The sequence below is a fragment of the Gallinula chloropus genome, assembly GCF_964237585.1.
Source record: "Gallinula chloropus genome assembly, chromosome: 4".
Taxonomy (NCBI): domain Eukaryota; kingdom Metazoa; phylum Chordata; class Aves; order Gruiformes; family Rallidae; genus Gallinula; species Gallinula chloropus.
In genome coordinates this window covers 49956252-50100430 of record NC_140088.1, presented here as the reverse complement: position 1 = coordinate 50100430, position 144179 = coordinate 49956252, and the positions used below count along the sequence as shown (strand labels likewise).

Genomic DNA, 144179 nt, shown 5'->3' with positions numbered 1-144179 from the left:
ATTATTTCTTGTCAGGAATGCCTCATCCTCCTGGCCTTGCTCGCCTACCTCATAGCAAAGCGCATACCTGCAAGAGGAGAGCTGCCGGGGTCAGCTTTCTAGTACCACTAAAAGTCTCTGTGAGTACTTAGAGCAACGTCTAGAATTTGAAACTTGTTAGTATTTGAAGGAGAAGAGGACTTCTTAAAACGGAGGTGGTTTTATCTTCTAGTCTGACGATTGAAAAAATGTGATGAAGCAGAAACGTGCAGTAGTGCATCGTGTGTGGGTACTGCGTCCCATGGCTCTGTTTCATCCTCCTGTGAGGATACCTGTTCCCTGTGGGCTTTATGTGTTGGCAGATAACGAGCAGCTCTCCGTTTGGAAGAGCTTTATAACACGTCTGAAAAAAATCCCTCCAGCCTTGTCACATTCCCATGATGACGGCTGTGGCTACATCACGCTGTCCCCATTTCTGTGAGGCCCCAACAGAAATCCCATTGATTGATCGTTGTTTGGAATTGTTGTTTTGGATTGTTGGGCACCACAGTGCGTCGTTGCAGCCCTGCCAGTGAGGTGACACGACACAACACACGCGTCCTCTGCCTGCCCCAGGGACATGCTGTCCCCCCGGCGCTTGTGAGAGGAGCTGGCTGTTCCCTGGTGTGAGCAACACCTGGCAGGCAGCGGCACGCATGTGACACGCTGCTGGCATCATCGGCCAGAGGATTACTTCATGCCCCCACCCACCCCAGGGGGGAGTTTGGGGTTTGATGATCAGATGCAGAGTTTGAAAGGGAGCTAGAACACCGTGGGGGAATGCTGATCCCACAGAAGTTAACATGGGCCCCTTTTTTTTCCAAATTTTAAGAAGGTTGTCACGGAGATGAGGCAGCGCTGCGTAGGATCCCCGTGTGTGCTTGTTTTATTGTGGATGCCGACTTCGGAAACGCCAAGGAAAAGCATTTAGGTTTCCCCAATGTTTATAAATACAATATGGTGCAAACTGTCAAGCAAGCTGTTCAAAATCACGTAACGCCTGCACTGCCTTCCCTGTTCAGCTCAAACGCCCTCACCGCATACTCGGCGTTCGTCTGACGCGTCTCTCCTCCTCCTCCTCCTCTTGCGAGCTGGGCTGGAGACGCGGTGTTGCAGGCAGGGTCGGTGCTGCGGCTCTGCTTGTACCATGACCTGTTTATCAGAGCCCAGGACCTCATTTGGCGTCGCTCGGCTTGGTGGGAGCCCAAGCTGCCCCAGTGTGTCCTAGCTCATACGCCAAAACTGCGTATAGGGGTGGAAACAGTGCCTTTAAGTCCACTTTATCCTCCTTAAAAGGTTTGTCCCCTGAAAATGAAGGGATAAACCTCTTCCTGGGAAGTGCCCCGATGGCTAGATGGGTTTAATAGTGCTGGTCTGGAAGCGGGAGCTCACCTTGGCTGTGCAATGTGGTTTTGCACCTCCGGTTGTGCGGTGGCCTTCCGATCCCCATCCCTCAGCTTCGGTAGGGCTGGATGGAGCCTGTTGGCTGGGTGTTTCGCTCTGAAACGTGCCAGGGTTTTCTGCCTTAAAATATCTATATATAAAACGACGAGATGTTTATCAAACTCAGACCCTGCTTTTTTTTCTTCTACAATTTACGTTCCGAAAGGCTGGTAGTAAACAGTTTATTAAAAAGCAATCCTGATTTATTTCTGCAAACGGTTACATTTCAAGCCGGTACCAAATGTGTTTGCAGGAGACCACCTTTCATGCTCCCCATGGCAGTTTAAAAGATTGCTAGAAAAATAATCCAGAATCTAAGTAGGTTTGGATAAAGGCAGGCCAGGGCTGTACGTCAGGGGATGTGGCGCTTTTATGCAGCAAAGCGGTGGATTTTACCACAGAACATCTGGGTACTGGCTTTCGGTTACAGCCCAGATTTTAGTGGGATAACAAGTCTTGTTTGGCTTCGCGTTCATTTTGAAGTCACTAAACTTTATATGAATAATAAAACTGTAAGCCCGTTACTCTGCTATTTTCAAGGGGCTAGTTCAGCTCTCCTTCAGCGTCCCACATCTCTCTAGTCCTGGGTTTATTTTATTTCTGTAAGTGGGTATTTATCTTTCCACTCCCCATCTTGCTTTCACGGGAGGCAGCTTTACTAATTTGTACCGATGGACACGCCAGAGATTTTGGGGGGGGGAAGGGGGGTGTTCCATTCGCCCTTGCCGAACGCGCACGTTTTCCGCATTAAGGGCAGTCTAATGAAAGCTGTGCGTTTCTCTTTCGGTGCGTTCAAAGGGGCTGACGTTACTAACGTGGAAGGGCTGCTTCTGGGCTACTGGTTCCACGCCTTGCAAGAGTGAAAGTAACGGGGGAGGCTTTGCTTTCTTTTTCTTTTGTTTGGTTGTAACACACTAGGAGGAGGAGGAGGAGTGTAGACCTGACTGAAGGAGAGAAGGAAATGAGTTTGTCAGCCCTTAAAAAAAGGGAGCACACACTAGTGGGCATGGCCAGTGCCGGGGATGGAGACCTTCATGAATTATATAGCGAGAGTAGAACTTTGGAGTGTAAGCCTTGTGGGAGAGCATACAAACACCTGTAAGATTAACGTTCGACTTTCTTACAGGGGATGTGATGTGACACCCAGCGCTGTTGAGGTCTGTGGTTTGGTGTCACTGACTGTACAGGCAGGAGTCAAAGGAGAATAAATCAGAGCTACATAAAATTAAAGAGCCTGTCCTGGGTAAGACCAGTGGGAAGCGGCTTAAGTGCCGCTGCTCACTACTAACAAGTGTTGTGGCAATTACATCGTGTCTTGGAGGAAATGTGGAGTACAGAAGCTTTGTTCCCTGCTCTTTGTTTTACGTCGTGACTGGAAATATTCTACTTCTACGACAAAAAACTTTGTTAGATCAAACAGGGAGAGGTTCAGCCCAAGTAAGCTGATGCTTATGGATGGAAGGAGCTTTGAAGGCTGAGGAGATATTATGTTTGAAAACTTTAACAAGATGTCATTAGGAGAGGAAGTATTTGCCCTCAGATGGGGAAATAGGTCAGGGTAATAAATCATAACTCCAGGAGAATGTGCTTAAAGCTGGGAATAAATTAAGAGAGAGAGAAAGTAAGTATTTATAAGAAGTTTCTCCTTTTGGAATTAATTTTTGGATTTGCAGTATGCAATGGCACCCACTGAACAGGAGAAAGATAAATGTTAACAGAGCTGTGACAGGAACTGTTTGAAAATCTCATGACTGTGTAGATGGCTTTGATTGTACCCCGGGGAGCACATTGGTCGCGTGGGACACATCGCAAGTAGGCAAAACATCTTCTTTCTCAGTTCAAGTGTGAAACAGTTGATAGTATAACTTCACCAAAACCACGGTTGTCTTCTGGGGAGAAGGGGGAGCATGGGTTTTAAATGCCAATTGAGTAACCGGCAACACGAGCGGTCTGAGAACTGAGCCCCCCAGTCCACGACTGCTTTGATAAACAAAAATAGATCTGATCAAATATACTGGAAGTATTACCAGAGGGGCGCAGGCGAATCCCACGCTGAGCATAGAATCATACAGTGGTCTGGGTTGGAGCATCTTTCTGCGGGCTGTGTCCTTCCTCCTGGGCAGGGCCAAGTGCTCAGGTAACTGCAGCATTTTCAGCATTTCTCACAGATTGCTGGAGTGAATGCGGGGTGGTTTGGGGTTTGGCCCAAACTGGGATGGCTCTGGTTTTTAGGGTAATTAAATTCGGTAGTTAGAGAGAGATTTGTTGCTGGTGTGGCAGCTGAGATAAGAAGCAGTGGGTACTTACTGCGAGCACCTGGAAATCTGAAAAACAAAAGGCAATAATTTATCTTCCCTGCTTCATTCCCCAGTCCGCGGGTCCGGATATGAGTGCCCCTCTGGCGTGACCCTCACACACTCTTAGTGTGACACACCACCGAAGCCGACATGTCCCCTGTGATTTGCAGGGGAAAAGCTTTGTTTGCCTAATTGAGCATATTTCTTTTTTTCTTTTTTCCTTTTTTTTTCCCCCTGTATTTTTTAAAGGAAAAGTAATTTAAAGGGTTTGAAACTTTATTAGGATGTGAGAAAAACAATGCTTTTCATCTTTCTCACTTTTAGCTTGGTACCAAATCAGAGCAGCGCTAGACCAGCCGCCGCTCCTGCTGCAAAGGCTGGTGGGGAGGCGGGAGGCGCACCAGGATCACAGGTTCCTCGCACGCGTCTGCAGGGATTACTAAACAGGGCAGATTGTTTTTACGAAGCAACCAGAATATTGTGAAGACGTCAGCTCGCGCTCTCTCTCTCTCTCTCTCTCTCTCTCGCTACTTTGTTTAGGTGCAGCAGATTTACCGCTAATTTGTTTATAGTCAAACAGTCTAAACGTGTCTCAGCATTTTGAAATCCAGAAACCTGATGCAAATTAAGCAGTTTACAGAGCGGGATGGTGATGGTGCGGGAAAGCCAAGTGTCACGGAGCTGCCAGCTGGTCTCTGGATGTGAAGGAAAACACCAGTGAGCAGCGTTGACGGGTTTCTAGTCCCTGTTCTTTCTCTTCCTTTGGCTACTAAATCTGCATTTAACTCCCCGTGGGCTTTATCTCCTGGGTAAGCATTACTTACTTGAGTATGATTTGTAGGACTAATGGGATCTTATCCTTATTTGGGGAAGACCCACGGGGCTCTCTCAAACTGATTTTTTCAGTAATGAGAAATAATGAATAAAATTCTAATAGTCCTGGGGGGTCTTAAAGTTACAAATTTGCAGGGAAGATTTAATGCCAGGCAATTAAAACTTTTATAATCCTGTTATAGCACAACAGTTGGAAAAAAAATTCCTTACTAGGAAAAATGAGTATATTGTAAGACCCTTTCATGCCACGTGAATGAGTCTAACTTAATTTAACGTTTGAATTAAGCAGGTATGTTAAAGCAAGAGAGTAAGATATCTCTTGCAAGTGTGTGATAGTGGGACGGCAGGCTCGGGAAAGAAATGTGCTACGCTGATTTATGGAGGGCATGCTAATTCCCACTCCTTTAAGAAAAAGCGGTTGCAAAGCCTTAGTAAGAAAAGCCAGGCAATTAGGGTCTAAGCGAGAAAATGCAAAATTCACACCCATCAGCAAGATACCCTTCCAGTAGCCAATACACACTGCTGGTTCAGCCTTTTGCTCAGAGCTAAAACACCACAGCCCCCACCCCACCCTCCACCAGGTCAAGCCCAACCCTCCGGGGCTTGCTGAAATGCCCTGAAGGGACAAAGCACCAACAAGCAGATACTTTTTTTGGAATTTACACTTTTTTCTGGGGTTTTACCATGCAACGTAACTGGTGATGCTGGAATAACATGTTGTCCTCTAGCAGTCATTTTCATCCAAGGATCTCTCAGATGTTTCCAGTCGCTAGTGAAGGGACAGCCCCCTCCCCCAGGAAGGCAGCCCTGGGTCCCACACTACAACTCTCAACACATCTTTCCAATCTGGGAAAGGAAATGCCCTTCATATGTGCTTTGGTCATCCCTAAAGGCAGAAATTACCTCGTTCTCTTTCCCCTTCCCCTCTTTCCCCTTCCCCTCTTTCCCCTTCCCCTCTTTCCCCTTCCCCTCTTTCCCCTTCCCCTCTTTCCCCTTCCCCTCTTTCCCCTTCCCCTCTTTCCCCTTCCCCTCTTTCCCCTTCCCCTCTTTCCCCTTCCCCTCTTTCCCCTTCCCCTCTTTCCCCTTCCCCTCTTTCCCCTTCCCCTCTTTCCCCTTCCCCTCTTTCCCCTTCCCCTCTTTCCCCTTCCCCTCTTTCCCCTTCCCCTCTTTCCCCTTCCCCTCTTTCCCCTTCCCCTCTTTCCCCTTCCCCTCTTTCCCCTTCCCCTCTTTCCCCTTCCCCTCTTTCCCCTTCCCCTCTTTCCCCTTCCCCTCTTTCCCCTTTCCCTCTTTCCCCTTCCCCTGGCTGTATGGTTACCATAAGATGGCCTGAAGATTTTGGGGTTGTTTGGATGTTCGCTCACCCATGACAGTCTGACCTATCTGCCCGTATGAGTTCCCTCTGCTTTTGTTCACAGTAACTAGATAAAGGACTAACCTTTCACCTGCCAGCCTGGACAAATAAACACTGGCCCAGCAGTAGAGTGGAGCTGAAACAAACTCTTCCGATAATCTGATTTTTGAGATCATGTATCACAGCTCTGCAGTTGACCCCTTCGGAGCACCCGTCTTTTTGCGCTCAGGAAAGGCTTTTCAGCTTGGTCATGCAGAAGTCCACCATTTAGAAAACCCAATCAGCATGAGAAAGCCACCCTAAATATTGGCAGCTCCCAAACATGCTCCTATCCTGTGTTAGTCCGATGGCTTGGTGGCTGAAGAGCTGTGGTTGCACTTGTAGTGTCTTGTAACCTCTTCAGACGGACGAATGTGCAGGGTCTGACTGTAGGCCCACTGTGGCAGCAATCTCCATGGTGGTGCTTCACCATCTCTCTGGGCATGTATCATTCTGCCTTTTGGATGTGAATCCTTTCTCTGTTTCACAGCTCCTCAACCCTGGAGATGTTCAGTGGTGCTGGCTGAGCTGTGCCTCGGCACACAGGCCGCGTGGGTCTGATGCTTCTCTGTCATCTGGCCACACTTGTCCTAAATTGTTTGTCCATTCCTCAGCAGCTGCAACAGACCTTGGGAGCCATCCTGCACCATATGGGCACTCCCCTTCCGCAAGGGTCCCTGCTCCCCAGTGACCATCAGACACGCTTGCTGGTCATTTGTCCCAGTGACTAGAGGGACAGAGCACTGGGACAGGCTCCCCAGGGGGTTGTGGAGTCTCCATCTCTGGAGATATTCAAGACCTGTCTGGATGCCTCCATGTGCAACCTGTCCTAGGGAACCTGCTTTGGCAGGGGGTTGGGCCTGGTGATCTCTGGAGGTCCCTTCCAACCCCTACGACTCTGTGATTCTGTGATTAGGAAATGGGGCAGTGGCTCTGGGCAGGATGAATCTCCCCTGCTTTGTTGGGCAACGGTCAGGCTGCTGAGGGGAGGACAAGTTCAGATCTTCTCTGGAGGTGGTGGGACTTGCAGGCACCATGGTGGTGGTGACTGTGGGTAGCTGTGTCAAGAAATTTCGAGCAGCTAATGTCCTTCACTAACCATTTTCACTCATTTATGGAGTTCCCCTCTGCAGGAATCCGTGTCTCCTTTTAAAGTGGGGTGCTAAGGAAGTAAATGCCAGTAGACAAAATCTAGCCAGCGTTAAGCATTCCCGCTGCTTCTTGTCCCTGCCCACGGAGTGTATAGAAGTGAGTGTGTGAAAGGTGGCGCACAGGGGAAGTGATGGGGCTGATGGTCTTCCCTGTGATGTTGTTTGCTTGTGATGGGCCACCCTTTGCTCTCAGCCACCCCAGCCTCTGAAGAAGTCACCAGAGCTAACAGCGTGACTAAGGAACCATGTACACTGCTTTCTAGAGATGGTGGGGATGGGCATCAGGGATGATAACAAACCGTGCTGGGACTTTGAAGGCCTTTGCCACTGTGGTGGAGGTCTGCCAGATCTAATGCTGAGCACGCTGGTAGAAATACATAAATACCAGCAGCTTCAGCACCGTCTTGGGTACTTCCCGTTTTCAAACACTTGATAAATCACAGAATCACAGAATCGTAGGGGTTGGAAGGGACCTCCAGAGATCGAGTCCAACCCCTCTGCCAAAGCAGGTTCTCTAGGACAGGTCGCACAGGGAAGCATCCAGATGGGGCTTGAATATCTCCAGAGAAGGAGACTCCACACACCCCTGGGCAGCCTGTCCCAGGGCTCTGTCACCCTCACTGGGAAAAAGTTCTTCCACATATTGTTGCGGAACTTCTGTGCTCCAACTTGAGGCCATTGCCCCTTGTCCTGTCCCCACAGCCCACTGAGAAGAGGCTGGCCATTTTCCCCTGTGTCCCACACTTGAGATATTCATAACTATTGATCAGATCCCCTCTCAGTCTTCTTTTATCCAGGCTGAAGAGCCCCAGGTCACTCAGCCTTTCCTCATAGGGGAGATGCTCCAGGCCTTTAATCATCTTCGTAGCCCTCCACTGGACCCTCTCTCTAGGAGATCCCTGTATTTTTTGTACCAGGGAGCCCAGAACTGGACACAATACTCCAGGTGGGGCCTGACCAGGGCAGAGTAGAGGGATGTTTGTGTATTTTCAGCTGTCCTTTGCCAACCAAGGGAAATTAGACGCAACATCTGTGAATTACCCTGGTAAGTAACAAATCACTGTGAGAGTACCTTAAAGGTTCATGAAGGACTTGCAGGGCCTGGGATTTCTTTCACGTGCCTTGCAGGCTGAAGGCAGATAGTTTTCAAGCTGAATGCGATTTTGGACAGTAAGTTCACTCAGAACAATTTGGATTCTGATGATAATTAATGAAATTTAAATTTTGGGGGGATCACCTGTTAGCAAAATGTGTGTTAATGTGGTGATAAGTAATACAGGCTGGACTCTGGGTTGGGCAGAAAAAAGGCAGGTGAGTTTGGTTTCTCTGAAGTCAGCTGAGCATCTGGATTACCTGACTCAGGTGTAACTAAAATCAACACGGGGCTAGGCTTGAGAAAACATAGGAAAGAATGGAGTAAAACTGTCCTAGGGAACCTGCTTTGGCAGGGGGGTTGGACTTGATGATTTCTGGAGGTCCCTTCCAATCCACACGATTCTATGATTCTGTGAAAATTCTTTCCTCCTTTCACATAAATCCCATTTTTCTCCTCATCCCATATCTAGTTAATTCTGAGTGTTCCTGGATTGACCAAAGGCTGGAATCCAACCTTACCATTGCCCGCTACAGTTTGTGTGTGGGCTCCCCTGGCTGTGTCTCTGCCCTGACATACCCAGTGCTGCCCCTGCAAACCATCGCAGTGCAGGGACATGGCTGGTTCCTAGGGGTCAGAGAATCGCTTCCTGGGCACGAGCACTAGAACAGGGGATGTTACTGGAACTGCTGCCCTGCCCTGCCCTTCTCTGTTCTTCCAGCTGCCAGAGGGGCTCTCTGGAGAGCTGCTGCTACTCTCCGTGCTATTGCAGGCATTACTGGTTGTCACTGGTTAGCCTGGAGACACCAAGGAGCCCTAGGCAGGAAAAAGGAGGATACAGTAAAGTTGCAGGTGAGAATTTCTGAATAGCTGTTGCAGGAGAACTCTGTGGGTAGCTGTAGGGAAGCGGGCATGAATGCTAGTGCACGTGGGCTGGCTGTAGTTTGCGGTCCTGTGTGCATATGGCGGTGGTCTTGGTGCTGAAGAAAACCCTGTCTGTGAGGTAAGCTGAGGGAATCGGTCTCTGTGTGCTTAAAAGGCTTTTGGAGTACTCGGTGGTCTTCCCTTTTGTAACTGTCTACCAAAGAGTAGAAGGCAAGCAACATACAAGCAGCTCCAGTGTGCTCACGGGGTGGCCTTCCACCAAACATGAGAGCCCTGGTTGTTGCAGGAGCAGCCAGAGGCTCCACCTCCCCCTTTGGCTCCTGCCCTGCTGATCACCCTGGTGACCTGCAGCCCCTTGACTGTTGCTGTGTCCCCCACAGTGCCCTGCCTTGTGCCAGCCCCTTATTTTTCTGCCCTTTAGCAAGCACTTTGCTGGCCGCGGGCCTCTGCCACGCAAGGGGTGCTCCCTAGGGCGGAGGAACAGCTCCCGCAACTTTAACTCCTCTGGTAGCTGATGCAGTTAATGCCTTTGGGGTTATGTTGTAGCACTCTTTTGACCTCCAGCCCTAAGCCCAGGAGGTTTGAGGGTGTGGTGGCAGGGTGCATGGACCACGGTTCTGCTCCCGCTCTTGATCATACCCTGACGCTTCGGTCACCCTGGCCTCTCCTGGGTTTTGGCAGGGGTTGTGCACTCATAATGTCATTCAGAGGTACTCTGGGGAACAGCAGGGCACTTCGTACCACATACCAACGTGCTTGTGTTGGTTGTGACTTGTAATTGTTCGTATGTGTTCCTCCCTGCTAATCTCTGTACTGAAATTCATTATGGAGAGACAGTAACATGCACTTGGAGAGCTGTGCTGAGGCAGAATGACTTGGCCAAGGAAAGTAGCTATTGTTTTGTGATTAAAGGAAGGGATTATGTTGGGATTTCCTTGAACAAGGAAAGTCGCTGCCCCACTTTTATTACTTGTAACAAGGGGATGATAATTACTATCTGTTATAAAAAACCTCTGCAGCTTGTGACGAAAGGTTTGTGGGAGAGTTGCGTGGTGTTCAGGGTTGGTTATCTGAAATGGCCTGGCGTTGGGTGAACACAGGGTTCTCTGCCTTATTTCTCCTGCTGGGCCTCAGCTCCAGCTAAGGCTGCAGAAAAAATTCCCCTTCTCCGAGTTGGGTGTCTGACATGAGACTTTTCCTATGGAAGAGCTGGTCCCACAACACTTTGCCCTCTCCGGGAGCGACATCCCACCACCTCAGGATTTTGTGTGGGCTTGGGAGAATGGGCAGGTGTGAGGGTAAGGACACAGGCCAGCCTCTGCCGGCCAAGGGAACTGGAGGTCAGCGTGGGGGAGGTGGGGGGACACACGAGTTGCCAGCTGGCTGCCACCCAGTGCTCCAGCACATCCTTTCCTCCTGTGCCGCTGCCATCCCATCATACAGAGAGGTATGAGAGAACAACTGAGCATTGTAACAGAGGTCGCTGGGGACTCGCTGTTTGTTTGGCTTTGACACTCTCTGCTGAGCTGCATGGGTCGAGATGGCTGTGAAGGAGAGAGCGCTGGTATGTGGTCTCTGATTGAAAAAAGAAAAACTACGAGGCATTTCCGCAAGTGTCCCAAATGGCATCTCCGGGCTCAGATGGTTTTTTGAAGCATCCACCTACCACCGGCCTCAGGATGGCGATTGAGATGTAATCAGAGTTGAATCTGTTTCCACTAAAAGTGGAAAAATAAATAAGGCTCCGTTTAGAAACAAAATAGTCCATGTAAAATTTTTGATACCATATCTCCCTGAGTCTGTTTGCTTTTCAACATGTCTAATTTGAGACAGCTCTGCATTTCACAACGTTAGTCCTCTGGAGTTAACCTCTCCCCTAAATTTGTAGCTCATTGCCACTGTTGCTCATTAACATTTGGTAGAGATGTACCCTTTTTTGGTCATACCTTCTTGGTTTTGCATAGCTGGCTTGTTTTTTCCTGGTGCTGCCGTGATTCGCTTTGCTAAAGCAATGCTCCTGGCTCAGGAAAATTGCAGGTTGAATTGGAATTGCATGAGGCAGCTGGTTAATCCACAGATTATTGACACGGTGGACCCTAAATGCTTCAAAGGCACCATTATAGTCCGTCGTGTCCTGGCGTATTTAGGGAGCTGTAATCCACAGATTACAGGTCCATAACTGCTCCTACCAATGCTCCAGTAAACGCTCCAGTTACAGCTGGTCCTGCCAATGGGAGCTGCCACGTTGAGCCGGCCACGGTACTACAGAAAAAAGATTTCTCTTTAAAATCCGGAGAGGCAACGCTGCAGCCCCACATCCCTGTCAGGGCTGTGTTCCTTGTTGCCCAGCTCCGTAGGGAAAGGCTCTGGGCTGGAGCACATCTCCAGCGGAGGGGCTGGGGCTGCACTGGCCGAACTCCCGGCGAGGCTCCCACAACCCTGTGTGGTTCCTTCTCTTCCGCAGGCACAAAGCACAACCAGACAACGAGTTTTCAAGAGTCCTGCTTTTTTTATTTTAAAAAAATATAAAAAAAACCCAAACCCAAATGAAAAGCATGCCAAATATTTTCCAGATCCTTTAGGAAATAGTATGTATTAAATGGTGGGCCTTTGCTTTTCCGCTCTGGTCCCCCCCTGACCAAACCAACCAAGCAGCTCCTGGTAAATACTTAGGATTTCTGAGGCATTATTTTTCCTTGTTTGCACGTTAAAAACAACTATTGGCATGACAGCTGAAATTGTTAAGTGCTTCTAGAAGCCCTCTGTTGCTGCAGTGGTCACTCTGTGTGCCGGGGTGCGTGTATTCATGTTGTATGCTTCCTTTTCCAGAGATACAGCATGGAAAAGCTCATGGCCTCTTTTGGCTCGCGGCGGCGCTGTGATAAGTCAAAGAAGGCGTATGGCACCCTTTTATTTCCAAAGCTGGCCTTAAGTCACACCGATAAATCTACAGGCTTATTAGGAGATGCGACATGAGTAATGTAAACTACTGAAAAAACCCTCAACAAAACAAGAGATTAAAAATAGGATGGAGGGGTGGTGGAGGGTGGGGGGAACTTAACAATCTGTACAATAAAAAGAGAAGGAACGCAACACAAAAGCACCGTGGCAGGCAGTGCCTTGGAATTATTCTCACTGAATTACAGCCGTGCACTTCCTGCTCTGGGTAATTAAACATTCAGGGTTATTTATTCCAGATGCGTTTGCGTCAAGGAAACCCAGATCTTGTTTGTTTGTTGGTTTGTCATTGCAAACCCTCTGCAGGTCTCCGTGACCTGCAGACTCTTGGGAAGCAAAGCAAGTGATTTCCATAGGTCAAGGTACTTGAAGATGGCTTGTGAGTAGCACTGGCGTCATGCATGGTGAATCGGATACTCCCACTCCCTTTTTAGGGAGCACAGGTATACGCAGTGACATTGGGCCTTCCCATGAGCGTGGGTGCCTGGGCGCTGAAATAAGTACAGGGAAGTCCGAATAGGAGTGCACAACTGCTTTGATCCCAAACACCCAAACAAAAGGGATTCTCAGCTTGCTGGGTGGGATTTCTGTGATGGTATGTAAGCGAGGAGCCTCTGATACCTTGTGGGGTAAACCCTGAGCAACTGCTGTGTTTTGCTGGAAGAACTCAGCTTGCTTAGGGCAGACAGAAAATATTGTAGGCTTGATCAGCAAAATCAAAAATGGGGCAATTCTGTGTGCCCCTGACTCTTCTCCCCACTCTACTCTGCCCTGCTGAGACTGCACCTGGAATATTTGGTCCAGTTCTGTGCCCCTCAGGTCAAGAAGGACATAAAATTCCTTGAAAGAGTCCAGTGCAGGGCCACCAAAGTGATGAAGGGAGTGGAACACCTTCCTTATGAGGAGAGGCTGAGGGAGCTGGGCCTCTTTAGCTTGGAGGAGACTAAGGAGTGACATTATTAATGTTTATAAATATGTAAAAGGTAAGACTCAGGAGAACAGAGCCAGGCTCTTCTCGGGGATGGCCAGCGACAGGACAAGGGACAATGGGTGCAAGCTGGAGCAGGGGAAGTTCCATGTGAATGTCAGGAGGAACTTTGTCATTGTGAGGGTGACAAAGCACTGGGACAGGCTGCCCAGAGAGATTGTGGAGTCTCCTTCTCTGGAGACATTCAAACCCTGCCTGGATGCATTCCTGTGTGACTTTTAGTCTGGATGATCCTGCTCTGGCAGGGGGGTTGGACTAGATGATCTTTTGAGGTTCCTTCCAACTCCTGATGTTCTGTGATTCTGTGTGTGACGCTGCCCTTTTCTGGCTTTGGTTGAGGATGTGCCCACCATGCCCCATCCTGCGGCCTGTGGGAAGAGCCTGCAAGGTGCTGCCACAGCTCTGGCTAATTTTTCCCCTGCTTTGCAACCCAAACCAGTTGCAAATGCCATTCTCCTCAGCATTCCCACTTGTAGCTGTAGTTTACTGAGGTACTTTCTGGCCTTTCCTATTGAAGTTTGTCGCACTAAATTTTCAAAGGCCGGACAGAGGGCTTGTGAATGTGGGATTTTGGAAAGGTTGGGTGAGATTCACTGCCTGAGTGTAAATCACCCAGAAGGTAGGAGTGAATTGTCATCACTGTAAGATCCACGATTCAATTCAATGATAATTTCACATATGCGCTTATAGCTCAGGTAGATAAACCAACCAGGCTGATGATTTTGTTTGTTTTTATTTTCTGAAGGGAAAACCCACAAACCTCTAGTAAGGTGGTAGATTTTAAGGTGTTTGAAGTACTTTATCTCCTGCTCCAAGCGTAAAACCATCCATTTTTGATCTGTTGGTCTATGTAGATAAACACATATGGGTTCATTAAGCAAAGCTCTTCCGAAGCTTGGCTGTTGCTACCAGTGTGGCTGCAGAGGAGCGGCGCAGCCCAGGACCTGCTCACCTGGGGACAGGACTGCTGCCTTCCAGGTTAAAGCAGAAAGAGACCCCAGCTGCCTGCCAGGACCGCCACTGCCCTGACATCACTCAGTTTGGTGGCCAAAACTGCAGCTGGTGGACAAACCTGGGCAGCCCTGTGTTGCTGGGAGCCAGGCTGGGGCAGCCCTACCTGGGGAGGAGATGGGGACCACCTGGGTGGTCCCTGTGCTCAGCCTGGCTCCCCAGAGTGGGTCTGTCTGCTGGGAGGAAAAGAGGAGGGGGGGAAGAAGACAAAAAGAAGGAAAAACAAGACAGATTTTTTTAAGGATGTTTTTCACTGTTGCTCTTGCTGGTCTAGTGCTGCTGGTATCTCCATGTGCTATCACAGTCCCTCCAAGACACGCCAGGTTTGGACCTTTTGTGCTGGCTCATGGCTGGTGCCTGGGATCTCCTCCTGTCTGGAAGTGCTGGGAAGGTTGGCATCCTGGTGTGGCCAGCGATGCCTTTGCCCTGGGCCCAGGGTGTGAGCTCCCAGGGTCCGGGGGTGCTAGCTTTGTCCCCTACCTGCCACTGAATTAGTTTGGGGAAGAAGTGAGAGGTAGGGATGTGCCATTAGAGGGCACTTTTGCAATCCTGGAGAAGGAAAACGGTGCTGATTATTTCACTTCGGACTGTTTGTTTTGGCGCGCTCTTAAATGCAGTGATAAACAGCAGGCAAATCTCTCCAGGCAGTGGGGATATATCAATAAAATATTGACTCAGAGTTTAAAAGGAAAGAAAACAAGGCAAACTTGTAGAAAAAGGGAATAAAAGGCATTTAGGAGGTGGCACAGCCTGGAGAACAACAAAAAAAAAAGCCTCATGCAACGTATTTCATGCAATTTGTACAGCTTTATGGTGCAGCACTTAGGCCTCAGCTTGTACCTGGCTCCTAAAAGCAACCCCCTCTTGGAGCATGTCACGCTGAGACAAGAGGATGGTTTCTGAGGGCTGGCTGGGTGGGAGAGCACGAATTTGCATGCTCATGTCTAGCAAGTGCATTTTCTGAGGGACTCGGTCAAAGCCACTGCCCGGCGCTGACCTTGCCCAGAAAGATATGTAGGAGAAATACATGGGGCTGTTGGGATTTTTTTTGCTTTCCATTCAATGCTTTGAGTAAACTGTGAAGGATTTAGCTTAAAACTCTGCCAAATTATAATTAGTACACTGCAAAAAAAAAAATTAATCTGTTTATTAACAGGTGTGAAAGGATGATAGAACCCCAACAGTGGTTTCAGAGACCCATGAGTGGGTTTTGGATACCTCTTTGCTGCTTGAAGCATCCTGCTTTTGGAAGTGTTGTGTGTGATAATTGGGCCCACTTTAGGCGTCTGAGCTCAGATACGTGAAAATGAACCTGTACACATGCAATCCTATCTGCTTATGAAGGAACCAAGGTTAGAAAACTCATCTTCCCAGTAGTGACCGACAGCTTTGCAAGCTATTTCATGTACGGGCTGGGCCAGGATCACAGAGCTAACCTTACCTGGTCTTCTGGGGTTGTTTCTCAGCTGAAATGATTTCATGATTTGATAAAGAAATTGGAGACGGATCACAGAATCATAGGGGTTGGAAGGGACCTCCAGAGATCATCACGTCCAACTTCCCTCTGCCAAAGCAGGTACCCTAGGACAGGTTGCACGTGGAGGCATCCAGATGGGGCTTGGATATCTGCAGAGAAGGAGACTCCACACCCCCCTGGGCAGCCTGTCCCAGGGCTCTGTCACCCTCATGTTGGTGCGGAACTTCTGTGCTCCAACTTGAGGCCATTGCCCCTTGTCCTGTCCCCACAGACCACTGAGAAGAGGCTGGCCATTTCCCCCTGTGTCCCATACTTGAGATATTCATAAGCATTGATCAGATCCCCCCTCAGTCTTCTTTTCTCCAGGCTGAAGAGCCCCAGGTCACTCAGCCTTTCCTCATAGGCGAGATGCTCCAGGATCTCTATCTTGCTGCTACGCTGTGGCTGTTAGTGGGGATGGGAGGTTTTAAAGTGGTGAAATTATTTCTGAAGTGAAGCTTAGCCCACATAGCCCTATAATGAAAAGTCGTTTATTTTATTAGAGGCTGCATTGCACTAGAACTGGCTATGGGAACACACAAGATTGCAGTTTCGAGGGGTTCATGTGGAGGACGCTGTCTGCAGAAAGTGTCAGGGTTTCTTACCTAACCAAATAATCTGCTGTAATTGTTGTGATTAAGTTGGAAAGAATTTCTTCCCTGTTGGCCAACGATAATACTCGAAAAATCAATAAACAGCGTGGTAGAGCACACGGAACTCATCCCACTTTGCATGGGAGGACGTTTCTGCTGACTTGGGTGACTCAAGTCAGCAAGTATTTCGACTCACAATCTTTGCCCCAAAAGGCTGAGTGTCATTAACTTTGCTGATAAGTATCAGCACTGCAGTCTGGATTCAAGCAAATATGCCTGTCATTGTCAAAAGCTAACTCAGGACCCACTCAGGGTGGGATAAATTTGGCCAGCCGCTGGGAAAGTGAAATCAGGATTTAATTCTAAGTAGCAGTTGGTGTCTTGGGTAAAGTCCTTTACTCCTTTCCCTTCCGTGTGGCAGAGCGCTGCCGGAACCTGCTATCAGAGCATCCCAAACAGTAACGGAGCACAGAATTTGAGACCTGTGAGTGCTGGAGGCGAAGCGTTACCAGCCCTGCAAACACGGAACTGGGGCCACCAAGCTGTCACTGTATAAACAAGGGTGCAGCCTTCTCCAACTGCAAAATAACTTTTGGCAGCCTGGACGCAGGGAAGGCTTCCCTGCAAGACAACGGGACCATCGACCGGCACGCTTGCTGCTCCCTCGCGGGGGGCCTGGGGCTTCTCCAGAGTCTCTGTGCCCACCAGGGATGTGACCGTGGTCGAAACCCTGGCAGGTGAACCTCAACTGTTTGCTTTCATCTTCCCTCTGTTTTTTCCACTCAGGAAGAGGAGGATCCGGCTGCAAATGTAGGATTATGCGGTGGGCCAGGGAGGGAGAAAATGTTGGGAGGCGTAGCGGCCTCGGCGTGAGGGAAGGCACGCGCAAAACCAGGCAAAGACAAAATGTGTCCTGGTGAGGGACCTTTCAGCAGTTGTCACTTGTGGCCGAGGGTTACCTTGGGGTTTTCCTCTTCCCTTTTGCATCAGCAATTTCAGTGGGCAAATAGCAAGGTGAAGGACAGGGCCTGAGCTGGACAGCAGGAGTGGGAGAAAAGAGTGGAAACTGGGGTGGAAATGAGCTGGGGTAATGGGGGTGCAGCCAGAGGAGGGGAGGGGTTGAGCGGGGCCGGCGGGACCTGCACCCTTGGTGGAAGGAGGAATTAAATAACACGAGTTTCGGGCAGAAGGAGGAGTGTAAGGACAATATGGCCCTCTGCAGGCCTGCTGGCCTCAGGCCACTGTCCTGCATGGGGCAGCTGGGTTGAGCCATTCTGGGAGCAGGATGGACTGCAGGGCCGGCAGATGCTGCAGTGTCCTCTCTGCGCAACATAGTGGGGAGCTAAAGACAGCAAAGAGGGGGATTAAGGGAGTGGAGCACCTTCCTTATGAGGAGAGGCTGAGGGCCTCTTTAGCTTTGAGAAGAGGAGACTGAGGGGTGACCTCATTAATCTTTATAAATATGTAAAGGGTGAGAGTCAGGAGGACAGAGCAAGGCTCTTCTCAGTGATGGCCAGTGACAAGACAAGGGACAATGGGTGCAAGCTGGAGCAGAGGAAGTTCCATGTGAATGTCAGGAGGAACTTTGTCACTGTGAGGGTGACAGAGCACTGGGACAGGCTGCCCAGAGAGGTTGTGGAGTCTCCTTCTCTGGAGACATTCAAACCCTGCCTGGATGCATTCCTGTGTAATTTAGTCTGGATGATCCTGCTCTGGCAGGGGGGTTGGACTCGATGATCTTTCAAGGTCCCTTCCAACTCATAATGATCTGCGATTCTGTGATTTGAGAAGATTTTGTCAGAAGTCTAGAGGTGAAAAGAGAAGAAGACCCTGTGCTGCCTGCAGCCAGTTCCCATGTTCAGGATGCTGGTGCACATGGCGAGCTGCAGCCGGGATGTGGTGATGACAAGAGCCATGGACACCACTGGCCTCTGTGAAGAGAGTGGGAAAGGGCACACAGGGATTTCAGGGCTGTCAGGGAGTGGGCTGCTGGGGCTTCCCTCAAGGGCACCTGTTTATATTTTCATGAAGTGCTTGAAGGGAAATAACAATTTTATTGTGGCTTAGACTATGTCATGCCACTCCTCGAGGAGCTTTATGTTTACTATTTTTACATAAAGTATTAGAGCAAACTTAAGTGGAGGGACTTAAAACCCTACACTCCCAACAGCAGTTTTGCTCTGAGAGGTAAAGGATTGGCTATAAAGCACAGTTATCTTATGAGTGATACAGAGAGTGCTGCATGACCACCCATTCAGCCAAGCAATGAGAAGATAATTTGCTTTCCAGCTCCTTTACTAGCCTTGTTGCCCTTCTCAGATCCTCGAGTGAGTCCAGAGAAGGACAACCAGGCTGGGGAAAGGGCTGGAGGGCAAATCATATGAGGAGCAGCTGAAGGAGCTGGGGGTGTTTAGCCTGGAGAAGAGGAAGCTGAGGGGAGACCTTATGACCACCTACAATTAGTTCAAAGGAAGTTGTAGAGAGGTAGGTGATGGTCTCTTCAGCCAGGTGACAGGACAAGGGGAAATGGCATGAAGCTGTGCCAGGTCAGGTTTAGATCGGATATTAGGAAAAAATTTTTCCCTGTAAGAGTTGTTGGGGCCTGGAACAGGCTGCCCAGGGAGGGAGTTGAGTCACCATCCCTGGATGTGTTTAAAAGATGGGTAGATGAGATGCTCAGGGATATGGTTTAGCATAGGATGGGAACGGTTGGACTTGATGATCTTAAAGGTCTTTTCCAAGCTTGTGATTCTGTGAAGATAGCACTGTTCCTGCCAGCTCAGCTTTTTATCCTGCTGCTCCCCAAAGCCAGTGGCTAACACACTTTGTAACAGCCTAAACATCTTATTTTCTAATTTGGAAAAAAAAAAAAATCATGTAACAATTTAAATTTTCTATCCTCATACCAGAAATGGGCTTTGTTCCAGCCACCCCCAGCCCATACATGTGAGATCATCAACTGCACTGAAAGATTTCCAGCCCGTCCCACTGTACATGTTCGGGTAGCCATCGCTGACCTAGTTATAAACATAATAACGAGGGGCTGAGATTCTGAAGTTCTGTGCCTGATTTGAAAGGGATTCTCTGCTTTTGTGCTTCGCCACTCCTGCCAAGCCTGAGGACTGAGCCCTGCTGAATCACATGCTGTAGCACCGACAGGCTTTGCGTACGTGGGGGTTTAAATCACTGCTTTATAAAGGATGGTTTCACTGGCAATGTTTACTTTCCAAAGGACTGTTGGAAGCCCAACCAAAATCTAAGGAACATGAAGTCGATGTCCCCTTCCTCTGCTCTGTGCTCACTTCAGCTGCCGTGCCCGACGAGCTCCGTTCCTGCTCTGGCAGATCACCACGCTGTAGGTTTACTGAAGTACGCGGCAGGCTTTGTGTCAGAGGGAGAGAGACCAGTCTGCGACCGGTGTGTGGGCTTGCTGTCAATGGTGGTTCAAGGTGGAAAAACCCTCTGTACGTACTCTGGCAATATGTATTCCTAGCAGTTGTATGGCAGGAGAGTGAAGGTGCCCGTTGTCTGAAGTACACCCACATTCCGGCAGTAAATCAGCTCACGAGAGCCAAGCAACCCTCCTCAATTGACACTCCCTGTTGTTGCTGTAGGATGCTCCTGCTGTTCTGCCCGCTGCTCCTGCTGTTGCTGCCGCTCAGCTCCAGGCCCCAGAAGCTGCCCACCAGAGATGAGGAGCTCTTCCAAATGCAGATCCGGGACAAAGCCTTTTTTCATGATTCATCCGTCATTCCAGATGGAGCTGAAATCAGCAGCTATCTCTTCCGAGACACCCCTAAAAGGTATGTGTGCCCAGTTCAAGTGAGGAAGTTGTGCTTTGAAGATAGTGGCTTTATTTGCTGAATGTTTTGAAACAAAAATTGGATCCAAACCAGAATAATACAAATGCCAGTGTTCTGTCTCATGAAGTAAGGAAGCGTGCAAGTTTCCATCCCAATCCAGCCTCCCCGGCAGAGGGTCTATCCAATTTATTTGATTTCTGGGACAAGCCCAGAGCTCCCACAGACCGCAGAAGTTCCCAGAAGTGGGGCCACTAACCATGTTTGGAGGCAGAGGGAGTGGGAAGGAAATTAGAAACTACAGGCTTACCCCACCACACTTGTCTCTCTTCATTACTTCATTTTTGGCTCTAAAGCAGCAGCGAGAGCCAGTCTGGTCTAAGGTCCCTGCTTCCCAACCTCGACCCTGTGGGTTAGGAAACACTGAGGTTAGACTGGGGAAGAACCTGGGTCTCCAGAGGGTTTGGTGAACATGAGCAGTTCACACACCTCCTCGTTGCTGAGAAGCATTTTACTATACGTGAGCTGTAGTGCTCGGGGGCATGTGGGAGGAGAGCTGTAGGTGTCTTGGTGTGCTTCTGAGGCCCTTATCGGGCCATCACGTAAACCATGCTTTGAAGAGCAGATCTCTTAATTACAGGGAAGATCCCATTTCCCTCATTCATGCCTTTGTGAATCTCTACGCTGCACTTAGTGTAAAGGTAAAAAGTGAAGCTGGTGGAGGGCAGGGCAGCGCAAGGCAGGAAGCCAGAAACCCCTCAGCTGTGTCCGAAGTGTGACCTCTGTGGCACCGTGCTAGCGGGGAGACTTCCCTCAGCTCCTTAGCTCTCACCAGTTGGCCTTTCCATACACCTCCTGCACACGCTTACCTGCAAGCAATGCTCTTGTCTCTGTTGCCCCACCAGGATCAACCTTGATCGTGCCAAGTCAATCCCTGCCAGTTAGCTGGCATCAGGGTTTATTTACATGCGGGTCTGTTAACCTTCCCCTAGGTATTTCTTTGTGGTGGAAGAGGACAACACTCCCTTAGCAGTGACGGTGACACCGTGCGATGCCCCTCTGGAGTGGAAGCTGAGTGTGCAAGAGCTCCCGGAGGAAGCCAGTGGAGATGGTTCAGGTAACAAAGGAACGATAACTTCTCTTGTGTCTCAGAGCCCTGCTTTCCTCCTGGATTTGAAGCCCCTTAGACCAGTCTCCATGTGATGCTGAGTCTCTGAGCAGGCCCATCTTTGTGATCACCGGCTGTTTGGATCTTCAGCTTCAGTCCTGCTGCTGTGCAGGGAACTGGAGTAAAAACTGAGGTTATAGTTACAGAGTGCCCTGGATGCTGCCCCAGCAAACCCTGTTTGCCCAGTGTAACTTGGTGTCACAGGGGCTTTGCTGCGAGCTGCGTACACAAGATAAAAACTAGAGAGATGGGGCTGATGTCACAGTGGGGCTGAGCTTGCCCCATGGAGGGGACTTGTCTGTAGACATGGAGTCCCTTTGCAGATAAACATACAGTCACTATTGAGGAAATAAAAAGATCTCTGGCTTCCAGCGCCCCTCACAGTAGTTCTAGATGCCATGCGCACCATGTTGTGTTGTACACATGCCTTTGGCCCCACCGTATTGAGGCACAAGGTTTTAGCCTGTTTCAAGAGGGCCAAAGCCATGGCTCCAAGCACTGAAACAGGCAGCGGAGTTGCTTCCCCCGGGACATCTCCCAGTTGGGTGCCTGAAGTAGTCCAGTAGAAGGCAGTAACTACCACTCCCGAGACTCTGCTAACACTGGTCAGGTGCAGATTCTTGTGCGTTTGGTTATAACCTGAGTGCAAAACCAGTTTCCCTCTCTGATGTGACACAAGTATCTTCCTCAGAAGATACCTTCCCTTTTTTTAGTCTCACGTTGGTATCCTCCTGTGTCTGTTAAAGTTTTATTTCCTCCTATTTGCAGATTGTACTAATGGTTTTCTTTGCTTACCATCCAGGTGAACCAGAACCTCTTGAGCAACAGAAACAGCAGATTACTAACGAGGAAGGCACAGAGCTGTTCTCTTACAAAGGCAATGATGTTGAGTACTTTGTGTCCTCCAGTTCCCCATCTGGTTTGTACCAGCTAGATCTGCTGTCAACAGAGAAAGATACACATTTTAAAGTGTACGCAACCACTACTCCAGAATCGGACCAGCCTTACCCTGAATTACCTTACGATCCCAGAATTGACGTCACTTCTCTGGGACGTACAACAGTGACACTGGCGTGGAAACCAAGTCCCACCGCCTCTTTATTGAAACAGCCGATCCAATATTGCATAGTCATCAATAAAGAGCACAATTTCAAAAGCCTCTGTGCTGTTGAGGCCAAGCTCAGTTCTGACGATGCCTTCATGATGGCTCCAAAACCAGGTCTGGATTTCAGCCCATTTGACTTTGCCCATTTTGGCTTTCCCTCAGACAACAACTCCGGCAAAGAACGCGGCTTCCTAAAGTCATCGGCAAAGTTTGGGCGGCAAACATCCTCAAAGCCGAGAGTTGACCTGCATAAAGTTTGCATCGGGAACAAGAACATCTTCACAGTGTCAGACCTGAAGCCTGACACGCAGTACTACTTTGACATGTTTGCAGTAAACACCAACACTAACATGAGCACCGCATACGTGGGCACTTTTGCCAGAACGAAGGAGGAGGCCAAACAGAAAACGGTCGAGCTGAAGGACGGCAAAGTGACGGATGTATTCATCAAGAGAAAGGGAGCCAAATTTCTACGTTTTGCTCCCGTTTCATCGCACCAAAAGGTCACCTTCTCCGTTCATTCGTGCTTGGACGCTGTTCAGATCCAAGTTAGAAGAGATGGAAAACTTCTTTTGTCTCAAAACGTGGAGGGTGTGCGGCAGTTCCAGCTTCGGGGAAAAGCCAAAGCTAAATATCTCATTAGGCTGAAAGGAAGCAAAAAAGGCGCTTCTATGCTGAAGATCCTGGCTACAACCAGGCCTAACAAGCAGTCGTTTCCTTCTCTTCCTGAAGATACACGAATCAAAGCCTTTGACAAACTCCGCACCTGTTCTTCCGTCACGGTGGCATGGCTGGGCACGCAGGAGAGAAACAAATTCTGCATCTACAAAAGGGAAGTGGATGACAATTACAACGAAGAGCAGAAGAAGAGAGAGCAGAACCAGTGCTTGGGTCCAGAGACGAGGAAGAAATCGGAAAAGGTTCTCTGTAAATACTTCCACAGCCAGAACATCCAGAAAGCAGTGACCACAGAGACAATCAGAGGCCTGCAGCCTGGCAAGTCCTACCTGCTGGATGTTTACGTGATAGGGCATGGTGGGCACTCTGTGAAATATCAGAGCAAATTGGTGAAAACGAGGAAGTTCTGCTAGTGCCCCTGTACATAGAAATATATGGAACTCCGGTCTGAACAATATCCTACTTCCAAGTACGCGGATTGACTACTTGCACAGCTGAGAAGTTGTGACCTGTATTTGTACTGTGTAGAAAAGATATCAACCTCTATATTTATGTTTACATAAGTAATTGTTTGGAGGAACTGAGGCTGGTGCTCCCTGGTAGCATCTGGCAGCAGTGTTATCATCTGTCCAGTGACCCACATGTGATGCTCAGTAGATGTCCAAGGTAGCAGGAAACGGCAAAGGAACTGGCACTCCTTTGCTTCCATATTGCATGAACTGCTTCTAAATTATTTTATACTTCAAAGGCTGAGATACGTCATTTGCCCACCTTGTTACTCACACACCAAACTTGCAGGCGTACACCCTTTCTCTCAGTGTAGGCAGTAGGGTTCCTGTAAATTATTTTATAGAGTCTGGTTTTAAATGTTTATGTTTCTATGACTGTAAACTATTAAAATCTCTCCCCAGTAAAATACAGATCTGAGCTAAGTATTAACTGGGCTGCACACAGAGCAGCTTCATTGCTAATGTAAATTCTTACCTAGCTGATCTTCATGTTTAAATACTGTATGTATTTCATGTACAAAGTTGCCATAACATTATATCCCTGTACATAAAATTAAAAATATTGGATTATATATTGTTTCTTTTATTTTTTTGCTTAATATTTTGAGGGAGGAAACAGACCTGGGGGAACAGAAGGTGGGTGCTGAGACTTGAACCAAATTCAGATAGGATGTGCCTCTCTTTTGTTGTTCTTCATCTTTTTGGGCAAGGTGACCAAAGTCTGGTAGAATTACCGGTGTTACTGAGTCAGGTAAAATCTGCAAGGGAGTGCAGGGGATTGAGGGAGGGGTATTTGTGGCGCACTCTGGGGCTACAGTGACCCAAGCACCAAAGGAGCAGGACAGCATGAAGGAGCTTTGCTTGTCCTGGGTGAGAGGGGATCCTGTTTCGTTGCAGTTCCAAGTGTCACCAGTGCTTCGCAAGGAGCTTGCAGCCTGCGTTGCAGAGACCATACAGTTCAAACAAATAACACACCAGCGAACCAGTTGTTATTGTGTATTAGATTATCACATGCAATGTTTGCTTTCTGGATGCTGCTGGTTTGGACCGCAGTAATAATCAGGTAGGAGTGTTATTTTTTCCCCATTGACAAGAATGGTAGTGCTAGGGGGAAAAAAAGCAGCGTACTTCTGTTTAAATGGCTGTTATTTGCAGGGTGTAGATTTCTTTCGAACATTGACTGTCTGGATCTCATCTTTTCCAAATTTTCTTATTTGTTTTTCCACGTCACCTTGGTTGACTCACAAACTTGTACAGAGCTGCTTAATGGGAAACACACTCCGAGAAGGACCAAGACCAGCCAGCCCATTTCAAGCGGCTAAGAGCAGAATACGTACTGCCTATATACAGTTCCAGCGTCACAGTGCGGGTTGGGGCCTCGGGGCGCATCACTGAGACCTCTTTCTCTTGGTCCCCTCATATGTATCAGTCCACAGCACTCAGACAGTGGATGTCAGGGCTCATTCAAAGCCAGTCACCATCTCCTCCTTAGGTACCTGTCCACAAAATGTTTCACTGCTGTGACTTCAGCCCTTGCAGCCCCCTTAGAGGTTTGAAGACGAGGGAAAGAAACCAAAATCCACATAAAGGCTGAAAGCAGGTTCCTCTTAGGCTGCTCGCAGGAGAGATAAGAACTCGCCATCCCTGCAGAGGTGAGCTCTGGTTTTCCTCTGTGTCATAGTTTGTGTGGCTGAGTTCTGGTGGAGAAGGGGGTGGCTGCAGGGGCATCTTTCTCTCAGGCCCCTTCTCCACCAGAACTCAGCCACACAAAACACTTTGCTCCAGAGTGCTGAGCACTTCAGGCTTTCCTTTCTGCTGCCCCCCAGCACGTTTCAGTGTGCAGACCGGCGGGTGGCTGCGGGGTTTTGGGGCTGTGCAAGCTCCCACGCTGGGTTTGCTGTGACAAATTCTCCAGGAAAGAGGCAGGTACCAGATGAAGGCTGAAGAGAAGCTGCCTGTTGTGTTTAATGTATAATAAGCCTAATAATTGAAATTTAGGTTTCTCCAGAGATGGTCTCCATGTTTGAAAACATCTCTCATATCTTTAAGGAAATGGTTTCAATGACCCATGTCTCATAGGTGTAGGCATAGCTGAGTAGTAGATGGCTGCAGCTGGGAAGCCCTCAAGAACAGGAATGTGATTCCAGTGTTAGATCTTCAGTTGCCAGGGAGAACTTTCCCTATGTTTCACTGCCCAAAAGGCTACTGAATCCTTCAGTTAAAGGCAATCCTTAGGGTTGGGGTTTTTTTTAAGCATTTTTCTTTGTTCACACATTTTTATGGGGAACAGTACCCCTTCCATTGGCCTGTTACAATGTTTACTTGAAAACATATGTGTCATCACCATTCCAGCTCTGTTTGTTCGTTTTAGCCAGATTTCTCTGTTTGAATATTCATCCAGCTCACTTGGCTTTTCTGCCTGTTAACCGCTTGTGTTTGCAGTATGTCACAAAATGAAAAATACTCCCAACATGTTTGCATCTTCTACTTCTGAGTACTACATTTTCAAAGAAAAATGTCACAATATTTGTCTTTATTCCTCCTGGAATTCTTCTTTTCCCAAACAACTAGCTCTAGCTCTAGCTCTGAGACCATACCAGTATCGCATCTACTAATCATCCCATTACTATTCAGATCTTAATGGTACTGAGCAGATCTGAGAGAGGCAGTTCTTTGCACAGTCCATACGGTGCAGATGTAAGTCACTCTTAAGTGGGAGGTGGCTGGGTGTTAAACAGGTATCATCTACTGGGAAAGCTCCAGACCAAGTGGTGGTGAAGCACAGAGCCCATGGAAGGAGTCGTAGACCAAAGAGCTTCCCTCATGCCCCACTGCTGCCAGTCACACTGGCCGTGAATGCAGTTTAGGCTATGTGTCTTCATCCTCTGGCTGACCTCATTAGCAACTTACAGTTTCCTGTCTACCAAGAAATAAAACAATTCTACAGACTCATTTCACACAAGCCACAGAACAACACTATCCTTGAGCTGCTGCCCCACATTGGGTCTGACTCAGTCACAGGTCTGGCTCCTGTCATTAAGCCACTGACGCATCTATAGCTCTAGTTGCACATCAAACTGTGTATGAAAAGCTTCTTAAAAGAATATAATAGGTGGATACCTGGAATAAAAGGTCAAAGAAAGCCAGCATATCAAATACACTTAACATACTAAGTGTTTTGAAGCACAAGGCTGGCAAAGTAATTAAAATAGTTAAGTACAAGGCCGGCAAAGTAATTGAAATAAAAACTTAAGCTTGGAAATAGAAAGTTAACTGTAGCTCAGCATTCATATAGGTGGTAGGTGTCCCGCTGGGGGAAAAAAAAAAGCCATGCTGGAAGATGCAGCTGAGGAAGAAGCAGGGCTCTACTGTGGTCCACCTTTGTGGCAGCACCTCATTAAGGTCTATCTACTGCAGGACTGTGTAACAGAGAAGAACTCTACAGGTTGTTGTTGTGGTTGTTTGATTTGAAACAAGTAACGAATCATTTATCTCACGGTGAGATAATCTTCACCACCTCCATCAATCAAGATGGAGCTTATCTAATTTTAGGGATTTACTTACTGACAAACCTGGCAGCAGCTTTACAATGCGAGCTTCAAAGAGCCTGAGGGACAAATGGGTCCATGAGTTACAGAATGCAAGTTAAGGTTATGATGGTAGCAAAACTGTGGACTAAATCCATCAGTTATACACGCAGACATACAACTTAAGTTCAAGCACTCCACTTGTAAAAACAACATTACTGGTCTCACAGCCATCTTCCTTTGGGTTCCAAGTAGCGATTTTAAGACTGATAACATAGCAGGGAGAAAGAAAATCCTTATTTGGAACAACAAACATGTTTTTTACCTTAGTGCTCGGCAAAAGTGCAATAGAATCACAGAGTCATAGGGGTTGGAAAGGACCTCCAGAGATTATCAAGTCCAACCCCCCTGCCAAAGCAGGTTCCCTAGGACAGGTCGCACAGGGAGGTGTCCAGAAGGGGCTTGAATATCTCCAGAGAAGGAGACTCCACACCCCCCTGGGCAGCCTGTCCCAGGGCTCTGTCACCCTCACGGGGAAAAACTTCCTGTGCTCCAACTTGAGGCCATCGCCCCTTGTCCTGTCTCCACGAGAGAGTGTTGTGGTTGCTCAAAGTCCTTTAAATGTTTAGCTTTGAAGTTACCATGTTTGGATGCATTCAGTGAAACAGGATGTGAAGAATACAGGTTATCTAATTCAGTACAGAAACTGTGTACCAGGAACTCTGAACTACTCCCTCTCACTGCTTGAAAACCTATTCATAAACCCCTGTGACAGCAGAGACTAGCCCTCAAGTTTTGTAGCAGCACACACAACTTTGGTGTGACCAGTGACATGGAGGTTGTCCCAGAACCATACAGTGCAGCCAGTACTTCGGTTTGCAGCTATTAATTCAAATTACTGTGACTTTAGAGTTATTTAGAGGTAAACCCATATTAAAGCATGCAATTTATGCCGGTACTGAGTAGAGAACATGAGGCTGAAGGCTGGCATATACTACGAAAAACTCTCACATTGGTTAAAGGCTGATGGTCATCAAATGATACTTGTAAAATGTGGGTCTCTGACAGAGCCTTGGGGAAAAATCTGTATTCATCATCCCCTGCCTGGCTCAGAGAAGCTGTCTCTCCCATTTAGTACAAGTGATGCTCATTTTTATCTTGTCTTGTAAAAAATATACTGCTACTAATAAATCTAGCTGCAAACCTTGTACTCATGTGTGGAGCGTTTAGTTCTAAGTGCCAGTTGTCACATAGCTCTGCTAATCTGACAAAAAAGGCAAAAAGCCTTCTCGGGTTGTAAGGCTGCTTTCAACAAGGGCTGCAGGTCAAAGAGTTACTCCAGGAAGACCTTCTTTTCATGTCTTGAATAAAAGAATTCAAACCTTGTTTCAGCACAAATGCCAGCACCAGAAACTGTTTGAAAACTGCAGTGTCTCCTTGCAGAGTTTCTGTCTGCTCCAGGAGTGCAAGCCCATTTCCCAGAGAAGTCGAACTCACTCCAAACTCAGCATAATGAATGAAATTAGCCAATGAAGACACTCCGCGAGGAAGGGTTGCTTTGCTGAAAGCACTGCATGCTGCCTTCTGGTCCAGGGGACTATTCTCAAAGCAATCTGTCTGGCAATTTCCCCTCGTTTGTCTATCAGCTTAATTAGTAGCTACCTGGTACAGTTAATGTCATTTGGGTCCCTGTCTGGTAAGGTGAATGCGCTATGTCTGCACCAGGATCCGCTGTGGCTGGAAGTCAGTGTAGGGACAGGGCTTCGCCAAGAGTAGATCTCATTCCAGGACTTGGGCTTTGAACTACGAGACCCTCAAGAGAGTCCAAGGGCCGAGTGAATTGACAAGCATTTGATAAATAATGTGTGCAGACCAATTTAAATTATTTCTTCAGCCAAGAATATATCTGAGTACTTGGGAGAGGGAGGTTGTTTAGCTTTCACCAATAGTCATCTATTTCTCCTTAAACCCAAACCAATTGCTTATGGTGAAATAAAGCAGACAATTTAACTGTGAATTTCCAGTCTTATTCCCCTTTTCCAATTCCCCTGTGCAAGCATTTCTGCAGCTCCAAGCTAAAATGAACAGATAAAGTCTTGGCATAGGCAAAGAAAATATTTGATAAGATTCTGGATGCCAAAGTATATATGGAGCTCTCACCCTAGTGAGGAAAGTTGGGAAGGACCAGAGTATTCCTGAGGTATTAACATTTTCTTTTATGTCCTCTTACATTTCATAATGTTTGCTATTACTTAAAAGGTCTCCTGGCATTCCAGTGATGTTATAAAGAGGCTAGAGGAACGTGAATGTTTTTGTGGTTTGGTGGGGTTTTTTTGCCTATTATACCTTTTTATTTCTTTGCCTGTTACTTCTCACTGCTGCTTTTTGCTCAGACACATCTGTTTAGAAGGTGTGGCAGCAGTTTTTTTCCAATAAACAAACTCAGAGCAATTGCCCTTCCTCTTCTGGGAGGCAAACAACTGTGACCGTGTAAAAAACCATGGGGCTGTGGTGGATTGGCGAAGCCACCTACCGAGGCCATTGAAACCTGAGGGGACCCTGTAAAAACCCCTCTCTCTGCTGGCCTGTCCTCTCCCATAGACTGTTTTATGGCAATGTGGGTCCCAAATAAAACCACACCAAAGAAGATGGGTCGCTTTCTCTGATCTGAGCAGCTACCTGAGGTGCAAGGCAGTTTGTCGGGGCAATGTCAGCCTGCTCTCCAGAGTGTGTGGCTCCCCAGCACTGCAAAGCCCACGAGGATGCAGCTGGGCTTCATTACCAGCCCCACCACTGGGGCCAAGTGACCCTGCTTCCTTTAACAAGCCTTTTAACATGAACTATAAAAGATGCCTGTCCTGCCTTAGGAAGGGTGAGAGTAAGTTGTTGGTGGGTCAGGCTGTCCTTGGGGGTTTTTCTCCAGTTTAGTTTTAGTAAGAGGAAACTTTTCACATCTGTAGGGGCTTTGGTTTTGTTTTTCTAGCTCTGCCAGGGAAATATCTTTTTTTTCTTGTTGCAATACAGGAGTTTTAGGCAGTTGTTTGTGAGTGATTTGTAAGTGCTGCTACACTACAAGACATTTCCCCTTTTTTTTCTCTTTTGTTCTGAAAAATGTATGTACTACTAACCTCTGTTAGGTTGCCTGTGCTAGCTAACCTTGTGTTTAATACAAGATAATGTTTAGTATCAGCCATGTTGTCTTCTCCAGAAAGCAAATAAAAGAATTATAGGAGTGTTTTCCTGTTCTCTGAGTAAGCAATGAATAAGTCATGCATATCATAAGTGTGTGCTGATGATATAATGGCAAAGCTGTTAAAAGGCTGATACAGATGAAGTAATGAACTGTTGATTTTGGGTGTTGTTAATGCTGTGTTGATACATGAGCTGATTCTCATTATCTGTTTTGTCCACTCCTGCTCTGCCTGTGTTTCAGTGCTGGGTTCAGGTGGTAGCTTGTGGTGGCTAAGGGCAGGCTCTGGGTGTTCAGGGGCTTTGTTTTGATCTGAGTAGGAGCTAGGCATATCTGTATTTGTATTGCTTGGGTTTTTATCACTGTGCTGGCTGTGTACTTAGTGCATGAAATAAGACAGAGAAGTATGGAGCCAACTTTCTTAAAAATGCAGAATTTGTTTAGCTCTTGCTATCAGGCAGAGGTGTGAGCATTTTCCTGATGCTGTTACAGCCTCTAAGTATTACTGGGAAAGAATCTCTTGCTCCAGACAGCTGGAGTGAAATCATGAGCCTTTTTAAGTCAGTGGATTTCTTCCCTCATTACATTAGTCTTGTATTTCTATAAATGGCTTCAGTGTAGGCACTCAGAAAAGGCTCTATCCTGGACTCAGCAGATGCTAATGCAGATTTCCACGACAACAAATCACATTTGGTATGTGTGAACTAGCTTATTATGTGAAGCTTTTCCAGAAGGCAATGGTTCTCCTCAAACTCATGCCTAATAATTTTGATGATGAGAGGTGTCCAGCCCTCGATAAACATCTTTGAGAAACCTGCCCTAGGTACTCTGGATACCAGGTGAGTGATGGCAGATACAGACTCTGACAGGGTGGTTTGGGCAGGAGAAGTTACACGCTATTTGTGTCGTGTTGCAGGTGTAACTTCTCACTTACCAGCAATACGTAGCATAATACCTGCAACAAGCAACTGAAATAACTGTAAATTTCTGCTCCAGTGGCTTAGCTTAAATAAATGCTGACAGAGTTATTAGCTATTAATCTTATAATGTGTACCTTCCTAAAGGACCTGTATTCTCACCTTAATTGCATCGGAATTCTGGTTGTAAGTCTAGTGAGTCTGGTAGTGAAACTGACCATGTGAAAACTGGCTATCAGCTGGGAGTAGGACTGCCTCTTCCTTACATCACAAGTGGGAAACGCCGCTCTAGCTCCTCTTGCTTCCAGAATGGGAGATGTTAAATTATCCTGCTTATTCTTCAAGTATGGGGTTTTTGGGTGGGGGAAGAGATCAGACTGGATTAGAAAGTGATCTGACTTCTGGTGTTGGGTGTCCTAACTGAATTCCTAATTCATACCTACCTTGTAACCTGTGCGGTGCCACACCCAGGACTGTTTGCTACTTCAGATGATATGGGACAAAAAGTGAAACTTAAAATATATTTTACCAAAAATCTAATTTTCTTTCTTACTTACCTGGAAAACCACTACTGATATCAGGGTGTGTAGGACATACTCCCCCTCCTTTTTTTGAAGCTCTTTAAAAGAAAGAGAAATGTTTATAAATGCAAGGTTAAGTGACCTGATAACACTGACAGGTTGTTGAGTGCAGCCAGTTGCTACTTTCTAGCCCAACTTGCTCTTTAATGGTAGGTATCTGCCTGCTTAACAAAAAGGGACTTGTCCAAGTCACAAGAGGCACAAGTGAACAGTGAATGCATAGTTGGTATTCTGATAGTGCAGCCATTGTTGTTTTGGGAAGTCCACTGACTTCACTTGACTTCTGCCTGCTGGAAAGAGTAGGGTTGGGGTACCTTTTGATGAACTGTTAGATAAATGTTTATCACTCATTTCAAAAGTATCCTCTCCTCTTCTGAAGGCTTTCCTTACTGATCCTTTCTACTGTGAGGGAGAACTGAAAAAGAACAGATGGGAGCGTTATTACTCGAATACTGTTTATACACATGAAATTGTGTGCCTATTAAAATGGGCTGTTACATCTAAAAGCCAGATAAGCTATCAGGGAGGGATGGTGTTGGTGGGAGGGTGTTTCATTTCAGACAGTTAAGCAGGGTTCTTATTTTGCTCCTTGGTGGAATCAGGACTTACTCATCCACTTTGTCCTGGGGAATTCATTCTCTAAGGACATGTGGATGAAGACCCTGCTGTGCTGGGTTATTGAGCATTGAAATAGGCTGCCCAAAGGGGTGGTTGAGTCACCATCCCTGGATGTATTTAAAAGAAGGATAGACAAGATGCTTAGGAAAATGGTTTGGTTGGGCTTGATGATCTCAAAGGTCTTTTCCAACCTAGTCATTCTGTAGGCAGGGCTGGCACACAGGCCATGGGCACTCCTGGTATCTCCCCTCCCACACACCCATGCATATGCCTGCTGAAGTCTGAAACAGGAGATGACTGTCTTGATTTGGTGTTCAGTAGCAAGACATTGCTCTTCCTCATGTTTTATTCTTTTCCCAAGTACTGTCTCTTCCTAGCCACTCTTTCATAGAACAAAAGCTTTGGGATATTTTTAAGTGCTTGGCATGTTTAAAACTAATGGACATGTACAACTAAGCTAATGGATATATTGTGGTCTTCTAGAGAGCTGGTTTCGTCTGCCTTGAGAGCAGGAGCAGCTGCAGGCTGCCTGCAGATGTTGCCTGGATGGGCAGTTGCTCAGATCCCTTTCTGAGGAACGTTAGGCAACTACTCCTAACCTCTAATGACTTCCTTATGTTCTTTCACACTCTTGTTTAGACGGTGTAGCTGGCACCCAGGGAAGACAGCACAGTGAAAATGGCTGGTGCAACATGGTTTCCAGGCAGATGATGCATGATGGTGTGTAGACAATACAGTGGTTTTGTTTCCTCTGTGTAACTGGTGACTGCTGAGTGCTGGGCAATTTCTCATGCCCCCTCCAGGGAGGGTGGAGCAGAGCTAGAGGACACAGAAAATGCAGTGACTGTTGCTTCAGTTTCAGCAATATGTTAAAGCAAGTTACAACTGTGTCTCAAGCCTGTTTAGTTGTGGGTTGCCTGTTGGTATTGCCAGCCAAAGCCTTTCTTCTCCTTGTGTCTTGATGTTTGATCACTTGCTCAAGTGGCGTTTCAGCTGATTGTGTAACAGCTCAGTCTAATGTTCACAGTACACTTTGCAGGAGGCTCTGCCCAGAGGCTTTGATCAACACTTGCTAGTTTGGGTGAACTATGGGAGAAGAGGAGATGGACTGAAAAGTTCTGAAATTTTTACCAGAGCTTTGTGCTTACCCTGTATCTGAATGTAAAGGAATTGCTTGAGAGGACTGCTGTGTCTTAGCTCAGTTTGTGTCCTTGAGCATAGCATGCAATGCTGTTACTCTTGTTGACAAAGCCACTACCTGTATCCTCCACATAATGGCTAAGTATTTGTTGTCACTTAATGAAAAGCCAGAATACCTCTGTTAAATAATATCTCTGACCAAAGCATTGAGGAAGGTCTGTCCAGACCATTCCCTCAAAGAGCTTTTTAACTCCAACCTCAGGTTTTCTTTGAACAAAGCCTACATCAGACAAAACTCGTATGACACAGATGAGAGAAAAGACAGACTAGACACGGGGAAGGGTTCATAAACAAGTCTCCTGCTGCTCACTTTGTCCTCGCTTCCAGTCTTGGATCCAGTCAGCTCTGTGGCTTTTGGGGTTGAAGTAGACTGCAAGTTCACGCTGGTCCCTAGTGAGTCTTTTTCCACTGCCACTGGGGCTAGTTTCTATCACCTTCTGCTGGTCTCTCCTGAGCCTCACTGAAGGTTCATGCCTCCTATTTGCTTCTCTCCCTCCTCTTAAGCATACCTAGTGCTTTCAAGTGAAGGTACTGTGTCCTTGCCCCTGCAGCAGGGCCCACTTAGCTCTGTCCTTCTCTTTAAAGGAATGTAATATACCAAGAGACAAAAAATAAACTGGATACTAGCTGTTCTAGTTACTAATAGAGGATTTTTTTTTTAATGAGATGTTGTGATAAATGTGAAATGTACAATATAAATATTTAGCTACTGTCAGTTCACCTGTTAAGGTTTTCTGGCTATGTTTTCAGAATTGCTTGTGTGCTTTTATGCAAGTGTTTTCTGAAATTCTTTTCAGTCTACCTACAAAAGGTAGGGTTTTGATAAGTTCTCATATAATGGAGAAAATGTGTGGTAATCCACACCTCCTCCAGCTTTTGCAAAGGTTAGCTGGGACTGCCTTGTGCCTCAGCTGGAATTTGTGCTTTTGAGTCCTTAATTGCTGCTTGGAGGTGGTTGTTGTTGCCCTGACTGCTTATTTCTGTTAGTTCAGTGGATGGGCTCATGATGAAGTGTGGAGGTTTGGTATTTGGTGTATTTTTTGCCTGGGGTGTGTAACTTTGCTCACATTTGGTAGTGCTGTACTAGGCTTCCTGTGTGATGCAGGTGTATATGTCTGACCAGTGCTGGTGCTCAATGTAAGAGGAAAGACCTGGCAGGTAGCAATCTGAGGAGTTCCTGCGATGCTAACAAGTCTGAAGCAATGCAGCTCCCACGCTGCTCTGCGCAATGAGCATGGCTGCTTTTATCCTGCTCCAGTCTGTAACTTCCTGATGAGCTCAGGAAAGCTGTTACTGCAGAAACATGCCCATCCTTAAATTAACCACTAGTGTGATGAGAAGTTATACAAACCTGTAACATCTAACCCATTCCATGATAGCTAGAGGAACAGCAAGATACTTCTCAGTACGATGGCAAACAATGATACTGAAGAGGAAGGACATACATGAAAGAAACAATCAAACAACAATAACAAGAGTAGAGGCACATTCATTAAATGAAAACATCTTAAACAACAATCTTTCTGACAAACCACAGAAACAGCAAACATGCAGCTTTTTTAACAACGGCTTCATGCTGGAGTTCTGCACACATGCCCCCTGGAAGTTTAATGCAGTCCAAATGTCTATCCCTTGGATAAGGCCTGTGGGTAGGAGCCATCTGTCCCTATGTGCCAGAAGATGAGCCAGCAGGGAAGACAACCAGCCTGGCTGAATAGAAAGCTGTGACTGGAGCTCAGGGGCTGGGGGGGAGAGGAGGAGAGTTTATGACCTTTGGAAGAAGGGACAGGCGTCTCAGGAGGACTACAAAAATGTTGTGAGATTACACGGGGAGAAAAACAGAAGGTCCAAAGCCTAGCTAGAACTTAATCCAGCTACTACTGTAAAGGCAATAAAATTGCTTCTATAAATATACTGGCAAGAACAGGAGGGCTAAGGAGAATCTCCTTTATTGGATGTGAGAGGAAAACATAGTGACAAAGGCTGAGGTACTTAATGCCTTTTTTATCTCAGTCTTTCGATAGTAAGACAAGTTCTTCTCCAGGTACCCATGCCCCTCAGCTGGACGACAAAGATGGAGAGCATAATGAACCCCCCATAATCCAAGGGGAAATGGTTAGCAACTTGCTACGATGTTTAGATACACCTGAACACATGGGGCTGGATGGGATCTACCCCAGGGTATTGGGGGAGTGGTGTTTCCCCAGGGGTCAGCACTGAGGCCAGATCTGTTATCAGTTATTTGGATGAGGCAATCAAGTGCACCCTCAGAAAGTCTGCCAATGACACCAAGCTGGGGACAAGTGTTGATCTGCTTGAGGGTAGGAAGGGGCTACAGAGAGGTCTGGACAGGTTGGATGGATGGGCTAAGACTAATTATGAGATTCAACAAGGCCAAGTACTGGGTCTTGCACTTGGGTCATATGACTGCCACCACAACCATTACAGGATCAGGGAAGGGTGTCTGGAAGAAAAGGACCCCGGGGTATTGGTCAACAGCTGCCTGAATGAGGTGGCAGTGGCCCCAGGAGGGCCAACAGCATCCTGGCTGGTATCAGAAACCGTGTGTCCAGCACGACTACAGAAGTGGCCCTCCCTCTGTTTAGATGTCCATGCTTTTTGCCTGAATGACTGAGAACCTGCAGACTACTTACACCTGCAGGGAATCCATGTTCCCAACTATCCTTTACTCCATTTGAATGTGGGTTTTTCTCATCTGCTGTTGTCTTCATCTTTGAGGCTGTTTTTATGGGAAGTGAGGGAGAAGATATGGTTAGTAACGGATCTATCAAAAAGGTATGGCTATAGTATACTAAAAATTACTTGTCTTTGAATTAAGTCCAAACTGATTCTAGTTCCCTTCTGATATTGGGCTGCTGTAGCATTTATTGACGTCATGTTGCATTTGAGATGGATAAATGTCTTGATTTATATGATGACAGGGCTTTTGGTTGCTTTGTCCCATTGGGCAAATGCTCTAAGTTGGAGAGGATGGACAAAATATAATGTAGAATGATATCAAAGTAAGTAGTTGTTCCTTTCTAGACCTCTCAAAGCTGTAGATTTCTTATGGAGAAAGTACTCCAAATTTATATTTAAGTTTATTGAAATATTTTTCACCTTAACCTTTCTCACTTCTTGCTACCAGACTTCATCAATAGGATCTATCAGGTCAAATAACCATGTGGTTCTTAAATCAGGGGGTTATGTGACTTTAACCTGCCATAATATCTATTAATAATAAACTCTCTAAAGCCAAGAGCATTAGAGATTAATTGCATTGAACTAAGTGTAGGCTATTAAGAATTACAATCTTTGCAATGGAGAGGTGCTTCATCTATGTCTATTTAATGTTTTGCTCCAAAGTTTTTTGGTGGTTCTGTTTTTTCCTATGTCTTTCATCATAGTTCAGTGTTAGATGTCAGAGAATGTTTATAGCTAAAATTTCATTAGAAATTATGGTTATGCATACTGCCAGCAAGTCTGTGAAGATGAGATGAAAAATAAACTACCGCCACTCTTATTTGAGGATGTTTTATCAGAATTAAGAAGTATGTTGTATATAACCCAGTAACTCCCACATCTAGCTTACAAATTGCAGTAAGTAATGCAGTGTCAAGAAGTGCTGTGCAAATGATGAAATTCAGCAGCTCCACATGGAAGAAAAGATCGTATCTTTCCAAGGAAGCATGAGAATGGGAATGGAGGTGCTGCTCCTGTTGCTTTGTGTATAGATGTGTGTCTGTGCCTATGCGAGGAGATGGTTGGGTGGGTTCAAAAAGGTCCTGCTTAGGCAGGACCATAGTGGCAGCTGCACATGGAGTGCCCTGTGTCCGCTGTGCTTCCTTCTATCCCACTTTCCTCTTCGGCTCCCTTCATGCTGTAAGAATAACCTCACTTAATCACAGAACGGGCAAAACCATGTGAGTTGCATTGTATCCTGTGATTCTGTGCAGGTCAATGCTTTTCGTCCACAGCAACACAACAATGAAGCCTGGGCACCATGCAGGTTTGCCGCAGCCAGGTCATACAACAGGGGCTGACCATGGCAGCTTCTCCAGCGTGGGCAGGGCTTCATTCTGCCATTCTGGGATGAACTGTTGTAGTCTGGGTAGACTTTCATATAGTTTCAGAAAGGGCAATGTTAATGTCTTGTACCTCTTGAAAGACACACTTTTAAATAAGACACAGATGCGTTGTGTTTTCAGTCCATTCCCTTGCTGCTTTATGAGAAAAGATGACTAACTCATTTACAGCGATACTGAACAGTAATAACTCTAAATTTATGGGGCACCCAGTGTCTAGATGCCTTAGGGCGCCTGGCAGGCTATAACTTAAAATGTAACTTTAAAAAAAAAAAAAGCAGTGTGATTTAACACAATAGAACCAATGAAGAAACAGAAACCCTATTGTGTGATAAATAGAACAGCATCCCACAAACAATATCAAACCCAAACTCTCTGCAGCCTGACCCAGAGGGGTGCCATTGTTTTCTCTGAAATGTCAGAGAGGAGTACACACTCGAGTGAAGGGAAAGCATTTATAGACACAGGCTTCGCACATGGTAAAACAACCAGCTACAGCTTTAGGCTGAGCAGTAGGATTTGTTGGTCTTGTTAACCAAGGATGAATGCTTTGGAAAGGAAGCAACATAGTGGCAGATGTCCTTCTACAGCTATTACTTTCTTCAAAAAATGTGCTTTTCAAAGGGCACTTATCCCATTATTGTTACATTAATCTGTACAATATATACACATACACTTTTCCATTGCTTCCTCTTCTCTACTACTGTCAGATAGTTACAGAACTACTTGCTGACTTCAGTCTGCACTCAAAATCAAATTCTGCCCCAAAGTGTAAGTTTAACAAGCTTGTATTGAGCTCCTCTTCTTGGTGAACAGTGAAAGTAGCTCCTGAGAAGATGCCACATGAAGTTCTGTCCCCAAATCATTTTGGTCTCTGGGCATCTCTGCGTTGTGAAGCTAAGTAAATCTGTGAAGTTTAATAGAAGGCGATGTCTGAGAGAATGAACTTGTTTGAATCCTTCTACTATTACTTGTAAGGAAGAACATATTTCTTATTTCTGTCTCAATTTTGAAAACATTAAAAATAAATCCTGCTTTGGCAGGGAGGTTGGACCCGAAGGATCTCTCGAGGTCCCTTCCACCCCTAAAATTCTGTGAATAAAAAGAAAAATTTCAATTGTCTTTCATCCTTATAATGCTTTCAAAACAGAGTAACTTCATGAAGTGTAGCTGCAGAAAGCATTTCACAGAATCACAAGGTTGGAAAAGACCTTTGAAGATCATCAAGTCCAACCATTCCCACCCTAAGCTAAACCATATCCCTGAGCACCTCATCTACCATTTTTTTGAACACATCCAGGGAAGGTGACTCAACCACCTCCCTGGGCAGCCTGTTCCAGGCCCTGACAACTCTTTTAGTAAAAATTTTTTTTCTAATGTCCAATCTAAACCTGCCCTGGCACAGCTTTGTGCCATTTCCCCTTGTCCTATCTCCTGTTACTCAGGTGAAGAGACCATTGCCTGCCTCTCCACACCCTCCCTTCAGGTAGTTGTAGGTGGTGATAAGGTCTCCCCTCAGCCTCCTCTTCTCCAGGCTAAACATCCCCAGATCCCTCAGCCGCTCCTCATATGATTTGCCCTCCAGCCCCTTCACAAGCCTGGTTGCCCTTCTCTGCACTTGCTGAAGGACCTCAATGTCCTTCTTATGGTGAGGAGTCCAGAACTGGACACAGTACTTGAGGCCACCAAGACCGAGCACAGGGGCACGATTGCTTCCTTACACCTGCTGGCCATACTGTTTTTGATACAAGCCAAGATACATTGTATCAAAACCAGTAATTTGTAATAACACAGCTCAATCTTAGAAACAGATACTGGTTTTCTTCACTTTCCTTTTATTGTTTGCTTGCTTTTCTAATGTACAAAAGTAATTTTACAGTTGATCCTTACAGACCTTGGCAGCAATATCTAAAAATCATTTGAGCTAGAGTTGTATACTTGACTGCTGCTCCTTGCATTTTTTAGAGTCTGGCCTGACATCTTGTATAACACAGACTTGGAAATAAAACTCCTGCAGCTAAATTATCCTACAAAGTATTGTGAAAGACTATCATGTGTAACTTTTCTAATAGCAGAAGTGTTCTGTAGTTTTCTTGTTTGGTACTATGATTGTATCCAGGGGGCGAGGGTTTAGAATTAGGCAAATCAGCGCATTTCACAACACTGTATTTACTGAACAGCACCCTAATTAAATAATGTTTACAAGAAGTACAATGCCCCTAGAAGTGCAGTAGCCAGAAAATTGCACATTAAGGCAACAAAAATATTTCTATTTGTCTGATGGATGGTGAAATTTTAGATGGTTGCAATCTAAAAATAAATGTAATTTACAAAGATTGATAGAGGATATGAGAGGGTGTAACTTTACAGAAATTGATGTTATTCAGTGGGTGGTCAGAAACCAGAAGAATTGTTACTGAAACCAGTTCTTCTGACTGACATTTGAGTTTTCAAATATTCTGTCTTGGCAATCACATTTTTTAAGGATGACTCTTCTGAAAGCCAAGGAAAGCACTAAGGCATGTTTGGGATAGTTCTTCTCCATTCATAAGGTAGTAGCTCTCATCTTGGTGCACATTTGAAGGAAAAATTCTTTGAAGAGTTCACATAACTCTTCCAAAAGCTTTAGAAAAATATATATTTTTTATTATTTTAAATAACCCCATAGAGTTTCTCTTTGTCAAGGAAAAAACCCCCTGTGTTCTTAAAATAGGAGATAGAGATTTCAGAGAGTTGTATCAACATGGCAAAGAATCTTTTCATCATCTTGCGATTTATAGATTGCACAGAATTACTGGAGATCTAACCCAATTTAAGTATAAATAAATTAGAAAATTATAGAATAAGGAACATACAGGAATGTGTTTCAGTTCAGAATCAACGCAGAGCTCAATACAAAGTAATTCCACGTCACAGAAGTAGTCACAGGACACAGTCCTCCTTGCAACATCATGCTGTACATAGGATGCAAAGCTCTAAAGAAACATCATTCCATCTATGGGGCTGAGTCATGTTGCCCCTTAGGAGATACATGTCAAATTACAAGGTGTGCTAATTTTAAGATGTTGCAAATATAGCAAAACCCAGAAAGAATCCAGCAGCCATCTAAACACTACTCCTACGTGCTAGACACCTGCAGTCGGTATGTATTTTCTTTGCATTTCAAATCTGTTGCCTCCACCCCTAATGGTTTGGCCACCTGGGTTTTTGTCTAATATCTAAGGTCAGATACCATTGATAGCTGTGAATTCAACACTTCATAAAAGGGGGGGTGGGGAGAGTGGGAAATCAGGATCCATAAATACTGGAGGCATGTGCCAGGCCTTGAAATGTGTGATCGCTTTGAAATCAAAGCCTACAAGATCAACTGAGGTGGTGCAGAGCATGAGACCAGTGGTGCAGTGAGGAGGATTCATTGAAAATTACTTTTATGCTATTTGGAGGGAGTGTGTGGATGTGTGTATTTGGTGGCTAAAGTTCAGGGTGTCTTTCCAGCAGAAAGAAAATGCCAAAATGAAGGAGGGATGAAGACAAGATGTAAGTGAAGAGGCTGGAAAGGGGTTGGAAGGGAAAGTAGTAGGTATGCAGGCTGCAGTGCAAGAAGGTAATACTTGAACACTGGATCTCATCTAAGATGATTAAAGGTATGTAAGTATTGCCTCTTAGGTGGACTTGGGAATTAAGCTTAGCTCCCCAACTAAGGGATGTAGACCTGGTTATGTTCCCATTTCCTGCAGGTGTCAGAACAAACAGTTTTCTTCTGTGACCAGGTTTGTTGACCAGTGGAAGCTCACAGCTAACAAGTATGTAGTATGAATAACCAGGGGGGTTCAAGCCATGTTGATGGAATACTGAAAGGTAGAGGGTTGTGGACACTTAGGCCATTGAAAAAGCGGGTAACTGATGTACTGATTTTCTGAGACCTGAAGGAAGACAGTGAGGCCAAAGAGCATAATAATGATGTGAAGGATGACCCAAGACAAGTCTCTGAGCAAAGGACAGGACAGATTTTGAAAACGTGCTTTGAAAGTCAAAATGGATTTTGACTGGCAGTTCTGAGAAATATCTTCTGTGTGTATGTATCCATTCTCCAAGGATTTAAAAGCATTCTGTGCAGAAGTTTTATGATTCCCTCTGTAGTGGTGTGCTAAAGATTCAAGGAGAAGTAAAAATATGAATATCTAACACCACATGCCAAACATGAAAGGTAGAGGTCAGTAATGAGAGTTGTCATCCATCTGCTATAATAATATTAACAAACCACTGCAAGTTCATAGCACAGTAGTCAGCTGTCTTCCTGCTGCAGGAAAACCCAACCCGTGTTCTGTTCAGGAATGGTGGAAAAAGTACTTCACAACATTAAATCTCTTTCAGGTTTTATAAAGAATTTATTGTGTGGTTGGACTGCCAAATATGATGAGTTAAATGACAGGTATGGAGTAGGTACTGAAAGGGAGCCTAATTTCTGTTTTTTCAACAAATAAAACCAGTGGCATGGAGCAGGGGATCAGGTTGGTGGCAAAGCTTGTGTTACATGAATATTCCTCACAAGATTAGGTTGCAGGGAGAAGTAGAAGGTAAGTTCAAGGCCTACTGCTCCTGGGAGGAGCATCTGATCAATTCAATGCAAGGCCTAATGCGAAATGGGGCCTGAAAAGGTGTGACCTTTATGCAATGGGGCACTGTATCTGAATGGTTAGGACTGAAGGAACCAGCTCACCAGGGAGAAGGTAGGTATAGAAAGTCACTTTCCATTAATGAAGGAAAAAAAAAGTAAAAAAAAGGTGGTCTGATCCTGAAAGGGGCTGACAGGAAAAACAGGGTGGATGAGATCAGTTTAGGATGTCACTCTCAAGCTGAAATAAGGTATCACCGAGCTGAGGAATGTGTAAGGACATGGCTCAGGAGTTCAGTTGCCACTGCACAACACGATTCTGTTAGTTCCCTCATTGAAGAAAACAGTGGATGTGGCTTACTCTAAGTTCATGTTTTTCTGGGCTCTTTTAGATCAGTGCATAACATATACCAGTGGTCACTCCATGGCAGTTTCCAACTGCAGATGTCTAGGAGAAATTATATGACTGGGTCAGGTACACATGGTGTTGCCCCTGGGTACTTGTGTAGCCTCCAATTATTTGAGGCAAGGAAGCTTTCTTAGACACAGTTTCTATGAATGTAATAACCCTCAACAGGCTTTTCTTACTCCAGTCTGCTGAACAGCCCTGAGCCACTGTTTTGCCAGAGCAATGAAGGGTGGAGTTGGTTTTGGTTTTTTTTTCTTTTCTAGTTAAAGCTGACTGACCCCAGCAAGTAACCATGTCAGATCAGGAAAGGTAGAAAGCTGGGCCCTGGGGTCCTTCTTGGGTATCAGACAGCTACCTCAGTTTTTTTTCTCTATGTACCGATACTTTACGTATCAGTCTGCCACCACTTTTTTTTTTTTCATCTCAATTTAAAGTCACACAATCCCAGGAAGCAGGACTAGAAAAGAGCTCAGGAAATCATCTGGTGTAGGGCTATGTCAAATACTGCCTGTGACACTTCATATGCTTGCCCAACCTATTCTCAGAGACCCCATGCTGAAAGCCTGGTGACCTTGCTAGTGGATTGCTGCTGCTCAGTACTCCTGAATATTTTCTGCTGGCTCTTTAGAGTTATTTCCTATGTTGCTTACACAAAGTCATCTTGTGAGGTAGCAGCAGAAGTCTATTACAGTCGAATTATACATTGTGCTTCTTTTAGGTCCATATTATGTGGATTAATTAAGTGGTTATTACTTAATGCATCAGTACAAAACCTGAATTACTAGCTTGATCTGCTACTCATTCACTTAAAATTTTTTAAACCCTAGATTAAAACCTCCGTAAAAATAGGAGCAAACACCTAATATGCAATCAGTTTGGGAATGGAAATGCAAACATATATATGTATTTTAATATTTTCACACGGAAAGGAGAAAATTTGTATTTGTGCAATGCTAGAGCTAACTTCCAGTACTTCAAATATCTGAGAGCTAGTACAATTATCTTCCAGTACTTTAAATATCTGAGTTACTTCGACAGTAACTTCTCTGTACATTTAAGCCAAAAAAGAGACAAAAGTTAAAAATTAATCTTACCGTTTACTACTTGGCATGATCTTGAGTATTGCAACACAAGAAGTCTGTATTGTTTTACAGAAACTCCAAAAAGTCAGCTGTGCATTGATTAGAAGAGAGATTTGGTGGAGAAATAATTTTTTAAGATGGAATGTTTACTGAATTCACAAAAGTTTTGATAATCAGTGTAGCAAAACCAACAAGCCACAAAAAAATAAAGCAGTCTTTAAAAATAGCTCTGAAAGGAATTTTCCTCAGCAAATCAAAGTGCATTAGGGAAAGAATAATTTAAGTTTGTCAGGCCACCAGAAAATACAGACAAACCAAACACTGCTAGAACTGGGAAAAAAAAAAAGATGTGGCTTATTGTCATATTTACAAAAGGCACAGTTAATTGTTTAGGAAAGTACATTGTCTTAGATCTAAAAGATCTAAAAGATCGAGTTTTTAGTTGGTAGTTGGTGGTTTAAGTTGACTCCATGTCAACACAATTTGTTCCAGGTACTTAAGAGTCACTGTGCTTAGTGATTTCTAGTAGCAGGGGTGCCATTGTCCCCAAAGCAGGGCAGACTTTAAAGGCATATGCTGCTCTTACTAAGCTCAGCTACTTAATTTGCTGCTTCTGTTTCTAAATCTTTCATTTGAGATCATTATACTTCTTGGATTTGTTTACAGTAACCATAGAAGAGTCATTGTGTCTGCATGTGCTGGCATGTTGCATGGACTAAAGCAATATGGTTTCATATTCAGCTTGGCAGTGTTGTATAGCATAGCTGCTGCTACTGGCTTTAAAGAAGGGGAGGATTTTTCCCATATATATCAGTTTCTTTGGGAAATGGAGTAGTCAAAAAACCCCAACAAAACAAACAAAAAAGCCCCCTGAAGTCTGAACAACTGAGAACAAAAAACCCTGAGAGGTCTGCATGCTGTTGCTCATCCTATCTTTCCCTCAGATACTGTCATTAGACAAGCTGAAACCTTTGCTTCCTGGAAACCTGAATGCGAGGAAGTGCAAAGCCCCTTTTCCATCCTGGTTCAGATACTGCTGTGTAGAAGGTCTGGGATGTCAATGATAAAAGCACAATGATCCCATACAAAGTGAATGACCTTGTATCTAGTCAGAGGAATGGGCTTGCTGAATTCCAAGGAAATATCTGACTGAAACCTCTGCATACCTGGTCAAACCTAGACATTATTTGCAGATACACATGAACAAAGAGGAAATGGTCTGACAGTATTCAAAGTGTTCTGCTAATGGGGTACAATCCAGGCAAGCCAAAGATTGTTTTTAAGGTGCTGCTCCTGATCTTACCAGGTTAAGAGGAGACGGATGAGATTGGAAAGGAGATATGTAGATCCAGGAAGGCAGTTTTCAAAACAGTAGCTGCAAACTTGATTAATGTACAGTGCAGTATTCTGTGGACCAGTGAATGTACAAACTGGGGAGGGGGGAGCCATTATCATGCACAACACCCTTTCTCAGATACGTCAGCTACCAGAATCAAATTCTGGTATTGCTACGGATGCTGTAAAAGCTAGTGCTCTACTACTTAAGGATGCAAGGAACTCTAAAAAGGATTTTTTTTAAAAAAAAATAAAAGCCTCTCTGATTTCAGTCCAACAGCCTGAGGGGCAGGAGGGAGGAAAGAAATGTGAAGTGCCTTGCAGACCTTTAGGGATCATACTACACCATTTTAAACAAAGGATTAGCTATGAAAAGCCATCCTTTCTTCTCAAGAAGACTTTTCCTTCTAGGCTGCTGGATACTTCAGTGGTTGGTATGCGTACTTCTGGAATCTTGAAGCCTGTTTTTGTCTTAAATCTTTTTTGTTTCTTAGAATGTGGCATGTTAACTTATTAAGTATGACCCTTAATTAACTGTTCCTTGGGTGGAGGGAGTATCATACCATGCTTCTGGTATGATGTTGCAACAAGTATTGTAACTCCAGACAAGCAACTCTCGTAATTATTTTGTTTGTCACCACACCTGGATTTCTGCCATGGAACTTCATTTGGGGAATCACAGCTTCCATGACTATGTAAGAGCTTTCTTCTGAAAACACCTTTCTCTAAGGAAGTTATGTAAATAGTTCCCTGACACCATTAGGCTTCAAATCTGAAGGCTGGTGGATTCCCTTGAATTTCTCCTTAGTGTTCAGTGTAGTTCTCAACAAGTAACTATGGGGCAACATAGGAACAGTGGGTCAACACACTCAGCTTCTCTCTGCTAGGTTGCAAGGGAGTTATAGGTCAATGTTTGCTTTTTGAGGAGGGGTGAGATTTTTCAGCTGCTTGGCATTGTGCAGGCTGTGGGTATGCCCTAGGACAGGGCACAGAAAGCTCTGTACCTCCCTTTGAATGTAAGCACAGCTAAAGCAGTGTATGATGAAACAATTAAAAAGCAGAACTACAAGAAAGCAAGATATATCAAGGGCATCCTCTGATAAGTCAGTTTGAAATAGTTTGCAAGATAACATGGATATGACCTACTATATAAATATTAAAGGTACATTTATTTAAGAAGACAATTAAAGGAGAAATTAAGAATACCAAACTTAATTAGCATTTTTCTGTGTTAAGCTTACAACAGTTCAACTTGTACATTATGCCTCAAAATTTTCTTTGTTACTTATGCTTCATTATTCTCTATCTACTGTGGTGTTTGCTAATGGTTGCCACCAAAATGTGGTCTTTATTTGATGCATTAATTCAGAAGAAATTATTTTACTTGAGGTATATTCCTAAGATTTTTTTGATCCCCAAACATTTCATCTGACTGGTTCAGTTGAAATGAATGCTAAAACTATCAAAGCATTTTTGTTAAAGGAATTAGGCCAGTAAAAATGGAACCCAGCTGTCCCTATGTATTTTTTTCCATCTTTTTTTTTTCTATTTTGTAAATAGCATCTCAAGTATGTGCAGTGAGTTAAGAATGCAAGATGGAAGTGGTGAGGTTACCTTAACACTAGGAAACAAACCATTACACTCATGTACATGAAATAATTAAAACTGCAATGAAGGAGATAAAACAGAAAGCCTTCAAATTATACTAGCAGCTAGGAAAGAGTGATAAAATTTGCCTCTAAGGCTTTTCCAAAAGCCCTATGCTGTCGTGGTGCAAGCAACTTTAAGCTAAAAGGGGGAATCAAACACCCAAACCAAATGCCCCTACACCCTGAAAAAACACAACCAGCTTGTTCAGTGCCTGCTGTCATGTTTGAAAAGTCCTGTATTCTATGTCTAAGCCTCCTAGGTATGTTAATTGAAATATATTTCATGTATCTCATAGAGTGAACATACTGATGTCCATGTCAGTATGCTTTTATGCACTAGAACTGAAAACATCAATGTTGTCCACTTTAACATTTCCTTACAAACTCAGCAGTCCCACAGGAAGAGGAAAGGACTCTCTTGAGACTTCACACATCTGGGTTGTTTTGAGATTTCACAATGAAAGAGTAATTCTTTTCACTCTTTCCATATAATTTTGTACTGCCATTGCAACACTGGTTTTTAGATACTTTGGTTTACTTCCGGTTTGCAACATGCTAAAACCTGTCTGTGGTTTTCATATGCAGACTCATTTCCACTCAGGATCTTCTTTACTGTCCATTCTGTGTGTGTGTGTGTGGGGAACATCTTTAAACTCTCTCCCAACCCAAACCATCTGACTTTGACTAAAGAGGAACTGAGTATGTGAAAGCTTGCAGGACCCTACTGAGTGTATCTATTCTTAATTATAGGAACTGATAACTTTATCTTGTGTAGCTATCAAAGCTACTTTCCTCCTTTTTTTTGGAACAATACCTACTGCTGTTTAGCCAGGCTGTGGTAGAACAACTGTGTTGAACAACAGTGTTGTCATTAATCTGGGCTAAGACAAGTTATTTGTTTTCTCTGTGTGGCTGTGGTTTCTGCATGTTATCTTTTGTTCCAGTTGTGCACACAACCTAGTTTCTCAGACGTTGTTTTAGAGCACGAGTGCCACCCATCAGTTCAGTTAAGCCACATTTTGGCAAATGTAGAGCTCAAACATTCCTGGAGTGATTGTCACCCTCCCCTCAATTGCACATTTTAGTGCAAGTGCCAAGAAAGAATACTTGAAAACAGAGCAAAGAAAATCACCTGGGCAGGGGTTTCTGTTGCTTAGGAGCGGGAAGCTTATTAAGTGTGTGGGAGGGTGGGGATATAACTGTACAGCATAGGTAGTATGTGCTGCAATACTTAGTGCAGTGATACTTGTTTGCCAGTGGCCTTCTGAGAAGAAATGGATGGCTCAGTGTGGGTCATGATACAGTCACTAGGAACAGGTGGATAACAGTGGTTTTTGGAAGGTGCAACACCATGCTTCTCAATCTCTGGGACAATGGGTTGACAACAGTTTTTTCTGTATTTTGTTCAATGGAATTCCTACTGAGAAAGTAGAAAGCTGTGCACCTTTGCTGTCATATCTGGTGGCTGCCTCTGTGTGTGTGAATGTGTGTCTGGAGAGCGCTGCTTCATGCCTGCACGCTAGGGGTTCATAACTCTCAGACCTGGTCAACACTGGGACTGGGCTGTTGGAGAGTAGCGTGGGTGAGAGGGACCTGGGGGTCCTGGTGGACAGCAGAATGACCATGAGCCAGCAATGTGCCCTCGTGGCCAAGAAAGCAGATCGCATCCTGGGGTGTATTAGGAGGGGGGTGGTTAGTAGGCCAAAAGAGGTCCTTCTTCCCCTCTACTCTGCCCTAGCGAGACCCACCTGGAATATTGGGTCCAGTTCTGTGCCCCTCAGGTCAAGAAGGACACAGAACTCCTTGAAAGAGCCCAGCACAGGGACACCAAGATGATGAAGAGAGTAGAACACCTTCCTTATGAGGAGAGGCTGAGGGAGCTGGGCTTCTTCAGCTTGGAGAAGAGGAGACTGAGGAGTGACATTATTAATGTTTATAAATATGTAAAGGGCGAGAGTCAGGAGGATGGAGCCAGGATCTTCTCAGGGATGGCCAGCGATAGGACAAGGGGCAATGGGTGCAAGGTGGAGCAGAGGAAGTTCCAAGTGAATGTAAGGAGGAACTTTTTCACTGTGAGGGTGACGGAGCATTGGGACAGGCTGCCCAGAGAGGTTGTGGAGTCTCCTTCTCTGGAGACATTCAAACCCTGCCTGGATGTGTTCCTGTGTGGTTTAGTCTGGGTGATCCTGCTCTGGCAGGGGGGTTGGACTAGATGATCTTTCAAGGTCCCTTCCAACTCCTAACGTTCTGTGATTCTGTGAACACTGGGAAGTTGTCAGTACAGTTTTATTGCACAGTTGACTCCTCCTTGCTCCCAAGCAGCTGCTACACTAGCAAACCCTGGTGTATCTGCAGCGATTCTAACAGAAGTGTGTATTCACTGGCTGTATGTGCCTGTGCTGTGCATCTATCAAGTACAACACAGTTGTGTTGAAACTTACGGTGCTCCACTCTTGCCATTGACTGGTGATCAGCATAGACTCAGCATGATGTGGTGTCCATCTTCTGTCCAATTTGACTCATTTGGACCTTTGAGACCTCACCCTCCTTGCAGCTGCAGACAGCACAAAACAGAGCAGAGCTGTAATGTACATGTCTGCTTGATTAACTGTTGTCAGCCTTATGCTCAATGGGGTTGACTTCATTTCCTTCAGTGGCCCTTGTATGAACCACAAAGGACAAATGCCAACACCAAAAGTGCATGAAGCCCAGTTATAAGACCTTATGGTCAATGGCTGATTAGAAGAAAAGTTGTGAATATCCAGGCAGTTGTGAATATCCAATTAATGTCACAAGACCTATTACCCTAGAGAAGGAGAGACTGGCATCTGTTTCATCCAGTGCTATAGCACCTTTCCTGTTTTGCTTACACTGAATAATATACAGCTAACTGCATTTCTTGTTAGAATAATAATGGATTAAGTTTATAAATTAGAATAGTCTCCTGTACTTCAAGAGCTTAAAAACATATAAATGCACTGTAAATTATGCTATATTTCTTCTGTGTCACATTAGATGTAAGTTGTTAAAGTTCCTAATGAAGTACCCCCAAAATCTTTTAAGAGAAGAATACCGAGGCCTTCATAAAATGGAAAATTATTTTTAAAATATTCATAGCCCTTGGAAAACATCAGAGACAGGGGGAAATGATGCCAACATTTTGAGATATATATATATATATAAAAGACAAATTGGTCTTCATTCAAGAAGATATTCTACGTCTACAAAAACATTAAGTACATTCAGTTATGCATTAGGAAGCTTTGGAGCCCTATCTTAACTCAAAGATTAGTTAAATTTGCTCTTACTCTGCAAACTGAAGCGATTGGTCCAGGCAACTTAACTCCTCTCTGCTCAATATATTTGTTTTTGAGGTGTTAGAATTCTTGCTTACATGGATCTAGATACTCAAATTTCATTATTTCTTTTTACAAAATTAACAGTGTCCAGGTTATCAATCTAGGTATAAAACCTGTGTGTCTGTTCATATTCCCAAAAATCAATCGAACCTTGTTGGACTCTCTTCCTTTTTTTCTTGTCAGAGGGAGAGCCTCACTTTTTTAAAAAACTTTAATGATATCTACCATATGACTCTGTAAATACTAAACAAAGTGGCATCATTGCAATATGTAAAGCACGAGAACACAGTCAAAGGGAGTCTCATCTATAGCTACCCTGGGGTGGGTGTGGGTAGATGGGGTTTAGTTACTTTGTTTTTCCTGGGATGTCTGCCTATGGCCTGCCAGAAACCCAATACAATCACTTTTAGGATGATCCATTCTGAGTTATGTCGTAACTAAAATTTCAAGCATTATTTTCATTCATTCTGACACCAATATACATTTTTTCTAATGCTTTGGTGGAAACCAGAACCGTTTACTACTTCTCCTGTTTACATATATGGTAATATCTATGGAAGAATACTAAGAGAAAGAGATTGTTACACTCCAGTGGTCTAATCATTAATATTAGCTAGCTTGTTTGCCTTTTCCCCGTTTGCCTGGCATGCCTTGTACTTGCTTTTAACTGCATCATCAGGTGTAACCAAATTCCTTTGCCAACTACTTCAATCTAGAGAGCAGCAACATGTATGATGTAGGCTGAAATGCCAACAGAAATTAATCTGCTTTCTAGGAAAAAGCTGAATGATGGATATGGCATGGTTATGAAAAGGAGTAGTTACTGGTGTGATGTTAGCAACCTGTTAGAGCGTAACTTAATTCTTCCAGTTCAAACTAAGTTGTTGTGTATGGTGTTAGTGAGAATAGAATGTCCCTGCTGGGCTGCTGTTAAGACTGTAGGATATTACTCTTCAGTGTTGTGTTTGAGTTCATTTAGGATTGATAAATTTTTTGCATTCCAGAGTTCCCTCAAAGACAATCACAGAATCACAGAAAAACATTAGGAGTTGGAAGGCACTAGTCCAAAACCTCCCCATCCCCAGAAGTGAAGGATTATGTGGTTTCAAAAATGAAACAAAATCTGGATTCACCCATGCCTGCAATAAATAACAAAATGAGGATAAACCTGAGTGACATCTGAGAAAACCCAGAGCTCATGGAGAGCGCTATGTGGCGCCATAGTGTGTTTGAGTTCTGGTTCTGGTGAGAATCCCCGTCCTGGTTCTGGCCAGGCCAGAGCTGCCCTCCCCAAGCAGCCACCCCAGGTGAGCTGAGTTAGCCCTGGCTGCTTCCACCTCACCTGACATCACTCCCCCGTAAAAGGGGCTGGTCGGGGAGGGGCGCTCCTGGGTGCGCAGCGGGGGTGGCGGGTCTGTCAGTCCTCGCGTCGTGCAGCACCCTGTAATCGGTGGGTCGGTAAGGAACTCTGCGTCATCACCAGGTGTGAGTATAATTGGCCACTATTGTTCCCCTTTCACGGTGCTTTGCCCAGTAAACCGTCCTTACCCCCACCCACAGTGGCCAAAAAGGGCGGCGGTGGCGCAGCCCCGACCAGCGGCTGGGCACCACGCAGCCCCAGCCGCGTGTACCTGACCGTCTGTATTGGCGCGGACCCAGGTCTGTAGTGAGGGGAACCCACTGCGGCGGGGCGGAGCCCACCTGCTTCTCCCTCCGCTCAGTCCCTGGCGTTTGAGACCCAGCGCTACTAGCCCACCTCCCTCCTCTCACGCCTGCCTTTGGGTAAGGCGGCTGGAGACAGCTTCCCCCCCAGCTGACGGAGCCCGGCCGTCGGGTCGGGGCGGGAGCAGGAGACGCGGCTGGGTGCCGAAGAGCCTCTCGCCCTGGCCACAGACGACCGGCCGCCGGGCGACAACACGCGCACGGGCCTGCTGGCCGCTTGCGCGCTCGCCCTCGGTGGCACGTCAGCAGGCCGGCGGCGCCGCGTCCCGCCAGGGCCGGGCCTGGGCCTGGGCGGCCGGGGGCGTTGCGAACCCCCCGGGGGGGTCTCGTTTGTCCCGTCGCGACGCCATCGAGCAGCGGCCGCGCGCCCCTCGACGGCGCGAGCGGCCGGGTCCTGCCCCGCCGGGCGCGCGCGCCCCCTGCGGCCGCCCCGCCCCGTCCCGCCGCGGCCCCGCTGCCCAGTCGCGGCGGGGGCCTCGCTGGCGGCCTGGCTCCTCCCCTCTTCCTCAGGAGCCGGGAAAGCCCCGCAACCAGCCCCTCTTCCTGCCCCCTCCCCCGGTCTCGCCGTGTCTCTCTCTCTCTCTCTCCTCTCTCTCCCTCCCGGTGGGATGGGAATGCCCGGTAATCCTTCTCCCCGGTAGCAGGCGGCGGCCCGAGCGAGTGCAACATGCTGGGCATGTACGTGCCGGATAGGTTTGCCCTGAAGTCGTCAAAAGTTCAGGACGGGATGGGGCTCTACACCGCCCGCAGAGTCAGAAAGGTGGGTGACGGCCGGGCGAGCGGGGTGACGGCCCAGCTCGGCGGGCAGCCGCTGCCACGTATCACCAGAGAGCGGGGCGGCTCCCCCGCCCCTCGCCGCCGGCCGGGCTGCCGCGCTCGAACTTCACCTCAGCCTTGCTTTGTTGGCGCTGTCTCCGCTTCCGTCCGCCCGGGCTCCCTCTCCTGAGGGGAGGCACCTCCCGCCCGCCCCCCTCCCGATAAAAGGGACTCACGGCGCTTGGGGCGCTGCCGCGGGAGGCGGGGAAGGAAGGGGCGCGGGGGCCTGCTGGGGCCGTCGGCTGCTGTGCGGGGTCGACGAAGGGTTTTTCCCGTTTCGTTTAACTTTGTGTTTCTGGCTGCCTTGGACAGGGCTGCATCCGTGACTCTCCGCGGCTGCCCTCAGGCCGCGGGGCGCCTCTGAGGCAGAGGCACCCGCCCGTGGGTCGCAGGCTCCTGTCGCCTCCCTGCCCTTGATAGCCGGGTGCGATCGGGGGTTTAACCCGCCGTTTCGCGGCAATGCAGGCGGGCCTGCGAAGGGTGTGACATGGCCGAACTGCGTGTCTCTCGTACCCCTACGCGCTCACGTCCCTTGACACCTTGTAGCTGAATTGAAAGTCTCTCGATTAGCCGAAATCCCAATTATGACTATGAAGGGGGCTTGTTTGAACTGATGAAGACCCACCTGAAGTTATGAACTTTGCATTAGTGTACACTTCGATGTATTTTTGGTTTTTTTTTTTCCATTTTTATCCTGCCTGGCTTCGGCTCTCAGTGGGTTGAGAGGGTTGTCTAAGTTTACCGTGGTTTCATCAACAAAGCTTATATACCCTGGGGTAGGGGGTCTTTCATTTGTAAGGTGTTCCTGACTGTAACTGGGGGGTGGAATGGGAACAACTTAATATCACTTGGCTTAAACTTTTTTTCACTGGGGTTCTGGCCGTTAATTTGAAAACTTTAGGAGTTTGTGCAGTAAAGCAGGTTGTACATGACTAGCATATATTAATCCCTGGACTCTGAAATCAAGCATGCTCTGGAATGAAACTCATGGAAATCTCATCATCTGTGTGTCAATATCAATTCTGAATGTCAGTGCAGAGTTCAGTCAGCCCCATTTCTTAACGCTGTTGTCAACTGAACCTTTAAAGCTGTGTGCTAAGAAAAATAGCTTTTTTTTTTTTTTTTGCCTGAATTACTTCACGTTACTCTTGAACTGTCTGTATACAGGTAAAGTATCTGCTGTCAGGGCTCTGCCAGTGTGAGCACATCATACAGGCCATCCTAGCAGAACTGAAGTCTTGCAATTGTGATGGATGGCATGTGGAATGCAGAAGAAGGTAGAGGTGGTTTTAGTAGGTTCTGTCCGACGGGCAGACTTTGATAGGCTGAGGAGCCAGCTCTTGAGCGCTTCTATGGGCAGTGGTTGAAACAGATATTCCTAAAATGGTTGGAGACCTGTGCACTGTGTCTGGCCACAACTCTGCAGAGAAGGGTGGATGTGTAAATAACACGAATGACATGTGGGTGTAGCCAGATGGTGTCTTGTGCTTTTCCATGGAAAGAAGAATCCCATCTGAAGTGCTCTCAACGTGTTCTCCTGTCCAGTAAAGAGGCAGCAGTACTACGTTTAATGGCTGCAATGCAGAGTAGCTAATAGCTGTTAAATTAATTCTTTGGAGCTTTGGGATTGGGAGGAGGTGTTGAATATGATGCTTAATTCTGAAGATCTTATGTTCCTGAGTAGCAAATACTGTGCCACTTTTCTCTCTATTGCTGTCACACAACTGCAGTTGTCTTAACACATTTCAGATGATCTTACGATCAGAAGTTGCCGTGCCAGCTCTCCAAGCGCTAAGTAATTGTGAAGCAGGTCTCTGAAAACTCTGCTGTTCACAGTTTTAGCAATAATACAGTTTGCACTCCTGTTGTCTGCTGTCTGCTTTTGTGCCTTCAGGCTGTGCTTTCGAGCTTTTGTCTGTAATCATAGGTGGTGGAAACTTTTTGTTTTATTACCTTAAAAAAGGCCTTGATTGTTTCCTAATTTCTTCCCCCAAACAGCTGGCCTTTGGTTACAGCACCGGTATCATAAGGCCCTCGGTATAATCATTGGAGGGCCACTGTTTTGCTGTGACTGGAGGAAAATTAGTCACTTCTGCTTTCTTGGAAGCAGCAGTTGAAAATGGCTTTTTCAACACTTGAATGATATGCCTTTCATGTAATTTCTGTGGCTGACTTTAGACTGTGTTGTATGCCTCATTGATGAGAGGCAGTATGTTTTATTGGTGTGTGACAGCATTTTTATTAACTAATACTAATAAATATATACTAATATATACTAATAAATATATAACTGAATATTAACACTTATTCCCATGGACCTTTGTGTTCCAAGATGTCAGGTTTTGCTGTCTCTAATTTCTCCTTTCTCTACACAGCTAGAACGTTGTTCATGTTGTATTTATGCTTAGAGATGGACATCTTGCCTTTTGTTTTTGCTGCTGTATTTAGCTTCTAGAAGGTCTTTAACACGTTGCAGTAGAGGTTTATTGGTTTGGAGTAGCTGCTTGTAGGAATGATAAAGGGTGTTTCTGGTTTTGGGTCAGTATGTAGTATTAAATTCTTGTGCTTCATCCCATGCTTTGGGGATGGGTAAAATTAACCTGTAGGTGCTTTATAAGTACCTAAATCCTTTGGATTGCAAGAATGAAAATATTACTGAGATGAGGGTTGAGGAAACCTCCAGAGTAGCAAAGGAGGAAATAAATCTGTGTCCTCTTCAAAAAGTGTTATTTTGCCACTGAAGTGAGTATGGGAAACTATTTTTTTCAGGTTCCTAATTAACTTTATCTTCAAATAATTCCTGTTGGAAATTCACAGAGGGTATTTTTTCTTTTAATAGAATTTATCTAGATTATAGTCCAATAAGATGCTTTTCATCTTGATAATTGCTATGAGTAATGAGAGATTCTGCTGATAAAATTGTGCCCTCTCTTAGAGCTCAGAAGTTGTAGTGGGCTGCTTCCCTTCTTGCACCAAAAGGGCTTGTTGCTTTCAGAATAAATGTGAAAAGCCAGTCCAGCTTGGCAGGAGGTGTCTGCCCCAGAAAGGACCTATCTTACCTTTGCTGACCCAGCTAGGAACGTAGATTTCCAGAGCAGGTTTCCTTTGCTACCATCTTGACTCTTCTTTCTCCTTCATCTCCTTCATCTAAGTAAACAGCACAGTCTAGGCAAATTGCCTCCCATGCATGGCCCTGGTTAGACAGCAGTGTGTTTGTTAGAGAGTGTTGATGAGTGCATGCTTAAAACTGTATTGACCTTGTGTTCACCTTCATTGCTGAGGAAGGAAATTTCAGTTTGAGTATTAAATCCCAGGATTTATAAATTTACCAGGGGTAGGAACCCTGACCTCAGTAGATTAGCAAAAGGATGAAGGGTGGCATGGAGAGCAGTGAGAAGTGAAGATCCTGAAGCCCTAAACCACCAGTTTTTGTTATCACTCCCCACGTTTGTGACTTTGTTGCTGCTCTGGGCTCCACTTGTTTTCTGCTGCTGTTGTCTCTTTACTTTCTGCTTTGCACCTTTCTCCTTTGTTCTCCTTTCTAATGAAGTGTTCGGTGTGCACAGTTAAAAATACTGCTCCTCAATTCTGTTGTCCTGTTATGCAGTGCTAACCTGTTTTCCTTTGTTTGTTGCCTCTTCAGTTTTAATTTTAAATGCTAGGAGTATTTTTTATTTGGGTATCTCTTCTAGGAAGAATGATCCTGGGAGTTTTCCATTCCACTTCTTTCTCTGCACTCTACTTGTAGATAGTCTTTAACAACTGAAGTGAGAGGGAGAACATGTAGCAGACTGTTCCTAGGATCATGGAATGTACTTGGGGAAAGGGGCATGTGGACAAGATAGATACTTTTATTTGCCAGAATACTGTTTGTTATTTTGAAAGAAATTTCAAAATCTACAAAGTTGCTTGTCAACATACCCAAAATTTTTAGAAGGCAGTGTCAGTGGATTCTTGTGCAGCATGTGTTATGCTGGCAGGTGGTGTAACGGTTTAATTTTGTTTATGAAGGCTTGAATTAATTCATAGACATGTAGGTACTCCCAGTGTTTTTAAACAAATCTCTGTATGCTCAAAGCCTCAGCTATTCAATGTTTTGATTTGTGGCACTTCAAAAAGTAGTGTTGCGAATAACCTTGCAAATAAATCTAAGGTAAACTTTGTGCTTGCCAAATACCTTATGTTTTAGTTGGATGTCTCTTGCTTCCTGAAAATCTTGTAAAAAATGTAAAAAATTGGACTTGTAAATTTCAGCCTTGTTTAAAATAAAGTTGTGTTTCGCAGAGAGGAAACAAGCAAGGGTGTAATGCATGGTTTTAAGAGGTTCTCCAAGCTATGAAAAGAATAAGAATGAGCTCGATGTTGAACCCTCAAGGATGTGCACCTTCTTGGAGTGTAGTAAGATGACAAAAGAAAACCGTCCTTTTCCATTTGAAACTAAAATTTATAACTCTGCTGGAGTTCTGTAATTCATTTGCCCCTTTTTTATTCTTCCCTCTTTTCCACTGATTCTTTTTCTTTCATAATTATTTCTTAGGGTGAAAAATTTGGCCCTTTTGCAGGGGAGAAGCGAATGCCACAGGAACTGGATGAGAACACAGACTGCAGGCTCATGTGGGAAGTGAGTAGTCTAGAGTGACATCATCACACTGAGCAAAAAGTGTTATCAGAATTGTTTGCTGTTGTGAATCCTTCTCCTCTCCACCCCACCCCACCTTAAAGATACTGTAGTGAGATTTAGTACTTACTGATGCTTTTAAATGATGCTTTTTGGGTAGAAGGGGATTAGTTTTTTTTTTTAAATGAAGAAGCAAATCATAGTTGTGGGTCAGCCAAGTGTGAAATACATAAAGTCAAGCAAAATATAAAAATATAATGACTCTGAAAAAATATTTTAAAATGTGAAAATGAAAGATTGAAATAGTTTGAATATGGGAAGATGATTGTAAGTTACTGAGGAGCTGATTTGTGCTGATCAACAGTTGTCAGCTGATAGTTCCCTCCAACTGTAGCATAAAACATTCCCCCCTGCTTTGGTACCATAAGTGAGGTTTTAAAATTTTATCAACTTTGCAACATAATGTGTAGTTGTGAGATCTTTAGCAGGATAAAACCCTGGTGCTGTGGGCAGGGGAAGGCATAATGAGCTTGAGGGCTCTTCTGCAATTTTTTTTGCATGTACTAGGCAGCAACACTAGTTTATACAGTAGATCTTGTAATCAGGTCTTTAACCCATTGTAGTTCCTGTCAGAGCTGTGCTTGCCTGTAGCAAAACCCAGGAGTTTACCAGTTGAGGACATTACACTAACTGAAAAAAATACTTGCAATAACAATATTTCCAATTTGTTATACATACTTGCCTTCCTGTGCTTCTGTTCCATTTTTGTAATCTTTCTTTTCTGTTCTAGTTCTTTGAGCAGAATTCATTTCCTTTCTTGTTCCCGCCCATCCCCTGCCAAGCAGTTTCTACAGAATGCTCTTTTAGTCCTGTTTTATACTGGGAAGGGGACTCGTTTCCTGTTTTTTCACCTTTCTGCTGGCTAGAGGTGGTAGGATGACTGGTACTTCTATGTTGTGTGGCATTGTATAAAAAAAGGCTTATGTTTCACATCTGGTTTAAAGCTTTATCTTTCCATTTATTACAAAATCAATGTTTGTTTGAAAAAAACCCAATAGCATTAGAATCGCTGAGCTGCTTCTAACGAGAGCGTAGTATTGATACGGTCTTTGCAGAGCTATAAATAGATTCTATATTCTGGAACAGTGAAGAGACTGCAAAAACCCCATCTTGTTACACGCAAACTCAGTATAAATACAGTGAGTGGCAAAATATTCCTAGATGAGCATTAACTCAAATTTGTGGATCCTTCTTCCTCTTCCCTTTTTGTTTCTTTTTTAATCTAGGGGTGTGCCCAAAATATCCTTTTCCAGAGAGGAGGCGTGGACAAGTCGTAGGAGCAACTGGTTTCATCATCTTTGTTCTCAGCTGAAAACACAACACCACAATGTGCTTTTATTACACATGCTTGCTGAATACACTCCACGTTAAAGTGCCCTGGCTCACTTGCATTTTCATGTTGTTTCTGCAGGCTATTTTAAATCAATAAAATACTTGAGCTAGAACAAGGTTTTCAGAAGGGGTGGTGGGTTGATTATAGCAATGAAAAGGTCTTTAATTTGTTGGAAAGCTGCATGATTTTCCAGATGCTTCGTTGCTGATGATTAAATGAGATTTGTTTCTGTAAGACAAAATAAAAGGCAAATGCATGTACTTACTGATGACATTAATATGACCCCAACGACAACAAATCAGAAAATGAGGTTTTTTTAGCTGTTCTAAAACCATTTAATAATACCTTATTTTAACCTAGTGTTGAGAGTCTTGAAACAATTCCTGCATACCACATTTTATCATTTCCTGGATGTCTGAACCAAAGTTGTTCATGCTGACTGAAACTGATCTGAATATGAGCTTTATAATATAATTTAAATCATGCTGAGTCTTAAGTTGAAAATAGAGACCAGGAATGCAGAAAGTAAGAAGTGGAATGGTCCAAGTAAATGGTTACTCAAGGGTTTGCAGGAGGCAGTCTCAGCAACTAGCCAAGTTTGAGTGTAATCAGCTGTATCAAAGATACTGAAAATAATTGGAAGACTATTGGGTGAAGGCACACAAAAACCTGACCTTGCAGTCTGATGGCAGTCAAAAAAATGCATTTTCAGAGAGGACACCTTCAGGAAAAAAGCTAAGTAGTAGAGGCTTTTACTTAAGTCAAGTAAAAATGAACACGAGGTATGTGATGCCTGGGATCTGAACTTCAATTTTTTGGAATAATGTTCTGTGAGGAAGTTTACCACATGCATTTCTAGCTGTGTAGAGTCTTGGTCTGTGATGTGGTCTGTTTTGATCAAGCAATTCCTTTTTCTCTGAGATTAGCATTGTGAGTTGGCATCTTTAAGATGTCACATTGAGACAGAGTTGTACACGTTATGTTTTCTTTGGGAAGACATGGAACCCAAAAGAATTTATCTGGTCCAATGATTTTGCTAAATAAAGTTCTGAAGGTGGTGTGTTTAAATTAAATACAGCAGAATGCTATTAATCTGCCTGGAACTTGCACAGTTTTGAAGAAATCAAAGGTTTACACTTGCTTGTTCAACAGATTTCAGAAGATTTGAGTCAGGGGGAAGCATCCTTGAAAAGAGCTACATGCTGATATGTTTTATTTACAAATGATGCAAAAATGGAAAAAAAAAAAACCCCATACCTGTGGTAACCATATAGCTAGAAGTAACAGTAAAAGCCAAGGCAATGTCCAAATGGCTTTGTGCTAAGTGTGCAGCTAACTGCTGGTGATGTATTGAGAGTTTTGTTCCTATTCTCAGCATCCTGCCAACACCTTGATTAAATACTGCTTCATTGGTCTGTATTAGCGTACTTGGCACAGCAATTTTAAATTATGAATATTTACTGGAATAGCAGCTGCTTTAAGGCAAGAGCAGAATAATCTTTTAGGTATTAAAAGTTCACAGAAGCTTTTGCCTCTGGAGGCTCAGATGTCCCTTTGGAAAGGGAAGATACTGTTCAGTTTATTTTTGTTGTTGTTCCTAACCAAGAAAGTGGTATTCATTTCACTGCTATTGGATTGTGGCAAGCATATACTTTTGGTCATGACTTTGGCAAATGTTAAAACAGTGAGGCCTGGAAAGACCAGTCCTCCTTCAAATACTCTGACATACCATGACGAAATGTTGGTTGGGATTGGATGGCACACGATAGGCTGTGTAATGCTGAATGTTGCATATTTCAGGTTTGGTTTCTGTCTGTCTGCCAAGAATATGTTTTCTTTGTTGTTAAATTAAAACAGAGAAGAACAGAAACATGGTGGAAATCAGTCCTCCAATGGAAGCTAATGTTCATGTTTGTTTATATGAGAAGATGAAATGAACTTGTTTCCACTCCATAAATCAGATCATTTTTGCAGTGATAATTGCTTAGTTTTAAGCCTGCCTGAAAACTAGTGGAGGCAATAGATAATCTGCTATTGACTATAACTAGCTTTCAATCAGAGCTTTAATGTTTAGAATTGAGATAAGAGAAGTCAAGTGCTTAAAGCTAATGGTGGTGGGTCTCCTCTCATCATCATCTCTGTTTTTTTTTTTTTTTTTTTCTTTGACATTTTGCCTGTAAAATGTGGTTCTGGCATAGGAACACTTTTACATACTTGGCATTAAGTTGAATTATGTCCTCAGCTGCACGATACATTAAGATTTATTTTGAAGATTCTGTGTTTGCCGAAGATGAATGTAATGTTAGAAATCTAGTTCTTAGCATGAAGTCTTTATTTTTTCTGTATGAAGACTACTTTCCTAGTCACTACTCCCGGTATAGTATTTACATTTGTAATTATTTGCTTTTAATGTTCTTGAGGAGTATTTGATTTTTCAGGAATGTTTTTGGTTTTCTCAGATGAACGCATGTGGATGTGCTTTTATGCAAGTTGCATTTTAAATAAATTTTGCCATATATAACAGTCAGACATTGATACCCAATCTCAGTTGAAGTTTGCAGCCCAAATTTTCAGTTTTGTTAAATTAATCCCTACTGGGATAGATAGCTGTCCAAAATAGTTATTCTTACTCTTACCAGTTTATAGCTAAATGTAATTAATAAACTCTTTTAAATCTTGGTTTAGTTATCTTTATTCATGTTAAGTGTATGACTTGGTTTTAATTTTAGTGACTTTTGGAATGGGCACCTTAGTGATCCTCTGGTTTTTGGAACGGGAAGAATCCATTCCTGAACGTGACTAGGAATGTTAGCCTCGCATCTTCAGTTACATGATATGAATTATTAAAAAGATAGCAGAAGTCTATGAATGAGTTTTCTGAACCATCCTGTCTCTTGACAAGGTCAAATAATATCGTGCAGCAGCAGGAGCTTCATTAGCATGAAAAACTGTTGTTCTGTATTTTGGCTGAAGAAAAGTGTAACATGTTATGTTGTAGTACTATTTAGGGAGTAAAAAAGTCAACAGTTGCTGCCTAAGGTTTCCTTTGCAAGTTTTATTTTAATACTTTCTACATCAATAGAGGAGTTTGTCCTCTGCAGTGGGCTCTGGGACAGAGGGCTGAAACTGAGAATGCAGAATTGTTCAATCTAGCTTTTTTATCTGATCCACACTGAATCATGTTTTCAGCTAGTCTAAAAAATGCAATGCAGAAATTGGTACTCTTCTTTACATGATTGCTTGAATGAACATAGATTTTTAGATTTATAAATGTTTGGAAAATAGTTTCCAGAAAGCAGGCAGTGTGTTTATTGCCTTCAAGAAAGATAACCATCTGCTTATTTTCAGTGACTCTTGCCAGGTGTGCATGGTAGAGTGTTTGCAATAGCCCTCATGAGCATTTTGAAGTAACATACATGACAACTTTAGATGTATTTTGGAAATGGAGATCATTTCATTGCAACATAAAAGGCTGGCAGATGGCATAGTGCATGTTGTTGGTGGGCATTACAAGCAGTTGATGGACATTACAAGCAGCTCAGACATTATTTAAGCACGTGTAGGGTTTCATATGGTAGTTTATACAACGATTAATGGCACTTTTTTTTCTGTGTGCTTTTACAGTGACATGGTGTTTATTCATGTGGCATAATTCAATTATGTCCTTGTTGATACTGAGGTAAAACCCTCTGGAAAGGTCAATGTCAGGTATTTTGTCTATACTGTGAAGGCATTTGACTAAATTAGTTCAGTTTATCTTCTGTGTTGAGGTGTCTGAGAATTATCTTCTTGAGAATCAGTCCGAGGTGCTGTCGTGTCTGGTGCCATTTTTGGATACATGTGTGCATTTTAGCTGTTTGATTGTAGCAAGTGACACATGTAAGCATTTTAGCTTGTATTTGTTGATATATCTTCTAACCAACCCAATTTTCATGTTTGGTGACCATGCTGCTAAGCAGAAGGGTGACTTGAGGGCTTTAGTAGACTTCTACTAGAGGGAGCACCCTCAGGACATATTGCAAACTTCAGTTTGATTCATTAATGATTTAATATGGATGATATTTAGGTGCACTTACTTTAAACTGAAGACTTTGGTCCTAGCTGTTTATCTCCTTTACCGTGATTAGCTTGTACTGTCCCGGAATTTGAGAAATATATTTGCAAGCAAGAGCTGTTTGCTTGTTTTAAGTATTAAGTTTGGGATCCACTGCCATGGTACTCAAAGATGGATTGTTATGTGGGAAGGTCACCTATCAGTGTAACCAATAAGGAATGGAGTGGTAAATGTCACCAGTCTAGTCTGTGCGAAGTACAACCTTCTGACTGGTTTTCTTGACTTTTCTTCTTTGCATCTGTGTATTTGATGCAGCATTACTTCTTTACGAGGTGAAAAAAGCAATAGAAAATATAGCACATCTTTAAGGGATTTATTGTATTCTTGTATCAATAGTTTCCTTATGTGCTAAGACTTTCCTGTTGTGTTTGATGTCTCTTTATGGATTAGCGGAGAGTGAAAAAGCAAAATGGACGTGATCATATATGTTAAAATGAATATAAAGTATTACATAATTTAAGGCTCAAGTAAATGAAGAATAATGCATGAAAATGTAGGTAGTATAATGTATGGTTTTTATAATAGGGTTTTGGTTGCTTTTCTTTTCAACTCAAGTCAAGATCTGATGGAAACCTTCATAGGACCTACATGGTAGGGTTCTATAACTCATACTTTGGTAGCTAAATCAGTAAGCCATTAACCTAACCTTAAGATAATGTGCAACGTTAACCATAAAAATGCTTATAGAAAAAGGTGGAAGTGCACCACATCTGTGAGTTGAGTACCCATTGAATGTAAGATTCACTTGCTGGGCACAAGCATGCCTTAGTGTTTTATGTGTTTGTGTGTGCTTGGTAAGCAAATTAAATTTATTTGTTGGTTTTGTTTGTTTTGTTCCAGGTTCGTGGGAGTAAAGGTGAGGCCCTTTATATCCTGGATGCAAGCAATCCACGCCATTCTAATTGGCTACGTTTTGTCCATGAGGCTCCATCACAGGAACAGAAGAACCTGGCAGCCATTCAGGTAGATTTGGTGGATTCCTACAATTTACTTCCTGTTAGGAATTTACTCATTTGATGTCATCCTTGCTTTTCATCTCTTCTGGTAAAATTGCAAGATCTGAGTAAGGTAGCAAACTGCTTTCCTTTTCCTACCTATCTTTGTAAAAGTGAACTCTTGTGCTTAAATACAATGCCATAAATAAGACTGATAGGATGAAAGACCAAAGAAGTCCTTAATTAGAATCTGATATTCTTTCAAAGGTTTATATTAATCCACTGTGATGGAATTGCACTGAATCATTTTCATTAACCATTTCTCCTGGGATCAAGTGAAAAGTTTACTGAAAGAAATAGAATAATTTCCAGAGTTGTTAACTCACTTCTGTAACAACAGTTAGATTTTCTTACTACAGCCTTAACATAAGACAAAAACTTAATCTGACTGAATGTCTTGTGATTTCCACAGTTTAGAGGCCTGGTTGTGTTTTATGCCAAACTTGGATATGGGCTTAGGTGTACAGGTAGCAAATCATGCATTTGTATTATAGTTTAAAATTTAATATAAAAGCGTTGACAGGTTTGAAAGCAAGCATGATATTTAAAATATTCCAGTAGAAAACAGAGTTGAAGGATCATATTACCTGATAGAATGATCAGGCAATGTTTGAGGATAAGCTAATAAAAAAAGATCATTTTCTTTATGTAGTCTTGGCTGTGGATCTGAATTTATCCACCTTATTTTTACATTTTATATTTGTCATTTGCAGCATTCTGTGGTAATGAGTTCCTCTTTTTTAATTGCATCTTATGTTGAAACATGCTTCTGTGTTTGTTCTAGAGACTTTGTAATTTCACTTGATTCCCTATTCCTTGTATAACAGTAAATAGTTACTTGACATTAATTTTTCTCTGCCATCCTTGATTTTCTCTAACCCTGTTATATCCTTTCCCTCTTATTTGACAGCTCTTTTCACAAACGGAAAAGTCTTAGTCTGTTTAATCCTCATTTTTGGAAGCATTCAGTGACTTTGTGGAATGCAATGAAGACATTTTTCTAGTTACAGTTATTGTCCTTCTACAGATTATGAAAGAAATCAACTATCTGTGCTCTTTTTTTTTTTTTCAACAGTTCAGTGTTATGGTAAAATAATTTTCAGTCCCATATAAGTAAGAATTTCTTAGCCATGTTAATTTTCTTTTCAAAATGTATACATTCCAAAATGTTTCAGGCTAACCCAAGCTATTTGCTGATGTAATCCAACTTTGAGGAAAAAAAATAATTGGAGAATTATTTATCAGCGTTTCTTAAAATTGTTATTTTATGGTTGCTTTTTCATCACGAGATGATTTTTTGCTAAGATTTGCCTGCAGATCCTTGGCAAAAGTATTTAAAGAGTTTATTTTGAGGCAAAACAAATACCTTTTCATTTCAAGAAACCAAAATTATTTTCTGGTGAAATAAACAGGAAAAAAAAATTAAAACTACTAAGTAGGAAAAGAATACTTGTAAAGCCCTAGTGTGTAGTTCTGTGAAAGATGCATTACTGCTGTTCTCCCCACTGCCCCTTCCCCTCTATTCATACTCAGTGGCACTCAACAGCAGTAATTTCAGTTTCTGTGTTGATGCCCTGTCCAAATCCTTAAATCTCCTACTCTCCAGAGGGACTGGTTGCTTATGTGGATCTTAATCACGTGAGACTGCTGCTGCCCATTCCCATGCAGACCTGGTATCAGCCCAGCCTCCCTCTTCCTGTCCCATTTGTGAACTTTACTATAATTTTCATTCTGCTGTAGTATCTCCTACCATGCCTCTTAGAATAAAATCATAGAACTGTCTGGGTTGGAAGGGACCCTAAGGATCATAGAGCTCCAACCCCCTGCCCAGACAGGGCCACCAACCTCCAGGCATTATCTAGACAAGGTTGCCCAGGACCCCATCCAACCTGGCTTTGAACACCCCCAGGGTTGGGGCATGCACCACCTCTCTGGGCAACCCGTTCCTTCAACTCGCCACACTCTCTGTAAAGAGCTTCCCCCTAATATCATCAAATGATTTATGGTCCTGCTTTAACTATGAAACATGAAAGGTCCTTATATGTGTGGAAACATAGGCATTAGTCAGCAATTAGCATGCCCTCAGGGTGCAGGCAGTGGAATAGCAAATTACAATGTTAGTAAATGCAAAGTAAGGCTCACAAGAGGGAGCAGTGTGAACAATTAATGTTCATTATTATATTTGAAATAAAACGCTCACTAAAATGACCTTAATTTCTGAATATAAGTTTTATTGGAATATCCAGTTTATTGATAATGAAAATTATTTAAATATAGAAACAGAAGGAAACTGTTCAGATGCATGATATTGCCCTATAAAATGTGAAAATAAAGTAAACAGTGGTAGAACAGGGACTTCTCTTGCTTGTGCGAAGTCTGATGTAAAAATGCTTAAGAGCTTAACATGGATTGTGTGCTTCAGGGCTTCACAGCTGTCCCTCTTCAGTTTTCTAGAAGACTTTGTATGAACTAACAAAATTGTGAATGGAAAATAATGATTTCCATATCTATGCCCACTAATGCTAATTTCCACTAACTTGCTTTCCTACTGGTTTTCTTTACAGTCTCAATACTCCCAACAGGAGCTTTCTGGTCTACTGTGAACATTTCCAAACCTTAAGGCACTGCTTTTGTAATGAGGAAGGCTATAATCTCATATCCGAAATAAAATGATTGATGATCAGTTTACTGTTTGCTGCCTAGTGCTCAGTATTCAGTTTAAAAGAAGATGAAGTGAATGTGTATTTCCCTGTATACAAATCAAGTAAACCACATCCTGGGTTGACTGCAAAATGTGATTAGTTCATCATAGAGTAATTGTACTCAATGAGCATGTTTTTCCTGTGGGGGAAAAAGCAACTTAGCATGGAATTTTTTGTAAAGTAAATTTGGTAGGGGATTAATTTTTTTTTTTTGGGGTGGGGTTTGTAGTTTTTTCTGTGTGGGTGTGGTGTGGGCTTTTTTTTGTTATGTGGCGGTTTGGGTTCCACCCCCACCCCCCCACCCCCCTCTGTAATACTATGCATTTTGTAAAACTCTGGTTCTGGTAGGAGCTCCTATGAGGAGTGTTCTGGGCACTGAGTTCTACCACCACTCCCAAAGTGCAGCCCTGGTCTTCAAGTTGTCTTTGGATGGCAGAGCATGGGAACTATTTTTAAGAGCTGTGCTGCTGAAGGATGGAAGGGTTGGAGGGTACCTGTGTATGCACAGCTGAATTGCTGGAGGCTTCTCTACCTTATTTTAAGTAAAAGTTGAATGAGTTAATTCTAAAGGTACTTAAATACAGTAGGGGATTACAACTTTTACATTAATAGAAACTGTGAATTGTAATCTTTTTTGCCTTCGGCTGTTCCTAGCTATTTACTTATAAATATGACTTTTGATATATAACAAAAATGCATGATATTTATCATAATCAAAAGGAAATGTCAAAAATACCACAGGTTTGTTCAGTTTTTAGACTGGCAGAGTATTATCTTCAATATTCCTTTATCCAGAATGCATAAGTTTATCTGTTGTAATGTTATTAAATGCTCTCTGCAGGAGATTACTATGCAAAACAGATTCTGTTCTTAACACTGAACCTGTTTTGTACACAGAATGGTGGCCAGCTAGAGCTTTAAATTCAAATACTTTTTTTCATCAGCAAGCAGATACTGGGACAGGCTTCTGTAGCTTAAACCAGTGAGTTAGAAGAACGGGGAGTGATCTTACTGTATTTGACATCAGTGGAAATCTCTTCATGGCATTTGGAAGACTAAATTCAAATTGCTCAATCAAAAAACATGCTAAAGAGCTCCTGCAGGTGTTGAACACCTTCAGGTGCCTGAACTTTGCAGGTTAGCAGGGAGTGCTTGGCATGCCTTGCAGTGTGTGATGCTGTACAGGTTTGTTCAGTTGCCGAGCTCCGTGGTTACTTGTGGTGAGAGTTGTGTATGAGAAGTTCTGTATACATTCTGCATGGCTTTGTTTTACTAAGCTAGCGTTCCTTAAAACAGCGATATGCCACTGGGGTTAAAGATAGATTTGGAGTTGAATGCTAAGTCTGAACATCTGTAAAATTTGGGAAAAATTAGGATTTAGCTCCAAAGTGGGAGCTAATGCCTCCCTCCTCTTTTTGAGTTGAAGAGGAGAAGGTGTAAAAATGCAGGGTTGCTCCAATGATGCTTTGGGAATAAACAGTGGGACGAGACTTGGTATTGCTGCTAGAGTGGTTAACATCCTCTGCAACACATACATGCTGAAAGCAGTATTCTCTGAACTAGGTCTGGACAAGTTGAAGAGATCATACATCAAAAGAAAAGAGTTTTGCATGATGGGGGTGGGCAATTCCTCAGCAAGTTTGATGACGACAGAAAAACAGGAGGATGTGTTCTTATAATTCTAGTAATCCTCCAATTTCTTAAACATATTTCTTACTGTGTTCACTGTGTCTGCATCTGCATGCATGTAGATAAATGTGCCTCGTGCAGTACTGGTGGTGGAAGAAGAGACTTAAATTCCTTTGTAATGTCTGGAGGAATTGCATTGGTTTCAGTGAAAATGCTGCCTTGAGGAGGTACTACAGAGTGGGTATATCTGGATTAATTAGCACTCTGAATGCTTCTATTAGCTTTTGTTTGGCTGGAAAAGCCAAACAAATTAGCCTTGGAGGAGAAATGAGTGAGCTGTATTTTAGTTTGGGCTGGCACCAAAGCTAGTTTCTTTTCAGTGAAAATGCAACCAAGAGCACTCAAGCCCTGAGAGTCCTTAGTACTTCTTCCATTGATTTTTTTACTAAGCAGTAGTAAATGGGGGGGAGGATTGTTTTAATACACAGGTATAAAATATCCCCAGATGCACATAACTACAGAGGTGGTGAGGATGTAGCAGTATGGATAAGAACTCAGTTGCTGAGATTCATGCACTTGGTCAAGGTTAAGCTGAGTATTTCTGATTGCTGTTCTCCCTGGCTTACTGTGTGATATAAGATGTGATCTCTGTGTGTTGTCAAAGTGGAAGGTGTGCTTTTTGGTTAATAAGTTTGGGACTTTATTTTTGCCTGGATTTTCTTTTTGGCTTTTTTTTTTTTTTTTTTTTGTAAGACAGTAATAGGTATATGCTTCCATTTGTTGTTTACTTTTAGAATAAGGTTGTCCTAAACAGTGAGGTATTGGAGGTTTTTCCAAGTGGTTTTATCCTGTCTAAGTGGAGATGGAGTGTAGGAAGACATTTACTTTTTCTCATGTCATGAGATTCAGTACGTGATTTGGCTTGAGTAAATTAAAGGTCTCTGAACTTGACAGATGCAAACCAGGAACTTCTAGATGTATGCAAAAGTTAGGGTGGTATGCTGATAGATATCTGGACTGCAGAATATATATATTGAAAACTTTTGTTTTCAAATACTGCAGTTGAGATAAGGACAGGAAACTGGTGAGCTCTTGAAAGCAGCAGCTGTATCAAGTCTATTGAATTAAATAGGTTTCACTCTTGTGTGACAATATCTTGTGTAATATATAACAGGCCTTCTAAAGCTTGAGGGATACTACATCCCTGTTGACAGTTTAAATTACCCTTAGTATATTACCAAAATTAAAAATCCTTATCTTCTCCTTGTGCTAGGAGACTTGTTAGAAAATACATGGCTAGATGTAGCCTAAAGAAGCTTCAATTAACTTTTCTGAATGTTAATCAGATAAGCTTTAAGATTTATGATAGAACTTGGAAGTCTTCACTGCATAAAAATGAGTCTTCTTTGGTGCTTTGCATAGTACCTAAAGCAGTTGGTTCACATGGCAAAACCCCCAGCTCTGTATGTCAGGTTAGAAGACAGCTGGTTTTCCTGTAGATCCCTCCTCTCCCTGTGCAAACCTTGGAAACTTTAATTAAATATTGTCACAGTCAAAGTTGCTAGCTTATGTATCAATTTGGAAGCTTGTTTATTCCTTGCGGAGAAGTTTTGGAGCTTATTAATGTAGGTTGGCTTCTCATGCAGAATCTGGGCTGGATTTTTGGCTTTCCGTGGATGTGTGTCTGCACTAATTGAAACCAGCAGAGCTTTTTGATCTAGTGATTTAAAATGCATTTTACAGATGTGCTCGCTAAGTTGTTAGTGAAGATGACTGACCAGGGTTGAAAGCCTGTTCCTGAAGAAGCCTGGGAATCTTAAGGAGAGAAAGAGAAAATAATGCTGTGTAACAACATTATTCTCATCCGAAATTCAAACCACAGCCCCATACCAGCTACTAGGAAGAAAATTAATCCAGTCAAACCCTGGACAGTCTAGGCTACAGTACGTATTGGAGAAGTTTCAGGGGTGAAGCAGGGAAATAATTCCAGAATACTTTGTCCTAAGGAACCTCTTTTGGCAGGAGGGTTGGACTCAATCTCTTGAAGTCCCTTCCAACCCCTACAATTCTGTGATTCTGTGACAAGGACACTATTTGTCTCTAGATTTTACTTTTTATAACATAATTATTCATTGCTTCTACTTATTGTTTGCAACAGGAAGGGGAAAATATTTTCTATCTGGCTGTGGAAGATATTGAAACTGACACAGAACTTCTCATTGGGTACTTGGACAGTGACATGGAAGAAGAGGAGGAGGAGGAGGAAGTAGCTGTTATCCAAGAAGATGAGGACAGTGGCAACAATAAAGAGGTGCAACCAGCTGGTGAAAAAACTACAGGTAAGCAATATATAAGAAATAGGATAACCTGAGAGTTTAGAAGTAGTAACAAAGGAAAACACTCTAAGTGCATGGGATTTGGGAACTGGGAAGCCCACTATGTTTAATCTGAGCTCTTGTATGATTTCAGTCTCTTCATTTTGGTTTCACTTGAGGTTCTTTGCCTAATAAGAAGCAGCCAGTACTATTGTAGTTTCACGTGGATGGGTCCTGGTGGAGAAGTGGGGCTGCAGGGGTGGCTTCTGCAAGAAACTGCTAGAAGCTTTCTGTAGGCAGGAGAGAGTAGTAAACACTGCCTGACTCAAGGCTGGAGTTGCTGTTGACCAAGGCTGAGCCAATCAGCAAAGGTTATAGTGCCTCTGGGAATCACATTTAGGAGAAAAAAAAGCCACCATAGCAGCTGCTTTTTGCCACTAGAGAATAGTGGGAGATGTAAGAAACTAGACACCAAGGCCAGTGAAGAAGGAGGGGGAGGATGAAGCACTCCAGCTGCCAGAGAGAAAGCTTCCCCTGCAGCCCATGGAGAAGACCATGGTGGAGCAGGCTGTCCCCCTGCAGCCCATGAAAAATGATGGGGAGCAGAGATCCAGTCCACAGCCTGTGGAGAACCCCACACTGGAGTGGGTGGAGACACCTGAAGGAGGCTGTGACCTGTGGGAAGCCCATGTTGGAGCAATCTCCTGCAGGTGAAACCTGTAGCCCATGGACAGACTGATCCACACCAGAGCAGGTGATGCTGGCTTGAAGGCCAGTATCCCATGGAAGGGATCCAAACTGAAGCAGTTGGTGAGGAGCTCAAGCCCCAACAGAAAGGACTCACGTTGGAGAAGTTCATGGAGGTCTGTCTCCCGTGGGTGGGACCCCACAGTGCAGCGGGGGAAGGGTGTGAGCAATGCAACCCTGGCTAAAGAGGGAAAACAACTCACAAGGAACTGACCAAAAACCCCATTCCCTGCCCCTCCCTGTGCCACAGTAGGGGTAGGGAGGGGGGGAATGGTGGGGGAGAAAGGAGTGAAATCATGGCTAAAGTGAGGTCTGTTGAGAAGGGAGGGGTGGGGAGAGGTGCTTGAAGATCTGGCTGCACTTCTCATCCCTGGCCTTATCTCTACTCCTCAGCCTCTCAATACCTATTTTCTCCCCTGTCCAGCTGAAAAGGGGAGTGACAGAGTGGCTTTGCTGGGTGTCTGGCCTCCAGCCAGGGTCAAACCACGTCAGCTGTGATGTAATGGAACTACTCCCTGAAAACTATTTCTTACTGTTCGTGCCTCTGCTCACACAGATCCCCTCACCTGTAAAGAGGACCATGCATGCCCAAACTGTGAATCCAGTTTTGCCAGTCAGGAGATTCTAGCTGAACACCTTCAGACTTTGCACCAAAAACCCAGTGAAGAAAAGGAATTTAAGTGCCGAAACTGCGGAAAGAAATTCCCTGTTAAACAAGCTCTACAAAGACAGTGAGTAGAAACAGGAGGGGTTTTTCTTTTCAGGGATCATTTAATTTAATTGTTTATTTCTCTTGCCTAAATCATATTTAAACTTTAATTTCCAAGCTTGTATCTTTATACCCTTACCCTTTTACTTTAGTCTTTTAATATGCTAATTTCTTGGAGACTTCAATTTGTGTTTCAAAATTGTCTCTAGTTTTTTGTTTTAAAGCTGTACACTGTAGTTGGGTCAGAGCTGCTCTTTGCAGAATGGTTGGTCTAGTTTAGGAGATGTAATTTTTTAGCTGTTGGTGGTGTTACACAACTAAAGTAAGATTTTGAAGTAAGTGGTAATTCAGAAGGACAGACTAAAAAAGGAAAAATAGTGCTTTATGTTTTCTTAACTAAGTATTTGGGTGATAGAAATGAGCAAATGGAAACCTTAAAGATATTAAATTTAAAAGCACATCTTTACTGTCCTTGGTAGTGTAAGCTGTGGCAGTTTTGCCACAGAAGCCATATATCATACAGTTACACTTTTTGTACAAAAACATAACTGTTTTTGTCTTTTGTTTGTATGTTTTTGCTTGCAATTAAAAATATATATATATACACTTTTTATTATACATGTACTTACAGATAGTACATTAAATGCTTGAGTAATTACAGATAGTACATTTACTCTAACTCACATTGGAAAGAAACAGACTAATATTGCATAAAATGCACTTCAGGCTGCTGTTGTAATAAATTGATCTTTCTTACATCTGAAGAATGTGATCATTCCTAGAACTGTCAGCTCTTTGAGCTCTGTGTTCTTTCATGAAAATAAATAAAATTCCATTGCAGAGGAATATTTGGTGGAGGCAATTAAATATTTTCTCTTGTACCTAGACTTGTTGGTTCTGGTCTATAGTAAAAGTTGAATTAAGTAAAAGTTAAGTAAATTTTTACATCATGAAAAGTAAGATAAATTTGTGTGAGTGTACAGCAGTATGATCCTGATTGTTGCTGTTTGTGCCTTCGATTAGTCCTACCAATTCCAGATGGCTTCACATATGAAATAGATTACTTACCTACTTAATGATTAGTAGAACTGTATATATGTTTTTAAATACAGCAGGCCTGTGTAAGTTGTAGAATGTTCCCCTTACTATTTTTTTTTATTATTTTAATTTTCTGTAGTGTTCTTCAGTGCACAGAGAGTATCAGCCCGGGAGACTCTTCAAGAAGTTTTCAGTGCTCTGTTTGCAATACTTCCTTCAGCTCAGAATTGAGGTTTTGTGTCTGAGTTACTGGACTGCTGTCATGTCATTGCAGGCCTCCCTTTGCATGTTACCTTTCAACTTTGTTAGTTTGTATGAATCCTAACAGTGAAAGAAGTCAAATGCTTTCATTCCTACTTGCTGTAAGTAATGCATGAGGTGGCCTTGCAACTCTGCAGTGCAGCATGCTTTAAGCTCAGAGTAATTGCTATGGGTATGGTTTCTGTAGATACTGCTTTATGTGTTGCTCTTTGTTTTGTTTTTGTTTTTTTTACTGGTTATCCCATATAGTTATGAACAGCACAAGGAGGCATGCAGAGGTGATGCCAGATTCATATGCAAGGCAGATAGCTGTGGGAAGAGGTTCAAGAGTAAGGATGCCCTGAAAAAGCATAAAGAAAATGTTCACAGTGGTAAGAAAGAGTTTAATGTTTCTTGGGGAAAAAAACCAACCCTCTAACATGTTCCTAGCATTAAATTTGCAAATCAGAGTAAACATCTTGGTTTCTTTTTTAATGGGTTCACTTGAATCAAGAAAGAAAATTAAGTAGTAACTAATTGCAAAAGTAACCATTTCTCCTCCCCCAGGGGGGATGTAGAAAACATAGTAGATATCTGGGGAGGTTTAAACTAGGGAAATAATAGATAAAGCAAAACATTTCAGTAGTGAGGAAAATCAACCACTGACACAAACTGCTACAGGAAGCAGTGAATTCTTGATTTTTTTGGTGTTTTCAGGATACAGTGGCATGTCTTCTGGAAGACATGCTTCACAAATGATTAGGCTTGACGAGTGTATTGCAGAAAATTCTGCAGCCTCTGTTGTGCAGGAAGCCAGACCAAACAACCTACTAGTCCCATCAGGCATTAGCCTTTTAGTATCTGGGCACTGTGAATCAACAGTTTTCAATCAAACTTCACTCTGTTCTCATGAAAGGGTAAAATAGTGCTCTCGGGTCCACAATGCAGATCTCGGTTCTGGCATTCTGCTCTCTCTGCATGTTCTCTCTCAGTGTCAATGGAAGATCAGTATGTGTGGGGACAGCAGAATACCGGGGTGCAAAGGAAACAGTCTTCAGTTGATGGTGACGGCACTGAGATGCTTTGAAAGATTTTTATTACGCTGAATCTCTTCCTTCTGCCAAACACAGAATACAGAAACCCATCCATAACCATTCATACAAAAGTTTATCTCCTTTTTTTGGTATCAGTGAGATTTATTTTTTTTATCTGTGTTACAGTTATGCATAGCTTTGGCCAGGTGTGTAGTGGTGTACAAATTCCACAGTTCTCCTGAATAATCACTCCAGACATGACTGAGTGGAGGATATTTTCCTCTGCCTGCACAATGCAGAACTTCTATTTTACTACTTGGGAGTCATAGAAACCACAACCACTGTCAGTGTTCGGAAGGAAAATAACTTACTACTGTTGAGGGACACTTGTAGAATTAGTTTGTGCTTTGTGCTACCTGGAGGCAAGGAAAATTAGGAAGGATTGTTAGGTGTGTTGCTTATTTTGCAAAGCTATGAACAGATCCTCCCTGTCTTTCTCATCTGAAAAGGTCTGGTTAATGTTCTTGTAGGTTGAAATACTTAGTGGATTCCTGCATTTATACATATATTAGTATATATAAATGTTTATAAGCTTTATAACAGCAAATGCATATGTGAGTTTAAGTACTAATGCTAAATTTAAGTATTGACAGGATATATCGTAGTAAGAAGAATCAGCATAATATGAATTCTTTAGGACAGGAAGAGCAGGAAAGAGATAAGGTGTTGGGAGTCTGAAAAATTGCGTTAGAAGCCATGCAGTGAGTTCATACTTCCTCTGTGTTTCACTAAGCAGTGCTCCCCTCTTCTTTTGTTCTGTGTCCATTCTTTTTTAGTGTTCAATATAATGTGAATGCTTTTACAAAAGGTAGGAGATATCTTGGATGGGCAAGTTACAAAAAAGTTTTGTTTGGCTTTGTCTTGTAATGAAATAGCTTTGTAGGTTACTAAAATAAATTCCAACAGATAAACCCAATTAAATGCTCTGTCACTTTTTAAAGCGGCTGTGAAAAGGGGAGGAAAATGCATCTGGTAGATGACCTGTAGCTTGTTTTGCCATTTACATTTCAGACAAGATTTGAATCATGATCTGGTGCTTATAAAATTTCCCTGTCATATCACAGAATCGCAAGGTTGGAAAAGACCTGTAAGATCAAGTCCAACTGTTCCTGTCCTATCCTAAACCATATCCCCAAGTACCTCATCTACCTGTCTTTTAAACGCATCATGTGCAGTTAAAACCAGTTAACCATGCATTATTTTATATAGTACAATGCTTAATGCTTCCTGAATAAAGAGAAATGGGAAATGGTGTTTTTTGACTTGATTGTGGGATCTGCTCTGCTATTGCTGCACTAACTCCTGTATTGACTTCTGGAAGAAATCAACTGTTCAGTTACAAAGTGAGTTGTTCAATGGCTTGGTGATGTGTGATAACATCTATTTGAAGGGGTGTTTTTTTCTTTATTGTTCTAGTTTTCTTGATTTACATTCCATCAGTAACTGGTTTGTCAGACACCCACAGAGAACTCCTGATATGCAACACTTTGAAGATGGGATAGAATTGTAAAAATCTTATGTCAGTCAAATGACCTGTGAAAAGTCACAGGCTCAGTGGAAATATTTAGGTTCTTTCTTAGCACTTCCTTTTTAAGATGTTGGTGGTATTTTTTTTTTCTGTTTCAGGAAATTCTAGGAAGAAGCTGATGTGTTCAGTGTGCAATAAGAAGTGTTCCTCGGCAACAAATCTCCAAGAGCATCGAAAGGTCAGTAAGGTGAAGGCTAACCCACAGCAGGCTTTGACTTCACCAAGATGTGACATGGTGGTGCTTCGGTCACTTGAAAGCTGCTGTAATGCAAACCTTTGAGTAATCTCTTTCATGGTTACAAACCAGACGTATTTCACTGTGGGTATTTATTTTTCTAATCACAGTTGGTTAAACCAAAAATCGACCTCAAGTTTTAATGCCTTTTTTATACCAAATATGAAGATGTTTGTGTTTATATTAGGTATGCATTCCAACGTTAAGTCAAAGTTGCCTGCTGTTCTTCAGGATTCTTAAAATGTTAAGCTAAATGTATGTTATGTAATAATAGGATACGTACAGACCGTCAAATAAGTTCAGGAGCCTTCAGTCTTTGTGCAAAATACAATGTGTCTTATTACTTTGTGACGTACCAGTGTGTTCTTTGTACTTTAGTTATGCAGAAGTAAACAAAATTTCTCCCGCGAAGCCAAATTTTTAGTGTCTTTTTTATGCATGTAATCTTTTATAAGCAGAACAGGAGGGGTTAATCATTTGAAAAGCATGTGTTGGACATGAGGGGGTTCATATAGAAATACAGATGGACTGTGTATATGAGATTCTGTATCCATTATACCCAAAGGAAGTCCTTGCAAGATTAATTTGATAAATCACTAAAACCCAGGAGATTCAGTTTTTACAAAAAGCTATGTTGTATTATTTATCAGATTAACTGTAAGTCTTTAATAATGCCCTAGTTATAACCCGAATCCTTTGAGGATATAGAGGATATCAATTAAAGTATGTTGCCGCAAAGGACATAGCAGGGCCCCTACTTTGTGATTTGGTTTTTTTCTGGCTTGTATCAATACATCCAGCATGTCTTGTCTAACAGGACTATACTTCGTTACTCCTCAGACTAAATTGTGGTATGCCTCACCACATATAATGACAATTTTTACACATCAGTGCACCTTAAGTTTGCCCTGAAAAATGTGCAAAATATCATCGTTACTGTATCCAGTTTATTAAAATGATTATTTTGTTTCAGTGGTTGTACTATGACACACACTAACAAGCTTTCCAAGTAGTATTGATGGTAGGTCAGTTGAGCTTGTATTTGTCTTAATCACATCAACATGCAGATTTCAAGCATAAGACTTTATTCCTCTTGATTAGTTCCTTTTTTAAGATATCTGGAAAATAGATATTCTGGATTCACACACCTCCATCAGATAGCGAAAGAGATCGCATGTAGGCCTCCTGCCTTCTGTTTCCTTGAATTACTTCACTTTTATAGGAGGTGGGGTGGGATCTGTCACCAACACTGCTGAAATTATTTAGGCAGACAATTAAAACAGTAAGAAAATAATAGGTGAAACAGGGAGGAAAAGATACTTTTTCCACCCATTTCCTATCAATATACAGCCAGAGAATAGAAAGGTAAAATATAGGAGACAACAGAAAATAAGCCCAAAGAACAGAAAAAGAAATCTGACAATCACAGAGAAAGAAGATAAAGAGAGTGGCTGTAGGGGAGATTAAGAGATCTGTTTAGTGTCTGAAGACACAGTCATTCAGATCTGTAGCTTTCATGTCATCTTTGATTTAAAGGCATTTTCAGCTTTGTGTGTCTCATGGATTTCTTATTTCACCTTAAATGTCTAAAGATAAGCCCTTTCTTAGCCATGTGCAATTACACTTTGCTGTCATCAGTTTCTGTCCTTAGTCTTACCTTCTTGTTTTCCAGACTGTCACTTGTACCTTGCTAATTTTTGGTGGGTTTTTTTTTTTGGGGGGGGGGGGGGGGATTTGTTTTGTTTTGTTTTCCCCCAGTTTAATTTAATATATTCAAGGAGCTGTAGGGCTGGAAGAGACCTCAGGAGGTTATTTCACAGAGGGGGGTGTAAGCATGTACCTTACTTCTACCATGTCCATAGATATCTTTTTGACTTCAGACTTTCAGGTTTAGTGCTATCAATTTTTTTGAATATGTGTAGTCTAGTGTTTGTTTTTAATGATGTCCAACTTAAATATTTCTCATTACTGCGAGTTGAGTTAATTGCTCTTTGTCTTATCTGAGAGAATGCCAAGAAAAATTAACTGTATCTTTATAACAGTATATTGCAAAGTTATGAACTCCACTTGCAATTCCTGGGCTGTACAAGCACAGTTACCTCAACTTTTATTCATGAATCTGTTTTTTCCAAACTACTTTTTCTTTTAATAAGCGTTTTCTTCCTGTGGATTGTCACTCACCTGTATGCTTCTTGAAGTCAGCTGCCCAAATATGAAGAACAGTGATGCTTAAACGAGCCCTTGGTAATGCCAGCTGTAACGGAATGATTGTGCTGCGTTCAGTAATAGAGAGAATACCTCTCAGAATGACAGTGCTTTCTAACAGCAGCGTCTATCTTGTAATTCATATTTTGTTTGGAATTCATTAATGTTTTCTGCAGTGGTGCTATGTAAACTGTTGGTTATTGTGTAGCATTTGTGTACTTGATTTTTCTTTCCTAAATATTGAGTGTTTTGGAGCTTTATTCAGAGTGTGGAAAGCATTTTGGATTCAGATCTTGTCTTCCTTAGTGAATACAGTACTAGCCAGAATATTCTCATTTACATTTTTTTATTGTATATTTGATTTTCAAAACTACTTACCATATCACAACCCTCCACCTGCATGATGCTCTGCTATGATGCTGATCCACTGATGTTACTCCGTTTTGTGGTGAGGATTATCTTTTTGCTTTCCATTCTGTCTATATCCACCTGATGCCTTTTACTTATTCTCCAGTTGTAAAGTGGTATCTTTCTACCTGATATTTATACTAGTTCATGATTTGGGCTGCTAAGTGATATGGTAGTAAAAAAGTTAAAAAATTGCAGCAAACACAGCTTGAGAAATGCTGTACAGGAGCTTGCAGAAGGCTGGGAAATAGAATGAAAAAGTTTGCTATAAAATCTCCTTTCTGTGGATTTGTGATCTCTGTTGCCAGAGCAAATGAAACTCCCTGTTGTAGTTCTGCATGGCTGGGTTCTGTTGGAGAAGGGGGGGCTGCAGGGGTGGCTTCTGCAAGCAGCAGCCAGAAGCTCTCTGCAGGTCCCACAGAGCAAACACCAGCTGGTTCAAGGCCAGAGTCATTGCTGACCAAGGCCGAGCCCATCAGCGATGGTCACAGTGCCCCTGGGAATCCCATTTAGAAGAAAAAACCCCACAACCAACTGCATTTTGCCCCCAGAGAAGGGAGTGAGAAGATGGAAGGAACTGTGCAGCACCAAGGCCAGGGAAGCGGAGGGATGAGGCACCCCAGGTGCCGCAGAGAAAGATGCCCCTGCAGCCTATGGAGAAACCCATGGTGGAGTGGGTGTTCCCCTGCAGCTCATGGAAAATGCTGAGACCCCACACTGGAGCAGGTGGAGACAGACACTGTGACCTGACTATGGTGTCATTGGCTGTGCAGGGCAGTGTAATAAATTAGACAGTTTTCTTAGCTTTACTCCAAGTCTGTTTTGCCCGTGATGCTGATTGCAGGATGATCTCTCCCTGGCCTTATCTCCACTTCTCAGCCTCTCAATATCTATTTTGTTCCCTGTCCTGCTGAAAAGGGGAGTGACAGAGCAGCTTTGGTGGGTGTCTGGCCTCCAACCAGGACCAAACCACCACATCCCCTCTGAATTATGTTCTGATATTAAGTTCTGTAGTGTAAGTAAAATGCAAAATTTATTTAGTGATGATAATAGTAAGGTAGCAAATGAGAGGAGCATTGTCTTCATTGATGCAGATTCAGCAGAAGGATTCCGTTCACTGTGGGTGGCTCATTTTCTGGATTTGAATTGCTCTCAGGAACTTGAAAGCGAGCACATGCATGTGAGTAGCGCAGGCTGACAGGCCTTTCCACTGAGGCTTTACTGTTCTGTAAATGGAAAGGGAAGCAAAAAATACAACAAATCCCTGTGTTGCAGGTTTATTTTCCCAGAAGGATGCATTCAGAATAGGTGGAGCTACTCTTTCAATACTTGTAGGTAGTCTGTTCAGGAGGGTGAGCGTCTGTACAGCCGTTGTGGTGTTTCTGACTTTCATTGTAGGCAAGTATTTTCAATGGTAAAGTACCAAGTCTGTTAAGAAAGATGATTAAGGACACCTTCCAGTTTGTGTTTTCTTTGGAAAGGGTCATAAAGGAAATGCCAGTATGAAATGCAGGATTGTGTTTCACAGGTAAGACTAGTTTGTGCTGTTGCCCTTCAGGATTTCTTAACGGTTCTCTTGTATGAGTCTGTAAGATGCCATTAAGAGGCATGCTGTACCACAGTCTGCTGGAGAGAGCATGACAGAACCAAGAAAGATCCTACTCCACTGTTCTAAGAGATGGAGAATGTTTTACTGTTTATGAAAAATGCTTGATTCTGTTTTAACTTTCTAGAGCTGGACTTCCTGCAAAATTATGGTGAGACAAGTTGCTCTTAAACATCATATGTTTAAGATTCCACACCCCCCCAACTTTTTTTTTTCACCTGCTAGCTCCAGGTATCTGCCTCTCTGTTGTTTTTTTCTGCCCTTTTTGTTCAACACTGGCCAATGTCCTGCTTACTGTGCAATCTTTATTTTTCGCAATCACTATGAAAGCTGTAGGAATAGGAAGCAAAATTTTGAACGCAACTTTAAAATTATCAGTAACATGTAATAATTTCAATTAGGTGAAATAGCGCCATATCCTTTCTGTCCCAAAGCACTGCCTTCCAGCAGGCACTCTCATTCAGTTCCTGGAGTGGTAGATTGACATTCAAATTACTTTTTGGAAAAGCTGATCATGGATTGCTTATATCTTGAAAGTTTTAGCTCAGTTTCACCCCCAAAACTCTTTTGAATGTCATTTTGCTTTTCAAAAGACCTCAAGAAACTTTTCAGATGTTCAGTCCTGTAAGTGAAGGAGTATGCTTATCTGAGCCGATATTAAGCTTGTTGGGATATTTGCTGTTGTGTATAGCATTTAGCAAGTTGTTACCTGAAGGTATGTCTCTGCAAATGCCTATGAAATAATTGTATGTTCTGACTTGAATGTAGCTGAGGTTTATGTCAATAGGTGGCCGTAACAGCTAATGAGACTATTTTTTATATGAATAAACCATTCCACGAGCACTTGCCTTTGGTGTTACGTGCAACCTGTTTGCTTACAGAGCATGTTACTTGAGAAGTTTTCTGAAAGTGAAAATCCCTTTGAGTATCATTATTCATAAAACTATTTGCTGCTTTATGGCTGTTGTTTTACCGTCTAATTGTGCACTTTTCTAAAGAACCGATGAAAGAGTGCCAGCTACGGAATATGTGCTTGATGGCTACAGCTAATGCACATGCACACAAGCCTGTATCTGATTCTTTTCTAGAGCTGATTAAAGAGTATCAGCTCTAGAATATATATTTGATAGCTGTAGGTTTTAATGCAAATTCACAGAAGTCTCTCTTTTGAAGCAAATGTATTCAATGACACTTTACTAAACAATTAAGTTGGAATCGGATGTTTGTATGGTGTTAAAGTACAGCTTTGATTCTGGTATATTAAATATTATGTTTAAGAATACCTTACAACCAATCCAAATGGTTGCATTGAGGGAGGGACTCTGATAGCACTTGGCTATGAATTATGTGAACTTCAGTCAATGGTACTGAAGCATTGGTGAGGCTGCATCTCAAGTGCTGAGTCCAGTTCTGGGCTCCTCACCATAAGAAGGACATTGAGGTCCTTGAGCAAGTGCAGAGAAGGGCAACCAGGCTGGTGAAGGGGCTGGAGGGCAAATCATATGAGGAGCGGCTGAGGGAGCTGGGGGTGTTTAGCCTGGAGAAGAGGAGGCTGAGGGGAGACCTTATCACCACCTACAACTGCCTGAAAGGAGGTTGTAGAGAGGTGGGCAATGGTCTCTTCAGCCAGGTGACAGGAGATGGGACAAGGGGAAATGGCCTCAAGCTGCACCAGGGCAGGTTCAGATTAGGTGTTAGGAAAAACATTTTCCCAGAAAGAGTTGTCAGGGCCTGGAACAGGCTGCCCAGGGAGGGGGTTGAGTCACCTTCCCTGGATGTGTTTAAAAGACGGGTAGGTGAGGTACTTAGGGATATGGTTTAGTAGAGGACAGAAACGATTGGACTTGATGATCATAAAGGTCTTTTCCAACCTTGTTATTCTGTGGTCTTAAGTAAAAATTTAGATCTTTTGGGAAAGAGTAGAGGAGTAGACTGTGTGTGAAATGCAGCTGGGTAAACAGATTATTTAGAATGAATGCCCTTTATTTGAATTTACACCTGATTCTGTCTGAGCACTGACCGTACAAAGTATGTGAGTTTGCAGAGATTGCAGGAAATGGCATAACTACTTTTTAGTTTATTAAAATACTTAATTTGTGCTAACGATAGTTTGTGAGTAACAGCATAAAAACATGGTGAGGTGGAACTCTTACAGAGAATCTTTAAGGGGAAGTCTTGGTTGAGTTTCTTTACTGTGCTGTCTGGAAATGTTTTCCATTAGAGGATTTTGTTGGAACTTTTGTTTGATATTTGTTATTTTTAGCTGCTAGATTTTTCTACAGAAGGTCTATAGAGCTCTCTGAAAAAGCTTCATGAAACATGATCTCTTCCTGATTGTTTAGCTGCCTAAGGCTGCTGTTACAAAAAGCTGAAATTTTAGTTCAGTTGCAGTAGGTTGAGAGGAGGCTGCTGATGACAAAAGTAGTACAGAGTGGAAGGTGAATGGTAATCTTAACAGGTGGAGATCTATGTATGTGTTGTGAGTTTGGTGAACAGTAAGTTATCCAGGGTTTTTTAATGTAATATCAGAAGTTGCAGGTCTCAACTGCCTTTCCTATTCTTCTGGCATTTAGTCCTTGCTGATGTTACGTGAGTGATGATGAAAATCCTGCTAATGCTTTGTGTATTTACAGTTTGAGACACTGCTGCCTCTCCACTGTGTTGCTTCTAAAATCTTTTAAGAGAAACAATACTGAAAGAGTTTGATAGTAATTGTGATTTAAAATTCTCACAGCAATTATCAAGTAGTTATTGTATTACTTTCAGTTATGTCTTATTGACTAGGAAATATATGCAAATGTATTCTGAATCTGTTTTTCTATGCTTTCATCATAATGGTATTGCAAATTTGCATAACCTGTGTTTCTAAATATAGCTTTAGTGATCATTTTTGTTTGCAATTATGAATACTTTTCTTTTTTGGAGATACACTGTTGCTCACCAATGACTAGAAAGAGGGAAATCACAGAATTAGTATAGCTACTGGCTAAGAAACAGTTACGGTCTGTTAGAGAACTTCTGTATATGTAAGAGATGTTGTGAGAGACATACTTAATTATCATTAAACACTCATTTTGCAGGTCCATGAGGTCTTTGAGTGTCAGGAATGTGACAAGAAATTTATTTCTGCTAACCAGCTAAAACGCCATATGATAACTCATTCAGGTAATGTACGAAAGTGACACAAACCTACGTGTATATGTATTTATGGTATATTGAACTTTATCTGAATTAGTGTATTATAGAAGGCTTGATGAATTCTGTGCTGGCCTGAGCTGTTCAAGTGAATTTGAGGTTCCAGTGAAACCATTTAAGCTATAATTTCTAAGCCTTTCAAAAATCCAAGTGTAGTACTATCGTCTTCTTCCTGCTGCTGCTTTCCCAAGCTATTTTTTCATGTTAGCTGGGCTGGATGGTGTTAGTGAGCTGAGGTGGGGAAAAAGATTGCTATTTGGCTAAGTGAGGAGGTAATGAACCGGTGGTTGAAATTTCATGTTGAAGAGAAAAGGATGGGAGCTGGGGTATGCTGTCAGTCAGAGATCTGTGATAAAATGGGAAACATTCATTCCTGTGTATGTGTGTGTGTATATATCTATCTATCAGCAGACTCGTGCACATAGTTTCCAGTCAGAGGAAAGCAACTCATACTTCACACTGATTCACAGTCCCCACACAAACATTTCCCTGTGCCCATCCTCTGCCAGAACCGGTCACTGTGAGTGGGGAGTGGCCTGTCCATAGGTTTGGCAGTATGACACAAATTGGCTATGCCAGGGTTTCTGATCACTGTGTTTCCATGTCTTGCAACAGTGATTAGAAACATCAACCAAGAGAATGAAAACGCAAGCATTGTTCTGTCAAACACATTAGCATTTAAGAAAATACAGGTTTTTACAGTTGCACAGGCTTATAATTGAACTATTTTCTTGGTATCAGTCCGCACCGATAGCTCTTTTCTTGTAACATAATCTATATCTCAGAGGCTCCTAGCTTTCTTTTGACACTTCTGGATGAGCCTTAATGTAGTTAAAATGCAGTCACCAGTTGAAGCATTAAAGCCTTTTTGCATACGAACTTTTGGTTTTGGAAGCTAATATGTATATTGTTAATTAAGTTTTAAAACATTTAAACTGTCATGCCCTCTTTCACATTTGTAATCTGGAAACAGAGTTTTCCTCTTTGAAGTCATTCTCTTTTGATTTAAGCTAATTAATCAGAATTTAGTTTTAGCAATGATTATTGCAAAGAATGTGCCAATTTCTTGAGATACACCATGGCTCATCTTTTGTGAAGTGACTTAACTGTCTGACATAAAGGGCATTAGATGTCTTTCTAATTGGTTTAATCTTAATTGGGTTGACTTAATTGCAGAAATCTCTCTGAGGAGATGACTGTCTCTGCCTTTCATCTTCTCCCCCTGTATAAACAGGAGATTAAATGTCCCCCACTCGTTTTCTGCAGAAAAACGCCCCTACACCTGCGAGGTTTGCAATAAGTCCTTCAAACGCCTTGATCAAGTGACTGCACACAAAATAATACACAGTGAAGATAAACCTTATAAATGCAAGCTTTGTGGAAAGGGATTTGCCCACAGAAATGTTTACAAGAATCACAAGAAGGTAAAGCATTCTGCTGTTGTTGTTTACAGGTCTGCCAGCCTCAGATTTGCAGATTTTTTTTCTTTCAAGTGGTTCATCATTAAGCTCTGGCATGCTGATAAACATGGGATTAAACTATTGAAGAATGTATTTTTTAGTGTCCTTTATTATATCCAAAATATCAAAATACTAAATGAATACTAGTTTTAAAAAGAGATGAAGGAAAAATTAAATATGTGGAAGTAAATCACAGTTGCTTAGTTAAAAGGATCAAATCCCCATTTTCACTTTTCTGTTTTTCTTTGTTTTGGGTTTGTTTTTTCTTTATTTTTAAGTAGGATATCAAGTTAGAAATGTAACTGATCTAAAATGTCATCAGTTTTTTTGGGGTTTAGTTTTTTTAAAAAAATACCATACTTTAATAAAGCAGTATTGGCCTGTTGCAGTCATTGTTGGACTTAGCACTAAATGCTTTCAAACTACACTGGATTTGCACTGGTTCACACATTTAAACAAAATCAGAAGAAAAGTTACCTGTAATATAGGCTCATCAAGGGATGTTCCGCTTCTGTTGTTTGGCCTAATTTCTGTAATTTCTGTCATTATTTTTAACCTGGGATTAGGTTTTTATGGCAAGGCTGTATCCATAACTGCTGTTTCAGAATTACAAGACTATAAAACCAAAACTAAAAAAAAAAAAAAAAAGCTCTCTCTGTTTTTGTGCCTGATCTTTGGGACCCTTTTTCTTTATTTCTCTTCCATTTTTTTTAAATTCTACCCCTTCTCCCCCCTTCTGATGAAACCCATTCTTACAAGTCTTTCACAGGTTTGGCTTGTGTTAAATGCCATCTAGGAATTTGGCGCAGGATCTTTGCACCGTCTCTTGCGCATTCAGTCATGAATCATGTTAAGATTAATAGTAATGCCTCTTGCAGAAGGAATGGTGATGACTGGCTAAATCAGAAAGCATGCAGAAGTGGGAGCCCGCTGAAGGACAATATTAGCTCTCATATATGCTGTGGTTGTCTTGCATTTTAGACTTTATTAAGAAAATGGAGGAGAATCTCACAAGTTAGATATATTCTAAGGAAAAAAAAATACAAAATACTGTATAGAAATAATTATCCTTAATGAATATATTTTACATGTTTTCTTATGTTAATTTCCAGTTGATGACTAATAGGGAGTTTGGGCCGAAAACAGACTTTGGGATTAAATATGAATGAGTAAACACTTTGACCCAATTCTGTGTTTAAAGCAGCAGCACCACCAGCATAAGGAAGGATTAGGGCTCCACTTAAAGGGAAAAATATTAAATTTTAGACAGATTTAGTGAATACCTAATTTTGACAGAATGCCTCAAGGCATGTCGGAATACTTGTTTCCTGAACCTGTTTGTACATAGTAAAATCAACCCTGTCCTGTAATGGAAGAAGTGTATTCCTGTGTTTACATAAATTTACCCAAACAGCTCTAGTTATTCACCCATCCACATTTAGGTCTCTAATTTGACTTGCTAAATGAAGAGATGTGTATGAGAGAGAGGAGACTGAAGTAATGTCCTGAATTGCTTTGTTAGATGTGCTTCTTTCCACTGAGTAAACCATGCAAACAAGGATAGGTAGCAGATAGGGGAGGGGAGTATGGGTGTGTATGCACAAAACTAATCCTAAGGTGTAAATCAAGGATATGATAGCTTGGGATGCCCAGTAGTTTGAAGTACCATGACTTTGGGTGGTACCTCACTACTAGGGAAAGAGGACTTTGTACTTTGCACTAATACTGGGGAAGAGGACCATGGTTCTCTTGTTTGTTCATAGGCATACATGGTATCTGTGTAACATAACTCTGGAAATGCAGACCTTTATTATGTACCATACTTCTATTTGTTCAGCTCAGTTTTTAAATGATTCTTTAGGTGTGTATTGCTTTAAGACATCCTCATAGGTTTAATTTTCTTTTGGAGGAAGAAAAGTTGAACTCTAAAGAATTTCAGTGCTTTTTTTGAGTTCCAGGATGCAGTTTGCTGGTATCAGGGAGCTTATAAACTTGCAGTAGGAATGATGAGTATAGTATTTAAAAGCACTGAAATCAACAGCATAGAAAAAACATCCTTTCAAGTTTGAAAGCAAAACACTTGGAAAAACTCTTTGGGTTTTACAACACAGCTACATATTTATAATAAGAAACAGGATACATACACACTTTGTGCCTTTGAATTCTTGTTTTGTGTTGCTGTTGTTTCTGTGATGAATTTATGGGGGGGTTATTTAATCTGGTTTTGCATTGGAAGTATCAGAACAAAAATGGCTCCCATAGCATGTGCTTTTAAACCTCTTTCAGATGTGGCTGAATGTTGGGTCATTTCAAAGGTGCAGAAGGAGCTTAGTTCGCATTTTGCAGGATTTCACTTGGAGATAGATAACGGAGTTGCTAAGAGTGTATCTCCTCTGTTCAGTGGAGTACTGTGGTGTGAACTGTAGCTTAGCATTGCACCCTTAAAGCTACAGATTTGAGAAGCAGGAGCTGTTATGTCTTCCTGTGGTACCTCTCTGATGCGCTGCTGCTGCATACACGCCCTACACTATGCTGTGTAGGCGCGTGTGTGCTTTGTCGCTTGGTGATATCAGCACTGGGAAGTGTTAGGTGGTCTGGAACCAGCTCAGTTGTGTTTTGAAAAAGCTTAGACTGTATGGCTGAGTGATCATATGAAGAATACAGTTCCATTGCTGTGATAAGGGAGGAGAACAGTATCAGAAATTAAGAGGCAAGGGTAGTAGTGGATTAAGCTACAGATAAAAGTAGTTGCTTTTCATCCAGGTTAGATAGGATGGAGGTGCACGTTCTTTCCCATATAATGCAGATTGTTTCCATACAGAAATAAGAGAAGGTTTTGTTCCATCTGCTCCTTTGTTGCCATGTATGGAGGATGAGTACAGAGAATAAAATATGAGGCTATGCAGAAATAGGTCAGCAGACACAGGATTTTAAAGGGTTTATGGTTAATCCAGGGTTATTTCGTCCTGGGGAGCGTAATGAATAGCAACAACTGTATTCCCTCAGTTTGCCTTTGGGTCAAGTAGCCTTGAGCTGGGTTTAAGCCTCCACAAATGCTATGGTAGGAAAGGCTGCCATGAAATATTCCATAAGAGTCCATTCTCAGTTGTTTTGATCATATGACTGTCCCCACCTCTGACTGAATGGAAGCCATTTCTTATGTGGAACCTATTAGCAGGACAAAAAAGGACAGTATTAGAACTAATATGCTTGTTTGGGGGATATCTCTTACTAAGATTTGCATGGCTTTTTGGAGTAGACCTAGCTTGTGGCCATTTTCAAGAGAGGCAGGTGATATGTGTACCCTTACATGTCAGTATGCCTAGTTAGGTGTTTTTCTTTGTAGTGAAGTTAAGATGTGTAGGTCAATACTTGTGCTTTGATCAAAAGATTAGGAGAACTGTCAAGGAGATGCTAAGAAGGGATTCTGTACGAATCACTGTGCTTTTCAGAGTGATCACTCAAAAGGGGAGTAAACCAGGGAATTTTTCAAATAAACAGAATGAATCTTGCGCTCGTGAAAGGTGCCAGATTGACAGCCCTAGAGACTGAACCCTTCTATTTATCCACAGAACAGGTACAGCACAGACAGCAGCACTGCGAGCTTCCCCACAGTGTCTCGTCAATATGTCTCAACCCTGTTCTGGAGGAACCACCTATTGAGGTGAGAAGGTAGTTCAGTCTCTTCATGTCCTGTCAATCCTTGGCCTGGCTGCTGAGACTGCCAAGCAGGGTGTCAACTAATGCAAAATGTGATGTAAACCTCTAGCAACTGGACTGAAACATTCAGCAGATTTAATGTAATGTGTAATATATTCCACATATTTGATGGTGCTCCAGGTGCCCTTTTGCTTTAAGCAACACAGGCTGAAGTCAAGAAATTGACTTTGAATCCAAAGCCTCTGTATACCATTGCAAGTACACTAATGCTTTAGTACTGTTGTGTATGTAAGAGAACATTTGTGTTGAGATGAATCTAAGTTCAAGGCCCTCTGTCTACATCTAAATAATTACGCTTTTTATAAAAATATAGATACAATAAATAATTATATTATCCCTTTTTTCTCTGTAGTTTAAGGGATAGTTATAAATGTCATATGGTATTACGAGTAGCAGAAATATATTATACAAATATACCATGTTAATATTTACCCTTAGTCTACAAAATTAACTCATTTACCTAATTCTGTGCATATTATAAAACACATACTGTCCATCCTCTTTTCCTCTTGACACTGCAGATTCTACTTAAGATCCTTGTGAACTAATACAGTGTTCAGCCATTGATGCTTTAAAAACTTCCTTTACTGAAAAAAAAAATAGGAGGAAATTGGGTAGATAATAAATTGTAGTGCCTAATTTACTGTCTAAGTGGGGCGGCACTTAATAACACTAGGAAAGTGTTATTAATAATGGGGAAAGTGTTTTCAAAATTTACCAAAGTACTATGAAGCTGGTGGTTCCAAAGCTCCAGAAAAGAAACCTGCTTCAGCAGCTTTGCAGTTTGAGAGATTCATCTAGGCTTTATTTTTTATTTATGGCTTTGAGGCTCTTTTTTTTTTTTTTTTTTTTCTAAAGCAAACAACAATATTGGTACTGATGTTTCTATATTTTGGGTTGTGTTTTTGGTTTTGTTGTGGGTTTTTGTGGTGGCTTTTTTTTTTTTTCTTTTAATACAAGAAGCTGAAAGAAGGATATGTAAGATCAGGGTCATGATTTGAAAAATTTTCTTTCCCAAATTTTAGATAATAATATCTTGAGATAATCAAATCCATTTGAAGGTAAAACTTAACTGAGAAAAAGCATTTTGCATATATGTCTTAGTACTGATGAAGCAATGCAACTGAGCTTGTATGTTTTTTCTCCTTATTCTATGTCTGTGTTTCTGTTTGCATGCTCACCTCATGTAACACTTCTGAGGACTGAGAAGATATATTTGTTAGGTAGTTGCTGTGCTGACTGTAAGGTTTCTGGATAATGGCATAATGATTGTTTTAATTCTTCATCCCCTGATGTTTCTAATTGCTGTGATATCCCCTCCTGAATCCAGTCTAGAAAATTAGCTATAATTACTGTAATGATGCTAATTGGTTTCCCTGAGCCTTTCCTCTGACATGTTGTCTTTCATCTGCAGACCCATTCTGAAGAGAGACCGTTCCAGTGTGAAGAATGCAAAGCTTTGTTCCGAACCCCATTCTCTCTACAAAGACATCTGTTAATCCACAACAGTAAGTGCTAAATCAGAGAGGAAAAGAACTTCCTCAGTTCTCACATTTGACTGAGAAAAAGAGACATATGGCACCTTGCTCCAATATGCAACTTGCTGTGTTTTAATTAGTATTAAGATTGAACTCTAACCCCAGGGAGTTAGAAAATCCAGAACCAAATTCAAATGTGCTGTAGAAAAATCTAGCAATGATTTGTGGCCTAACGACAAAAGATTTATTTCTGCATATAGTGATAGTGCTACCCCCATTTTAAGAGAGGAAAATCGAAGCAGGGATAACTTGGTGGCTTACTTTACTTTTGTAGGAAATCCTGTTTAGTGCTTGAAATGGAGATCCTCTCTGCTGTGCCAGTTCTAATGTTTCATTCCCCTGACACAGAACTAGCAGCCCAGAGGAATGCTGTGCCTGCTTTCCCTTATGAGTAACTTGTTCTTGGAATTCTGTACTGGTTTTTTTAACTGACTGTGTAAAGATTTATTCTTGGTGGAATTTTCTGTCTTTAATATTTGGAGTCCTAGACTACCATTCAACCATGTGAATGTCAGCAATTTAGATTTTAGAAAATATTCATGGTCTATAATTCTGGTGGCTTAGAACATAGTGTTTTGGTTTGGGGAATGTTATGTTGGTAAAACTAAAACAAAACCCACAACAAACCTTTCTATTTTTTTATTCCAGTATACCATGGTTTATGTTAGATTAATTATTAGACAACTGCATTTAGTTTGTTCTTTTACAATTATCTTTCAAAGCTGCTGGGGTTTCACAAAACAATCTTTTCCCAACACTAAATGTTAAAAATGATGAGGGGAGAGGGGGTGTTAAAACCCATGTATTCTAATGAACTGAGAATTTGCAGGGTATCTGAAAGCAGTAAATTCAGAGCATACAGAATTGTAGTAAAGATCTCTAAAAACATATATTTGCCTTTTTTTTCAAGAGGATAGGAGCTCAGGAAAATTGAGGGCTCTGAGTTAGGCTTTTGATTTGTGGCAGGTGTAGCTGTTCTTGAACCACCACAATTTAAGCACACGTCAGTCATCTTGGTGCAAAAGAAGATGTGTCTTCCTGAGAGACAGAGTAAGTATTTTGAGGGTGCTAACTTCTGCTGTCCTTAACTAACAGTGTCTCCAAAACTAGTCAAAGCTTCAAATCAATAATTTTTGCTGTTTTTATTACTAACAGGGAAGATGTACAAACTTTTTATTTTTCTTTGGAGAGAGACTGCCAAGCAATTGCCCAAATTAACAAGGAAGGCTTAATAAAGCAGAATATAAGTAAAGCTTTTATAGTCGTGTTGTATCTCTCTCGTCTGTAATCCTATAAAAGAAGTGTTGACAGACCAATACCAAAGTGAAAAGTGAAAGTCATTACTAGGATGAACTGAAGAGTAAACAGTTTTCAGTTCAAAGCTGTGATTGTAACCAGGGGCTCCGCTGTTTTCTGAGAATAGCTTGTGTTCCTAGTTAAGAAATGTAGAATTCTTCCTGACTTAACTCTGAGATCGACAACTGGTGCTGCCGTGGTAAAGGGTTTTCATATTTGAAGTAACTCAGAATTACAGGCCTTATCCTTCTACAGCTGGATCATAGTCCTTCTCTTAGCATTGAAATAGACCTGTTCTGTAAAGGAGAGATACAAAACAGACTCTCTAGATGTCTTTAGCAGAATTTAGTGTTGTGTGCTGCAGGAAAGAAAACATTTTCAGTTTTGAAACTTCTGTCTTGAAACTGGAAAAGGCATCATGGATATAACCATCACAATTCAGGACCAAATATGTCTGTCTAATGTTTTTAAAAAAAAATCCAAACTATTTTTTTCTCTCTGAGGTTCTAGCTGTGTAACCATGACTTCTTAGAGAGGCTTTATGTCTTGGGCATACTGCTGATAATACTCTCAGTATCTGCATTCTCATGGTCACTGGTAGTGCTGGAGCTAACACTTTATTCTCAGCTGTACTGTTTAGGAAGGCTGTATGAAACATGAGTGTGTGGTGCTCATGCTTGGCTAATAGTGGTTCATGAAGCTGTAAGAAACCTGGCTAAGAAGGATGAGTAACCTGAAACATTTTTGATTGGATCATTCACTTGTCTAGGATTGTGGGGACATGCATTGAGTAGGATTGTATTTATTGAGAAAGGGCATCGTTCTTTTTATATATTTGCTTTCCAGAGTAGTAATCTACATGTAGAATGTTTGCTAGTAAGAGAAATATCAATGACCTCCTTCTACAGGGGTGGGCAGAAGTGGGCATTTCATTCAGGATAGCATTTGAAAAAATATCTAAGCTTCCTATTACTTTGCATGTTGAAAAAAATTGCTAAACTGAAGCCAGGACTTGGTTAAATATATACCTGGCATTGAAGATATATATAGTTTGGATTGAGAACTGGCTGTCAGGCTGAGGTCAGAGGGTGGTGATAAGTGGAGCAGAGTCTGGCTGGAGACCTGTAACTAGCGGTGTTCCCCAGAAATCGGTATTGGGTCTGGTCTTGTTTAATATCTTCAATGATGACCTTGATGAGGGAATAGCATCCACCCTCAGCAAGTACCCGAAGATACAAAGCTGGGAGGAGTGGCTGACACACAGGAACACTGTGCTGCCATCCAGTGAGACCTGGAGAGCTGGGCAGGGAGAAACCAGTTGAGGTTCAACAAAAGCAAGTGTAGAGTCTTGCACCTGGGAAGGAATAACTACTTGAATCAGTACAGGCTGGGAGTGACCTGGTGGAGAAGAGCTCTGTGGAGAAGGACCTCGGGGTCCTGGTAGATGACAGGTTGGCCATGAGCCAGCAGTGTGCCCTGGTGGGTAAGAGAGCTAATGGGATCCTGGAGTGCATCAAAAGGTGTATGGCCAGCAGGTCTAAGGAGGTGATCCTCCCCTTCTACTCTGCCCCACCGGGAGTATTGTATCCAGTTCTGGGCTCGCTGGTATAAAAGGGACCGGGATCTCCTGGAGAGAGAGTCCAGTAGAGGGCTACGAAGATGATTGAGGCCCAGAGCATCTCCCCTACGAGGAAAGGCTGAGTGAGCTGGGACTGTTCAGCCTTGAGAAAATATCTCAAGTGTGGGACACAGGGGAAATGGCCAGTCTCTCTTCAATGGTCTGTGGAGACCAGACAAGGGGCAATGGTTTCAAGTTGGAGCACAGGAAGTTCCGCACTAATATGCAGAAGAACTTTGTCATGGTGAAGGTGACAGAGCCCTGGGACAGAATCACAGAATCACAGAATCTTAGGGGTTGGAAGGGACCTCAAGAGATCATCGGGTCCAACCCCCCTGCCAAAGCAGGCTCCCTATCTCACATTACACAGATAGGCTGCCTACGGGGGTTTGGAGTCTCCTTCTCTGGAGATATTCAAGCCCTGTCTGGATGCCTCCCTGTGTGACCTATCCTAGGGATAATCTCTGGAGGTCCCTTGGAACCCCTATGATTCTGTGATAGTTGAAGACTATTATAACGGGTGTACATAGAGTAGATATGGTTGAAATGTACTCCCTGACTTTGGAGGTGTTTTTTAATTTGAAAATTGGTTATCTTTTACTACCTTACTAATTTTTTACTGTTTGAAAGTAATTTATTTTCTCAAGTCTGTATTGTATTGATACAGATCAAGAGGGTGTAGATCAGATCTCTGTCCTGGAAAAAATGTGGAGGATCTTATGTTGATTATGATGATCTTTGGGATATGCGCACCTGATTTCCAGTTTGAACTGTGGATTTCTGAATAAATGCCATGTTGCAGATGTTTAACTTGTAATTTTGATCAAAAAGTTAACAAATAGAATATTCTCTTCTGCATTCACAGCAGTGGTAGAGAAGGCTTATTGTAATGATTTATCTGAAGAATCATGCCTCTTTTTTTTTTTTTCTCTCAAAAGATGTGCGCAGATTTTTTGAATACAATGTCTCTTCCCCTCTCTTAGCTAACTAACTGAATTTTAAAACTATTAGCGATGTTAACCTGGCCTCCAACATAACCTTCAACCACATCACCACAATTTGAATAGTAACACTTCATTATCATATGAGTTGACTTCTATTGATGTGAATGAGATGGTGTGGTGATTTGGCCCTGGCTAGAGGCCAAATGCCCACCAAAGCCGCTCACTCCCCCTTTCAGCTGAAAAGGGCAGAAAATATATATTGGGAGGCTTAGGACTTGAGATAAGGACAGAGGGATCACTCTCCAATTAGTGAAATAGGCAAAACAGACAACACAGAATAAAAGAAAGAAAAGTGATTTATTATTACTACAACTACACACCCAGGGAACCAGAGTCAGGTAATGAGAAGCACAGGCAGGTCTTAAAGCACCTTCCCCCCACCCTTTCCTTATCAGCAGACTTAAACTTCATCACGATTTTACTCCCTTCTTCCCCCTAAAACGTGGCGTGGGGAGGGGCAGGGAATGGGGTTCCAGTGGTTTGTCACAAGCTGCTTTCCTTCCCCAGATCTTAACACTTCTGCTTCCCCCCCACCTCTTGCCTCTTTGCACACTTGGCTTTAATCATAAATTTGCTCCCTTCTTCCCTCCCATCATGGTGCGGGGAGGGAATGGGGGATGGGGGTTTTCAGTCCGTTCCTCCCAAGTTGTCTTCTGTCTTAGCTGGGGCGGAGTTGGGGCATTCCACACACACACCCTTCCCCTGCGGCACCGTGGGGTCACACCCATGTGAGACATCCGCATCCACGAACTTCTCCAGTGTGAGTCCTCTCTACTGGGGAGTGATCTCCTCACCACAGGCCTCTCAGCAGGACTTCCTTCCATGGGTGTTGACATTCAGGCCCAGACTCCCCCAGCCTGGTCCCCCACAAAGTCTCAAGTTGCCTGGCAAACCTGCTGAGGTGTGGATCAACCTCTTCACAGGCCATAGATGTCTCTGCTCCCCGTCTTTATCCATGGGCTGTGAGGGGACACCGTGGTCTTCTCCACAAGCTGCAGGGGAATGTTTCTTCCTGGCACCTGGAGTGCCTCATTCTTCCCCCCCTCCCTCCTTTGGTCTTTGCCTTGGTGTCCACACAGCTTGTTACATCTTCTCACTCCCTTCTCTGGTGGCAAAATGCATCTGCCTGCAGGTTTTTTTCTCCCATATGTAATTCCCAGAGGTGCTGTGACCATCGCTGATTGGCTCGGCCCTGGTCAGCAGCAACTTTGGCCTTGAATTGGCTGATGTTTACAGTCTGGGGCTTGCAGAGAGCTTCTAGCTGCTTCTTGCAGAAGCTTTCTCAGCAGCACAGCTACGCAAAACTGCGACATTCCACCCCTCGCCTTTGCAAATCACATATATGAGAATTGTCCTTAAGATCCCAATTGCAACAGAAATTCTCTACAATTATTTCACCACCCAGCTATGTTCAGTTTGTTCTGCCTATTCCCTCATCCAGTTACTGTCCTTATCTCAAATTCCTCGAGCCCCTCCTTGGGCACCAAAAAGGACTGTGGTGGTTTGGGCCTGGCTAGAGGCCAAATCGCCACCAAGCTACTCGCTCACTCCTGGAGTACAAACAGACAGAGCCTCCATTGGTTGGGATAAGGACGGTGTACAGCCAAAAATCACTGTGAATGTAGAACAATAATGACTAGTTAGACTCACACCTAGTGCTAACACAGAGTACCTTATTGGCCCAAAGATTACAGAAGGCTGCCCAATGGCAAGGACGGACTGACCGACCGAGCTGCACTCAGACTGCCCTGGACGCAACCCCTCAGCCCTTCCCCAACTAGCTACTTTTATGGGGAAGTGGTGTCAGGTGGTGTGGAAAACAGCCTGGGCTAACTCAGCTCACCTGTGTTGGCTGATTGGGGAGGTTAACCCTGGCCTGGCCAGAACCAGTACAGATGGGTTGCTCAAAGCAAGTATTTCTTGATTGAGGCGTCTTTTAAATTCAAGATGTCTCTTACTGTTTAAGTTTCAAAAGATGAAGCCTATTTCATCTTTTTCTTGTTACTAAAAAAGAGTCTATTACTGGAGGTGCTGATAAAACCTGTGCTCTGTTTCACTGGAAGCCATTTCACCTTTGATTATAGAGTTTAATCTCACATTTCTGGCAATGAAGGCTTTCTAGTCTCTTAATTTCTCAGGGGCATTTTTACCTGGTGTGATGTTTCTTTCTAAGGATGCAGCTCTTCATTTACTTTTGTTGCTTTTATTCATTTTTTTGAAACATTCATTTTTTTGAAACATTTTGAAACAGCATTAGTGTATTTCCAGAAAAATCTTTAAACCTTTTTTTCTCTGTGTAAGGTGAAAGGACCTTCAAGTGTGATCACTGTGATGCTACTTTCAAAAGAAAGGACACATTAAATGTTCATATTCAAGTTGTACATGATGGACATAAGAAATACAAGTGTGATCTCTGTGACAAAGCTTTTGTGACGCCCTCAGTCCTGAAGAGTCATAAAAAAGTGAGTAGAGTCAGTGCTATCATATTCATTCCTTCTGTGCTTTTAAGGTTGTGACTAAACATAAAATCCACATATGCTTCTGCATTTCTGGCTTTTCAGTAAAAATCTGTGATGGTGCTTTATATTCCAAAATGCAGTAGTGGGGTTATGGTGGCATGCAGCAGCAGGTGCATACATATAAACCCAGTGTCAAGAGGTCTGTAGCAGTATGGGTCTTGGCGGTGCTGCTTTTATCACTCTCCTTTCCACCCATCTCTGCAGTGGAATTGGGGTAAAATTTGGAAGAAAACTAGTCTGTAAATTTTCTTCCAAATTTTGCCCCAATTCCACTGCAGAGATGGGTGGAAAGGTTTGACCTGAGGTTAAATTTATGTTACTGGGAAGAAATGGGAATAAAATAATTGAATTAAAAATGAATCAGCTGAAGAAAATCAGCACAAGTGCTGCCACCAAATGCAGATGGTGCGAGCCTGTTGAAAAATATTGTCTGTATATTGTCTACCTTATTTTATGTACTTCATATGTGCATGTAAAATTGTAATAACAGAACAGTTTGACTGAGTTACAAGGTACAGTGTTTTCAGCACAAGATTATGGCATGTGCTGTGCATTACAGCACAAACCTTATATATTTATATTTTCAGTGTCTCTCTGACCCTGCCATGTCTGACAGGTGTGGGAAGTAGCACATTCCCTTCAAGCCTAAATCCAGCTACTGGCAGATTATTGAATTCTTTAACGTGATGGACAGTAGGGTCTCCAGAATATGTGTTTGATTTTTAACATGTTTACAGATTGGAAAAAGTAATGGAACAAACTAGGAACAAAATATCTGTTTTCTTTTGTGGTCTTTTAAAGGTCCTTATCTATTTTAAGTGCTGCTTGTCTCATATGCATTAAATTCCTTAGTAATTTGTAGTTGCTGAAAAAAAATGTTTCTTCTGAGTGAGTGATGTAACCATATAACCAAGATGTATTTCTCTCAGCTACACACAGTGGAAGATTTTGACCTGTACTTTAGAAGAATTAGAACGGCATGGGGTTGCCTTGTTTGTGGATTTCAGAACATGTAGTAATAGATGATTGAGATTCAAGTAACCTGGTTCATCAGTTGGTTCAACCTAAGAAATCAGTTGAGTTTTGCTGAGAGATCTTTATAGGATACTCCTCTATTACTTTTAAAATAAAGAATACTAAAAAGCACGTTTGGTTTTCAAGCCTGAATATATTGATCCTAAGGAGCTAAAAGACCAGACTGCACAACAGACACAACCATTTTCATCCTTATCTACTTGTTTTAATCACTTGAGGTACAGACTTGGCCTATAATACTGATACATTGATTTCAAATTAACTTTTTGTGAAGGATTGTGCCAAGATGGATCACAAGGCCCAAAAATATTGCTCGGAATCGTTGATGAGCTCTGCATAGTTTTTAAACTTGTTTCTCAGATTTCTTTCTAAAAAAATCAACATGACTTACAATTTCGTATTAAAGATGGCCATATACATATTTGTATTTTAATGAAAGGCAACTACTGCTCATAATTTATCCCTATTCTTTCTTTGATATATCTTCTTAATTGCAATTGCTATTGCTTTGTGCTGGCTGTTGCCATAACTAGGAGTAGCTGTATGTTTGTGAGCCTTGTAGTTGCTGCTGTTCAGAACAAATTGAAAGTTGCCTGTCTGGTATCTCCCAGTGTTGCTATTAGAGATGTAAGTGATTTCTAAAGAATTTTTCCTAATCAAGAGGGATTTAATGTTCATATTCTTAATGTCAGGGAATAAAAACTATGCAAGTCTGTTCAGTATTGAAACAATACCTCTTTTACTATTCCTTTAGCTGCAGCATAATATGTACTGTGTGAGATAAGGTTTTTATGATGTAACGAATAATTTTATATCGCTTCAATGTCTTTCATAAAAATGAGAATTAATTTCCTTATCTGAAGAGAGTCGTTCAAAGCTTGAAACACCACTTGTCAGCTGTCCATACAATTTCTTGTGTTGTCTTTTCTATCCCATTTAAATTAACACTGAAATGAAGTAACTCAAAATTGCCCATTGAAAGAGAAGTCACAATTGTAAAGAAAAATCATTCAATAGGCCAATAAACCTTCAGTTCCGAACAGGGCATTGAAAGTACAGTGTGGAAAATAAGAACCCGTTTATGTAACTTAGTTCAAGGTGGTCTTGCTGTTGACCATACAGGTTGGATGTGAGAGTTTGTGATTTTTTTATTCCCATTTTGAAGTAAATTTTACATCAGCAAGCTGCGTGAGCCTTAAAAGTAAAATTTTGTGTTAGTAACAATTGCAATACGCTTCTCATGATCAATTCCCTAAATGCAGTCTGGGATACAGGATGGAATTTGTGTTGACTAGAATCACTGAGAACTTGCACTTTGAAGGATTGTTTTCTGTCATACTTCAGGTGAACTGATGGTTGTATTCCGTTCGTATGAGGGAATTAGAAATCATGTGCACGAATTGTATGAAAGCTTCTAAAGCTCTGGTCCAGGTTTGCAAAAGGAAAAGTTATACTAGGTTAGGTAAACATTTTTCACTGCATCTGATAATGTAATAAAATTCTGTGAAATCACAAGCTTTTAAAGACAGACCCATTTATGAAGGCTAATTTTATTTCATAAGCAAATTATTATTTGCTGGTTTAGAAACTGTGATCATAGATACCAAACTGAAAACTAGGTTTCTTAGTCTTGTGATCATGAAAATGCACAAAGGTGAATTGACCATTTTTAATTGTAACTATTTAAGAAATAGTAAACTTAGGAACTGAAAAGCCCAATTATTTTGCCATTAATAATAAGATTTGTTTAGAAATTTTGGGAAAAAATGAAAAGAACACCTATAGCTAATTACTTTGAACCTCTGCCAGGTGTGAAGGTATAAAATATATAATGGAGACAACAGTGGTCAACGTCAATATAGTTAAAATATTACATATTTCACTTCTTTGACTTTATCACCACCTATAGCTATCTGAAAGGAGGTTGTAGAGAGGTGGGAGATGATCTCTTCAGCCAGGTAAGAGGAGACAGGACAAGGGAAAATGGCACAAAGCTGTGCCAGGGCAGGGTCAGATTAGATGTTAGGATAAAGTTCTTCACTGAAAGAGTTGTCAGGGCCTGGAACAGGCTGCCCGGAGGGGTGTTGCGTCACCATTCCTGGATGTGTTAAAAAGACAGATAGATGAGGTACTTAGGGATATGGTTTAGCATAGGACAGGAACGGTTGGACTCGATGATCTTAAAGGTCTTTGCCAACCTTGTGATTCTGTGATTCTTTAAAAGCTGTGCGAAGCTTTCATTCTTATCTTTCTTCACCCCATGTAGACTCACACAGGAGAGAAAGAGAAGATTTGCCCGTATTGTGGACAGAAGTTTGCAAGCAATGGCACGCTGAGGGTTCATATTCGAAGCCATACAGGTGCAGTAGTGTTTATTGTAATGAACAGAGAAGGGTTTCTAAATATATAACATAGTATTTTTAAGTATGTCCACTGTTTGTCTGCAAACAGAAATGCGGTCTCCAGGTAGGCCTAATACCATGTCTTTTTCAGACATTTTACTTGCTAAGCTCTAAAACCAGATTCTATTCTCAACTGTAGATATGAGTGAATGTATGTGTATATATGAATAGTTATGCCTATGTACAAGTTCTTTCATCTCTGTGGCTGCCAAGGTGTTTTGAAACTGATTCTGTATTAATGTAACTTCTGACCTTTTCACAACCTGAGTGTTTCCCAAATGAGAATGTTCTGCCTGGAGTATGCTTTAGCTCAAAATTTATTTCCTGTTGCAACATCTGACTCACTCTCTCTGCTGATCTCCAAACATTCCTGGATCTGAGTTATATAACTTTATATTGCCACTTAGATTGCATTTCTGTTTCCCTTTCATGTGATATCTGTGTTTCTGTAAACACACTGAAAATAAGTCATGTAAATAGGTTTAGTTTTGTGACGTACTGCTTTTATACAAACTAGAGGCAACTTGTTTCTAGGAAAGGGGATTCTTTTTGATAATTTGTTTCCAACATATAATGGTATGGATTTGCCTTGACAGTCAAAACATCTGTTAACAAATAGCCTTCCTATGACTCACTTCACATAAGCAAGTTTGGTGTGCAGGGAAGTGACAGAATTTGTGGTTTCGATGATTTGGCTTTCTACTATGTCTGGAAAAGTCTTAATCTCTTCAGTCCATCAGGACCACCTGTTAAGATTACATGTCTTACTACATTTTGATATATTGTCATTTTTGGATTTGACTGCTATTGAGACTAGAAATTTTTTATCCTGGTCCTACAGACAGGTTAAAAGGCTAAAATTGACTTTTATCTTTAGTTTTAACTCTTCACTAGATTCAGTGTTTATCCCTTATAGCAGCTGTAGTAAAGCATACACATAGAAGCCTGTATATGCATTCTGGTCCGTTGGTTTGCATGTACTGTATAATTATAGACACAAAAGTCACTGCAGGTCACAGATGGCAAGGTCCAGCATTGCAGTGCAGCAGTTCTCTCCATTCCTCCTTTGTATTCTTGTTTTTTCTTCCACAGCTCCTCATCAACTCTTTTCAAAGTCCTTCTTGTACAGTCTCACCTTTTGCATCATTTCTCTTCAGTCTTCTGTAAGCTCTGGGTTTCTCTCTTTTTTTCCTTTTGTTTCCCTTTTACTTCTTGAATATGCAGATTGTAGAGCCTTGCAAAATTTGTAGCTGCTATTATATGAGAAACAGTAAACTGACATTTTGAATTTACCTGAACTAGAAAGAAAATGAAGAGTTTCAGTACATTAGTAAATTAGATATGGTTGGAGAAGCGATCTTGCCAGGAGATGATACAGGTTGGGCAATGTGGGAATAATTTATGAAAGAATGATATTGCAGAATGAGGGAAACTTTCAAAGCCTCTTTCTTTACCTAGAAAGCTAGAAGCACTCATTGTAGAGAGCTACTAATTTAGGAAAAATGCTTTGCTGAGTTAACTCATAATGACTTGTGATAAATGAACTTTGATCCTTTTCTCTTCCAGCCTAGCTTGTATATCAATGTCAGTTACACTTTTGGTGGAGGATTTTGTGATTCTCATCCTTCACTGGGCGAATCACCTAAAACACATTTTCATGGTTATTTTTGATGTCATTCTGGTATGATTCCTGACCACTTATTGATTATCCTGATGAAATTGTGAGGAGAAGGGGGGATGTGGAGACTGGAGTTGCTGCTGTGACTTGTGGTTTAAAAAAGAATTTGTAAGTTGTATGGCAAAATGCTTTTTGTGAGGTTTAGTGAAAAAATGCCTTGGTTAGATTCATACTGTACATTTGGAAAGGTGGTTTTGACTTGTGCTGTACCTGAAGACACTAGACAGGTTGTTCATGATCATGTGCAGACTACACAGGAGAGGAAATTGTTGTCCAGTGTTCAGTGGTACTGAGGAAGCATGGCTTTCTGAGGGGTAGCTTGAATCCTTCTCAGAGAAACCAAAGGTAGTAGCTGAAGGGGATCTGTGCCATGTGCAAACCGCAAAAAAAAAAAGTTGTTCTTTTTTTGGTCAGACTTCAAAGTATCAGTTTTCATTATGAGCTAGAAGTGAAACAATCAGTCCCAGCCCATTTTCCAGTGATGATTCATCTTTGTGAATAAACCTCCAGTGGGGGCTAAGCTTTTGGCGCAACCAAGCGGTACACCGTAAGTGTAAGTACTGCAAACACCTTCATGTCTTGGCGATTACAGCTGATTAGGTTTGAGGTCCTGGTGCAGATGTTCATGTTATCCCATTTTCTGTGCATGTGATCAGCTAGACTTTGTTTTATTAGCTACTTTGTATAAGAGGATTTATTTTGTATTTACAAAATAAAGCCAGGGCAAGTTCTTTTAAAGAGAGTTGTGTGTTGCTTTTATCCCTTTTTGTTTATAAAGCTGTTCTTTATGAAAGCTGAGGTTCTTGGGTACCCTCCTGGTTCTGCTTTGGAACTGTTTTTTGATATGTTTAATAATCCATATATGAAAAGGAAGGCCTAATGCATTTTGGGCCTTCATTTAATACATGTGTTCTTAAATATTGTTACACACAGATGTATACAGGCTTCCTCAGTAAGCAACTTTTTTCCTCTCTCTTACCTTAGAGTAAAACTTTGTAAATGAGCCCTAACAGTACTTGGCCTTTTTCAGAAACTGAGTTGGTTTGGGGTGAGTGAATGTGTCTGCATGTGCATGCATAGAGAGGAAGGGGTTGATGTTTGCATCTGAACCTAGTGTATTGGCCTGTAATTCATCATTTGGGTTTCCAGCCTTGGCATGACAGAGACAGCGTAGGTCTCTAGGTCAGCTGAAACACTATAGCACATTCTCCCTCTGCTGTATCCTGTTGCTTTATGACTTCTTAGGGTCAGAGGGAGCTGGGGTTAATTCAGCAAAAGAATCCTCTGGCTGTGATATAAATTCCTCTGCTTGTTCATAAATTGTAAAAGAAATTCTATGGTCTGCTCCTTGAGCTTGAAAACTGGGGGCCAGGAGGTTAATTACTTCCCTGAAGTTTCAAGCAGATTTCAGTGTTAACAGTTACTGGCTGTGGTTTGTGTAGCTTTGCAATTGTGTTATACATTGGCATTTAAATATGTTAATTGCTATCTCATCTGTGTATTTGTGTGCATGTATTTGTGTGTCTGTCTGTGTGAGATACAACCAACCATGCATTATCTGTCTGATATCTATCCTGTTGCTTTCCTAATTATTTCTATCCTAATCTCTTCCATCTTTGGGCTGTAGCATTACAAGCTGTGGAGCAATTGAAGTTGTTATGAGGTAGTTTCTATTTGCAGGTTAATTTTTTTTTTTGAGTTAAGAGAATCAAGTGTTTCAACTTAATTCTATCCTTTCTATGCTGTTCCTTACTTATGCCGTTACACAGGGACTAGTGAGTGACAACTGATAACAATACATGTCTTCCAGAAAGTCCTTACACGTGCAGATGTAGGTTAAAATGTAACCTTATTTTGCTTCTTCCATCACCTTTAGTCAAAATCCTGATTAAAAAAAAAAAAAAAAATCAGTAATGTATCCATGACTTTACATCTGTCCTAAAAGTTTTCTCAAAAGGTTAATGTTTCTATTCTATACAAATTGAAAGCCATGAATTAATCACAGAATCATAGGGGTTGGAAGGGACGTTGAGAGATCATCAGGTCCAACCCCCCTGCCAAAGCAGCTCCCTAGCTCATATTACACAGATAGGCGTCCAGACGAGTCCTGAATATCTCCAGAGAAGGAGACTCCACATCCCTCTGGGCAGCCTGTCCCAGGGCTCTGTCACCCTCACTGGGAAAAAGTTCTTCTGCATGTTGGTGCGGAACTTCCTGTGCTCCAACTTGTGGCATATTTACATGTTATATTCTCTGGTATGTGGAAAAAGTGGCTTGAATTTGTAAGCATGAGTTCAGAAGGTTCCTGGTAAATTTCCTTCCATATACATGAATAAAAGATAATACCCAGAGATTAAATTAAAAGGTCAAAAAGCATTCAGCCTGCGGACTTCCATATCCATTGTATTAACAGAATTAAGCTTACCTTTTAAATTTTCATTTGCATGATTAAAGACCTTTCTATAAACCTGTGAAAAAGCTTCATTATACTTGTCCCCTGTAACTTTAGGTGGTGCTTGTCTTTTGAGATGTCTCCCATCCTCTGCATTGAGGGCTTGATGTTATGGTCCTAACTTTGCAGTCAGATTTCTGCAAGTTCCTTAACTAGGCATTTGAGCATATTTAAAATCATATTTAGGGTCCAACTGTATAAAAATACAGGTCCAAGTTTTGCACTTCCTGAATAACAAAATATTAGTTGTGGAGTTACAATGAAAATCTTTCATCATTAACAGTAGTTCAACTGTCTATGAACATAAAATACTTAAAAATAGCTGAAGGAAGTAATGACTTGAAGTACAGTATGACTTGTTTATTACTGTGGAAAATATGTTTCCAGAATTTTTATAGCTAAACAGGCAACTGTTTGTTCATATGTATTCAGAAATAATGTACATCCAGGATCCTTATTCTAGCAAATCTTCTGGCAAATTGCCTTATAAGTAATTTATATTTTCTTATGTTAAAAAAAAAAAGATAAAAGGGAATCTTGAAGGAACTTCCTTTCATATCACAATGAAGTATGTGAAAAAAATGTATCTGTATGTAGTCAGTGAACAGCTTGCAGATGTCTACAGATAGGTTGTTTCTATTCTATAACTTATAAATGATCTCTCTTTTATCTACCAAATTTAAAAAGGAGCTTGCAGAAGGCCTCAAAGGTAAGGACTCTGCATTTCTAACCCTTTCAGTTTATACATCATTGACCTATTTATCTCCAGACAACAGTTAAATCTTTATAAGTACCTGTAAAATTTCATGCAGCTGTCAGCTTCTTGTTGTCTGCTTCCATGAATGAAGAAATGTTCTTATAAGGGATAGATTATTTGAATGCCAGTGACATCTTAAGATCAAATGAATTACTGGTTGGTTAATGCATATACTTTAAAAGGCCTGGTTGACCATTGGGTTCATTGAATTAACAGATGTTAAAGCTTCATTCATAGGGAAACCAAGTTGCTTTGCACCACTGATAAATGCAAGGAATGAAACTGTTTTTTTCTTTTAAGTGTGTCAAGGGGTTCTTTTGTGACTAAAATCTTAATACTGCTGTAGAACTAATGAGAGACAGTAAGTTAGTAGTGGTAGTTATTTCATGCTTTACTGTACAGATTCAGATAGCCTTATTTTGTAGAGTCCTTTACTAGTCTTTATAATTCATTTAGTTACCAATAGCTACACCCTCAATTCTGTAATGATAGTTTTTATGGACCGGGCAGGAAGAACATTTTGACTATTGGTTTTAACTACAGGAAACCTGAATTCTTTGAATAAACCCAACATTTTGCAGAAAGCAAACCTTGTCAGGTGTGAAAATACTGTTTTGCTGACTCAAAGAATGAGGCATGGCTAAGTACTTACAGAAAGAGTATTAATGGGAAAAAAAAAGAGTAATGAAATTTTCACCCTTATTTCGAAAATAATAGCATTTGAGTTGTTTATTAAACATGTGACTATTTTCAGTGAATGGGAAATACACTTGGTTGACTTCAGTGAAAGCTATTCTAATTCTCCCGTACACCTGCGATATATGCAAGTATTGGAGCTGGGTTGAAAGCATTCACGTTACACAGGCTTAGTGTTGTTAATGATTGGTGAAACCAAAAGCCAAACATCCAAACCCCAGAAATATTAGAAATATATACTCTCTAGTCTTCAGAGCGTACCAAGGTCAAGTCTTGATTAAAACATAGAATGCATGAGAAATGTCTCTAATTGACCCATACCTGCATACTGTTTTTCTGTTTCTCTCTGGCAACAGGACTCAGAGCAGTCAAAGAGAATGATCTGTTCCTGACTGACTATGAGAGTAGAATTACATGTGTATTTGGTGTTTCTGGGTCTTGTCTCAGCTGAACTTCACAAAGCTTGGTTCACGAGAAAGATATTTCTGTGTGGGTATTTTGTACTTTTAAAAGTGCTAAATTTTTAGTGTTTAATGGCTGAAAATTAGGGAGGCTAGATCACTGTTTTCCTTCTGTAGCCCAGACTAAGACTAGACCAGGTGTCATAGAGAGCAGCTAGCTGCTGGAATTGGTCAAGCTTCTTGATTACTCTGCTGCTATTTTCCCTTTATAGAATCCCTGGTCATAATTTAAAATGTTCTTAAGAGACTTGGGGTGGTAAATGCTTTTGAAAAGGCCATTCAATAGCTAGAAAACTGCCACCTCTACACAAGAGGAAATTCTGAAGAATTATTTTTCTCAAGGCCTGTTTGGCATAGTACCAAGGTGGTGAAATTTACTGAATATTTTCTTGTAGTGGGAATACTCAGTCTTCAAAAATTGTTTTGCTTGCATTTTCTGATGTAAATGGTTGAAATTACACAGATCCTTGAGTTCCTTTTTAACTTAAAGAAGTTATTTTCATGTGGGATAAACTCAGTTCTGTGTATCTTGAGTTTCTTTGCGTGTGTATGTACATATTTGTGTAGCACACTAACTGAATTCTGTACAGTTAAGGACTCAAAGTGCCTTTTTAATTTGATGGGAACACCATACACAGAGCAACAGCAGCTGAGGATAAATGTGTAAAGCTGTCAAGAGCTCTATATGAACAGATAATGTTCTAAAGCATATGTCACAGATTATAATTTTGTTACATCCGTTAACCTTTTGCCCATCCTTACTTGCTGTTGCATGCTGTCATCACCCCAGATTATCTCTGACTAAAAAAACCTTCTTGCAATTCCCATTCTGGGCTGCCTTGTTGATCATCTGGTGTGGAGTGTTGCATGTGTGATCCAGATGGCCCCCTTGCCTCCAAATTTCTCCCCAGGTGAACTGCCTTCTTTCTGCCACAGTTGGGCAATGGTGGAGTGTCCCTTATTCCTCTTCTTTATGCCAGTCTTAAATTAGGCCTTTAAAAAGGGTTATACTTTACCATAGCTGTTCTAAAAACTGGCATTTTGAAATAATATGCTAAGATTTTATTTTTTTTTTTAAACATGATCTTCCAGTCTTTATTATAAGTGGTTCGACATCTGAGGAGCTAAATTTAGAAGATGGTAAATGGCTGTGGAAGATTCATGGACCGCATTGCCATAATTGTTTGGTAATTTTTTTAAGAAAACCAAAGAAAACAATTCCTCTTAAGTTACATATAACACACATGGTCTGATGTTCAGTGCCATCTGTCAGAAGTCTTTTTCTGATCTTTTTCAGTGTTGACCTGGAACAGTGGTGCTGAATACCCAGACTGACTGAGCACAGACATTGTTGAAAGGATGAAATAACCCCAAACCCTTCATAACCTCTCTGTGTAATTAAAATTCTTCATTCCTTAATATAGCTGTTTAGTTCCAATGAAGACAGCCAGGAAATTCATAGGTGAAGGCTAATGTAGGTACCTCAGAACTGCATACAAGTGCCCAAGCTGCATGGGAACGGAGACAGTAAATATGACTCCAAATTTAACAGAATTAAATATAAGTGATGCCTGTATGTGGTTGGAAAGAGTTCTGTGAGGCTGCTTCCAAAGCTGAATGTAGTAGATCATCAAATGCTTAGCTATGCATGATGTTGACCGTGATCTCTGTGCCTCTGTTTCTTTTTTGGTTTGCTGGTCTCTTCAGACTATTTTGTTACAGTCTCTTTGAAATGGGACTATTTCTCTGTTACATGTTGCATTTGTCTCATTTGGCAATGTATTTGTCACCTGTAAAGTACATATGTGGTTGATCTTACTTGAGGTAATTTTGTCAAGAAGTCACTAGCATTGGTGTTTTATCAGTTTTCCATCTGAATTTGTAATTAGCTTTTTTTTAGGGCTAAACTGGTTACGGGGTATCCATGAAAATACATCATGAAAATAGCAACACATGACTAATATGAACTATTGTGTCTCAGAGTCTTTATTAAATGTCTTAAATGTAGTCATGGAAATCTTGAAGAGCTAATGTGTATTTGCTTTAGTTTCGTAGTTGTTTTGCTCTTCAGGGTATCTGAGTTTGGGAAATCTGGGCGCTAAACTCACTGTAAATGCTGCATTACAGCTTCTTTGATTACAAATGTCTCATAGAAACTGTCAGTCTTGAGTTGAAGTGGAATGGCAGGATCCAGTGGTTAGCTTTTGATGCTATAGTGTAAGGTCCAGTAGGTATTGTGAACTCAAGCTAGAGATGTACACGTTTGCGGGGAAAAAAAACAAATAGCAGTTCTATTAGGACATGTTTTCAGATCAAAATCCCATATGGTTTTCAATCATGGAATTGTTTTTCATAATCCTTGTATTAGGGTTAAATTTATTTTTATTAAGTTAAAAGCTTTGGTTTTATTCATACAAAATCTGGAAGTAGAATGTCTAGACTTCGAATTATATTAAATCCACTGCAATTTATTCAAGGATTATTTACTTGGGGTTATTTGTACAGAAGTGCCATTAATGTGTTGAGCAGTTTGGTCTTGGAGAGCAGGGACATGACAGTCAGCTGTAACTTGAGAGTAAACATAGCGTTTATTATGTCTGTCTTGGATGTTTTGCTATTGTAAGGATAGCAGTTGTTTTTAGTTATTGATGAATTCACATGAATTCTGGGCATGTTGACTGGACAGGCTGTCAAATTAAGAGGTATGTAATGATACTGTACTGAAAAAGAAAGCCTGGTGAAATGTTTTAGTGAGAAGTGTAGATCGCAGTCTCAGTTGTGGCTTAATGTCAGAGTTACAAACAACTTCTTTCAGATTAAGGATTGTTTTCTCCAAGCTCCCGTTTTTCTTAGTGACAATTCTAGCCTTCGTCAAAGCACAGACCCTCTTGTATGTGGACACTTGCAGGAGTTCTGTATGAAACACTACACTTCAGCAAACCTTCATGTGTGGGAGGAATATGTTTAGCATTCATTATTTCAAATCTGTTTTTTCTCCGCTCTCATCTACACCACTTGCATGTTGCCATGTTAGAGAAAGTATCTCCTGCTCTTGTTTATTTTACAGGACTCTACAGTGGGGTAGACTAAGAAAGACAGCTCTTGGGGATCACCTACTTCCCCGGTGGTCTCGTTGATGATTCTGGTATTGGGGTTATTCTTATTACCAACTGACTGATAGCATGAATAACATTTGCTTAGTCTAGTTCTGAAGCAAGGAGGGAATAATTTTTATCAGAGATAGAGAAGTTAGTAAGTAGGATTGTAATAATATTGCCAAAATCTGCTGTCCATGAATTCAGACATATAATCTGAGTTTGTTGCCTAAACTCCAGATACAGTAAATAGAGAACAAGCTGCATTGACAGAGGGCTGTTCACTCAATTCTCAGGCAACAATGTCAGGCCCTTTCCAGAGCACCATTCATCCTAAATTTCCTGTATCTTCAATTTCATTAAGATTCAGAACAACTAGTTTAAATTACACATTATATCTTCATGTGGCTGATGTGAAATGAATCTTACTCTTGTTCACAGATCCAGTTATCTTAAAAAGCAAGTATTTTTTTAAATAAAAAATAATAAATATCCATTTTTATTTTTTTTAACATAATGATGGAAACTCATCTTTGGACTGTTTAGAGAGACTTAGACATTTATTCTAAGAAACACGACCGTTGTGCGCACAGATTTAAGTGAGCCACAGATAATTTTGTAAAATCCTAAAACTCCTTGAGGCAGAAGATACATGCGTTTAACAGATGTGTGTGCATAGGGGAACCAGTTGCTTATGTAAACACAAGTGCACTTGTATATATTTTGGGCATTCAGTCTTCAAACATTAGGCAAAAGAAAATAACATTGAAAATAAGACCAGCAGTAAAATTACTTGGGAGCCATCTGGAGAAGAGGAGGCTGAGGGGAGACATTATCACCACCTACAACTACCTGAAGGGAGGTTGTAGAGCGGTGGGCGATGGTATCTTCAGCCAGGTGACAGAAGATAGAACAAGGTGAAATGGCATGAAGCAGGTTTAGATTGGATATTAGAAAATTTTTTTTTACTGAAAGAGTTGTCAGGGCCTGGAACAGGCTGCCCAGGAAGGTGGTTGAGTCACCTTCACTGGATGTGTTCAAAAAAAGGGTAGATGAGGTACTTAGGGATGTGGTTTTGCATAGGATGGGAATGGTTGCACTCGATGATCTTCAAAGGTCTCTTACAACCTTGTTATTCTGTGATTCTGTGATTTAATTTGCTTTACTGACAATTACTAGTGGCACAAGTGCATGAGAAATTATTTATGTATAATTTAGAGAAATAAGATGCCACCAAACAAAAATATAAGGTCAGAGCTCGCAGTCTCCGTTATATAGTAAGCCAGAATTTTTGAATCCTTGAGGATTTTTGAAAAATTATAGGACATAACAGCTGCTCTAAGTCAGTTTTTTCAGGTGTAACGTATTGATATGAAGTCATACCGTTGCCCTCTACTGGCATGTGGTGAAAGCTCTTGTGGCCTTACCCATCAAGTACCATGGTCTCTATGTTAATTTCTGAAGGATGCTGTTAATCCATTTCCGACAAACTCCAAACCATCCTTTGAAACCAAAAGTCGTTCTCTTTAGAAAAACCTGGGGATGGGGGAGAGAGGGAGGAGGGGTACAACTCCTACCTGTCAATGCTGATCTGCTTGCAAACTGCTGAAAGCTTTAACTTCTACATTCAAAAGCCCGATAACATAAAAATGTCGTCTGAATTAATTGAATATTTGAGTACTGACAACTGCTGGAGTGTTTGAATTTTGGCAATGTGTATTAAAGACATGGAGGGTCATGAGAGAGAATATCATATTTCAGACTGCTCAATGAAAATTCAGTTATAGCACAGTAATTGTTGCCATCATCCTAAAAAATAGCTAAATTCATGCAATTGTGCTTTCTGAGAGATGGCAGAGTGCAAGAGAGAAAAATATTCATATATCACAAGTACTTTTAGACAGATTGCTGCTGCTGTCATTAGCAAAGAATAGTCTTATCTACTAAATATTGGGGATTGTTACCTCCTTACTTAAGTAATTCTCTAATCTCAGCTGCCCTTGAATGTCTTCATCAGTTGATCTGTTCTGTATAGAGTCAGTTCGGAAGAACAGTTTCTATAAACTGTCTCCATTACATACGTTTTATGATTCTTTGATGTCTTCTTGCCAAGAAAAAGTCCAGTGTCTTCCTTCTGAGTCATCATGGAGGAACATTTCATGATGAGAAAAGATGAGAAGTGGAATGAGGCTTCCTTTCTCCAAGAAAAGATTAATATCCCTGTTCTTAGGGACTGTGGAGCTTTAAATGCTTACCTTTGTTACTGCCACTCTCTTCCACTCTCTCTTTGATGAATCAGTGAAATAGGTCTATTTTTTTTTTTAAATTAGAGAAGTGAAAGCTGTTCATTGTCTCAGAATAAGCTTTGCTTAAGTTATATTTTCAAACACAAGTCTGTTACACCCTCAGCACTATGATTGTGCAGAAACAATTTCATTTTGTTAAGAGAAAAGTAATTATTGTACCTTAATTTGTTGAACTCTGTTGTACTAAAAACAACTTGCTCTTAAACGTGCTGTGTACGGAAGAGGCGACAACTCATACAGATTCCAGTGCATTGCCTAAGGAGTTAAGTATTGAAATGCCCTGGGGGAATTATAAAGCTTTATCACGTCTTGCAAATTATGGAGCTTTCTTAGAAGCTCTTCACTCTTTGATTCTGTATAGCTCAATATCCACATTACGCTAATGTGAGTTTGGGAAAATTGATGCTAAACGACACTAGTTTAATGGAGCATTAAACTAAATACAAGTTGCAAGGGAGATGCTAAGGTTCTTCTGCTTCCCTTTCAATTACACATTGCAACACAAAATTTGCAGAAAATTTTATTAACTGGCTTCTAACAGTTCAAATACAGCATTAAGAAAGAGAAGATTTTTATTTCATTGGGATTCTGACACCCAGAGGGCTCTAAAAACAGCTACATGGAAAATAGAAGAAATACTTGGGAACAGTTAATGCCTAACCATAAAAGTGACCATGTATAAGTCACTGCAGAACGGAGTTTGGGCAAGAGCAGTTGGTATTTTCTCCCCATTCCCCTCACCCCCATTTTTCTCCAAGGCTGTCTGTGTAATACATTGCTGGAACAAAACCAAGCAGGAAAGAGTAATATTTTGATCTAGCCCAGCATCCTGCTCAGGTCAACCTTTATCTGTAATTTTCCTAATGATTAGATCTCTTCTTGTTTAAAATGAGTGTGAAGTAAAGGCCAGAAAAAAGTATTTCTGTTTGACAGATAACCATGCTGCCAGGAGGCCGCATTTATGGATTCTAATGCTTTGTTTTGTCTTCAGGTGAGCGTCCTTACCAGTGTCCTTACTGTGACAAAGCTTTCAGCAAGAATGATGGATTGAAAATGCACATTCGCACCCACACAAGGGTAAGTGTAGCTTTGTTTTCATGGGTGCTTGAGGATTGTTGAGAAATCTGTGGTGAAAAGTAAATTATTAGGTGTAGACATTAGGCTACACCAACCAAGATATTTTATACTTACCAAAATATACTTTGGTATAAAATATTTTATACTCAGCAAAAAGAGGTCAAGATTTAAGTCATTAACTGTTAAATTCTAATTATGACTTGCATATTCACCTATTTTTTCTCTGTTAGATATTTTTATATGTTGAAATATTAGCACTGCTAACTTTTCCCTTTAATCTGTGCTTTTTTTAATAGATATAAATTAATGTTTGTGATTGTTTACTGAGTAGACAGTTCTGTGAGGATTTTGCTGTTCTTGAACCTTTGATATCTGGGGGCTTTGATTCTTACTGTGTCCTTAAAATCAGGTCACTGTAATCTTTTGTCGAAATCGTGTTTTATTAACTGATGACAACTATTGAGTTGCATAATGACTTTATTTCCAAAATTATTTTTGAACCTCGAGTCTCAGCACAAAGTATACCTGTTATAGGGAAAAGTCTTGTCATGTACGTATGCTTTCTGGAGGATAAAGAGGAGATCTTGGCCCCCATTCATCCAACAAAGAGCTGGAGAGCAGTCTTCAAACAGCCAGATGTGAATTCCCTTACTAAAGGGCTTATCTCCAGGTGAAGTTAAACTGGTCTAGCATTGTATATACTACTTGTCTCTTGCCTCCCATCCAATATAACAAAGCAAAAAGTTCAGTAAACTGTAGCTTTTACTAATAATCCTTTTACTACTTACAGAAGTACAGTCAGCCTTGAGGCCAAACAGAGGAAGTTGAAGTTTTTTATCTGTTGGGAAATAGGGAGGGTGATAGTTAAGTTCACAGTCTCTGTATGCAAATCTTTGCACAGAATAGCTTTCAAAATAAGTAAACACAAGATCAAAGCTGTTTAATTTTCTACCATTCTACCTAGGTCTTGAGGGTATTAACTGGTGGTCTTAGATTAAAAAAGTTTCAGCGTGTGTACTCCAAACTTTGGTTTAGAAGTTATCAGTAGTTTGTGAAATGCTTCCTCGCAGTTCACTGGGAGCAGGCTGGTCCCATGTTGTTAGTTGTTTCTCCTTCCTTCCAGCTGTTAAATCACTTTAAGAAGTGCTATAAAATCTTTTCTGTTGTTACTGTCCCACATTACTGTTCTTGCACCAGGAGAAGTTTCATTACCATATATGTTCTACATGGCTATGAGTGGGAGTGAGTAAACAAAACCAGCTCTGAAAATAGTGTCAATTTTAATTTTTTCCTGATATGTCATACAGTTTGAGTAAAAACAACAAAACCCCCAGTCTCTGTAGGAAAAAAAAAAGACAGGGGAAAAAAGAATAAGAACAGAGCTTTAGAGCCTGTAATGGTGCATCTTCTTGGACTACAGTGTTTTATACCAAGTGATTTCTTCTAAAATGCATGCTTGTGAGTGAGGTTAGGAAATTTATAAACATTATCTTCATTGCTTAAAAGCTCTAAATTAACCGATAGAAGCTGTTCACAGCAGGATTGCATATCTTAAAATCTTAGAAATTGTATAATTGTATATTTTTGATAGCTGTTTATATCAGTTCTAGTTACCTCCACAGTACAGATAATAAAATGCTCAGATAATTATGTTTAAAATAAATTTATAAAAAAAAAGTTATTATGAAGTAAATATTTTTAATTGCACTGAATGGAAAACAATGTACTTTCTTGATGTTTCTTTTTCATAGCTACGCTCTGAAACATAGTTCTGTACATTAGAGAATTGGGTATTTTATTGTTGGTTGGCTGCTTGCAGCTACTTCTACGTAACTCATTGCTTACATATGTTGTGATATGTCATCATTCTTTCTCCGGTATGTGTAAGCAAAAAAAGAAACCTTTGCAATGTGCAGGCTGGCTCCAAATTTCTTCTATAAAATTAGACTGAAAGACAAACCGAGGATTTCAATGTTGAAACTGGAGGAAAAAAAAAGTAGTGTGAGGGGAAAAAGGAACTCCAGAAAAAATATTGTATAGGAAACAAATGAAAAACCCCTTTCAGTAGTTAAAACACTTCTAGTATGTAGGCTATATAGTAGCTTTGTAATGTCAGGGTCACTGGCCTTGAGGTCCTTCTGAGCAGAGCAATGCTAACAAAGCTGAAAATTGTGCACTTAGTTTCTGCTGTGTACTTGAAGACCGGGCAGATACATTGTTACTGCCTGAGGTGTTTTCTCTCTTCCTCTTTCCTACTGATTCATTCTTAAGCAGGTACATGCTACTTACTGGAAAAGAATGTGGGAATTCTCCAGTACCCTTGCTCATTTAGTTAGTTTCTCTGTTTTTACTCTGTTTTCTAGAGGTGATCAAGAGTTATGGATACAAAGATGGTTTACTTTATGATGTCGATAGCCTAAAATATTTGTAGTACTGATAGTTGAAATTCTAGCTTTAAGTATTTTGGATGTTTAACCAAGAGCAATATAAGCTTGACTGAAAATTCTGAGCTGTTGCTATCTTAGTCTTTTTAGAAGAGAATGCACACAGTCACATTGTAGTATCTCTCTGGTGTTCAGGGTACTCCTGGTCTAATTCTTCACTGTGGAGATCAGAGCCCATCTGTATGTTAACTAGTACAATGCATTAGTAGCTCTGTGAAGTTAGAGTTGATGCTGAGGACCTGATGCTTATCTTGTATGTGTTTCAAGGATTTTACTGCAGGTTCTGTGTAGTCTGGTCCTAGGGACTGAGTGCACAATAGCATTCCCAGAAACGCTTTAAACCTTGTGGCTTCAATTTTTTCCAAAAGGAATCCTGGTCATGTAGTCCAGAACATTTTGGAAGTGTGCACCAAAGCACAGTAACAGGGGACCTTTGGGAAGCGTGCTTCAAAAACACACACCTGATCTGCATGTAAACACTGAAGGAGATGCATTCCAACTGTACTACGTAAGAACTTTCCCAGTGAAGAAAGATTATGCCTGTGCAGAAATACTTCAAACTCCACAACATGATACTAATTCACTACAACTTCTTCAGTGATCTTAGGCCATTTAAACAAAGACAAAACTCAAGATTAGGCAAATATTGTAGTTTTTCCTAATGCTTGTTTTTGTCAGTTCTAAGAACAAGAAAAGCCAGGAAGTCACACTTGTGACATTTTTCTCTTCAAGCATCAGCATGTGCTGACTTATCAAAAGATTGTAAGGGTGTTGGCTGTTCCATTTCTTATCCATTCCTGCAAATACATTTTATTTTAGAATGTATTGCATGCAAAATAATTATCCAAAGAATCAATAAGGATGTATAAATATAGAAGGTATCACTTAAACCTAGCAATTTGGAAATAAACATAATCAAAGCACCCTTCCTTAACGGCTGTTCTTGTAAATACCTTGTAAAAAGGGTCTGCTTTATGACCAGAAAAATTGTGAAGTAGCTTTACAGTAATAATATGACATTCAACAAGGAAAATGTCATTGTAGAGATTAAATCTAGATGTATTTTACCAGTGGGATTAAGTGCCAAACCTGATCCTAGGGATCAGGGAAAACTGCTGGAAAAATCATTGTAGAAAGTTGATTAAGGTCTGGCAGCTGCTAAACTGAGTACAGCCTGGGTGGCCACAGGTGTCAGCTCAAACTCTGGGGTAAACAGAGTAGGTAAGCCAAAACCCCTACCGACAGTGTAAGGAGAAGAAAATACCAATCACCTCATATTAAAATGTCACTGAAAGTACTGATTTGTTTCTATGAAAGTAATGTATTTGGTTTATTGGGGCTTTTTCCTTAAGAAGAAGAAATATAACAGCCAAAGAAAAAATAAATGAGGGAGTCATTGAAGTTCTTGATGAAATTAATTTCCTCAAAGCTCGTATGGTGTGTAAATACATGCATACTTCAAACCTTCACTGTGCAATAAACCTGAGCTCTTTCCTAAGGCTTTATTCAGTTCCTGATAAAATATTTCATAGTTTGAGCTGAAACATGTAGAGAAATTACTGTGTATTACTGCAGTATAATTCTTACAGGTTGAAAATATGAACATTGATGGGTGCCCAGAGTTATTGTCACATCAACTTGATGTTTTCATTACTCATGTAGTGTCGGTTTTATGGTGGTTGGTTGCAGTTAAACACATGGCAAATCAGAAAGTTTAGAAGCATTTGCAAGTTCTTTCTCACCACTTGGTTTGACCAATTCATATTTATACTTTAAAGGTATAACAAATAAATGTAATTTTTGTAGCGTCTTCAAAAATTTCACTTCTGGTGGTTGGAAAGCTGCTGGTTGTAATGCTCAAACTGTGCATTTCTGATGTAATACTTAAAAATTAGTAAAATTACAATGTATTAGTAGGTACATGTCTGTTTCATGCGTAAAAGGTTAATGCATTTTTAAATAGTAGGATGTTTGAAAAACAAATTAAGCAAATTAAGTAATAAGCATATTTTTTGTAACTCTTCAACTAACTTTACTTGTCAACACTTAAATATATATATGTATGTATGTGCATGTGTGTACCCAGACACATATATATTGCATGGAACTGGTCATTAATTGCAGTTGATGTTACACAGCTTCTGGACACTTAAGCTATCAGTACCCATAGTACCATGTCTCCTGTTCATTTGAAGCTGGGAAGCTTGGATACTGTTTGCAGAGTAGCCCCAAAATTGCAAGGATTCGTGTGTGGCCTGAGTATCAGATATAATTTAAAGTTAAGTGCTGAACTCGTTAATGTCACAGTTAATTTGTTAGTGGTGGCTGAGAATATTAGTCTAAACTTTTATGAATATGTCTACATGGGCTGCAGTCATTTAATTGGCTTCAGTGTAGAGATACCCTTAAAAGCGAAGGACTCAAGGTCTGACAGTAGTTGCAGGAGTTAGCCAACCTTGAGTTTATTTTGAATTGTATTTATGAATTTCATGGTGAAAAGTATAACTTATCTTAAGTATAGAAGCTAGGCAGTCTCCTCTTCAGGCTTCTCTTCCAAGTCAGTGTTCCAGCTTACTGCTGGGACAGTACAAGAAAACTGTTCTCATCCAGGTCCTGAGTTAAACAGACTTTCCAGGGCAGTCATATGGAATTTTATAACAACCTTCTCTATTTTTTTTTTAACTCAGAAGAATAGTAAAATAAAATAATTTTTTAAAAATTGCAAGAATGATATTGACAGTTGCAGCATAATTAGGCTTTCTCTGTATTTCCCAGGAAATACTTCAGCTTAAGAATTACTCTAGAAACAGCGTACCGTGCTATTGCCAAAAAAAGTTACGTTGTGTAATAAACAGTCTTCTGTGCAGATGACAGTGTGTAATGAAACAATATGAGGTGTCGATTGAATTTTGAACTTTTTTTCAGTATTAGATTTTCTGTTTCCCTATTGATGAGACACAAGTGAGCACCCAAATGTCTGACTGAGAATGATGAGTTTGCCAGTGCTGTGGTTTCCTTGCCTGTGGAATCTGTGTTTGTGTACAGAACGTATGTTTGAATCCCACTGCACCTATGTTTTCACACGCTTTTTTTTTTAATATATAATGTTGACTAAAAATAATCTTTTCCTTGTAGAGTGAAAATGGTTTTGTGGGTTTTTTTTATATTGATACTGTTCTTTTTCCAAGATCAGATCAGTTTTCTTTCATGACTGATTAAATAAGCCCTCCTTTACTATATTTTAGAGACACGAATTACTTCACCAATTTTAAAAAAAGAACTTCTTTAGAGCTTGTAGGTAGCACATCGCAGAACTACTATGGGCTATGAAAGCTGGTCTTTTAATAAGAATTGAGCAATAGCTTGCGTGTCACCATTTCATTGATGGTGCAACTACCCATTGCTCTTAAATGTAGAAAAAGCCTGTGCATCAACACTGGAATTTAGTGAGGCTCAAAGGTCTATTACCACAGCTGCTGTCAAACAAGTTGTCTTGTAAAGGACAACTTGCTTGGCCTGGCCCTCAGCATGGTCTGACATGATCTGTGTGGAGTTTCTAGACCAAGCAGAAAGATTGGCCCAATTCTCTAGGACTTATGTTACTCATTCATCACTGTTCTTATAACCTCTACCAACAGTTTGCTGTTAGTGAGTCTGCAAGGTAGGTTGCAGGTTGCTTATGGGATGCATCATGAATCACCACTATTTTTTTCTGCATTTTCAGGTTGGTAAAGCTATAGGATTTTAACTTTTCTGTTTGAGAGGCCCGCTCTTTGTAGCTGCATGCCTGACCAGTGTATTTTATTGTTACCTGCCTGGTTGTGTGTGTTCATTCTGGGGACTGTTTTTCCACTCTTGCTGATTCTTTTTTCAAAGCAGGTTTTCTTTTTACCAGCCCGGTGTTCAAGTGATAATGTAAATACATGTAGCAGCAAATGATATTTATTCAGAGTAATAAAAATATCATGGTGGCTCAGCCCCAAACAGTGGCTGAACACCACACACTGCTTGCTCACTCCCTGAGGAGAAACAGACAGAGTCTCCATGGATTGGGATAAGGACAGTATCACTGTGAAAGGGGAACAACAGCCTGCGGCAAACTTCACTTATATCTGGTGATGATGCAGAGTACATTAGTGATCCGACGATAACACAGAATACTGTACCAACATGAGGACCGACCCTGTGCCCTGGCTTCACTCAGACTGCCCTAGATGCACCCAGGAAGCATCCCTCCCCAACCAGCCCCTTTTACGGGGAGTGATGCCAGGATGGGTGGAAACAGCTACGGGCTGACTCAGCTCGCTTGGGCTGGCTGCTTGGGAGGGCAAGTCTGGCCTGGCCAGAACCATGACATTATTTTCAAATTCTCCATGTAAAGCTTGAAAGCTTGCTATTTTATCAACAACTTGTGTAAGCATTATAACACTTTCTCTCTGAGAGCAAAGGAAAACTCCATTTTAGAACAATTAATTAAAAGAAGAAGAAAAAGAATTACGTAACCTAAAGGATGATCTGTGTATTTTAAAATACTTTCCTGTTGAAAATATAATTGATATTTTTCTGTAGGTGTGTTTCCTGTAGTGAGAATGAATGTCACCCAAAAAAGTTCCACACCCAGTCTTTCCAAGGAGTGTAGGTTGAGACCTTTTCAGACTTTTTCAGGTTTTACCAAGAATCTTCATGTATGTACTGGGCCTTACTGTTTCAGAAATACATTATGTTTGTCTCGAGATTTGTCTGTTAGATAGCAATTTTGTATGTCTCTAGAGAAGAGAGTTGGGTTTTTTTGGACCTGCATCGTCGCCATTATTCATGCCTGGCAATTTTCACACTCATGTCACAGTTGTAAATGTTTACATGTAATGTAAGTTGATGTTTAAATGTGTACAAGTAGTAGAAGAGCTGTATTTTTCCTTTATTTACGGAACTTCCTGCAATGTTCAGTTTTCAGTATGTAGAAAATGTGGATCCAACATATTGATAGTCATGTGAATCATAATGTGGTCAGTATGGCTTACCCTTAGATGCCAGTAATACTAATGTGTGCTTAGATGTACAAGAAGAAACGTCCAATTCGTGAAGTTCTAAAGTAAATTGGAAGTAAATCTTTTGAATTCACTAGGACATAAAAAAAGTGAATATAAATGAGATCAGATCATAGACAGCTCTAGGGATTTAAGTGTACTCTGCATGTCAGTTAAAACTTCAGTATTAAAAAGGAGTGAGTAACATTCAACAATTTCACTTTGGTATAAATCTGTGATCAGTGTGCCTAATTAATTAAAGAAAAAATAAAGTCACCTGAGTGTGGGTTCAGCCCAGTTGTAACTTGCTTCTGCCACCGTGGAAAGAGTTATTAAACTGTTCTTAACTCTCATTTATTTGACTCTTAAGCTATGATTTATTTGGATATAGTAGTGTCTAGATTATGGTTCTGTTCCTGTTGAGCTTGTAGTTCTAAATTCAGATTTTAAAAGTTATTTGGAGATACTCCTACCAAAGTCATTCGTGTTTTACCTGTGTAATCACTTTTGTGAGTTATACAGAAACAACTGCACACACTAGTGCTAAGCTAATATACATAATGTATTTATATTTCTTAGGGGAGATGCAGTCAACTATGGCAGCGGTTAGCAGTTGAGATATTCTGTGTTTAAGTATTTCCATCTGCTGTGGTTGCAAGCTACTCTGTACACATGTTCTCTCAATCTGTTCAAGGTGGCGTCAAATGGCCTTGAGAATTTGTCATGTTCTGATGTCTTTCTAATGCAAAGCACAATTTGCATAGAATCCAAGGTAGTCATTTGTGATTTGGCTGTCTGCAGACAGCTGAAGTGTGCACTGTTTTGTTATAGTTGTTAAAATGTTGATTTTTGTTTTCTCAGTTTTAACATAGCAAAGTGAAAATCATCAGAGACAGGAGCTTCTAAGTTAGCATACATGTCTTACAGTGGAGCATTTTCTGGAATACTAAGTCCCATTTGGCCTCTCCTTGGCTCTTCTTTGTTTAGAAGGTCATATTCCTGGTCTACATATTTCTATTTATATCTGCTGTACTTTAAAACATAATATTAAATCACTTTGGTATCAGGTACATCCTGTCTCTCTCTGCCTGCTCCCTTCATCATTTATATAATCAATAAAAGAAAACACATGTAATCCTTTGGCTTTGCTGCCACTGTAGCCGTGGCCTGGCAGATGCTTTTTAAACAGAGAGCAGATTTATAGTACCACCATTGCTACCTCCTCTGAAGTCAGACTTAGATGGTCTTCCCAATGACCTCCTGTTTTGTTGACTTTTAGCAGGTTTTCCCTCTGCTTGGTGTTTTAAACTTGTCCAGCTTTCTTCTATTCTCATTGTTGGTCCCCGTTGTCCTGTTGTGGTGGTATTAACTTTCTTTCCCACTTACTGTTGGTTTTTTTAACTTTCTGTACAGGTTTAGAGGAATGGTAATTATGCCAAGCCAGCATCATCTTTTCCACGTTGCAAATGTTGCCTTCTCCAAGTATTGTGCAATGGAAATTTGATATGAGGGGAAGAAGGAAGAAAAGACAAGAAAAAGCATAGAATATTTTTAGGAAGTTAGTCTCAGATAATAATGTACTCTTCAAAACCAACAAAAAAGTCCTTTTTTTTTCTGGGCAGAAATGTAGGGCCAAGTTCTGTTCTGGACAACACTACTAATTTTACCCAAATGGACACAAATGTGAATGAAGGGCAGCTTAGCTTAGTGGAGAGGGGGCTGGTGTGAACCAGAATTGTCTGCTGAAGTCACTGGAGTATGCAGATGTAAGGAATCTAAAACTAGATCAAAGACAGCTTTGGATGTGTTTCATGCACTACATCTGTGAGTGGGTATATAAATGCCAAGGACATGGTTAGATGTCTCTTTTTTTTTTTTTTGCCATAGAGAATAATATCAAATAACCAAACATAACCTTGGGGAAGGTACTAGAACCCAGGTTTGTGACTTCAGCTTCCCAGAGTTTATAATAACTCTTTCTACAAAATAGAAGTCAAATTAACTCAGAAATGAGTAAGATAATCATAATCAAGTTAACTCTTCAGATACCTGAAGAACAAGATGATAAAGTGAGCAAGTACACCTGGTACAGTTTGCAATAATGAATGTTTTCATAGGTGTTTAAAATGTATACATCATATACTTTGCACTTTCTGTGGAACAACCTACACAGAGAAAGGCTGTTTTCAGAGAACTCATGGAAAATGTGGTTTCTGTTAACCACAATGCAAAACCAATTAAGGGAGTGTTGCAGAAACCTGCTTTTCATATGGCTTATTCATACGTTTCCTTAAAAATTGCAGACCTGCTCCATGAAGTTTTTAGTCATTCTAGCAAAATTTCTTGTGACATGAAGCTTTTTTTTCTAGATGATGATATTTATTTTTTTTTCAGATAATATTAGATTTTCTTAGGTAATTTGTCAGGTTTTACTCTATACTGAAGAATCATGGAACTTAGAAAAAAGAAGATAACAATGAAGAAACACAACAATAATGAGCATGCCTAAAGAGAATCTTGTAGGAAAGCTCATTAGAGGCTTCCCTTTAGGCCAGTTTGATTATATGCATCTGGGCAACGTGTACTCACCCTGTGTCAGCAGAAAGATTTGCCTTGCATCATACTGAAATATAATTTATCTCATTATTTACTCATACCTGAAATTTAAATGCCTGGGGAAGTGCTTTTCCCTGTGTACGCAGCTTATGACTTGGTTTTGGTGAGCTCGAGTATGCCAGCCACTACCAGGCAAGGCGTTTCTAAGAGACCGCCTTTTCTCAGAAGCCTCACGGAAAGGTAGTCCAAAATGATGAACCAGGTCTTCAGACACATGTGTTCCTTCTCACTTGTCTTTGGATCCCACGGTATGTCCCAAAAGACTGTTAGGATTACTGCTGATTATTTGCTAATTCATATACTTAGTGTTTTTATTGCCTGTTGTTTTTTAGTCTTTGGTTCCAGTTTAATTTAGAAACTTTTTTGTACTTCACTGATTAAAATACACATCTTTAGAACTTTAGCAATATAAAATTAGGAACCACAGAAAACAAAGTAGAATGAGAGCGAAAAGATTATAATTGTTTGGTTCAAAACTGAAGGTGTCTCTAGAACCGCGGAAGTTTAATGAGGCGCAGTGTGTGGTGTGGTAATGCTAGCTTTTACCTGTAATTGATTTAGTTAAGTTTTGTTCTCTCATTATTAACTTTGGTTGAATAAAGGAGGATTTGTGCCTTACATAAGTTTCTATATTGAGGAAAAACTTCAAAGAAAATCTTTATATAAGTGATTTTCCATATGTATCTCTAATTATTTAATTGAAGTCGGTGAGCTTTGCAACTTTTATAACATCATTGTTACAGTAGCTGCTAACCAATAGTTCTAATACAAATACAGATGGCTTGGTTGCCGTGTGCACTACTACTGAGATTCTTCAGCGAATATGTGATTAACCTTCTGTGACCACTTTTCAAAATAAGCTTTTTTCTCTACCAAAATGTTTTCTTTTACCCCCTCTTCTTTTCCTCATCTCTTCCCCTGCTTGGAAACCTGAGGTTTTTATAGATATCTTATGTGTCTTTATGCTTTAAAATTTTTGTGGAGGATAAAAGGAGGTACAACTGAACTTTATGTTTCTGTACGTTTCACATTATGAAAAACAGACTCCCAAAATGGCTGGTTTGAGAGACTGGAACAGATAATTAATTCATAAGTGGGTGCTGAAGTGGAAACTGTCAGGCCACAGCTTTCCCAGCTTTCACTTAATCATTTGAAAGTCGTTTGCTGTTGTTTTCACTGACTGTAATCCCTTAGAATATAAAACTTGCACTGTCCAGCATGGAATTCCACTCCTTTAATGACTTGGGGATCTGTGTTGACTCACTTTCACTCACTCTCGCTCTCTGTTGTCATTTCGTGCAGGAAAAGCCATACCAGTGTTCAGAGTGTAACAAGGCTTTCAGTCAAAAGCGAGGCCTGGATGAGCACATGAGAACTCACACCGGAGAGAAGCCATTTCAGTGTGATGTGAGTTGATCCTGTCCCACTGTCATCTTGATTTCAATGCGACATCAGGGCTTATTTGCAGTGAGACTCTGGCCTTGTGCCTAATAACTGTGGCATAAAGTTACACGTTATAGGGTCTTTGATTGCCTAACTAATGAAAGACTATTTGGGGAATTTTATGTACCCTCTTCAGTTGCCAAGAGCATTGCACACACTTTTATTTTATGGTTTTGGATCCCTTAAGAGTTATTTTCACCATTATTGAGGCAATTTGGATGTTGTAAGTAACAAATTCATGCCGGTTGGATTCCTGTATAGATTATATGACAGGTTAATAGTTGGAGATTAGCTTATGTAGGAAAAAGTATTTAATTAATTACATGGAATCCAAATGCTTCTGATGTAGTTGAATGGCACAAATATGAATTCAGGATTTCTAATTTCTGTTTAGTGAAATTTGGTCTGATGTTTTCAACATCTGTGTACAGTTTTGGAATTTTTTTATTGTTCAATGAAGAAATTGCGGGTGCTATGTGTGCTTTCAGTGCTGAAATGCAGCATATCATATTACACCTCACAGATCACTGTCAAGTACCTTTCATTCAGCATATCCCATCCTGTATACAGTGTATCATACAGCTTTTGGAAGGTAGGTGGAGAGGCAGAATGTGCAGAAACTGTTGGGGAACAGCATCTTTCAGAATTGCCCAATGCCAGAATTTAAGTTGTTGCTTGAGGATTTAGAGAGGGGCATAAGTATATATACTTTGTTTTGTCATAATGAACTAGTAACAAGGAATCCACCAGCTTTCACTTATATCCTGGATGACTCAATCTGAACAGTTGTAAATTTGTTTTGAAATTAGATGCAAAATTAGAATAACCACTCAGCATGAAAGTCACAAGGGTCTGTTAATTAATGTGGCTGTTAATAAACAATCTGGTGATATTTCATTGCGAATAAAATATATTTATTTAATGAAAAATTTCAGCCACAACGTTTTGCTGATGCCTACAAGTAGATTTGTGTATTCTTTTAGGATAGTCTCAGCGTAGCTCTACGTAGTACCTTGAGGATTTCTCTAATTCCAAGTTGTCAGCTTTCAGTTTTCAGATTGCTGTACTTTGCATCAGCTCTTGGCTAGCTTGTGGTATAAACACAATTTTCTCTGCACTGGATCCAGGATTCACTGGTCTTGGATTCACAGTGTAATTTTTTAAGACTGATTTGGGGTAGTGGATATATGTATATGTGTGTATATATATATATATATAAAGACAAAAGTTTTAAGAGTATTGTGGGGTTTGCTTGTTTCCTACCTGGCATTAGAAGAAGTCATAGAAACTATTCAGCTTTCTCTTCTAAACAACAGATTTTTCTTTGTTTCTTAGTATCATTAGCATTTACAAACAGGATTTGCCTTCAGTTCCAAAGAATTGAAGAAAGAAAACTTTTGGCTATCAAAAAATTTTATTGGCTCAAGAATAGGCTTCAAAGAATAGGCTTCATTTGACAGCACATCTCTCCTAACCCAGTATAAACTATTACATTCCTTTATTCTTTTATTTTAAACTGAATTTTGCTTTAAATATAACTTTCTTCGAGACTCAGAAATAAAAGCCATGCCTCATTGTCTTCTTTCACTCTTTCTCAGGTATATGAAACAGACATTACAGTGCACAATTGGGCTACATATAAAAGTAATTCTTGTACCAAGTTCAATGAAGATGCCACAGCTTATGTGGCTATTTCTGTGTCTTACCAGTCAACAAAAGTGTTTTCAGACTTATTGTTAATGACTCAAAGCTCTCACATTCCACTGATAGTAGTGAAAACTGGATATTCCAATTTTAAGGTGAAAATTCTGCATGTATCACATAGGAAGAAAACCAGGTTTTATATTTCCATATTTCAGTTATTTTCACTTTGCTTAGATGTTAGATTTCTGTCCTCGGACGGCCAGCATGTTTTTTACTGGAAGACCAATTGAACTTCAGTTGCCTCAGGGGCAACAGATGACTCTTGGGGGCCAGGAAGGTCATGTACTGCCTGTCCTGGTTTCTTTCCTGTACAGTATTTCTCTCTACTCTGCCTTTAGTTGACCCTACACTTAATTTTAAATGTCAGTCTTTTCCATCCTCCCTACTCAATAAAAACTTTGATCATTTTGAAGAGATTGATTAGAGTTCAAGTGAACAATAGCAAGCACAGTTGTATATCTATAAAAATTTCAGTCTTGCTTATAAAATTGAAATACGAAGCAAAGTCTTGAAACCCCCCAACTTTTATGCGTGAGAATAGCACAAGATCTATTCTATCTTTTAAGTAAAAGAGCTTTTGTGTTCCATTTTAGGTACTTAGGTAGGAGAACGTGGTAGAACCTTGAAGGAACAACAGAACACATTATACTAGTTGTTACGTGACCGTTATAAATGGTCATATTATAAATTTATAATATTATAATTTCATTATAAATGAAAATATGTACTTTAAGACTGCAGTATAAGAACTTTAAAAAGGAAGAGCCATGTGTAAGATACACAAAACACATGTAACCTTGTATGTGTGTCTATCCTTGATTGGTTTCCTGGCTTCCAAGAAACATGTTGTATTTACAAGTATATGACACTTTTAAGATGTTGAGACTTGTGACCGAGCATGATAATTATGATTAGATAAATATTTTGAGTACATCCATATCTTCTGTGGAAGAGGAATAGAAAATGTTAGTTGGCAAAAGCAGTATTAAGATTTGACCATTGGATGCTGTAAGCGACGTTCACCGTCGCATAACAAAAGGGTGACTGTTGCTTGGGGTCTGAAAGAGGTAATTATACATTGAGGGGAGAAAGTTTGAGAGTTACAGTTGCTGTATAAAAGTCTTTGGTATTACATCATGTCATAAATTCAAAAATGTTCCATTGCGACAGCACATACAGTGTTATTGCCTGGGGAAAAATTATTTGGGGTACAAAACCTGCCTGTGACAGATGCCATTTTAATGGTCTTTGTATGGTTTTGGCTTAATTGGCATAAAATAAATATGCTGCAGGTCAAGATTATTTACTTGGATCGTCAGCTCTCTTTGTCTCTTTTGGTTTCAGAAGGAAGCATTTTTATTACTAATATGATATGAATATGAATTTAAAACTTCATTTTCCTCAAGAGGGATTGTACTGGATCCTCTGAGTTACCTCTGCACAAAAGAGTTTTTTTCTGGAGTGAACCTGGAATTCTAAGATTGGAAGCCTATGCATGTACAGTCTTAATGACATGAATATTCCCTGTTGAATTTGTCAAATCAGGAGCATGCTTTTGAAATAATTTGTTCTTTCTAGGAAATTCATGTACACAATATATACCTGGATGGAAGGTGAATGTGACAATATAACTGCATGATTTCAATTAGCTTTGTCTTGCTTACAGATTATTTACTTTTCATTCTAATTTCTCTTGGCTGAACCTGTTTTTAACCTTTCATGTTTATGTCAGTACAGGGATTTTTGTAAGAAGGGATGGTTTTAGCATGGCAGAGTCCCTCATCCCTCTATCATTTATTCAAATGGCAGAATGAACCCAACTGCCTGTAGAGCAGTGCAGGAAGGGAAAGGAGGACACCAGATGATACAGGAAAGGCATCACACCTTGATTTGCAAGATGTCTTCTGTTTTCTTGTCCAGGTGGAGGAAGACTGGAACAATTTTTCTTCTATAATAATTACTAACCTTTCTCACAATCTTCAGAGCATCTTTTTTCTCCCTCCTCCCTTCCAAAGACTGAGTCTTTTTTACTTTCTTCTTTCCCCCCTCTCCATACTTGTAGTATCACTGTTAACATACAACACTGAAAGATAAACAGAGTAATAATCTTTGAAGTGCTCTCTGAAGGAGTTCTTCCAAAGACCAACTCATTTATTACTGTTTATTGAAGGATGTGTGGATGTGGCCTCAGTGATGTAACATAACACGCTTTATAAGTGCTTGAAGTTTTAAAACGACTTCTGTCTTTGTCTTGTCTTCACTGCCTTAGGTTTGTGATCTGTCCTTCAGCCTGAAGAAAATGCTGATCCGGCACAAGCTGACTCACAACCCCAATCGACCGATGGCAGAATGCCAGCTTTGCCACAAGAAGTTTACAAGGAATGACTACCTCAAAGTGCACATGGAAAATGTACATGGAGAAACTGACAGCTAATTGCAGCGTGGGTGAGAAGAATGGACCCCACCTTCCAAAGTGCTCCGTTTGTACATGTACAAACTCCAGACTTCTCACCTGGCTAGGAAGCATAGTCAGGAAAAACAACTGTACTATGTTCAAATGTTATTTTTCCCACTTTAAAAAAAACACAGTAGTAGGATGAAAACCAAAGACATTCACCTGAAGTAAAACATAATTCAAAATATAAAAGGTATAAAATAAAAGAACTTTGGGAAAATTATATCCTCATTTAAAAGAAACCCCAAACCGCAGACAAACAAGCTTTAAGCAAACTTCACCTTCTCATTCACAGCCTTAGAAACTTAGATACTGGTGGTATTAGCTGGAAACCCTGGACATCTGGAACTGAACTGGTGGCTGTCTGCAATTCTGTTTCTATATCTAAGCTTTAAGGTTCCATTAAAATTCTTTACTTTGAAACCATTTATCATTCTGATTGACTGCTGATTGCATCGAGGCACATTTCATCCAGATCTTAATTCTGCATTTTGTTGTAACATGATTTTGTCCCATTTTATTTACAGCTTTTTCATTTCTAGATGGAACTTGTCAACTTGAAATGGTTCTTGAGATGCCAAAACGTATGGGTACTGAAACGAAATCTCTCTCATTGAGTATTTCTGTATGAGCATTGAAGAGGCTTTATATCTGCTGGTTACATGAAACAACAACAGAGTGAAAGCTTTGAGCGATTTAAGTACTGTATTTATAATAATTATTGTGACTTGGTGAAGCAAGTGGAAAGACTTCTTAACAGAGTGGCTTGAACAGCACCAGTTGCCTAGCTAACATAAATTTGATTTCCTGGTGAACTTCCCAGAGTGTTTCTTTCTGCTGAATCAGATACTCTGGATTTCTTCATCTGCTTTTAAGTACCTTTGTTTTCTTCATTCTGTTAATGAGCACTGGGAAAAATACTGCTTTTACAACTAAGCAACAACCAAATTCCTCACCTTATCAGTTTGAGTTGTTTACTGCAGTAAAATTCCTGAAAAGAGTTCCCACAGGCCGTCTTGTACTGCAGCTCGATAACCAAGAAATTTTATCTACAAGGACAGTAAAACTGTAACCTCAGGGGGTGATTGCATTTGAAATTCCTGAGTTATCAGCAGTTAACATTAAAGCTCTGTTGTTAGTAAACCGTTCATATTAATTTTGGACCTGTCAGTGTTTTGTAAAATGAACTTGCACTGGGACATCTTGCTTCTAGTTTTCATGGGAAAAGAATTCAGGTTCTTTCTGAACTGTGGCAGGGACCATTATGCTGAAATGAACAGCATAATTCTCAATCTCACAGAAGACTCTCTAATCTCTTAATCATATAGTAGATTTTCTATTCAGAAGAGCAAAAAAAGAAATAAAAATACTGGTTTTGCTTAGTGATGGAAATCGCTAACAATAGAAGATGTTGATGTATTTGATGATTAACATTTCCTTCCTTCTGATAGTTTGTATCCCGTTCTTCTGCATGGAAATGTATATGCTACATGCTGAGTTTTCATACCCAGCACTGGATTCCAATAATATTCTTTTCCAAAGCCATCACAGAAAGTAAGCAGATAATACTGTTTTTCTCAGAAGCTGAAGAAGCCGTGCCACTGATAGGGTTAATTATAATTATAGGGTCTATATCAGAGAGTCTTTTTTTTTTTTTCTAGGAAGCCTCATAGTTTGTTTTGTTGTGAGACTGTTTTTCTTCAACCTCCTCTCTTTTCTTTTGGATATCTTGAATGCTCCATGACTAGTTTCCAGGTGTCATTCCCATTTACAAGGAAGTTGTACATTCAAGCCTGCAGGTTCCCTTCCTTAATGAAACCAGGTCACTTACTGCTGGCAATTCTAACAGACCTTATTGGGGACAGGCAGGAACTGTTGGGCTTTTCAGCACTGTAGACAATGCAAAATGACGTCTTCCAGTTTATTTCATAGGTCCTTGGTTCAGGTTACATATGACTAGTTATGCTTGAATGAGCCACCTGCAAGGTTTCTGCAGGGAAAGGGGGTAACTTTCAGCTGTATCTGCAGATCTGAAATTTTAATCCAGGCTGATCTGAATAGTGAAAAAGAGTAAGGTATAACAGATCAACTCATATTTTCTGAACCACAATGGAACTGTAGAAATTAAGCCACTGTGGTTACACTGTTTTAAATTCATATGAAGATGTTCCTGGAGAAGACCTGCATGTGGAGACCCCAGTTCTTTATAATGTTATTCTGTAATCTATCAGTTCAGCATGGAAGAAGCAACTTAGGTGTGACACTGGTGTGTGTGATAGAAAAGCGCCCGACTATGTGTATGTGTAACGTAATTTTGTGTTATAACTGCTCCGGTGTTTTGTAATAACCTTAAAGCTCTTTTTAATGTAGATACAGAAATTACTTTCCTGTAGTTTTTTTGCGGTAGGAGTTTTGAAGTCAAACCACATGACTGATGTTTCAGTAATGCTTAAATATTTTATTGCATTCAGTTTGCCTGTTGAAATGAAAGTACTTAATTGTTTCTAAATGCTTTAGGATTCCTGCAAACTTGAGGGAGAAGTGTAATTATGAGTATTTTGCTTGTTTGTGACACCCACCTTCTACACAAAGCACAGTAAATCTTCTTCATGCCCTTTTTGTTTCCTAAGAGGTATGTGAACTATCAGTCTTTGTCAGTTCCAAACAAATAATTTATTGTCTCATTGTGAGTAAAAAACCAATTTCCTCTCTTATTTGGAGAGCTTTTGGTAGAGATTTTATCAGACTCGTGTATTTCTAGGTCCAGAGAACTCTAACTTATTGCTACAGTTATTATAAAAAAATAATATCATTTAATAAGTTCATGTAGCATTATCAGTCAGTACCATATACTGAGATGTCTGGTGGTGTTTTAACTATATGTTCTTAATCATCCGCAAGGAGAATTAGGTTGATGATGTTTTGAGATGTCTGGGGCAGGACGACATTGCAAAGGGGGCTTTTTGCATGTACTAAGAAAATGAAGAATTTACTCATAGAAAATTGAGATTACATTTTTTAAAATATTTATCTTTATTGTTTTCTTCTTCCATTTGGTCATTGTGAATTAAGGCACAGAGAACAGCAGAATAAAAAGAAAAAGAGAAAAAGTTAAAGATTTTTCTTGGCAGATTTTAGAGACAATGCTGGTAAAACACAAACAAAAAAATGCTTTTTTGGGGAGAAAAGAAAAAGGGATAATACATTTTACATATTTTGCATAGTGTTTTTGCTAGAGGTCTTTGCTGCCAGGTTATGTTATGTGTTTAGGATTAACTGTATTTGAGAAAAATAGCTCATTGATACAAGTCAGTACATGAAGAGGAGAATGTACTTGTTTTTGCTTTTGATTATTGCTGGATAAAATAGAGTATCTAGATTAACCGTGCAGTAAGTAATCAATAGCAGAAGCTACTAAAGCTTTGATTTTCTTAGTGGCTTCAGTAGAACAAGGGATAGACAGGATCAATGTACAAGTGAAAGATCTTCACAGGAAACAGAACAAGTAGGTACAGAAGGTTGAAACTGCTGTAGGTGATGACTCTTCGTGTCTTCCAGGAACAGGCTTGGCAGCTGCAGGTGTTTCCACAGCAAGAACTACCCTTTTCTTTCCTTGGGGTGTTTGAATTTCTCTCCATTGGAGGTAATATGATTCAGATTACAGAATTAATGGTGGTGAACTGCGTAATTATGTTTGTCTGCAATGCAGAATTACCATACTGCGATACATTTCTACTTGGTCATAGCTTTCTTAGACAATCTAACACCAAAACCAAAATTAAAGTAAAAAAAACCCCAAATCTGTCTACCTTAGAAGTAGAGATTTTCAATCTGCCTGTTTGGTTTTTGAGGCTAGCATTTGCTTAGACTATAATAGCAGTTAAAGCTGTATAGCTGTATTCTTGAACACGTTTGCATTCTGGCAGCTTATTTTGGTCTCTTGCACATACTATGGCACATCAAGAAAGTGGAGTGATTTAAGGAAGTGCAGTAAGAACAAAAAAGTTGTCCTTGCTAAACAGTTTCCTTGACTGGGAAAATTATTCGTTGAACACCATCTGGGACTGCTAGTCTTAAAAAATTAGACAATAATTATTAAATTAAATTAGCTTATTTTATCTCCCATGCCCATTCCCTGTTAAGCTGGTACTGATTCTGTAGTATCCTGAGAACAAGGGCATTCTGTGAACAAGTACACATAGGCAAACTCAGTGTTAACAAAGTATGTGCTGCTATGTTGTGTCACTTTCACCAAGCCCTATTTGTTATGTTCAAGTAGCATGTGACTGAGTTAATTAACTAACCTCAGCTACCTCTCATGTTATGACAGGAGTGTGATCAGAGGCTGTGCATGACACATAAACTGTCATCACCCTCTAGCAACAAAAGAAACTGGGGGAAACGCCCACGTCACAAGCAAAGGAGAGACTTGATGGTCTATTTGTCTCTGTGGACTCCAGCTAAAGTAGGCAACAAAATATTCTTGGATCTCCATCACTGCACGTGTCCTGGGCCTGACCACCACAGAAAGATCTAGCTAGTAAGATGGAAGAACAAAACAGCAACTTCACTTATTCGTAGCAATGCCTGTGGTAATAATAGGTTTTGATGCCTACCGTGAAAGTGGTGGTAAGTGCTTTGTAACTTAAAAACAAATCTCCTTTGACTTGAGTGTGTAGCAGGAGTGGGCAAGAAGCATCTTATTGAAAACATGTTTGTTTCAAAGTGGAATTTACACCACTTTCAAAAAAAAAAAATTTGATTACAATGATCCATTGTACCTGGGGTCAACAGAGTCCGGAGAGGGTTCTCACTGCTCTCAGTCTTTGTGTGACCTGAGTGGAATAGGATTTTGAGAAATTAAGTGGTGTATCTTAGAAACATACATGAGATGCATTGTACCTACAAACCAAAATGGTTTAATTCAAGTCATTTAGATGCTAAATGTCTTACTACTCTATACAACTGAAGTCTCAGATGGGATGTTTTTGAAGGAAGAAAGCAAAACCTCCCAGTATTACACTGTAAAACCACAAGGTCCTTCCAAAAACTAACCCCAGAAAAACCTGTAGTGAGGCATTATTCTTCAGTTTAATAAAGGGAAGAGTAGTAAGCATTGCCACCTGGGTTTTTGAAATGATATCATCTCACTAAGGTTTCATAGACGTTTTGAGTAAATTGTTACATAGGCCAGATAGTCTAACCTGAAAAGGTGAGATCACAGTTTTCTAGAGTTTTCAAGCTTAATTCTCTGTGTGCTCCTGGAAACCAGTGGAATTTAATTAAATTTTTGGATTTTCTTGCATTCTTGACAGAATGTTGTGCTAAGCAGGAAGTTGGTTCTGTACAAATACAAGCAAGCTGGAAAACAGTTGTTCTTTGAGTCATAGTCATTTGAATGTAACTGAGAATTGAGATCCTTATCTTTTAAAAATAAATCATATTTAGCTGAGAAGGCGTTTTAAGAGACCCATGGCTTCTGAGACCTTTGCACTTTCTGGAACAAGCATGAGGTCCAGGATAAGGGTGACAGAGCCCCGGGACAGGCTGCCCAGGGGGGTTGTGGAGTCTCCTTATCTTTAGATATTCAAGCCCCATGTAGATGCCTCCCTGTGCAGTGTGTCCTAGGGAACCTGCTTTGGCAGAGGGATTGGACCCAATGGTATCTTGAGGTCCCTTCCAACCCCTATGATTCTGTGATTCTGTGATAAAAGGTGTCTGAGGAACTCTGAAATGTATTATAGTCCTTGTCTGACACTTGGACAAACTGCTGTATCTCTCTGTTTTCCTCTTTCTCTCATCACTTATTCCTGATTAGCCCCTGAGCTCTTTAAGACAAACTGTCTCTCTTCTGCTTATAGACACTTGCCTTTGCTTAGTTACTGTACTGAATATAGCAGTAATAGTGGGAGCATTGCTTGATAATTACGGACAGGGTAGTAGAACTTGATGGGCAAACCAGGATTTGAGGACTGTGAATTTAATGTGGCTTCAAATAACCAGAAACATCCCAGTTTTAATTCAGTATTTCTTTGGTGTGTGATTTTTTTTTTAAAATTAGAACAACCATCAGAAAAAAACTCTGTAGCCTTTTATTAATATGTCATGTTCTATGTAAGATTAGTTTCCCATGAGAGATCCACATCTTGCATCATAAACAAATACATGGCTGGCTCTGGTGTTTCAGCTCTTGAGCAATGCAGTTGACTTAGAGCTATACTCCATGTGTCACTGATCACGTGTTCATGCCCTTAGGCTGTAAAATCTCTGACATAAGGAAAGTGTGTCACAGTGTGGTTGTACAGCAGCTAACAGCAGGTAGCTACTAGTGTAGTAGATCTAGCAAGTAGTAAACTACTGTGGTTCACAGTTCTATCTTCCACTTGTTGCATGGCAAAGAAACCATATTGCTGAGCAGTAATTAAAGGAAGTTGTGGGGGTTCTTTTGTTTCTGTGTTTTTTTTATTTCCAGAAGGGCACTCAGTGAAAAGGAACTGTTCATTAAAGTTGGTTTGGGTTTGTGGCAAATTTTTTTTTTCGTTATCCTTCCAACAAGGAGAAGACTGTAAGCCCTTAAATCCACAAGCTCATTTCCAGTTTAACAGCTGTTCAAACAAAACTGGAAGGAAGTGCTGCAACAGGTAACATTGTTGCTGAGTTGGAGACCTTCATTGCAGCATTATCCAGGTTAAATCTTTGATACTAATATTGTGGTAATTTTCTGTGTCATGCCTCAGACTTTAAAATATTCTCTAAAACCTTTTATCTGCCAAATTCAATTTGCAAGTTAAGAAGCACTAGAATTATTCCAGAAAATGCCATCTTTTCTCTAAATGTTTTAAAGCCCATTTGTTTGGTATATGCTGACTTTTTTAACATAGCTCATTTATACTTTGAAAAAACTCAGAAGGGTTGGTCTCTATGTTATCGTCTACATCTGTATGCAGTTTGTTCGGTTTCATCGTATGTAGACTGTGGATTGAACTGCTCAGATGAAATAATAAAAGCCCTTTGTGTGTGGAAGAAAGAGTTGTGATTACAGGTCTCACTTTTGGTTTGTCTCTGTCATTTAGAACTAAATTATTAAAAACTTTGAATATTAAAACTAAGGTAGCAAATATCTCTTTACTAAAATTCAGTCTAGAAAATGCAAGGGGAGGATGCATTCAATTTAAATGACAAATCTTCACAAAAAGACAAGATACGTGTGTTTTGTATTTGTTTATTGGGGCTTGCTGTTTTTGATGAGGGCTACTTTATGCCTTTCCTTCTGGTTTTGAGCACAGAGTTGAGTTTATGATCAGTAAACCTTGTCAGATGACACTGGCAGTTTATGTAGAGGATATTTGCTATTGTTTTGCTTTTACAGAAAGAAAAGACTATTGAACTACTCAGTTACTCTGGGCAAAGAGTGTTAAGGCCTGAGCTTTTGTATACTTTCTTGCAATTTGAGCATCCTTGGGTCACATAAGAACACCTTCTGTTAAATCTTTCCTATACTTTTGTTTTCTCTGTCTGTCTGAGAAAACAGACCTGGTTTTTGTGACCTGGCCTAAAGGTCTTTCTCAAATAAATGCACAGGAAAATGTCTTCTGCCTTTAGGGTAGTTGTTGGTAAACCAAGCAGGTGAGGTTATCCTTTTCTAAACTATCTCCTCACCAAGAGATTTTTCCAGCAATAGAAAGTTAATAGTCCGACTGTGGATTCCTTATTCACGATTGTAAATTGTTAGTTCTGAGCATGGTAATGACCATTGTATGAAGTTATTAGGTGAATAGAGATATTAAATCTAAGAAAGCTCAACGTGTACGTGTTTCCTGGAAGAATTCTTTCATAATTGCTGGTAACATCCCTTATGAATATAGAAGCCCATTCAGCAGTCAATTGTGTAATTGCATTCCTGTGATTAATTGTGCTGTTTTCTAAACTAGAGCCCAGCAAGGTGTGCTTAGGCGATGTGTTACTGTCATGACCAGAAGGATGTTTTTCATCTTAGCCACAATTCATCCATCAATAGAGGGATAAATACTTGAATGTTTTGCTTAAAAAATACATTTTCAAAAGGATAAAAGCAGGTTATGAAGGTGCTTAGCCTAAAAGAATTTAGAATTGCATATTTGCTGTGCACTCAGAATTGCTGTGGCATTTGCCTTTGCTTTTTCTAAAAGCAGATCATGGCTGGGTAAAGTGACTGTTTTTACCATCTCTTTTTCCGCTTGGTATCCCTCACAACATATTTTGAGAAGACCCAGACATAAAGAACAACATTTTCTAGAAACCAAGCAAAACAAACTGTAGATGATTCTTTGGTCTGTACTGCATTTCAGACTTTCCTCAGGTGAATCCACAGCTGCTGTAGACTTTAGCAGTATATAGTCTGAGAAAACTGAAAATGTTTTCTTGGTCTCATCTCATACTTCCTTAATTTTGCTTTGGAAAGTTGATTTATACTAGTCTAAGAAAAATAAATTACTACAGTCAATACATACGCAAGTGTATGGTTGTGGAGTTCACTGTTTGCAATAGGCAGAAGCAATACATTTAAGGTTCATTAAATAATTTGTTAGTGAAACTCAAATAGGGCTTCACTGATCGCAGACTAACAGAACCATCCCTCTTTATGAATAGATTTTTCCAAAGTCTGAGTTACACATCTAATTTACATTGACTCCTTGGCTTGGATTACCAAAATAGCTACACTGGAGTCCATACTCCAATAGAGAAGAGTGAAAATGTAAAAAGAAAAAAAAAATTGTCATCATCTAGGTAATAACATTACTAGAGAGGCTGAAGTGGGCAGGTTTCTCTCATCTCTAATTGCATCCTTTCTTGGGCACTGCAGAGAGCAGCCCTAATCAGGTAGGCATTTAGTTGTTTTGAAATGAACTGCCTAATCATTCTTCTGACTTTATACTGAATGTAGGAGCCAGCTTCCCTCTTGCACTTTGTTTTCATATACTTTCCACACATTGTACAAGATGGATCTTGTCTAATTGGGGACTGTAGGTTCTGCTGAGTGAAAGAGTGTCTGAGATAAATGAGTTTATGGCTATAGCCCTGAAGACCAGAATGCCTTCTGAAGATTAGTTTTAGGCTTCCAAGTCAGTTAGGGCTGTTTTGTCCTCTCAGCAAACAGCCTGAGATAAAACAAGCAGAGTCCTCCAGCTGCAGCTCTGCTTGAGTTGGGCTAGCTGTTGTACAAACCCATCATAGCACCACCAAGCTGAGGATACTAGCTTCCTCTCCGTGTTTTCAAAAGTCATTATGTCATTAGCAGTGGTCAATGACTTTACAGCTGAAATCAGTGACCAAAGATGAATGACAAAATTGCGGTCATTTTGATGATCTGTGGAACAAAAGCAGGCCGCTTGCAGGACAAAGGAAGAATTGTCTGAACTTGGGTAAGAGGATTCGTGTTTTTACCATATGAAAAGGTAAAACGTTTAAGTATATGCAGTCGGGAATCTAATGCAATTATGATACTGATTTCCCCCAGTAAATGGTCACATTTTCTTGAAAAAAAAAAAAACAAACACAACCCAGCACCAAACAAAGCCCAACCAATCTTCCCCCCAGCAAAACAACAAATCACAGACCCACACGTGTTTGAGAACTCGTCTTGAACCTCTTTTTATCTGGTGCCTGTGTGTCTTCTGTTCACCCGTTTACCTATGCTTCTGCCCTCTTGTGGATTTCAAATGCATTAAAAGCTGTAGATTTATGTTATCCAGGCTTTAAGATGACAGATCTTTGTAATGATCTTAGGACTAGTTTGCATCATCTAGGAAAAAACAGGGGTGCTGCTGCAGTTCTTCTGAGTACATTGTTTATGATTGATGCATTGATTGTGCTATTTTATTGGAATCCTCTTCTGGATACACACAAACTGGCTGGTTTAATGTTTGGCCTGAGCTGTCAGTCACTTCCCCTAACTAAAGGATAAGCAAAGAAAGTGTGTTAAAATGTAACTCCTTTCAAAGAAAAAGCATGCTTTTGAGTGGAGATTGTATATATTGAGAGTAAAAATGTACAAATTCAAGGGCACTTAACAGCTTCCTTTTCCCTTTGTGATACAGACAAGTGCTACCCTGGCAGTATTACTAATGCATGGTGCAGTAGTTATGAGACACTTCTAATTATCCACTGTGCTATTTTCATGATTCTTAACTTGGGATCCAATGCAAGCAAAAAGCCAGAGGATGACTGTAGTGTAAATATTTGCTGAGTGCTTTGGATGGTCATAAGAGGCTTAATGATGTGCAGAAGGGCAGGCATAATGCCCGGGGAAGTGCAATATTGTCTTTCACAGCATCTTCTGCAGTGGACCTTGTGGATCGAAGGAGTTGGATTCTAAAGATGGATGGATTCCTGTGCCTGAACATGAAGATTTTGGATATTTCACCTTTTCTCCAGCAAGGAAAAAGAGAAGGGTGTTTTAAAAGAACAAAAGTTGGAATCTCAAAATGGCACCATGTCTGAGTAGAAGCTCTCAGAAAGATGACAGGTATCACAAGATGTATAAAAAGTTTTGGTAGCTGTCAAAGCTAGAGTGGAAATAACATTTGTTAAAATCTTTTCTTTTATAAAATCACATTCATCTCTACACACAAAAACATAAATATTGAATGGTGTTTTGCTGATTAAACCTTGACTATAGTTATAACCATAAGCTTGTGTGTTATTATATGCTCTCCTGCTCTTGAGTATATGAATGGAATTTTTTTTACTCACTGTCTAGGCCATATTTGTGTATATGTGTTCACTAAGACTCCGAGTAAACATTTAAATGCATGTTGGATTTCTGTGAAAGCTCATAGGATGCAGATGTGCTTTAGAAAATAAGGAAGAGGCATTTGAATAGCATCCAAATTGGAAAGTAAGGATGCAAGAGACTGAAACTTAAGGCTGATTTTGACATACTTGTTCTTGCTAAGTAACAATTTACTTTGTAAATGTCATGGGGGGTTTTGTAAAGTGCTACTTATTCTGAATTAGTGATAAAAACTTTTCCACATATTTAAGTACTGACAACAAAGTCCCTTATTCTGCCAACATAGCGTTCTCATATTGCTGAAGAAAGCTTGAAGTCCGTTGCTCTTTTCTGCATCTCAGCTTTCAATTCTACTGAATCTTTCAGTCACTTCTCTTTACATCTTTATTTTCAGCACATTTAGGTAATCCGTAGGGTTTAAAGTTGTTTTAGCTTGGGTCCATTGTGAGACATTAATACAGCTTTGACAAGGTGCATGGTGTGGAACGTTCTGGTCTATAACACCAATAAAAACAGATGGGGGAGCAGAGCTGTGTGTGACGTAAGGCATGCAAAAATGTGGATCTTGCCAATTAATCATGGTGTACTGCTGACAAATAAGTGACAGTAATTGATGCAGCCCTTTGAGAGACAATCTGGAATTACTGCAACCTGGGAAAGCTCATTCATTTCTTTTCCTTTGCTAAGTTAGTGGTGAATAATAGCCCTACTTAATTGCTGCCCAGTGTTGCTTTATAAGGTAACAGTGTCATTGACCAGCCAGGGAGTAATAGAGTCTGGCAGTTAGAGCACTGTGTAAGTCTTGTCTGTGTTCTGTTTCTGCAAACTATCTGTGTTTTCAGGGTATTGGCACGTGCATCAAAAGTGCATTTGAATATCTAAATGTCTTCTGTTAGGTTTTCTGTTTGACAGCCTAATAACCAAAATGATTTCATTATTTATATCCACCTTACACTCTTAAGCTGTAGTTTCAGGATTTCTAAGCTGCCCGGTAGCTTCCAGCAATAAAACATGTGTGCTCAGACTAGATCTAACTTGCCCTCTGTGCTTTGTTTTAGGGGAACTTGTCCGACGCAGAGGAAAGCCAGAAGGTCTTAGGGCTGTAAGACAATGCCTGACTATTTTAATAGGCAGCGTGCCAGACCAAGGCAACGTATATTCAAACCGCTGTCTGCTGCTAAGGTCCCATTTGCAGAATAGTCTTTGTTTTTTGGTGGGGTTTTTTTGACAGCAGGGAGAGAAATCAAGCTTCAGTCCAGAATATTTGAACAAAGAGATGTTTCTGCTGAATTCTCTCTGCAGTAGGCAGTGGCTACTTCCATCGCATTGAGTAAAATTCCCTTCTAGAGCAGCTGTGGCCTGCCTCAGTTGTTACTGGAGTGAGGCCAAAATATTTCGCTTCGGTGCGATAATATTCTTACAGCAAAAGAGCTGCTGAGCAGAGCCTGCTAGGGCCATCATGTTTGTTGGCAGGGCCACCTCCTACCCAATCATGCTTTGCATCTGCTGCAATTTCATTGTAATTATCAGGCTGGGTAAGACAGTATTCAAATCCCTGTTACTCCTGAATAACCTCTCTGATGATGTCCTGTGTCGCTTTCTTACCTCTTCCCTGCTGCAGCAGAAAAAGTGTCCCCAGCTCTGAGAAAAGGAGGAGGTAGCCAGGTAGGCGTGGCATGAGTAGCTGCGGTGGGAAGACGGACGTGAGAGTAGGAAGAAAGTGTTGAGGACTTCCAGCTCATTGCTCTGGTTGGTTGATTAGACAAAAGGTCAGCGAGTCAGGCAGTAACAGTGGAAGATGCTGCTGGCACTTGAGAAAGAAGGAATAATTACTCCCATTTTATGAATGTGGGAACTGAAGCACAGGACAGTTAACAGCTGTATTTGCTGATAATCCAAATGCTTGCATTTTCCATTGACTGGAACGCAAGCTGCTGAAACTTAGGACCTCTGTGAACCAAGCTGGTTACATCTGATTTTCCCAAACCCTGCAGTGATTCAGCAGCAGAACAGAATGGAGGTCTAGCTATAGATGTGAGGAGAGCAAAAGAGAAAAGCTGCTAATGAGTCATGCATTTCTTTACACTAAAAATCCCTTGCAGTGGCACTTGCAATTTAGATCTTCTAGCTAAGTACTTCAGTCCCTCTGTGCCCACAAATTACTGACATGAAGAGCTGGAGAGAACTGGAAATGCTGCTTAGAGCTGAGAAATGCGGATCTAGTCACCTGCATGTGAAGTCAGCTGGGAAGAAAGGCAGCTCCCCTGTTCTCAGAGGGACTACACCTATCTCCAGCATCATTCTCCACAAAAGAGCAGTATTTCTGGACACTTGAGCAGTTGCCAACATTAGTGAAAATATCCTATAGATTCAACCCTCTCCACAAGTGTTTTTCTGGTGGTGTATGAAAGGTAGATGATCTCTTCTGGATCTTGCTTCAGATTGGGAGAGAGCGAGGACATGAGGTCTTTTAGCATGCATCATATCCTCTAAGTACAAAACTGAATGAAATATGCTTTATTTCTCCACACAAGTCATCATCCAGCCTTTCGTTCTGGAAACACTAAATGATGCTTTACTTCCTTTTGTGAAATCTCCAACTCCTCATTTTTGCCTGTCCCCCCCCTTGTGTTTTTTTCTTTTAAAGCTTCTCTCTGGAGTTTCAGAGAGCAGTAGATTGGTGACTGAACAGCAGATTCTTCTCATTTCCATTTAGCCATATTTGCTTTTGAACACAAATTTACCTCTTTAGAGCCCGAATTGTTTCCTCATCTCATTCTTGTTGGCCTGATACTACAGTGCTATCACTAGAATAACTATTAACAGACTGCAAGAATGGTATTCGTCTCTACCAGAAATAGTAAAAATGTTGGGCTTTGCAGGGAATTTCCATCAGTTTCCAGGGGAACTTGATGAAACAGAAAGTCTTCAGTGACATCTTGTTTACAAGTAAGGTACAAAGCTCTGTTTTCCTGACTACAGAAAATTAATTTGACTGGAATTCCAAGTACTACTTGTTAGTGGTCACTGTAAAAACCTTGCCTTCCTTCCTTTTTTTTTTTTTTAAAGGGATGTGGTCATGATTCTTTCTCTGACTTCCTAACTGCCTTTGATTTTCTTTTCTCTTTTTTGCCTTCTTATTTCAGAGGTACAGATACACCATTCTGTCAAAAAAATATATTCAGCAAAACACTTCTATCTACATAGCTCAAGTCGTGAGGTGGCCTTGTGTGTGGTTGTGCTTCACGTGAGACCGTATGCATTGTTCCATCTATTTGACTTTCTAAAGCAGCTTTAATGGCTTCATCTTAAGTGAAAGACCAGTGTTGTTCCAGTTCAACTTAGTGATGTTTAATCCAGTCTGCCACATGATGAAAAGATCCTTTTGACCCCACATTTTACACAGGAGTTAGTAGAAGTAAGGATGTGTTGTAAGTGAATGGCTTTTCCTCTCCATACAGCTCAGGTTATTTCCACCATCTGTTATTGTTACTGCATTACCTGCTGAAAATTGCTGATTTTATTGAAGCAGCTTTTGCTGTCTGATACCAAAGAGGCCTCAAGTCTTTATGTGGCTATGCTGGGAGAGAGAACAGCAGTAATTCACAATTTCTATGGAACTTGGTGTGTTTACTCATTGTAGAAGTGCATCTTTTGGTGAAGGACTCAGAGGTGAGCTGGAAAGGCTACAGAATATAGACATAATAAGCAGAAAGGTTGCAGATAAGACACATCCATGGAACCTCAGGTAGATTTCCATGGCTTTGTATGTAAATTATGAATGAATATCTTAGAGACTAGGAATAGGGTAAATAAAATGCAAATGGAAATCTTAATTTCATCAAAATTGAGGTGGTTTTGCCTGTGAAATAAAGGAATTTTATCTGTTGCAGAATTTCTGCCAAATACCAGGAGCGTTTCCCTCAAGAATTTTACCATTATGTTCCAAATTAAAATTCCAATGACCCTTTCTCTTATTTTAGTAGAATTTTTGGCGCAGGCTAGATACTATACAAAATCTGTTTCCCTCTCTGTTTTTTTCCCATTTGCCACTTCCCTTCAGGTTATTGTTGCTGCTGCACGTCAACTTCTCAACCCTTCCTTTCCTGGCTGTCTTTCTCTGTGTTTAGATCTTTCTCCAAGAAATCTGGAAAGATGCACTCATCTTATTTTTCCTTCCAAGCAGAAGAACAAAAGCACAAAACAAGTGGTGTATTCCCCACTGATTTCACAACTTAAACCAATATTTTTCACAGTGCTTTTGCAGCCTTCCTCCAAAGGCACCTGCCAGATCTTGATCCCTGCTCAAGCTCTCTGCTGTGGCTATGCACTGCTGTGGATTACTAGGATAAGATGTGACCTAGGAAAATGTGACTGCAAGTGGTAAAAGCACGAATGTTTTTCTGTAGAGAAAAGTTAACACTTCCTTTGCATCTGAGTTTGTTATAACTAATTATGGGGAGTTCAGGGTCCCCAGAAAACTCTGTTCTGGGATCTTTGACACATCTTTGTATGTTTTTGTAGCTTTGACACAATGCAGTTCTCATTATTTCCTGCATGCTATAGCTATTTTTTCTGAACTGATCAGGTACCGTTCTTTTCAAACCATGTTTTTCTAATTGCAGAGCTGCATGTGTAGAGGCAGTCAACACTGTTAAGTTCATTCAGAAGACCACTTGAAACTGGCTGTTTGTGATTGTATGATCCTTAGTACATTTGTACTTACATCTAACATGTCAGTATTTCCAAAAGAGGCAGCCAAATGAGACCCACAGGTATTCAGGAGAGGAGGAGGGCATGTGTCAGGTGATGAGGTGTCTTGTCCCTCTGTGAGCACTTCTCTGCCACCTCTCTTGCACAGGGATGAGGAGGCCATTGGGTGGCAGTCCTTCTGTAGGCTGCAGCTAGTGTCAGCATCTTCTTAACATGACATCTTGCCACAGGAAATTAGCAAAGGGATTAAATGTGACATATTTATTGAAAGCATTTGTTAGTAATTTCCTGGGATTTTAAAAATTATTTTTAAAAGCCTTATTTGTTGAATAAAGACACTTTATTAGTTTTATCTTGTAGTGGTTTTTCCCTAAAGCATCTCCAGTTTGCACAAATGCTGCTTTTCTAAGTGTCAGTCAGAGTCTGCGTGTGAGAAGAGGATTGGGTGGATTTTTATTCACGTTTTTCTGTTCAGTAAAATTGATACTAACACTGTAGAGTAATGTTTCTTCCAAAAACCTTGGTTTTGGCTCGGAATAGTGTTTGGGTTTGGACATGAACAGTAAGCATTTTTCTGCA

The 144179-nt window shown here is 41.1% G+C and overlaps 2 protein-coding genes across 3 annotated transcripts; both read left to right on the top strand.

Annotated features, from left to right (window-relative positions):
• Positions 1-4425: 4425 nt before the first annotated feature.
• On the top strand, positions 4426-23341 carry NDNF (neuron derived neurotrophic factor; the record flags this gene model as incomplete). The annotated part of the gene is made up of 4 exons (XM_084263114.1): positions 4426-4475; positions 19792-19980; positions 20970-21094; positions 21948-23341. The coding sequence occupies exons 2-4, from the start codon at positions 19793-19795 to the stop codon at positions 23339-23341; spliced, it is 1707 nt and encodes a 568-aa protein (XP_084119240.1). The 5' UTR covers positions 4426-4475; position 19792.
• A 29052-nt stretch (positions 23342-52393) lies between these two features.
• PRDM5 (PR/SET domain 5) lies at positions 52394-128479 on the top strand (the record flags this gene model as incomplete). 2 transcript variants are annotated; one of them, XM_084263845.1, is made up of 15 exons in its annotated part: positions 52394-52486; positions 57080-57163; positions 63508-63630; positions 70152-70332; positions 71612-71786; positions 73313-73434; positions 75763-75842; positions 83199-83283; positions 84580-84737; positions 89908-90001; positions 96251-96411; positions 99770-99863; positions 112342-112427; positions 123817-123921; positions 127931-128479. In XM_084263845.1, the coding sequence occupies 15 exons, from the start codon at positions 52394-52396 to the stop codon at positions 128093-128095; spliced, it is 1806 nt and encodes a 601-aa protein (XP_084119971.1). In that variant the 3' UTR covers positions 128096-128479. The 2 variants fall into 2 exon arrangements, with proteins under 2 accessions (XP_084119971.1, XP_084119972.1); XM_084263846.1 differs by lacking the exon at positions 123817-123921.
• Positions 128480-144179: the final 15700 nt, after the last annotated feature.